Below are 144,179 nucleotides of genomic sequence, written 5' to 3'. Positions count from 1 at the left end.
ATAATACAATAATACAGTAACTTAACAAATTTAACATTGTGTGTGTGTGTGTATTGCAGATGATAACAACTAAGTTTTTACTTTATATTGTCATCTCATAACATGTTAAATGTACAAAAAGGAGATTAAAAAATAGATCAGCTATTACCATTTAAACGTGATAAACACAGAATCCAAATGATTAAACAAAATAATCCATAAGATTGGTCATTTTATTTTTGAATGGCGCTAACACAACCTTATAAATTACTCTACTATTATCATGCTGAGCACACTGATGCAGTTTTGTACTTAAAAACAAGGAGGGACAATTTCACAATTTTACTGTTTCTGATGGGACCAAAAATTAAAGCTGTTTATTCCCTATTTGCTTTCAAACTACGTGTAAAATGTCTTATAATAGTACTAATATAGTAACTTTTTGAGAAAAATTTAGATTTTTGCGTTTTGATTTGAGAGAAACTACAGATATATTTGCCTTAACATCAGAAATTTGGAACGACTTCATTGAAATCAGCATAGCCTGCTTCAAGCTCAACATAAAACATTACATAGACAAGCAGCTGTTTCTGACAAGAATACACAATACATGTCAAACAAATCTGTTAAATTTGGGATCAAGTTGTGGCTGGCAGTGGAACCTACCTCTACCTGTGCAAAGATGAAACTCGCCCAGCTGGTGAGAGACTGGGTGACAATGTGATACTTAGACTGATGTAAACATACTTAGGAATATGGATGAACGTTACCAATGACATTTGTTTTATTTTACTGTAATTAGGAAAACATATGAAGAAAAAAAAAACAACCTGGTTGAAAAAGTCAACAAAGTGACAAAGAGAGTTTCCACCATCTGTGTAAAACTTATTACTCAATGAAAGCAATTACTGGTGTCCAGTTGCTGTATTTTACAATGTAGTGGACATGGCAGCCATCAGTTCCTTCGTTTTGTACAAGGAATGCACCAGGGAAAATATCAGTAGGAGAGATTTCATCCTGATGCTAGCCACGGAGCTTTGGTAGAAACATTTCCATCAGAAAACTGCAAAGCGGCAGGGAAATGCAGCTCAACCTGGATATAGTGCGCACCAAGCGACACATTCAAGAGAAAACAATGCCAGGTAACTAAATGCAATAAAAATAAAACTTCTGATATCTGGGCCACTTCCACTAAATACCCTCAGTCACGCACTCTTTTGGTGGTGCGGCGAATCACGTATCCTCCAATCAGGAGTTGAAATGGGAGAATAGTGCTTGTAACTTAAAAAAGCAGACATGGGAGTTCCTTTGCTTGTGGAAAGCCACCTTCGTAGAGGCAAGGCCAATCCAACCTGACTCCCTCAAGGGGAAACAAAAAAGGATAGCGGGAGATTCAAAATGATAAAAAGAAGTCCAGAGGTCTACTTGGCTTGCAAGGGTCGCCTTTGCTGAGGGAGCTTCACTTCCCTCCACAGGGGAGATTGGAAGGCAGGTTTTTTTTTTTTTTTATTATTAAATAAGCATGCAAGGGGACTAGGGGCTCTGAGGCTGGGAAGATGTTTTGCTGTCCAGAAGGAGACTGGCACAGGTAAAAAAAAAAAAAAAGAAAAAAAAAAGAAAGAGTGAGCATGGGAAAAAGAAAACTAAAGAGAGTTAAGATAGTTTTGGCAGGAGGTCCCTTCTGGCTTGCAAAGAACCTTCCAAAAGAGGACACTGGCTCCCCGCAACTGTGCCACCAATGCAAAAGAAAATAAATAGATAAAAAAAAAACAATTGTTTCTCTGATGTTTATCTCCTCAGTGGAGAGGAAAAACCCCTTGTGAAAGGATACCTCTGGTGGTGTAGGCAGAGAGATGCCCCCCCACTGAGGGGACAGTAAGAACATAAGAAAGTTTACAAATAAGAGGAGGCCATTTGTTCCATCTTGCTCCTTTGGTTGTTAGTAGCGTACTGAACCCATAATCTCATCAAGCAGGTTCTTGAAGGATCCCAGGGTGTCAGCTTCAACAACATTACTGAGGAGTTGGTTCCAGATCCACAATTCTCTGAGTAAAAAAGTGAATGCCCCTTTAACTAATCTCCATTTTTGACCCCTGGTCCTTGTTTCTTTATTCAGGCCAAAAAAGTCCTTGGGTTGACATTGTCAATACCTTTTAGAATTTGAATGTTTGAAGCAGATCGCTGCGTAATCTTCTTTGTTCAAGACTGAATAGATTCAATTCTTTTAGCCTGTCTGCATATGACATGCCTTTTAAACCTGGAATAATTCTGGTCTGCTCTTCTTTGCACTCTTTCTAGAGCAGCAATATCCTTTTTGTAGAGAGGTGACCAGAACTGATCACAATATTTTAGATCATGTCTTACTAATGTATTATAAAGTTTTAACATTACTTCTCTTAATGTTAGCAATAGTCTTTTGGGCAAAATAAATATCATGGAGAGAGGAACGACTATAAGACTCCACTACAGTGGCTAGCAAGCCACAACAAGCCATACAATACAAAATGTACAGATTGTTATTAAGTTAAACTGTAATTTTTTTCTGTGACTAATAATTAGCTTTTTATATTAATCCTAAGACAAGTTACACAACATCCTACACTTGACTTTAGTTTCTTTAAACACTTTCAGGACCAAGCATTTTTCATTGAGATGCTCCCCTAGGACAATGCGTTTTTTTTTTTTTTTTGGCTGTAGTTGACTCTCTTTCTATAAAGAGTCACAAAAAATCTATTTTTTTACAGTAGCACTCCAGAAACCATTTGTAACAGGGAGAGATCTGTGCTGACTCTGCTGGCGTGTTCACGGGCTGCAGGAAGAGGGCGGCAGTCGCCCAACAGCCGCCTGTGAGTCATGGCAATGACACGGGGAGGTGGGAAAGGGTGTGTGTGGACTTTCCCCCTCTCTGAATGGCTGGGAGGCGGGTCTTGGGTGATTGTTGGTCCTATAAAATAACGCTCTGTTGTTTCCTCAGGTCTGCCCACTTAGACGCACCAAGAGTGCGGAAGCTTTGATTCAGGACCGGGAATCAGCCGGGAGAAAAATAAAGATTCACAGCGAGAAAGAGAGAGAGCGGAGAACCCTTGGGCAGACCCCGGCGTATTGTAAAAGAGCAGGCTAGATAGCCGACAGAGTAGGACGGTGATCCGGGTCGTGCGGGTAGCGGCGACCGGGATAACGCTGCCGAGTGCAGCACCTTTTATTTGTAGTTTTATTACTGTTTTATTTTCCCTTGTTCTTTTCGCCTTCTGTTTTCATTATTATTTCTTTGAGCACCTGCGAGTGCATTTGCTGTTCGTGTACCAGCTGTGGTATTTCCGTGGTGCTGTCTATCATCGTTGATAGGCAGCCCACGGTCAACAGTGCCCTCTGCCGGAGAAAAATAAGAACCGGTCCAAAATAAAACTGGGCACCTGTGTGGTGTTTCCAAATACACCTGTCTGTCTCCTGGTCAGTGAATTACCCACACCACTTCCACACCAATATATAAGTTTAAATATTTATAAATAGATTTTAAGTATTTTGCTTAGAGATTCATGTAGAAAAACATGTTATTCTATGACCCAAAGGATCTCCTGAAAGTTTTATTGAAAAATATTGATGTTTGGGCAGATTACAAGACATTGTTTCACTTGAGTGATTGCAATGACATAATACACATTCGTTTATTCTCAGGGTGTTTATAAGCAATCTTATAAAGGACAATCTTGATTTATTTTCTTAAAATATTTATAAATAAAATAAGCTATTTATCCCATTACTATCAGTAACAAGAAAAAACATTTATCAGATACATTTAGTTTATGAAATAGTGTATGCTTATATCCACTTGTTTCTTGACACTTATAAATGTTGAGACAGAACATGAGTCAGAATAACTGTACTAATATAATCAGATTAATGGTGTTTCCCCTTTTTTATTAGCTCTGAACAAGTTCCTGTGATGTTTTGTTTCTGCTTTTGTCTCTGCCCCTTAGACACTCAATGCACTGCTCAGTGATGTCACACGAAGAAAAAAAATATCAGGAAATGAACGTCAGTCCCTCTTCACTGATATGTGTTTCAAATCTGTACTGCAAAGTACTGTGACATAGATTACATGCCAGTGAGGTTATGTCCGCTATAGGAACTAGACACAACCATTACTGATATTATATATATATATATATATATATATATATATATATATATATATAATATATATATATATATATATATATTTTTTTTTTTTTTTTTTTTTTAATTACAAACATGTCATGTGCAAGAGAACATTCAGATATTGCAAAAATGTGTGGATGCATATGGCTTTCGTGAGACTAGAGTAATAAAAAAAAGAAAGAATATTACAACAGTGACTTGTGTTGCTTCTTTCTTTTTTGATTGCTGTTGTGGTTTTGTTACAAAATGTTTTTTTTAACCCTTTTTCGGTCCTATGTCGGACCAGGTCCGAAATTCGAATTTTCTCGTTCCGGCCTGATGTCGGACCCTGTCTATTATTAAAAGAAATGTATTCGAGAACATGAATATTATTAGAAAATAAAAATAAAAATATTTCTTGATGTTGTGTGTATACAACTTTCTTGCATCTGGTATTCATTTCCGAAATTATAAATACCTATATGTGAATTAGTACATTTATAAATTCACATTTCCACACATCAGCAATGCATTACAGCTGAATTATATAGCTTCACCAAGTGGAGAAACATTTGAAAACTCCAATCCAATGTATTGGGTAATCAATCACTGAAGCAAGAACCATCCATGCTCTTTACCTACTAGTCTACAAATAACTTAATACATAACTTGAAATATGTATCTTATTGGTTCCTGATGGGATGGTTTTAGACCATGTTTTCCAGTCAAGATGTCAAAACACATTAAAATGAATTATTGCTTATTTAGGCTTATGAAACCTTTTTTTAAATTAATAAAGGTCAATTCTTAAAGAGGTATATCAATTTCATATACTTTACAATGTTGTAAGTGTCTTCTGCTTCCTTTTTATCTCTTTGCTGTTTCACTGTACCCCCATATTCTGATACTCTCATAAATGTATGCTGAAGAATGAAGAATGCCCTCAGCAAATTGAGCCACAAGTGGAAAAGCAGTTTCTTATATGTAACTAAAATACAAAAATATAAAGTGTAATACATGTACGAAATGCATCCCTTGGTCAATTTTAAAACCTTTTTTTAGTGTACTTTATTCTTTAGGTTTTTTTCAATCATAATGTTAAATTAGGAGTTGTGGTGGGCCAATCACAATGTTAAATGCTCCACTTGCTAGACAGGTGAACATAAAAGGCAGCAATTAGCTCAGAGACAAGGGAAGGTAGGAGATCAGTAAGAGAAGACTCGGGGCTTTACCAGGAGCTATAACAACTACGACAAATCCATGCTAATGTACTCTCAGACCCTCATCAACTCTGCATCGCATGATATTACCTATTACCAAAGCAGTTTACCAAGGTGATTATACAATCTGAAAAACAAAATTCATTATTTTAGAAAAGTACTCAAAAGTAGAGGAGGTGGCCACATCAAGGGTCAATAAAGCACGTCCAGATGGTGTCTGGCTGGTGAGATATCCACCCAGCTGGATTAGCTCATTTTAAACTCTCCTAAGGCTGTGGGATTGAACAGATCCAAACAGATGGAGCGCAGAATTCAATGTTACTTGTAGGCTGGCAATAGTCTTCATTACAATTACAAAATAATACAAAAATCACAGCACAAACACTCACCCCCAAACTCCTCCAACAAACAAAGGATTTCTGGCTCCTTTTATACATGTGGCCACTCCCTAACTAGCATCAATTACCACATCTCTGCCAGCCTTACATTCCCACACACACACTTTACAATTGTAATCAGAAAACAATGTAGATTACTAGATTACTTGCTTTTAGGAAATGCTCTGCTTCTGTAAAAACAAAAGTGGGTGATGCAGAAATTCACAAAAAATAAACATGTGTAATTTATTTTTAAAAAGCAAACAATAAATTAAACTAAATTAAATTTGGGACTACACTGCAAATTTAATTTAAAATGTGTGTTAATTATTTCAATTACTTTTCATTCCCCAAATTACAGGTAGCCATGTTATAAGCAGTATAACCCACTTCAGGCTGTGTGGTTCAGATGATATATACCACTTCTGGGGTGGTTAAAGGCTCTAGCACCACTCCCACCATGGTGTTACAATCACGGGGCCCATCGTGGGTATATATATATATATATATATATCTAATATATATATATATATATATATATATATATATATATATATAATTATAATGGGTATGCAGTGGATGAACATTCTGGCGTGTGATTGGTTAAAACCAAACCTCATCATATTAAGAAAAATAGATTGAACAATTGCTCTAACTTCCTTACGCCACTGGGCAATGGTTTCCATCTGTCATGTGATTGGTTCACATCGCTGTTAGTCCCGCCCCTTGTCAAAGGAACCCACTCCAACTACTGGTGGACAGTTTGATTCTTTTTACTGATTCGATTACACTGAGTTCAGTTTGGTGAGTCGATTCAAAAGATTTGTTCATTTGATTCACTGATTCAATGAAACGAAATCAATCAATGTAAACCGAATCACTTGGTTACAAAGGATTATTTAACAAACTGCACAACACTAACGGGAAATAGCTAGCTCAAATCTATAGTTGGTTGTCTGGGTTCTTAAACATGAAATAAAATATAGTTTGACAAACAATATTACATTTTAATAAAAATCCTGGAGAACACAGTATAACTGCAGTCAATTTAATAGCCTGCAACCTTACAAAAACTGATTTTCTTTTTACTCAGTTTGTGTTTTGAAATGATCACACTATTTTGTTTTTGTTATGGGCTTTACAGTAAGGTGTCTAATATACTTAGATTTACTGCAGTATATGAACTATCTGGTAAACATACAAATGATCTGAAGCAAAACCATTAACCCTCTGCAAACGACATCATATACAGTTCAGTTTCATAACGCTCAACAAGTTGATAGACAATCTGTTTCCTTGTTACAAAGAATTTCTGTGTGACTCCTGTGTGTCACGCAGTTCATTCATTGGGTGAATCAAAGGAACTGATTTAATGGGACTCTGATCCAATTTCCATGATAGGAATCGTTCAAGATTCTGCGACTCAACAGAAAATGAATTACAAAACATACTACAAAAGAAAGAAAAAAACTTGCGGTATGAACTTCAGAAACCTTTTCTGTTATTTATTTCTGTTGTTTAATTATTTACTTATGCTGCATCAGCTACATTTAAACAAAATACTGTAAAGCCATAAATATTTGCAACCCAAATATTTGGCGAATCACACCCATAAAACCCATTTTGCTCCAGAAATGTTGGCGACCTGTTACACTGGTAATAGTATATTACTTTATTATATGTACAGCACTAAGATATTTGTGCCAAAAATGTTTAAATTTTTTCATACGTGAAAAAAAGCGCATAATAAAAGGCTTGTAAGTATTCATGGCTTTACAGTATATAAAGTCCTATTTACTGTCCAACCTTGCCTCTCATTATTTTGACTGACTCATATATTAAATATGTACTGCAGACTCTCGATAAATCTATTATTACCTCCTGAGGCTTCGGGGATTATAGCTCCCTGTCGGTAACTATAGCCTTCTCTCGGGCCAATCATTTTCCACTATAGCCCTCCTCTCCAGTCCATATATATCAACTGATGCCAACTTTACTTAAATTTAATCATTTGCGCTCCATTTTCAAACCAAACTAGTAACTGTCACCATATATATTTATAATAGCAAAAGCTTACCTACACCTTTACCCGCTAATTTCCAAGTAGTCGCTTTGAATGACAGGCGCTGTAGCTAGCAGTCCCATCTGGGCTATTGTGTCACAAGCAGGTACATTTCTTCATGATCTTTCCTGAACTAATTTACACAAAGTATTTAGAAGTCAGTCACAGCTGCTACAACTGTTCATTGAACAGGTGTATGGCATAATATTGCAAACCTACAACTTTAGATGTAAAAATAAAATATGTAGGTGTTTTTTTTTTTACATTGTACACTGTGACATGGTAACTGTGCGGTGATGTCAGGCCAGAAGCAGGAAGAAACACAGACAGGCAGTACTGCAGGGCAAAAACCGTTTGTTAACAAAAAAATCAAACAAACAGTTTTAAAAAACACTGGCTCACCGAGCAAAATAAAAGGTTCAAACAAAACAAAAAACACGAACGCTAAAAACACCAAACACAGTTCAAGCAGATCGCTTTCACTGTTCCTATGTTTGTTTCCTTTGTCCTCTCGTTTTCCTGTGCTCCTCCTCTGTACCCCCACCCAGAGTGTAGAGAGCTGCAGGCTTATATGCAGGTGACAACCTCCCGATTAGCAACAGTTAATTAACTCGGGAGATGGTCACCTTGTTTACGCACGATGTTTACTTAATTAGTAACTGGCAGAGGACGAGCTGTCAACCTCCCATCTGCCAGAACACATTCAAACAAAACAAAAACGCACAGCTTTCACTGTCATATATAAATACAATAAATAAATCATAAAACACAAACACAAAATAGCCCAAATGAGACACAGGAGGGGAGGGGGAGACCCCAGTCTAAAAATAAATAAACAAATACATGTACAGGGCTACTCACCCTGTTACATACACACATATTGAACATTATATCATCTAATATTATTTGGCCAAATCAGCACGATGGAAAAAGTAATGTATGCTGAAATCTTGGAAGAGAAGAATTTGATATACACTGTACAGTTATGGCCAAAAGAGTTGCATAAAGTAAAATAAAACCTGCTGAATAATGTTATGTTAACATGTTGAATTGCATACCACTTTGTAACTTTCCATATACTTAATGAAAAACAGACAAATAAAATACTGTACTACTATTATGGCTTCCAGTAGACTTTTGCAATATCCTTTTGTAGTTTCTTTGATTACATGATGTTAAATACAAGATCTACATTATGTCTACATAGTTGCTTTTTTAAATTATGTTTCAATCCTACAATTCTAGGTGGTGCAAAACTTTTGGACATAGCTATACATTACAACTATTATATTGGATTTATCAACAAGACCCCAAATAAAACAATATGACAGCTGTAAATGATATGAAACACAGTTGGATTATATCTATTTTAAACCAAAGATTTTATTAAATCCACATACCCTAGACTTCTGGTATATTACTGTAAATGAATAACTTTGAATTTCTCAGACTATTGAAAAGCCTATGCAATCGCTTTGTATTTAGTGTTGTATGAAGTAGAAAGTTACATATTTATAGCAAGTCAACTGCTCTCTCTCTAACAATGATCTCCTTTCTTTCATTGTGCTACAGAAAGCAGGGTCAGGCTTACATCGTTGGAGCAAAGAGTTGCAACATTTAACAAGATCCATGTATCCTTGGCGCATGGCCATAGAAGATGTACACCGCTAACTTTGTGACATGACCATTGACAATCTGAATGAGAAATTTGTCTTGGATATAACGCAGCGTGGGTGTTCAATAATGTCTAAAAACGGGTTTAATGTGAATCATGCTTTCCTTTGCATACAGTAAATGATAGCCACTTTTTATGGAATAATTTAAACACCACTGATCTTACCATCTGAGACCTTTCAAACATTCTGGCAATTGTTTAGCAATTTAAGAGCACAAACAAACTATTATGTTAACACAAGCAGTATGCAACATTTAAAAAAAAAAATTTAATGTAAACTGAAATGAGACATGTCCGTTCCTAATTAGTGTGGTGGTGTGGCTGTGTACAGTGTAGTTTCAGACATTGTTTATGATTCAGCAGTGTTATTCTCCACACAAAACACTTCAAAACACAAAACAACTCTAGTTGGAGACCTCAACACACTTTGGTTTGTTAACCTTGACTGTTGTAAGAGTTATTCTTCTTAAAGGTTTTTACAATGTTCAGCTGGACATTCTGTTTTAGTGGAGCCACCATAGAGAGAGGAAGTAGGAGCAAGCAAATGAGAAAAGGGAAGAAAGAGGGGGATTATTGTAAAATGTATCTAGTGTGATCACTGCTATTTAAATTCATGCAAGTTGTTTGTATAAATAAGACACTGTATTTGAACCCAACCGAGTCTCCTGAGTTGTCTACAGGACCTCTATACAAGAGAGAGTCTTAAGAAAACTAGGACATCACCTTACCATGCTTTGACTGATGGGATGATGGAATGTGCAAAGTCTATCAAGGATCAATTGGCTAAAATTCTGTATGATGAAGGTTGAGAATGGGGTCAATACATCTGCCAAGTGGAAATTGCTTACATCACCTGGTTCACGGATGACAAGCAAGACTGCCAGCAAATGCGTTTCTAGATGGTACGAATCGATGCCAACAGCAGAGAAACAGGAGTGAATTTTGAACTTCAGAACTTAAGGGATTTGGAGGCTGCTTCAAAATTCCTGCATTACAATCTCATGAAGCCGTACATTTCTCCCTGATCTGAGTGCTCTTCACCAGGCACTCCAGGTCCTGCCCCCTCAGTACCTAGCACCAGCATTGCTGTTCCAACAGCTCTGTCAGGATCTTACCAACAACATCCTCAAGCACTGGCACCAGAACCAGCTTGGGTACTACTTCCCATGGGGCACGCCATTAATCAACCTCAGGGTGCTCCTGCTAGTGTTTCTACAGACTGTTCTACAGCCACACAGAGGACAACACAGGTGGGGTGTACTGTTCAATAGCCTCACTATCTTTAAACTTTATTTATTTATTTCTTAGCAGATGCCCTTACCCAGGGCAACTTACAGTTGTATACAAAAAATAGATATCAAGAATTACAGCACAATTAACAGCAGTAAGTCACTTATTTGCATAATAATTGTAGATCAAGTTCATTTAATGGATGTTTTGTTGTTCCCTTTAGAAATGAATTTTTCTAGAATTTTCTTCAACAAAGGAGGAAGTATATATAAGAGTTATTCCTGATTAAGGGTTTTATGATGTTTAGCTGGACATTCTGTCCCAGTGGAGCCACCATAGAGAGAGTGGGGAGGAGTGAGCAAAAGGGAAGAGAGAGGAGAGGGGAAGTATTGTGAATGTATTTAGAGTGACCACTGCTATTTACAGCAAGTTGTTTGTATTAATAAAACACTGTATTTAGTCACTGAGTCTACTACAGGGCCTCTATACAAGAGAGAGCTTTACGCTGTCAACAGAACGGCTAAACCATCTACCTGTTACATTCCCCTCCCTTCTTCAACTATGTAATTATATTTCCACTTGGCGAAAGTGCTTTCTCCAGTACCTCACTCCTCTGTTAGCTCTCTTTGAGTGGCCAGCTATATTTGTTTATTTTTCATGACCAACCGTTATTTAGTCAATTTTCTATTAATTGTAAACTTTAAGTGTGGTTAGGGCTCCTAACCCCTTTCCCGCCAAAATGTCTGTCAATCTCCCTATTTAAACCCCAAGACACAACCTTATTCTCTCACTTTTTCCTTTCCTCCATCCTCCCTTCATCCTCCACTATACTGTTCCACCTTTGCAACCGGCTCCCTCTGGGGGCAAGTGAAGCTCACTTCCCAACCTAAAGAGGCCTGGTCGCACCAGCCTCATCCTCTGTGATAAAGGTTCTTTGCAAGCCAGAAGAGTTCCCCAGCCAAAACTATCATCTTTGATTTTCTTTTTCCCCTGCTCATTATATCCTTTTTCAACCATCTCCCTTTGGACAGAAAAGTAGATTTCAAAACTCGAGACCCAGCCACGCGGCTTCGACCCTTCTCTTAGAGGGGGGAATTTTTGTTTATTTCCTGCATTCCAGTCTCCCTCACAAGGGAAATGAAGCTCACTACTCAGTTTGGAAGTCCAGCTATGCAGACCTCCCTCAGCAAAGGAGACCCTTGCAAGCCGGGGGGACCTCAGGACAGCTTCACGAGAGCGGCTCTCCATGATTCAAGGGGAGACCCAGACACAAAACTGCAGTTTATACGCTTAATAAATAAATCACAAATAACAAAGCAAACAAAACACATGAACAAAATATAGGTTTGAGCAAAACTACAATGAGTCTCTTTAAAATTAACACAATACCACACCCAAGATATGGGTTTGCGGTGTGCTCTTTCTTGCTTCACTTTTTCTCACTTTTTATCTTGTTTTTCTCTTTTTCTCTCCACTTTGTACTCACTTCTCATCTCTCTCCTGCACACAACTAAAGACATTGTATTCTGTGAGATATAGCTGTTAGTGGAAGTTTTAGGGGAGGCTAGAGGGGAGGCAGACAAGCTGTGCAGCAAAATTACTATGCTTATTTTTACACATTCAATTAAAATTTTGTGCCATTTCAGATTTTCTAGATTTTTGTTATTCGTTAAACAAACGACACAGAATCAATATGGGTTAGAATAATGGACAAAAATTCAAAGGGCATAATAATAGGGGCATGCTTTAGACAGCCAAATTCAGACATCAAGTAAAATAATATGTCATACAATGACATTAGAAATGCATGTAGCAAAGGAGAAGCCATACTAATGGGGGATTTGAACTTCCCCCATATAAAATGGGAAAACCCGGTGGACTGCTTCCTAACGCAATTTGTCAATTCACTGACTAAAGGGGAGGCATGCCTTGATTTAGTCTTTTCAAATAACGAAGACAGAATAACTAAAACAGAGGTCAAAGAACCACTGGCAAACTCAGATCACAACATGGTCTCATTTGAAGTGTTTTTTAAAATCCAAAAAGTATGACTAAAGCTAAGGTTTACAATTTAAAAAAGGCAAATTATGAATCAATGAAACACAGAAGTAGTTTGGAGTAAAATAGAGAAAACACTCACAGAAAAAGAGGCGCAAAAACAACTAGATCTCAAAAGTAGACAAATCAAAATCAAAACAAAATGGCCAAAATGGTTTAATAGATCAATAAAACAAATATTCAGAGAAAAAAGGCACTTTACAGAATGTTTAAAATGGACCAAGAACAAAGTACACAGAAAGAGTACTTGGAACTGCAAACACAAGTCAACAAGAAAATTAGAACGGCCAAAAAAGATATAGAAATGAGCATTGCCAAGGGGGCTAAAACCAATTCCAAAAAGTTTTTCCAATAAAACAGTAAAAGAACATTCAAGGAGGTAATAAAATGTCTAAGAGATACAAATGTCAAACTCATAGATGATGAGATAAGGTAGCAAATATATTAAATGATTACTTTTCACAAGTTTTTATAAAGGAGGATACGGACACCATGCCCCACATGTCGACCTGTTACTATCCAGTTTTAAACAACTTTAGCATAACCGAGGAAGAAGTGTTAAAGGGACTAGGAGCTCTTAAAATAAACAAATCCTCTGGGCTGGATGAGATCCCCCAAATAGTACTCAAAGAAATGAAAGAAGCTATTTACAAACCACTAACCAAGATCATGCAACAGTCTCTTGAGACAGGGGTTGTACCGACAGACTGAAGAATTGAAAACGTAAAACCGATCCACAAAAAAGGGAGACAAAACTGAATCAGGTAACTACAGACTGATAAGCCTGACTTCTATTATAGTTTCCACAAGTTTACATATAATAGATCCAAAATTGAACATTACCTATACAATAACAGCATACTAGGAGACAGTCGTCATGTTTTTTTTGAGGATGCAACATCCACAATTGATAAATCCTAGGAAATGCATGCACATGGATTAGGGAGTGGTTAACATGTAGAAAACAGAAAGTACAGAAGAAACCGGAAAATGGAACGAGGTAACCAGTGTAGTACCACAGGGACTTAGGTCCTCTGCTCTTCCTAATCTATATTAATGACTTAGAGTCTGGTATGGTAAGCAAACTTGTTAAATTTGCAGACGACACAAAAATAGGAGCAGTGGCAGACAACATTGCAGCAGCAAAGATTATTCAAAATGATCTAGACAGCATTCAGAAGTGGGCAGACAGATGGCAAATTACATTTAATATAGAAAAGTTTAAGGTAAACATCTGAACGCTCATTAATATGTTAACCTTGAACTGTTGTGGAAATGATAGTGTGTTCCGGCACTATTTCGATCAGTGGATTAACCATTACCTTCAGCAATACCCCTGGAATAAAAATACTGGTATTCCGGAAGAGTCTGAATTCCGTCAGGCAAACAAACACCTAAATCTACAAGCTAAACATGCAGCTTGTTGTGGCTTAAATTTTGTAAATCATAAAAAGCTGATTTCAAGAACAGATCTGAAGAAACTGTATGTCTAGAACTGAGTGAAAAAACAACTACTAACTTGCTCTTAAAGTATGGTTTGAGTGCAGTTTTTCTTTCGTAGACGAGGAAACGAAAACACCGCTAATTTCTGTAAAAATAACTTTGTTGTATTTATCGATGGCGCTGGCCAGGAATGTGTCACTCAAACATCAGCATTACAAACCAAAATCACCAAGGTGGTCTTAGGACAGTCCCAATACCTGACATAGGAATGGGCTCGAAAATTGTCCTGTAAAAAGCTTTAAGCTGTACATTTCCAAACCACCCAGAACAGCCAAGGCTTTTTCAAATTCCATGTAAAGTGATGCTGGAGTTGAAGAAAGGAACATTATTTCAGTTTCTGGACACAAGAGTGGACTCAGCCTCATGCATTACGCGACAAACACGGAAAAAGGGAAATAAATACATTTCTTCACGCAAGTCTTCAGGAACAAGTGGTCGCCCCCTGCTTTGGCAGCGATGCTAGTAATACATTTCCTACACCAAACCAGAGCAATGTTTCAAATCTTCAGTTACTAATGATGCTCCAGGACACTTAAATGCTGGTGGTGCAAGCTTTACAGGATGTGCATTTGTTTTGTCACATTGTGGTCAGTTATAGTATGTACAGTGAATTAATTCGAATCTCTGGGGACCATACAAATAGTTTGAGATGTGCAAAATTCGAATTAAACAAATTATGGTGTGGACATTTAAAGCTATTTCCATAGTTTAAATGTGCAGAAATAAAACACAGACGTTACTGTATTTTACCTTGATGTTTTTATGTATTCTTTTCTTTCTGAAATCAACAAAATAATCACACATTTCTATTTAAAGTATAGCATTAATTATTCATAAATGTTCTGCCATTACACTGGTTCTTTTTATGCAATTACATACGATGGCTACGGAACATCTTACCAGCTCCTGTACTGTAGCCTAACTGTAGTCTTATTCAGAAACACTGTACAAAAAAAGAAATGTAACAGTAACAGTTTTAAACTGTAGACGTGTACTACAGTAGTACTTTCCATAACAAAAGATCCAAGTTGAACACCAAAACTAAAATACTGTAAAAAGACAATTTTCCCGATGTAGTAGAAGCTGAATACAGTTTTGATCTTAAAATAATAAAATAAAATCTACAACAGAAAAAGTGCCTGTATCCTGAACCGCAACGTTTCTTGCAGTCACTCAGTTAACATTACAGAAGCTAGCTAACTACTTCAACTGCATAAAGTAATCTAACGTTATTTGAATGGTACCTTCAAGTTTTGATATCACAGTCTTTGAGCATCTTCCCCTGTGGAAAGCGATAGGCGACTACAAAATAATAATTTTAAAAAAGAAGAAGCGCCTTTTCATTTCTTAAGAGGTTCAATGTTATTTTCCTTCAGCACGACAAACCTACTGTGCACTATAAGCCATTTTTTTTTTTTAAAAGGGACAGTGCACATATAATGACTGTGACAACTTAATTACTAAAATTGGCTTGAGAGGGTCCAGATTTGATCCAAAACATGTAAAAATGTATGTTAAGGAATTTTTTATGAACTTTGATTGTTGTATATTATTACTATCCTCCGAATTACATGCACAAGTTTGTCCACGTGCCAAGCCAAAGTGAAAGCCAAGTGCTGATATATTTAACTGGTTTCCATATTTTCTAACAGTCTCTAAGTTTATATGACAGTGATGTTGAACATAACTATAATAATAGTATGTTGAATAATGAATTATTTAATTTTACTCTCTCATTGTTGTCTCTTCATCATTATTTACCTTGCTTGCTTGTGTAGCTACACGTGTAACCAACTCTAACAGATACATTGCTGACTGTAGTTTCTGCACACTCCAGTTGATCATTTTTCAAAACACCTGACATTCATAGATTACATAAAAGGCATGTGACTCCTTAGTTACTGTGACTTTTGCAGCCTCTATGTTCCTCAAGCTACCAGCAATTGCTACTTACAACCAAACTGAAAAACAACCAAAATAATCCTGCAATCCTCTATTCAACCTTTCCTCTAGTATAATCAATTGATATCAGGCCTGATGTTATTAACATGACCTGTCCTCTGGGTCTCTGACCCTTTGTAATCTAGGATACAGTTCCAAGCCTTCTCTGATAACCTCTGCAGATTTAACGGAGCAAAGTATAATTTCTCAACAAAAAAAAAAAGCCCCAAAAAACTGCTGTAGTTGAAATCAGCTCTCCCTTCTATTCACTCTTACTGCCCTTTTTCTCAATGGCTCTCTGTGTCTGTTCTGCTCACACAAGTATGTTTGGGAATTCCAGTTGTTAAGTGTGCTTTCACATAGTACACATAGTAGGACCTGGTCTTGCTCTCTGCTGTCTTCCCATCCTCCTGAACTGCTTTCCCAGAGAAGTCTGCATTTAAATCTGAGCATGTTTCCACCACAGTCAATAATAAGCACCAATAACTGTCTGTCTGCCAAAATATTCTCTTAAGACTAACAATTTTACAAAAGAACAGATCTAAAATTGTCAACTCTGCTTTTTTACTGCTATAGCACATTCAGAAATAGCATTCATGCTAACCTTCCTGGTTTATCTTGCAGTTTTGGTGCTGTTGTAATGATGTTGTTGGTCATTGTGAGAGGGTGCTCATGTTTAAGCAATACAGAGAGACAATGGAAGTGCAATTGAAAATGCCACTACAGGCACACTGGTTTTATTAATACAAAAGTAAAGAAAGAGGTCATGTGATGTTACCAGCGATGGTAATCCACAGAAGACACATACAGCAAGCTGTACAAAAGGCAAAATAAAACACAGTACAAAAACTACAAATAAAAGGTGCCACACAGGACGAGCGTTAACCTTACAAACAAGGTGTCCTGCTCCAGGAACCAGCTACACTATGTAACCCTCGCTATACGTTACATGGGTTCTCTATCCCCTAAACAAACCTACTTATGAGCCAGTATTCATACGACAACTCCTGCTGCTTCACATGGCCTTGGCTGGGCATTGTCTTCATAAGTACCGGTTGCAGTTTCAGGCGTGCTTAACTGTCGTTCCTGCAGAGCGGACGCTCTCCTCCTGAGTATACACAGCTCCTCTCTGTAGCATGGCATTGCAGTGGCCCAGAGCCAGCTCCACCGGATGTTTTTTAACTGACGGACACTCGAAGACCCGCCCACCTGCTGATTGAGGACCGGCACAGCCAATCACTTGCTGCCCTTCCCCTCAACCAAGCCTAGCAGGCAGCAAGTCTCCATTGAGTGCCCGTCTGTAAACAAAAATTTAATTAGAACATAAGAACATAAGAAAGTTTACAAAGGAGAGGAGGCCATTGGCCCATCTTGCTCGTTTGGTTGTTAGTAGCTTATTGATCCCAGAGTCTGATCAAGCAGCTTCTTGAAGGATCCCAGGATGTCAGCTTCAACAACATTACTGGGGAGTTGATTCCAGACCCTCACAATTCTCTATGTAAAAAAGTGTCTCCTATTTTCTGTTTGGAATGCCCCTTTGTCTAATCTCCATTTGTGACCCCTGGTCCTTGTTTCTTTTGTCAGGCTGAAAAAATCCCTTGGGTCGACACCGTCAATACCTTTTAGAATTTTAAATGCTTGAATTAGGTCGCCACGTAGTCTTCTTTGTTCAAGACTGAACAGATTCAATTCTTTTAGCCTGTCTGCATATGACATGCCTTTTAAGCCCGGAATAATTCTGGTCGCTCTTCTTTGCACTCTTTCTAGAGCAGCAATATCTTTTTTATAGCGAGGTGACCAGAACTGCACACAATATTCAAGATCAGGTCTTACTAGTGCATTGTACAGTTTTAACATTACTTCCCTTGATTTAAATTCAACACTTTTCACAATGTATCCGAGCATCTTGTTAGCCTTTTTTATAGCTTCCCCACATTGTCTAGATGAAGACATTTCTGAGTCAACAAAAACTCCTAGGTCTTTTTCATAGATTCCTTCTCCAATTTCAGTATCTCCCATATGATATTTATAATGTACATTTTTATTTCCTGCGTGCAGTACCTTACACTTTTCTCTATTAAATGTAATTTGCCATGTGTCTGCCCAGTTCTGAATCTTGTCTAGATCATTTTGAATGACCTTTGCTGCTACAACAGTGTTTGCCACTCCTCCTACTTTTGTGTCGTCTGCAAATTTAACAAGTTTGCTTACTATACCAGAATCTAAATCATTAATGTAGATTAGGAATAGCAGAGGACCTAATAGTGATCCCTGTGGTACACCACTGGTTACCACATTCCATTCTGAGGTTTTTCCTCTAATCAGTACTTTCTGTTTTCTACATGTTAACCACTCCCTAATCCATGTACATGTGTTTCCTTGTATACCACCTGCGTTCAGTTTGAGAATTAATCTTTTGTGCGGGACTTTGTCAAAAGCTTTCTGGAAATCTAAATAAACCATGTCATATGCTTTGTAATTATCCATTATCGATGTTGCATCCTCAAAAAAAATCAAGCAAGTTAGTTAGACATGATCTCCCTTTCCTAAAACCATGTTGACTGTCTCCCAGGACCCTGTTACCATATAGGTAATTTTCCATTTTGGATCTTATTATAGTTTCCATAAGTTTGCATATAATAGAAGTCAGGCTTACTGGTCTGTAGTTACCTGGTTCAGTTTTGTTTCCCTTTTTGTGGATCGGTATTACGTTTGCAATTTTCCAGTCTGTCGGTACCACCCCTGTGTCAAGAGACTGCTGCATGATCTTGGTTAGCGGTTTGTAAATAACTTCTTTCATTTCTTTGAGTACTATTGGGAGGATCTCATCCGGCCCAGGGGATTTGTTTATTTTAAGAGCTCCTAGTCCCTTTAACACCTCTTATAGTGCTTGTTGTTTGCAGAATCATACATCAATGTTAATGTGTTATTTAAAATCAGTCTTGATTTGACTTCCATTAAACATTTACCAGCCCCTTGCGTGATAAACATTCCAAACCATGTAACCTGCAGCTGCTTAGCCACTGTCCACCAGCAGTATTAATCACTGTCTGTCAAATAAGGGCCAGGCCTGCAGGCAAACAGTAGTAACTACATTTAAAATAACATGTTCATCTGAATGTTGGTTCCCTTTCAATTTGAAGACGACCACCAACCAATACTTTTGGAATATGCCTGCCTTAGGAAGGTATTCACTGAGCATTTTATGTCAGAGCTGCCAATCCCTTTGTGGATTGACGTCTTTGGTCCCACCTGCTGTGGGAATAATTCGTCGCTCCACAGAGCTCACTTCCTCTTTTGCCTCTCACCTACGGTAAGGTACACTTCTATGTTACTAACAAGGGTGTGATTTTCGAAAGGAGGTCTTCTTAGTCGACTGCAATTTCCTTGCATTCATGCCAGTCTTGTTTAATCAGCAGCTGCATCTTGAGTGTCTTTTTCCTTCTTCTTACAGTCCGCTTCACTTGTGTCGCAGACCGTCTTTTCTTGGGTGTTTGTCGTACGAGTGTGACTGTCTGTGCAGTATTGGTATGTGCGTGTGTTGTCTTTCAGCCTACACCTTCAAGGAGAACACCGTTCCTCCGCCCAGTCGGTGAGTGACTCTGCCGGCAGTCATTCGCACAGCTTGGGCAAAAAAAAAAATAATAAAACATTTTAAAAGGTTGTGTGTTCCTCCATCAGGGCTGTGCTTTAGCCTGCCCTGCTGTCGAGTAGACCTTGACAGCTGCCTCGGCTTAGCTGACAAGAATTAGCTGCCCCCTGGTGCTTTAGTACCTCGGTGCACGCTCAGCCCTTGGTGGTTCGGTGCCCCTGTGTGCACGGTGCTTAATACACTCGAAGTGCATGGTGCTTTAGTATCTCATGGCACTCAGTGTAGGCGATACGCGATGCTCTCTGCCTGTAGATGGTGTTCCACTCCACTGTAGGCTACGTGCTGCCCCTGTTGTGTCACTGCACACAGTTCAGGCTAGTCACCCTTGTCTAGTTTCTGTGATCGAGCCTGTGTGAAACAGCTCCCGCTCGAGTTTTCCGGAGTTCCTCTGCATTATAAATGCTACACAACTGCCCTACGTTTAATCTTTTTCTTTTCAACAGCCTGCGATTGTAGTCTGCTTTTCTAAACCATACAGAGCTGGCTGTTTTGTTTCATTTTTTTTCCTCTGCTATTGCAGCTAAAAAAAAATAATTAAAAAAAAAAAGAACAAAGAAAAAGAGACGTGTGATCCTTCACGGGGCCTTGGCTCTGCTGCGCCCTGCTGTTGAGTTGACTCCGCTCGATTATCTCTACCTGCCCTCTTGGTGCGCTTAGTTCACCTGCGTGTATGTGTGCTGCACTCTACCAGAGGTGTGGCTACGTCATGGACCATCTTTCGAGGAGCCTCATTGACTGACATCTGTACTGCATCTAGCTGGGCTGCTCTACATGCATTCACCAGGTTCTACCGACTTAATGTGGTAGATCTCTGTAAGCCTTCATTAGGCACAAGGGTCCTTGAGGTTGTACGCGCACACCACCAACACTAGTTATTATTTGTGATGCGTCCCTTGTTTGCTGTCCACTCACGTTCCCTCACGACAGCATGGTATACATTCCCAAAGTATTCTTTTTCAGGGAACCAGGGTTACAATAAGTAACCTAACATTCCCTTTCAATTTGAAGACGACCACCAAACTTTGCGAGGTCACATTCGCGGGTTCTACGCAAAAGAGGAAGCGAGCTCTGTGGAGCGACTACTTATTCCCTCAGCAGGCAGGACCGAGGATGTTACTACACGGAGGGGCCTATCGGCAGCTCTGACATAAAATGCTCAGAGAATATTTACCTAAGGCAGGCATATCCCAAAAGTATTGGTTGGTGTTCATCTTCTTTCAGGGAACCATGGTTATGGTAAGTAACCTAACATTCTTAAAGGGTAGCCTACCCCTGGGGGTAATTCTGGGGGTCTTAGGGGACATGCAGAATGTTATAAAAATAAAATAACAATCTTGAATTGATTTTGTTTTAACAGTTTTGTATATTATCTCTAAACCAATGTGCATAAATTTTCATTTTTGTTTAGCAGGTCAAAGGTTTGTATAGTATGGTTTAAAAATGATCATTCACCTGTACGCATGCGTGCTATTGAATGAGTGGATTTCCACTCTGATAGGGTGGGTGAAGCAGGCATCTGCCAATACTAATCAATGAAGCTCAATCTTTCTGGATTTTTTTAGAAGTATAAATACTCCGGTAAACATTAATAATAATCATGCATTTTTAGTAAAACTATATCAATAGTGGCTGGTTGAATTTGTTTTGATTGAGTACATCCAGATTATCCTGTGTATTGTTTCTCAAGTAAAAAAATTATATATTTTGTATTTAAAAAAAAAAAAGAAAAGAAAAGAAAAAAACAAGGAAGAAAGCACAAAAGAGTGTAGAGAAAGTGCAAAGCGACAAAGTTATAATGAGTCCATTTGGATTTTATGTTGGCTTTAATTACAAGTTTATCATTGTGGTTAATGTTTCTGATATTATAAACATTTTAAATGACACACATACTTATGAGATGGAAAGGAAATGGGAAATAACATTTACAGTGCAGACTGTTTGGATTATCTATAATAACTTTGCCAAATAGAAAGCTAATTTGTGTGTTTCCAAAGAGATTCCCAAATATTGTGCATCCAAAGACTTGTAATTACAAGATAGGCCTATTGTTTGGTATTCTGTCCTAAACAAGCTGTTGTGACGGAAATTATATATTAAATAAACGGGGGGAAAAAATAATTGTTTATCAGATTATTCTGCCTTTTATTGCAACTGTGTCATGCGAAAATTGTAAAGGGGTATGTAACATATGAGGTCATCACTGAATAATAATGAGGCAGTGTGACAGAGAGTACTTCACTCTGGTAGAGCGGATGATCACAATGACGCGGACCGGCGCTGGGAGGAACCTACATTCCTACATTTTAGTGGTGATCTCCAAGGCCAAACCCACTAAAATGACGCTGGAGGGTGAACCCGAGGTGTATTTGGTTGCGTCTGAGTGTCAGGCAACAACAGCCAAATGGCCTAGAGAATGGTGGGCCACTCAACTGGGCCCCTGATTGATTGGGGAAACCCAGGTGGCCTATCAGGCAATGACACTCAAGACCGCCTTGGATTACAACCTTGTCAAGCAGGCCATCCTCCAGAGGTTGGATATCACCGAGGAGACCTACTGTCGCCAGTTCCGGAAGTATCAACGGCCAGCTCCTTCCTTACCCGATGTTCGCTGTGACAGAGGTGCCTCAGAGTTTGACCAGGTTTTCTCCCTTCGAGCTGCTGTATGGGAAGTAACCCTGAGGTGTCCTGGATCTAGTAAAAGAAGGGTGGGAGGAGCAAAACAAAAGTTCCAAAAACATAGTAAAGTATGTAATAATGTTAATAGACTGGTTGGTCTTTTGGCCCATGAAAACTTAAAACTGGTTCAGCATCGACATGAGCAACAGTACAACAAACAAGCACGGATTCTCACTTTTTGGCCAGGAGATAAGGTACTGTTGTTTCTTTCCACTTCAAAATGTAAACTGTATGCTATTTGGCAAGGACCATATGAGGTGATATGGGAAATTGGCAATGTAAATTATGAGGCTAGACAACCCCGTCACCGAAAGGAAACTCAAATTTATCACATTAATTTGCTAAAACCCTGGAAAGAAAGCAAGGCCCTACTTATAGCGAATGACAGTGCAGAAGAGGACTTTGGTCCCACTGTCAAGCCACCAGCTACAATTAACATTCCGATGGGGGAACAGTTACATCCTGATCAGAAGTGTGAGCTACATGATTTAGTGAAAAAGTTTGGTGATGTGTTTTCTACCTTGCCCGGTAGAACTCATCTGATTAAACATGTTATTATTACTGCAGCAGATGTCACTGTCAGAGAGCGACTGTACCACATCTAGAAGAGTGGCAGAGGTACTGTTGGCCAGGAGGTGAGGGATATGCTCGAACTTGGAGTCATTGAGCTTTCCCAGAGTGAGTGTTGCAGTCCTATCATGATGCTGCCAAAGAAGGACGGCTCCACTTGGTTCTGCGCGGACTTTAGAAGGGTCAATGCCATCTCCAAGTTTGATGCATATCTCTTGCCCAAGGTCGACAAGCTCCTTGACCAACTGGGACGGGCGTGATTGATCTCAACTATGACAAAGGGATATTGGCAAATTCCACTCACTCTGAGCTCACAAGAGAAAACTGCTTTCTCTACTCCAGATGGCCTGTTCCATTTTCTGACCATGCATGGAGCTCCAGCCACCTTTCAGAGTCTGATGGGCCAGGTCCTGCTACCCCATCAAAAGTATGCAGCTGCGTACATTGATGACGTGGTGATTTTCAGCTCTACCTGGAGATGGCATATTATTAGACTTTCAGCTACCCAAATGTCTCAGAGGGAGGTGGGGCTGACGGCTAATCCAGGGAAGTGTACATTTGGTAAACAGACCCAATATCTTGGCTACATTATAGGTAATGGGCGGATAAAGCTGATCCTCCTCTAAAGTTCAGGCTTTGGTGGAGACGGCGATCCTGAGAATCAAGTCTCAGATGAGATCGCTATTGGGGTTAGCTGCCTATTACTGCCGATTTATCCCGCTTTATAATTTTTGACCAATTAGGGAACTTACAGTTGGCAGAGTGTTCCTTCGGCATCACTCTGAGAGGTGAGATATGTAACAGAGAGACAAGGTATTCGAACTGCAAATCTCCCTCCCAACCAGAAAAGGCGTTGTGTAAGGTGGGTAGTATGCTTCCTCCTAGACTGGCGGACTTAACGGCAGGTGGAAACTGGAAGTCGGTCGTCTTGGAGGGGACATGCATCTGTCCATACATGGAATGACCTCATTGAGATCAGCTGAAGTCCAGGCTGCAATTGGATAAGCTCTGGCGCCAGGCTGATCGAGCGGAGAAGTTCTGGTAGTACTAGATGGGAGAACACTGGCCATGCACTATGGAGAGCACTGGATTACTATTATTGTTATTATTTGAGGATTGCAACTCCTGCCGTACACCCTGATGCTGCTGGTAGAGGGGAATTATTATTATGTCCATTGTTTAAAATAAAAACATCAGTTTTCTTGGAAATCAGAACATTGTTTGGACTTTGTTTGATTACACACACCACTCACATCCTGATAGGCAGACACAGAGAATTGGGTGTACAGGCATGCAGATTTAATCAACACACAGGTACTGCCTCTAGGGTACCAGAAATGGCAGCCCTAGTGTCAGAGTTAATAAAGAAAACAAAGCTAAAAATAAAAGTTTGCAACTCATGGAACATATCTTTGCCATAAAATAAACACTACATAGGATGATATAATATTGCTTTCCCTTTCAACAGAATGTACAATAAAATAGTAGGTTCTTTTTTAACAAAAAGCAGGCTAAAATGTTTAAAATCGTTGTTTTCTGCCCATCTACTGCAAACAGTTAAACACAATCCAAGCAGGTCGGTTGCTAGAGACAACTGATTAACAAAACAAAACAACGTTAGCTTTAACCTCACAGCCAGCCACTTATATGCGCAGCCGGGTGTAAACATTTTTAAAAATCGAGACAATTTGAGTGCCAATAAATAAATACTTTTAAAATGTATACATATCAGTACATGATACATTTATGAATATAAAATAAGCCTTAAAAATAAATAAAATATAACCAATTCACCATAAACAAAGAAGCTGAAAATACTGAAAGCCTTCTACCCAGAGCTTCCATAACTCAGTCATGTATTGTAATATAACACTTAAGTTAAACCTTAAATGACAAGCATTAAGAAATATTACACTATTCAGTAACTGTAAAAAAAGGATGATATTATAAAAAAAAAATGGTATAAAAAAACAGCAACTGTGGTATGACAAAAATGACACACAAAGGTCTAAGTCAAACAATCCACAATAGGGGTTAAAATATCCCTCTATCTTTTATGTAACAGGAACTACTCTTTAAAAAAAATGTACTTGGCTTGGCCATTTTAATCTCCACGGCATTCTCTGAAATCATTTCCATACTTTCCAGACCATGGGTACTCATCTACAACAGGACCTGGCCATGATACAACGATAGCCTTGGATTAGAACATATTACCCCTTTTCTTTTTTTTACATTTTAATTATACTACAATACTTATTCTATGAGCTTCTTTGTTACATTTCTGTGTAGATTAATTGTTCATGATGTATTCCAGATTTTTTTTTTTCAGACAGAAACAATGTAACATTAGACATCTTGTTGTTTTTGTTTTGTTTAAATCCCTGGCATTGTGTTTTTTGCACAATAAACAAAGTGGCAAAAGATACATTTTCATAAAGTAATATCATTACTGTAATTTAATTGCACCATTTTTTTCAGATTTACATGCAAGAGAAAAATCAAATTTAACTTAAAAATATAGAAAAGTAGGCATTGTACAAAGAAAACACTCCTCACCGTTTTGGCGTATTACAGTCCTCATAACAAAAGATACTAGGATCACAACAAAACAAAACGTTGATCACTATACTTAACATGTACCTTGCAAGTTTTGCCAGTGTTTAGAAAGCTTGAAGCACACCTATGTCTGTATCCCAATTCTGACTTGCTGACCAAATCTGAAGCAGTTGTGATAATTATTTCAAATATTTATCAACTATGTAATTTATGGTGGACGCTGACGTGGATTTTTGCCTTCGAATTAATGTGCATCAATTATCGTTCGAATATTGAGGTAGCTTCTGTGCCGCACCAAAGAAAATAATCATTTCTCCATACCGCTGTTTTCACGTCACTAAAGTCTTCTCTCATTGATCAACCAATGGGTGGAGATTTATGATGCATGCCAAAATTAAATCTGATCAGAATGAAAGCTCAGCTAATCAGCAGTGATTATACTGACGTGAATGCTGGCCAATAGCAGCTAACAGAAATAGAAGCAGCTTGGACTGCTGTGGTGGGGTAAACCCTGCCCCTGTGTTTATTTTGTTTATTTTGTGTAGTATTATGATTTAAATGTACTGTTTTATGTGTGCTTTATTGTTATAATTGAATGTAGTTTGATACCAGCATGATAATTGATAACATGATAACTATTAATATTTGTTTTGGTCATTGTGCCTTTTTGTTTTCGTAAAGTGTTTTTGTTTCTGTTTTGTACAAAGCTTTTATTTACAATAAATACGTGCAGCAGCGCTTCATACCTTGTAGAACTGTGTCTCTCTTCCTCCTAATCTGACGTCACCACAAGTTATCCTGTTCACACGTGGTGTCAAGAAGTGGGAAACAGCGCCTCTGTGGATGCAGATCAAGAAAAGTACTGCGGGTGAATTCTTTTTTTGTGAAGAACATTTATTTTCTAATTTATTGTGTGATTTAAAAAAAAAAGAAAAAGAAAATGAAGAGGGAAGAGTGGCTGATCGTGGAGGCAAGTGAAGGAGGTGCTGCTTGCTTGAGTGGAGGAAATGGACCAAGTGCTTCCTGAAAGAGGAAGAGCGGTGCTTCGCCTGTGCCGAGCCCAGGCACTCCACTGTGTGCGGCCTCGTTCACGACCCCCCTTCAGCCATATGTGCTGGAGAGAATGGAAGGAGGTGTGTGGCGCTAGCTCTGTGGAGTGATGGAAAACTACACCAGAGAATGCCCCTTTTGGGCAAAAGGGGAAAGCAACCTGGTGAGATGATGGCAGTTAAAGAGAGAGGGGGCTCTGTGATACAAGGTGTGCAGAGTGGATGGGCAAGTCAGGAATGGGTTCCCACGGTTGGGGTGAGGTGAAGACAGTGGAGAACTGGTTCCTCCGGGAAAAAACTCAACCCCAGCCACCTGCCCAAAAGAGGAAGAAGGGGAGGATCGGCCGTCCTCGGAGCAAGGTGAAGGAGCTTGAGCGTCCAGCACCCATGAGGGGGGAGCTGAGCGTCCAGCACCCATGAGGGGGGAGCTGAGCGTCCAGCACCCATGAGGGGGGAGCTGAGCGTCCAGCACCCACGAGAGAGGAGCCCTGCTGGACCCTGAACAAAACAACATATGTTTTCGGGCTAAAATTGCCAAATAAAATCTTTTGCAATAATGTGGCCTTCCCCCAAGATTGGTTCTCTAGCTCTAGAACTGAGATTGCCATTCGTTATTGCCCTTCTGGAGTCAGGTGATCAATGCAGTAATAGCAAAATGACTAGTGTATGACTTGGTCTCGGAAAAATGGTCATACTCGTTACAAATATATAATTATACTCATTGAGTGGAATGGGCCTAGTTTGGAAACATGAGGACTGTAGTTTGTGGGGAGTATAATTGTAAGAAAAGAAAGTTGGATTTGTAAGAATTTCTTGCCTTTTGGAAATGTAGAGAAATGCTATCACGTTGTGCTTTTACGTACAGGTTATAAAGTGAAGCCCCAAACAAAACAAACAGAAACTTCCACCATGTGCTGCAGCTGATCCCTGGAAATGCTTTATCTGTCAGCAGCAGATGCCACTTGTGTGACTTTATGATGTACTTTAATTATGCTAGATATATCAAAATATTAAGGTATACAAATAAATAATAATAAAAAACTACATATATTTAACCTATTTCCTGTGGTTTTATTTGTAACATTGATAGAGATGCATTCACTCACCAATAACTTTTCCTGAGGAGCACAAGGTCAAAACAAAAAGAGCAAGTGCCGGTAGTAAATCAATACTCTACTGTTTTTCAAGTGCCCATGTGGAAAGCTAATACTTCACAAGCCATGCTTAAAGAAAATCTAACAAATGAACATTCATCTGATGAATAATAACACCAGTCTTGGCTAGAAAGAGCTCTTTGTTGCAAGCTGTCAGGAAGGTAAACCAGAATATGCTATAAAGTGCTTAAGACAGGCATCCATTCACGTTGCGCTGAATGCGCTGTAACATAAAACCTGTTTTTCTTGTATGCTTTTGTTAATCAATAAAATTACCTAATAATGGAGGAATTTTTCTTTGTTGGTTAGAAGGACTCAATATCAGGTTTATTAAACTGGCAACCTCGAGTGTTAGCATATCCAGTTATGAGAATGAAAGGGAGTCTGGGACAGTAAGTTAAACTAGCACTGCTTTGTATAATATCTCTAATGAGTGTGATAACATAGCTTTATGTCATGGGTTGTTTCATGTTGATCTCATCCTTTGTAACAGTTTAGAATACAGGACATCCAGTAGGACTTCAAAAAAAGCATTGTTAACTGTCAGTGACAAGGGGTGCAACTGCACCCCATACATGTCATAACTTTGACGATCACGTAATAACTTTGCATATGATTAAACATTTTCACATACATAAAAATATGGTATCTTCGTAGGACGATGAACTCCACACAAAGTGAACTCCTGGTCTGTATGTTTCCTGAGCCAGGAGAAATAAACCAATCTCTTCTCCAGAGATCATTGTAATTTATTCCTTTTTGGCACCAAAGTCAGTGCCCCTCCTCCATAAAACCCACTGTAATTTCTGTATCATTGTCCAAATTTCAAAAATAAGACAGTAAAGGAAAAAAAGGGGGAAGGTGGGGTATAGGTGTGTAGAGTCCATCATCCTATGAAAAAACCACATTACAGGTAATTTTTTACCTTGTTTCTTGAACTCCACAGTTAGATGGTTCGATTTTGGTAGAGGAAGCCACAGATAACACAGCGTAAGCAAAAGTAGGCTGAGAGCAAGATGAGTGGGCTTTGCTAGATTCTGGAGCTGGCTTCTTTTCGAGACAAACAGAACTCGATACAGGATGTAAGCCAATTAGAAATTGTCTGTTTGAAGCCAGGTTTCACCCGGGTTTGTGAGCAAAACAAGATAAACAGTTGTCCCAAAGGTCTGCTATCGAGAGACCTATGAATGTAGAAATGAATTGCTCTCTGGACATCAGTTAGGTGGTGTCTGGCCTCCTCCGATTTATGAGGTTTTGGATGGAAATCTGGAAATATCATGACCTGATCCAGATAGAACTCTGTTAAACCGCTTTGTTAAGAACTGGGTGTTAGGCATGAAGACAATCCTGTCCCTGAAAGACTGGAAGTAAGGTGCAGCGATTACCAGGGCTTGGAGCTCTACCCTTCTTGTTGATGTCACTGCCACTAGAAATGCTGTTTTCCAAGTGAGGGATTTCTCTTCACACGTAGCCATGGGTTTTGAACAGTGGTCCCATAAGTTTGCTGAGTACCAGACTGGCTCCATTGAGGGATGATATGTTTCCTTGGGGGGCCTTAGGTAGTTAATCCCCCAAATAAATCTGGACACCATAGGGTTGGGAACCTACCAGGGACCTTCCCAGCCAGGTAATATTTTGGAGATTGAAGGTATGTGCACCTTGATGGAGGATAGAGAAAGGTCCTTGTGAAACAGGTGGCTGAGGTAAGATAATAAATTTGATAGATATCTGTGTGGTATCAAGATTTTGAATCGCACCAGAGGACAAATTCTCTCCATTTGCTTGTATAAGCCTAGAAAGTAAAAGGTTTCTTTGAAGCAAGTAGAATGTGCTTTTGCAACAGGCAGAGTTTGCTTCTAGCAATTTAGTATTATGAAACATAACCCTCAATTTGTCAGAACCAGGTCAAAATTGTGGTTCGCATCAGCACTAATATTAAACTGCAGGAACACGTATAGCTGTTAGCTACACATGGGATGATGCAGCATACTGAAAATCAAGTTAATTTATAAACAAAACAGAAGTGTTTTTTTATACAAAATGAATAATGAGAACAACAAATATATGATACATTCAGTGACAATTAATTATAATATATATATTATATTTTACTACTTTCACTGAAGGTCAGTAAAGGTACTACACACCATAACCCAAAATAAATAGGCATAGTATGTGCAAGCATAGCAAATTTATGAGGAGAAATACATTGAAAAGAAGAAAAAAAAAGATTTTACAAAAACATAATATGTACAATAATACTGTTAACACTAAGTAATACTTTACAACAAGAAACAATAAAGAAAAAAAAAACTGCAAAATCAAAACTTTTGTATGTTTGATTCTAGTCTGATGTAGGCATTAAACATAACCCTGTAAATGTGCTCCACTGAGGCTCAGCTACTACTGCAATAAGAAGAATACACTGTCTGTATGCATATAGTTCAATACAAATGTAATTCTCCCAATAAAACAGTACTTTAGTAGTACTGCAAGTTTGGCACTTAGTGATGCAGGCAATATGTATTTGGCTTAATAAATGTGACTACCCATAGCACAATGTTTTTTATTTATTTTTTACAGTGATTATATGAAATCAACTACTATCATATTCTTTTAAAACAACACTATTGTATTTAAAACTGATGTGCAATCTGTTTCCAACTCTATGTGTTTACTAACACTGTATTATTTTCATATTATATTCACACATGACAGGGAAGCATTACTTTAGTGAAAACACACAAACTGAATAAATATGCATGTGGGGGTTTCTTATGACATTGTCTGGCTATAGCAGTTAAGGGCAAGCTGTTCTTTGCTTACCCTCAGGGAAAGTTATCATCTGACAAACAAAACATAACAGAGTTTCATGCCTTCAATCTGAGATTATAGCAGCCTTCCAATAGTTTTGCAACTTCGTCTCTTCCCTCGTGTTTTCTACTAGAAATGCTGTTAGAACCTTATTAATTGTTTGGCAAATTTAAATACAATAATAATAATAATAATAATAATAATAATAATAATAATAATAATAATAATAATAATAATAATAATAATAATAAATTCCTAAGCAAGATGATATAAAATCATTCATTTAGCACACTGCTAAAACCCATGGTAAGTTATATGCGCCGCATATTATGTGATTATAAATAAATAAAATAATATTTGTAAATGTACTTATTTTGGAAAGTAATGAGCCTATCTACCAAGGAGTCAGTTGAATTTGGTTTTGTGACCGACTTAAAGAAAATTACTGGCTAATCTGACTTTTCCAAAACAAAAACAAAAAAATACAACTTCAAAGTAGCTGAATATTTTCAATTTCAGTATGACAATAATAAACAAAACAATATTAAGTATTTTAATAGTGTGTTCAGAGCCAGTGCAATGTAGTGCACAACTACTGTAGAAAATAAGGAAACCTGATTCACAAGTTAATATTATATATTTTATTATAGGAGAAAGTGTTTGTATTTTCTTACAAGTTGCCTGAATATATACTACATTTTCATTATTAATTCAATTACCTGATGCTGTATCCAAGGCGACTTACAGCTCTCACCATAGAAAACAAACCAGTAGCTTTTTCTTTGCATCATCCAAATTCAATATGAAAATAAAAAAAAACCAAAACAAAACAAAACAAAAAAAAAAGTGACTAATTTTTGCAGTCACTGTACAACTGAAGTACACACCCTGAACTCTGCTCAAAACACACTAACAGACTACATCAAAACATGAATAAAGCTCAATAACTGAGGAACATTTACCGGTATTAATTACAGGGCATACAGTTTCTCCGTCACAATGCTAATCATCAGTCTATGGAGATTGCTTCTACATTGCTTCAGGTGACTGTCTTTAGGGAAACACTAATGCGTTGTGAAATCACCATGGCACAACACTTCGATATGTTGTAAAGATCTTTCTCAAGGGAGCACACCGTATGATTTGGTGTTAAGGGATCTTGCCTTATGAATGCAATGGCTACATTATCAACAGAAATAGAGGTTCGCTTTTAGCGCTACTATTCCTGAAAAAAAATCTACCTGACCCTGTCCTTTTTATTATGACACGGGTTTACGAAAAACGCGCCAGTGGGTGTGATTTTATGGTAAGAGAGGCTATGCTAATACTTTCTGTGTCAATCATAACAATAACCATGCTTGAAATGTGCATTCTATTACAGAGGGTGTTACAACAACTTTGTAAGATGTTAGAATGATATTACAGAAGTGTTCTAATTTTACTTACCTAGGAATCATGGCCATCCTGGTAAACAACAGGTGCAACTGGATCATTCTGCTTGTCCCTGAAAACGGTTTAATGTAATTATTTGTTCAACGTTTCCATTACTAATAATTGCTTGAAGTTTATTTTTTGAACAAATATGCTGTTAATAAGTGTCTCACACGGTTATCACTCGACAGCAATGTGATCCTCAGTATCAGTAGCTTCACTAGAAAAGGAATAAAACCTACGTCACGGGTTTACAATCGGTCAAGGATATATGATTCTTAACTCCAAATTAATTCACTTTTTAAGAACTGTAAGCTAAGGTTATAGCAAATAAGCTACTGCAAAGCTATAAATATTTGCAAGCCTTTTATTATGCATTTCTCGCATATGGAGAAAAAAAAACAAAACATTTTTGGCACATTCCACCCATACTTTGTATATATTTTGGTCGCAAATATTTACGGCTTTACAATACAGAGTTCTGCTTGGTGCTGGCATGTGTACAGCTCGACTTTATACTGTATTTGCAACTCACAGTTAAAGAATGTACAATACAAAAAGATTAACCTGTTTTGATATTTCAGTAGAACCAGTCATATCCATAGGGCCAAATGTTTTGCATCACCTAGAATCACAGGACATTTAGGCAGAGAAAAAAAAAGTAACAACCTAAATGAACATAGAGCTTTTATTTAACATCATGTAATCAATGAAACTCCAATTATATTTCAAAAGTCTACCGAAAGCCATAATAATAGGACAGTAGATTTCAAAATGTTGTGGTTTTAAATTGTCAGTTTTTTTTTTTTGTTAAGTATATGGAAAACTACAAAGCGGTATGTAATTCAATATGTTAACGTAACATTATTCAGCACATTTCATTTGACTTTATGAAGCAAAATTAGTTAATTCTATAGAGATGCAAAACTTGTCAAAGTACATCAGTGTGACAAAAACACCAAAGTACCGCACTGCACGTCTACTATGCAAAGAAAATCAGTGAAAAACAAAGCACTGTAATGCAGTAGTTGCTCATTTAGAAAACATTAGTCCAAAAACAGTTCTTACCGTGCTTTTCTAGTTCATGCCAACGTAGGGTTGCCTACTGGCCCCATAATTCCGGGACACTAGACAGATGGCTGTTTCTATCAGGAGAGGATCATATTAAAATCACACTGCTTGAAATTGTATATGGTAAACATTCTATCAAAATAGAGCAATTCAGTCGCTATAGAGAATTCTGCCGTCGGCCACACTCTTTCTCATTTAACCTTATAGTTACATTTCTATTTATTTAATATTTCTTCCTGCTTTACAAAAGTCCCACCCCAATCAGATAAGCACAGCAAATCAGCAGGCTGTATAGGTCCGAGTGATGGAAACGATCCTCACAGGAAGTAATTTTTTTTGCACTGTGTTAACCCGAAACAGAAATGGTGTTTAAAAAAACAACAAAACAGAGCACACGCAAACACAAACTGGCTTGGATGTTGGCGAAAAAATTTAGTTTGACCTTTTTATGGAACATTAATGATATTAATCACTTGCTTTCTTTTATTGAACATCATTAAACTGGGCAGTTTGTTTTATACAAAATGATAGTATCCAAAAAGTAAAACCGAATTCCCAAATGCGGTCTTTCCTTTGTTTATCTGCAACTTAATCCATTCTGCCCTGCTAAAAGCTGAATTTACTGTTTTAGACCCATTATAAAATGTTAATTGATCAGTTTCCATCTGTCCCGATCAGCTGTTAATAGAGGGTACCATGTCTTACAGGATCGGACATGATAGGTTCAACTGTATTCAGAGAAGTATGTGGAGGAATTCCTAATACTGTACGATTCACAATTGGGGGGAAGCTCTTCAATTTGACCCCTGAATCTGATATATTTTGATCATACCAAAATGGCACTGACCCTTCCATCTGTTCCACACTTGGAATACACATTTCTAAAATATAGAAAAGGTATAGTAAGATGGTAGGCAAAGAACATTCTATTCTGGAGGCTAAAAGTTTACAGAATGTAGTTTTCTTAATAAAGGGCATCATCTCCCTTTACAATGCATTAAATCAGATGAAACTATACCAAGGGACCGCTAATAGTTATCATTTTTGGTCAGCTGGCTCTCCAGTGTTCTGCCTACATATCAATGAACAGGACTACCATATATAAACGGTTTCATACCATGTCCACACATCCCTTTGTCATCCAGTACTGTACTACTGTCCTAAATGATTTTCAACACATTATTTAAAACTAGATTGCTGTTGCCATTTTAAATTAACAAGCAAAACTTAATGTGTGATTATTCAAAACACTTTTTTATGTTACACTGGCAGTTACAAATCTATTAATTAAATGTATTTATGAAGTAATAATTATATTACAAAAACACAGAAATAACTGTTAATTACATTTGCATAATATGGTACAAACACAAAAATATGCATTACAACAAAATAGAAAATACTTGATGTTCACTTAACATACATTCTGTGGCAGACAACACAGGTGTATCTTATATATATATATATATATATATATATATATATATATATATATATATATATATATATATATATATATATAAATTATATCTAATTAAAATTGTATGTCTTTAATAGAACTGAGGCTTTTGTCTGAGCAAGTGCAATACAGCAAAGTCATTGACATTGGCATCATGTACCATAACCATTTGCTCTTTTAAACACGGTACAATCCACAAAGCTCATAGATACTGGACTTGTATGGCTCAGAGGATGTCCGCCAGCAAATATATTATTTTCTACAAAGCTGAAGTCAACAGCTGTCTTAAAGTAGGAAAAGTATACAGGTTTGGAAGGACAGAATGGAATCTAACGGGATCTAAAATAAAATCTCACCATTTTAAAAATTCTGATTTCTTTCTCTTAAGAGTGCAATACAAAAGTAATGGTCAATTTTGTTATTTCTAAAATAACAATAATAATTAATTAAAACAAGTGCTAAACACAATTTTCTTTTTTGATGGAAAAAAAAAAAACCCTCACTAATGCAGACATGTAAACATGAATCATTACCTGTAACTGTGTTTGTTTTTTTGAAAGCGCTGAAAAATAGTTGCATAGAATTTTAGGCAAACCCTATTAACCTATATACCCGATCTGTAATAAGACAAGGCACGTGATTTAAACATTTGAAAAAAAATAAGCTACTAATTCTGACAAAAACGTCTATTCAAATTACCATTTACATTACACTATACAATGCAAATTAGACAATAATCTCTAAATATTGTAGCTGTCTATGTACATAAAAAAAATCATTCAAAGGTTAGTATTATAAGGTGCAATTAAATAGTGTGGATTCATAATTACCTAACTTCAGGAAAAATACAGTTTTATTTTGTAGTTTGTTAAGGATATTTTATTAAAATAATTGTCACATTATATAAAACCTCCATTCATAGCTCCCATACGATTAACAGAACACTCCTTCAGTCCACATCTTCTATTTGTAACTACTGGACATACAATACTTCAAATAAAGACATACATCTTGATACAACGCCAGCTATTTCCATGGTTGCAGTGACCTTAAAAACAGGGAAAACCTTAGTGCAGTAAAATCATTTGGGGTCAGAAATTTAATCAAGTGTACTGTATTTCTATTCCAACTACTAACATGTGCCTTATCTTATATTTCAAAAATTACTTTGAAAGCAAAGGTAAACAAAGAACATAGTTTATAAATCAAAATAGATTTCTTAGATGTCTTTGTTTAGATTATGCACTTTCAGTGCAAGAAAGCAAAAGCAAACCTACTCAAAAAAAGGTTTGGGTTAAAATCATGCACAGTATAACCAGCCTTTTATTCTCCTTATCTTTTTTGGCTTATCAAGCCAGTTTGTTGGTTCACATTTGTCACATAATAAGCTAACCTTTAGAAGGCAGCACTAATGCAAGCAAAAACAACCCATCAGGCATGGTACGAGAGTTTTTAGCTATGGAAAGCAACTGGATGTTGGGTCCGAGTTAGGTCTTGTTTCCGACTGTTCATGGTGAAGAGGTTGTTTAAGCTGAGGGCAATCCATCAAGCTGTAGGGTTCTGGGTAGGCTTCCTTTATGGTTCCATTGTTTCCATTTTGGAACTGAAAAGGAAAAGAAAAAAGGTGTAAAAAGAACACTGTTTAGAGATTATGAAAATGGTATGTGTTTAAACCATCAACAGATGGGCTGGAGATGCAGAACTGAGTGTCCTGTTGATATGCAATGCCTTTTAAACCTGTTTTACTTTGAATAAAATTACTTTTAAACAGCACATGTAAAATAAACAGCGCGTGTGAAAATAAATTGGACCGGATGAGTCTGGCAGGCGCTGAATAAATGGACAGCTAAGGGTTAAACACGTACCCTTAAAACCAATGTATTGGTAAGACGCTATTTGCTCACCTTGGGTAAAAATGTCTGCTGCTGTGAGGTCCCAGGGTTAAACAACATCCGATTCATCTGATTTACTTGACTCATACAAGTAGATTGAGTTTCCTGCAGACACTGGTACATAGACACAGCACCCGTGTAATAGGTCTGTGAAGTAACCATACCATCCTGAGGGCTTATTGCACATTTCATTGTCTCTGGACATGGCTGTAAACTCTCCAGGAAATCCTCCAATTCCCATGCGTTAAAGTCATTGACTGGATAGTTCGTGTGTGTAAGGTTAGGTGGCTGTTGATATTGAGATACTTCAGAAGGCATGAAGTCCTGTGTGCAGGCTGGCTGGACTATGTTTAGCTCAGTTTTGTACAGAAAATCTTGGGCAGTGCCTTCCAGACCAAAGTACCTGTACTGCTGTGGTGCTTGCTGCTGTAGCAGCTGGGGTTGTTGTTGACAGTTTGCAGGCAGTACACTGACTGGGGCCCATGGTGTGTGCATGCCATTGACCTGCAGGTGTTTCATTTTTTGGCAGAGCTGCTGCTGTGGGTTCTGCTGCTGAGGCTGCTGTGAATGTATCTGCTGCTGCTGATGTTCTGGGTGCAGCTGTGGATGTAGCTGCTGTTGCTGAAGCATGCCGCATGGGCTCTGTACCAATGGCTTTTGAAGAGTGCAACTTGAGAACATACAGTCCGATCTCTTCTTCAGCGAGTCCTGGACATAGTTTAAGATGTCATCTGCTACATCGGTGATGTCTCCAGGGTCATCCCACTCCACTTTCAGAAACTCTTCATCTTGCTGAATAAGTTCCAGGTCGTCCATACTGATACCAAGGTTTTTCATTAAGTTAAACAAGTCGTTGTTTCTGCCATCCAAAGTACACTCACTTTCCTCTTCTCTCAAAGCATTGTTTTGAGCCACTGGCAAAATGTTATCTTGCCAGTCGCTTGACAGAATATCATTCAAGTCATCTTTGGTGTCAACAAATGGGCCAGTCTCAAAAGATATTGTGTTTTGTGCTGGAGGACAGACATAGACCGATTCATCTTGTTTCAATATGGCACCCAGGAGTGAGTTCGGATCCAAGGACTCGTGATCCCTTTCTTTGCAGGAAGCCATTGTGGCTGATGTGCCTTTGGCCTTGGCATGCATCGGATCAGTCATAGCCAGTGGGAAAGTTGTCTCATACAGTACAGCCTCCCCAGTAGCAAAACTAAAAGGCAACTTTACATTCCGTTTACGTAAGTTTTCTAACCCCTCGTTATCCCTGAGGAAGAAAAAAAAAAAAGTATATATATTGAATTACTTACTTTTCTTTTTTTACACAAGCTGGAGAAAGAATAGGTTGAAATCAAGGGGTTCACTTTATACACTCTTACCATTCCAAAAAATTGCAATAGGCTGAATTATTATTGAGCTATTTAGAAGTTCTCAGACATTTTTATGCTGGGAACTTGCAATTCAAGAGAGAATATAAATGATCTCTCTCAGGTCACTGCATGAAGCATTTCATAATCTATCTCAAAATGTCTCAGGCTAATCAAATACCTCAGCTGGATAACATCTGGGTGGTACACATAATAAATAAAAAAAACACAAACCAGACACATTCTTAAGATTTGCCTACCTGTGATTTCCAAAACATTTTGTCTTTAAACAGCTTTCATATTGTGCGCAGAACATTTCTATTACTACTTCATAGCATGTACAAACTCTGTATGTACTTACGAAAGAGCTCTTTGGGTGGCAATGATATAGTCTGGCCTTCCATTTTTGTACACCAGGCGTGCGTTTGCCTGAACCCAGGTCCATCGGTTCTGTTTGGTAAGGAGTCTGAACACTGTCATGCCACTCTCTCCGGTCTTAATCACTGAAAGATGAAAAGTTACACACTGTAGTACTGCATCTATTCAATTAGTGCAAGGCTGTGTATAGAGAGAAAAACCTAAATCAAACCAATGACCACTGCTCTATTCAACTTAGAATTAGCTAAATTTATTATCGTTTTAATTGCATCACCATTGAGAATAAATGATGTATACAATAATGAACAGCATTCCTTGCAGAACACCTCATGACCCATATTTAGATTCTGAAAAAGAACTAAAACAAATCACATTATGGCAACACTGGATTCTGTTGTAGACATGCCCCTTAATAACTGAGTGATTGCCCCACCTCAACTTCAAGCTGAAAGGTTAAAAATCTACTCTCGAAGTTCCTATTTAACCTTATGTTTGTTTTTTTGTATTTTTTTTCCCCCCCAAAAGAAAATCTACAGGAAGGTAATTTCTCAGTTTTTTTTCTGCACCAGTTTCTTGACATGTTGGCACAATAAAAGTGTCGGAATTATTAATGCATGAATAATAAACCAAAGGAAAACCAATGCAAGGCAAGATAACATGGATGTTTAAGGTTATAGACAAGATGGCTATACTCACTTCGTATGTGGTTCTCAGCACAATACAGCATATCAGCTGCATGAATAAACTGGTATCCTGTTCCACGATCGCACAGCTCGGCCTCCGTGTAACCCAGCACAATTTTTCCTCTGTAGAACAATACAAGACGACATTTTACAACATAAACAAGTGCAACATGATGATCCTTTTCAACACTTTATCTGAACAACACAAAAAACCTGTATAGATGTACTGTTTATACCCCTACCCCTCAACTATTGAACCTCAATAAACTGCAATTCTGTCACATTGTGCTGCTGGATTGGGCTGCTCTTTTAAACATCAACAGAGATGTCAAAAGAAAATAGACACCTACTAGGTTCTGTGTGGTCTACGTCCAAAGCTCATATGCAATCTGTTATGTTAAAACTTACAAACACATTTGCCAGTGGCTAATTCCCCTTGGCTATAGTTTTCAGGTTCTCAAGTTCATTTTGTATATATTAAACAAAAAATATAAAGGTTTATGTTCACGCTGTGAGCAAGAAACCATATAGCTCAGAATACTGACTTTGAAAAACATTGCATTTTAATGGCGAGTGTAAAATTATACAACAAATTCTGTGCACCACATTTGATTGTATGAAAACTTGTAATCTCATAACACAAAAACAAGTAAACCTTTACAAGCCTGACATTCTGTCATCTTTAGAATTTGAATTTGTGATAACAATACAGGTTTTGTGAAATATATTTTCACATTTAAAAGTACAGATGAAGAAAACCCTATACAGAAGTTCAGGCCCAGTAATTGGTTTGGCTCGGTTAAGTCTTGGAATCACCCAAAGGGGTAGTCTGACACTCACTTGGCATCGCAACCTGTAGGTGTAAAGTCCAGCTTGTGCTTTGTTCTGAAGATAAAGTTTCTGGTACGGATCTCGAGGATGGATGGGGGTTGCAGGGGAGTAGCCACCACAAACAGGGCCAGCTGAGGAGGGATTGTGGAACCATCTTTGGACTTCTTGTTCTGTCCGTGCAAAAACTTCAAACGACCTTGGAAGTTCAGAGCCTGAAGATTTAACAAACAAGCAAACAACATAAAATCAATTAACAACAGGGACAAAAGAGACAGCTGGAGATGAGGCTTGTTTTCAGAGTATAATGCCATTATCTTTTCTTTTTTGCGAGGAGAACATAGTGAATCTGTATCATATTTTGAAGCTTTGTGTTAATAAAAGACAAAGAACCGGGAAGTCATTTCAGCCCTTAAAACCTTAATCTTCACTTAAGACTCCCCTATTCAGAAATCTATCTGATAAAGCTGACTGTAAAACTGAAAAGAGCTGCTGCAGGCTATTTTGAGGAATACCGTTAAGCAGTCATACAGACACTCCAGTTATTACAGTGAAACTCATTAAGAAGTAGGGAATCAGTACATTGTGGTGTTTTTAGATTTAGACTTAGCACACAAAGCTATCAGTAAAATCACTTTCTGCTCCAGATTAGCTGCAGAGGACCCAGTGAAATGCTATAAGATGAGAAACTTCTTATGTAACTAAACAGATTGCAGGGTTCAAACAGAATGTGTTGCACTTTTAACCCTATGCCCTACTAAACAAACAAGGTCACATTTATAACAATAAAGCACAACAGAGTTATCTTTAGACTTAATTGAATGTTGAATAATTCAAAGTGTATAATACCCAGTAAGAACAAATGTAAGAGAAATATTTTCTTTTTCATAAATCAAGATAACAGAAGACTTTACTCACAAGAAATCCAGAAGAGTTGTCTAGAAGACATCTCAACCTGCAGACAAAGTTTCTTTCTAAAAATGTAGAATTCTCTGGAGGAAGCTTCTCTGGATTGTAGTAGGTGACTGATAAAGGAAGGTCACTGCCTGCAGCTAAAACAAATAGATTACAAATATGAAGAGCTGATACAATAAAGTGAGTGAGGTTTTTGTATTTTTTTTTTAGCCTTTTAGATCGGAGAAGGAAACTATCCAGTAAAACAACAATAAAAACATGGAAGCAAATGTTTCAACATATTGTGTTCAGTTTACTGTTTTAGTTCACTTAATTTGTTTTCTCTTTTTATTCAGGCAGTACTATGAGACAAAATGAAACGTACATATACAGCACACATGCAGTTCTTATTGCAAAACATTTTGTACCAAAACAAACCACTTTAATTAACATAACATTCAAACAGTTTGGAAGTTCATGAACAGGGAAAGAGGGCCCAGGAACACTAACAATGAGTGTTTAGCTTCAGATATGCTGCAAATACTGGCTATTACAGGAAAACTCTACATTGCAGCTGCTGAGGTCCCACTGGTATGTCATTAACATTGAAAGCCCCATTTAATCTTCTAGAGACAATTTAATGTGTTCAGGTGTAACCTATAAAAAGGCCCCCAAATCACCAGCATCGTCACCACTCCTACCACACAGACAGGCATACAAACCACCAAACTTTACCATTTTGTTTTGCAAGAAGTTGAAAATAAAAGCACTGATTATGCACTTATTTCAGAGCAACGTCAGAGCAAAAGGTTATATTTTTCTAGTACTTTTTTGCTTACTGTATTAAAAAACAAGCAAAATCTAAACATTACCAGCCTTCTATAAAAAATAATTCAGTATATCATATACAGGCTAGTAAATTACAGGTCTAGCACCTCGCCTTGTAAAAAAAAAAAAAAAAAAAAAAAAAAAAAAAAAAAACACATAAATAAATTACTTTTCTCCCTTTTAAGCATTTATTTATACAACATACACCTAATGCTTCTAAAATCAAGAAGGCGATGTTCAACAAAATTTCTTAGAAACATTAACTACACTCCTATTACCAGGACTGATTTTATAATGATGCAACTCTGTTACTCTGCAACACACCTGGCACAACATTTGGTGTATCATACGCTAGCATTGTATCCCTATGAAGGACAGGGTGAACTCAAGAGATAATCTAAAACTCTTGTCAGACATGTTGATTAGCCATCTAGTTCACCCAGCACTGTGATCAGGAATCAAACGGAAAACCACTGGCATTCTATTTTAAACTGCTAATCAAGATGAACAGGCTAAAATCAGGATGGACGTTTACCGGCAGTATATACAATAAGCAGTTCAGAATTAGGATGGTTCCGACTGCTCATGTTGACCACATGAAGTATGAAGGGGGATCTCTTTTTTTATGGTAGGCCAGAGTACTTTGAGAAATTTTAAAATCTAAAAATGTACATTTTGTATAATGAAAGGATATAACAAAACTGCGTTTGTATCCTTAAAAATACTGGTATGACAAATGCTCTTTTTTAAAAGTGCAAGACCCACGGAATACCACCTTACTCCAGAGTAAACTGGCCACTACATCTATGCTGTCTGTTAACAGTTGTTACTATATAAGTTCAGACAGCAAGCTGTGCCATGTAGCATGTCTTCAGATGGACAGTGTAAGACAATCTTGGGCTAGTGTGAAAACTGAGCCGTCTCAGTAACAGAATCAGTCCACTTTATGACAACCACACCAGCTGTGAGTCACAGAGAGATGTGAGTTTTTAGTTTTACATGATCTAGTATCACTTGGCCCGTCATATAAAAACATGGCTTCCTTTGAGATCTGACTGTTATTTTCTTTATCTTCTACCTCAGCAAAATCGACTGACAGATTGGTGCAGATGACAACGGTGCTGTCTACATTTCTGCAGCAACTTACCAAGACTGCTGCAGACAGACTTTTTTTGTCCACATTTTTGTGGTAGTTTCTCAAGCAATGCTTTGACCTATTAGGGCTTTCTGTATGAAACCATTGGCTGATTCTCCATTTGTGTGTCTGTGTAAATTGGACATTTATCCTTGCAAAAAGGTACATTTACAGTGGATGATTTTCAGAATCAAACTTGACTGAGTGTAGATGCAACCTTGTTTCTATGATACAAGCATTGCTCAACACTTTCTTGAAACCCTACTACGATGACCAGTGTAATGTAACCCAACCCTGAAACTCACCTGGTACAATCTGCCCTGAGTCATGTGGAGGGCCTGGGTTCAGGGCCCAGTGAAGCTGCCGTTGGAATTCTGCTCTGTCTTCTGTATGGATGAGTTCGTAAACACTCTGGTGGATGACATCTGACTGCAAAAGAAAAAAACAAAAACAAAATACAAACACACACAAAAAAGGAACAATTCCTTTAGTGAAGAGGATTTACAAAATGTAGCCTTGAAATCGGCGATGACCAAAATGCTACAGAATTTGAATCAGGCAGAAACTATTCTGGAGTTCATACCTTTTATTGAACCAACACAGCAATTGAAAATTAAATAGGTAGACAAACATTGCCATTTTTTTTAACTCTCCTATTATATTGAGAATTCAACTACATCTGCCATTATTGACTTGAAACATAATGCTTGTGTACATAATCAAAGGAAAGTAAGCACTAAAACATGGCAAAACAATTTAGAATTTTCTGTGCATTTCTGTTCATCACACAAAGTTAAAAGAAATCATATCATAATTGTAAAGTGGGCACCTTTGTTGGGTCAAATGAATATGAACCACAATAGCAGGGTTGAATAAAACTACTGTACAGGACAGTATAACTATATATGCAACATCCATTATATGCACCACATAATCCATGAACAAAACAACTGTAAAGTATACTGTACTGTCAACACCATGTGCTTATGTGGAAACAGAAAAGGGTTCACTATGCTATATGTATATATAAACTAAATAATTAAAGACAATCTTTGCAAAACTACTTCAGTATTTATTCATTTTTTTGTTTGTTTTTTAAACATTTAAACTGCGATCTCTACCACACTAATGTATCCTATTTGTAAAATCTGAAATATCCGACTGCTACAATGGTGGTTTTTATTCATACATAAAGCAGCTGTATATTAAACTTACATATTGTATGTATTGAGACTATATACACGTTTTCTTTAAAATTAAGAAGCAGTTTGTGTTTCATGCCAAAGCCTCACTACTGTGTAAGGTTAGGTGGTTTTGCAAAGCCTATACCACTGTATCCTCTTTTGACTGAATTAACCTCTGTGGTAGAAAAATGCCTGTCACATTTTTGTGTTATCTGATAATCTGAGGGCTCTACAGTACACAGTGTTAGACAATGCCCCAGACAAAACACAATTTTAGGTTGCAATGCATTAATGTATAATAACATTGTTGTGGATTTGGAGATTTTACTGTAGTGTACATACTGTACTATTTAATACATTTCCAAATTGTTCTATGGAAAAACAAATTAGTATTCTTAGATGAAAGCTGACAGACTAAATTCTAAATTGTTTACTGAATTGTTTTCTAATAAGAAATACTCTCACTCAAATCTTATAATGCTACCTTCACCTACTGATACAAGGACAAAAATATGACTTGTCCACGTTGCACCATAAACTCTAAGAATGCAGTGGGTTGCCCAGTCCTGATTCAAACTGCATAGTGCTCACAGACTCTGAATCAGCCAGAAAGCTGCTGTACTAGTCTGGGACAGCTGCAAAATGTTTAAGAGGGGAAGGGGCAAAAGCATACAAAGGCTTTGTGAATCTTTCCCATAACAAAACATGGAATCTAAGCAACAGTGAACACAACCACCGCAAATTATATAAATACATACTAGAAAACGAGTGATCAAGAATGCATTTATCTTTTAGTGTGACATACACAGACAGCAATGCAGCAAACTCTGCAACAGTTCTAAACATACATGCAATCACAAGCTAGGACTCAAACAGTCAGTCACGATGACCAAGATCTTGGTTTTGTGACAAGCTTCTTGCATCTCTAGGGATAAGAAGTGCCAGCGTGTGTTAAAAAGAAAAAGTAATCCATAATGCAGCAGCGATGATTACTAAGGACTGCTGAGGACCTTTCAGGCAACCAGTTTAGAGGGCTGTGAGTCTCTCTGCGTGGGCTATTTTGGCGCTTGCAGTGTGTGGATCTGGGCTTTCAGCCAATACTCCTCTTAGATACAAATGTACACCATCCTAGCCCTATATTCTGACACTTGCTTTTCTCCAAATTGGGGTGATCAAGAAAGAGCTATGTTAAAGCAATCCAGTCCTCGTAACTAACAACTTTTTTAAAGCAGCTTAATACAGTGCACCTGATAAGTGATGCATTTGTTATTATGCTGACCTTTATAATGGTTAACTAAACATTGTGAGAGAAGGCGGATCAAAACAATTACTATGCTCATATTAGATTAGTATTGGTTTTTGTGTGGTGTATTGTGTACAAAACACAGCACACACTAAGGATGCATACTCAATCTCATTCAGTGTGTTCAACAACATGCTTATTGAGCGAGACATTTTCTTTTACACTAATCTTATTATGGTGCCTAATAGTACAGCTACCGTAAAAAATAAAAACAAATTCAAAATTGTAATTTACATAAATGTATGAACCAAAGTTTCATAAAACAAACAATATCAATGCATTACACATTATCTGTAATGTGATATTGTATAATGTCATACTTTGTACTGTGATATTTTGAAACAATTGTAAGGTGCCCTAGATAAGGGAGTCTGCTAAGGAATAAATAAATAAAATAATACATATTCTGTTGAGAAGTGACAATGCTAATCATGTGTGAAAAACTTATTTTGGATCCTTACTTTTACTGTTCCTAAATTAATCTTAAAAAGTGTGCCTGTTTAATCTAAGTTAGTAAAGCTATTCCAGCAACAAATGTTTCTGTGCTTTATTATAAAGTTGGCCATATAACCTTTCAGCAAGTTGTAGCTTTTAAAAAAAAAAAAAAAAAAATCTGCTATGAAAACATGTAGAAACAATTAGCTGGATTCAAGTTATCAAATCTGCCGCACTTAAGAAAAAGAAGCACAACTGGCAACTAGACTCTGTGTACAGTATGTTTTTATATCTGACGATCGTCATAAATATGATCATTGTTCAAACAAGCAAATGCATGGCAGATTTTCAGTCAAACTAATTCCAGTATATCTAGTACTGGTATTTCAAAGCTGTGTTTTATTCTTGTTTCTTTTATACACAGAACACACTGTACTACACATAATGGTTTTATCAAATGGCTGTACCTACACCATCAAAATGGAACTGCATTTTTAGGTTATCAAGCAATTAGAAATATGGAGATAATCACTCAAATACCTATTTCAGCACTCGGTACAATACTTAAAAGTCTCTGCTTGAGTGTGTATGTGAAGTTTCAGATTTTTGGCAGTATGCACTTTTTTTTTAGCTGGACCAGTGTGGACTGAGCCTCGAACTTTTCAGAACACAGCGATTGGATCATGCTAAATATCTATTTACTCCCTGGGTAACAAGCTTGGAAAAACAGGAGTATAAAACCACCAAAAAAAAAAAAAAAACACATTTAAAAAGTACAATGGAAAGTTTTATTTTCTTAGTACCCTTTTTTGTGAAAAATTTAATCAGCCTTACAAAGAAAATCTTAAAATGTATTAAAATCCAAAAACTAAATTTTGCTAATGGCCTTCAAGGTCCATTGTTGCTGCAATAAATGTTTGCGCTTCTTTTTCTTTTAATGTACTGCACATGTATGAATAATATATTTCACGGCACATTAATTCTGCAGATTTTTAATAAACATTAAATTAGCACAAATTCTTATTTTACAGTATGTATGGCTGTATGTAAAAAGTACCCATTGCCTTGTAATATAGGGTTCCCAGTCAAAATTCCCATTTCTGATAGAATAGTGTAATTATACATATTTTTATCACTTCAAAATAAATACAGCAGACATTTGCACTACCTGTTATACTGCATTTATGAAGTTTGTTTACAGTAAATTATATACTGCATACGGCGGCACGATTTCTTTAAAATGTCTTCAATGAAAAAAACACCAGCTGTATCAAAGACGATGTTCAATTCAAGCAGAGAACATTTCACGTATCTGTTTTTATTTTTACATGTACTTTTTGATAATTCACTGGTGGTGAAAATAGGTGGTCTTTAAATGGTATCCATACAAAATTAAATATTCTACAATTTAGCGTTTACTGTTTAACAGGTAAGCATTTAAATATATAGGAACATTTGCTGTATAATAACTCTAGAGAAAATTATACATTTTGAAACTGACAATGCTATTTTTTCTGCTTTAAAATATCATGTTTATTGAGATGCCTATTTTTAGACTACAAAATGCTGCGAAAAAAGGTAGGTTTTTTTTACCACGAAGAAATGTCAGCCATAATATGTAATGATTATATATATACACACACACACACATACACACACTTTGGGTTTTACTTCTCCTTCCAAATCAACTGTGTACAAACTGTTGCAAGAATTCAAAGATGGGACAACAAACTAAATTATGACCATGAGGCAGCATGGCAGGCTGAAAGCCCTGCCAGTGAACAGGTGTGTACATGTGGGGAGTTAAAATCTTCCCTGTAAGTACACGTGGGAATGTGGCTGGCGCTGTCAACTGAATACATGTTTAAATGATTCATTAAGGCTGCAGCCACAGGTGTAAAATAGGGTGAAGATGGGTGTTGGTGACGTAATGGTGCGGTGGACAGTGTGCTCGGTTTGTTGTTTTGTATGTGTACACTACTGGTCAAAAGTTTTAGAACACCCCCATTTTTCCAGTTTTTATTGAAATTTAAGCAGTTCAAGTCCAGTGAATAACCTGAAATGGTACAAAGGTAAGCGGTAAACTGCCAGAGGTTAAAAAAAAAAAAGTTTAGGTTACCAAAAACTGAAAAATAATGTACATTTCAGAGTTATACAAAAAGGCCTTTTTCAGGGAACAAGTAATGGGTTAACAACTTACAGCTGTTCTGCAGCAAATGGAAGTAAATTAAGCCTTGAAAGTTGTTGCTAACAATTCCTACAGGTGTCCCAACTTTTGTTGATTACTTACAAACCCTCTGTCTGTATAAAAACAGTGTTGGAACAGACTGTGTTGCTACATTCTCTTAAGCATTATTTGGACAGTATTGAACTGCAGGAAGTAGTATATTGCTATCATAATGGCAAGAAAAAGGCAATTAACAAAGGAAGAAAGACAGACCATTATAGCCCTTAAAAGTGTAGGTCTTTCCTTTAGAGAAATTGCAAAGAAAGCCAAGGTGTCAGTGAGTACAGTTTCCTACACCATCAAAAGGCACTTAGAAACTGGAGGAAACTCTGACAGGAAGAGGTCTGGCAGACCCAAAGCCACAACAGAACGAGAAGTTTCTGAGAGCCAACAGCTTGCATGATAGGCGGCTCACAGGACAACAGCTTCAAGCACAGCTTAACACTGGTCGAAGTAAGCAAGTCTCAGTTTCAACTGTGAAGAGAAGACTTCGAGCTGCAGGTTTGACAGGTCGAGTGGAAGTAAGAATGTCATTGCTAAGATGGCAAAATAAGAAAAAGAGGCTTGCCTGGGCCATGAAGCTCCGCCAGTGGACTACTGACGACTGGAAGGTCTTATGGACCGATGAATCAAAATTTGAAACGCAGGGTTTTTGTATGATGTCGAGTAGGCGAAAGGATGGTTCCTCGGTGTGTGACACCAACCGTCAAACATGGAGGAGGAATCGTGATGGTCTGGGATCCAGAGTCGGTGACTTGCACAGAGTGAGTGGCACCCTGAACCAAAATGGCTACCACAGCATATTGCAGCGCCATGCAATACCCTCTGGTATACGTCTAGGTGGTCAGGGGTTCATCCTACAGCAAGATAGTGACCCAAAACATACCTCAAGGCTATGTAAGAACTACCTTAGAAGAAGAGAACAAGACATAGGCTTCAAATCGTGGAATGGCCAGCACAGTCTCCAGACTTAAACCCCATCAAGCTGGTTTGGGATGAACTGGACAGAAGGGTGAAAGCAAAGCAACCTACAAGTGCAACACATTTGTGAGAACTTCTGCAACAGTGTTGGGAAGAACTTTCCAAACAATACTTGACTTCCATTGTTGAAAGAATGCCACGAGTGTGTTTGGCTGTTATATCTGCAAAAGGTGGCTACTTTGATGAGTAAAAAATTTTGATTAAATTTTGTTAAACAAAACGACTCCATGATTTCTTTTTTATCTCCAATTGTTTGTTTGTTCTATGCTTTAATTTCAGAGTAAATTGAGACATTAAACTGCGTAAATTTCAATAAAAAATTGAAAAATTGAGGTGTTCTGAAACTTTTGACCAGTAGTGTATGTGAATAAATATGCGTGACTGACAGCTTAACTACAGCTTCCTGGTCTCAGAGTCTCCTCGGCAACACACACCCTGTCACAGACCCGTACAGATTTTAACTAACTATCTAAAGCAAGTTTTGCAATAATGCAGTAAATCTATATACTTCTTTTAGAATGAATGAACTCACTTTAATTGTGCTTTGAAATTTAAATACAAACACCTTTAAGTAATGAAAGAGTTCCCTACCCCCTCCCCGTCCACTAGTTGATTCTTAATCAGTGCACACTGATATACACTTTTAAGACAGCAATAGAATAGCTAGCACTATGAGAAAACACTTCCCAGTACTGTCTTGGTGTGGTCTTGAAAATCCACATTCTTGCCTTGTGTTCCTGATTTAGGATTCCTGCCAGGGAAGCTGTGCATGTTCCCAGTGCATATCTTTACATGTACTCTGCTTTAGCAAAGTCACTTGATAAGATATGATAATTTGTAACTAACACGCCACTATCAAAGTTCATAAAAAGCCTGCTTGCTGACTTTTTTTTTCATGCTTTATATGTAAACAGCTGCTGATCAGGTGCCAGTTTAAGTTGTGTACTACAGCAGTCTTCCTGAAACAACTCTTGTCCAAAAACGATTTTAGTAAAACAACTGATTTCGCAAAAACAAATAAAGTGAGTAGTATTTCATAGCCCTGCCGAAATTAGCAGTGTTTCTAAAGCAAAATATTGTGTCACATGGCTGTTCACTCATGCTTATCAATAGATCAATCAAATATTTATTTCATATACCGCCTTTCATAGTGGACCACCATCACAAAGTGCTTTAGAAGACAGTGAGGAACAATGCATAATACATTAAATACAGTGAAACACAGGGCAAATACATTAAATACAGGCATAATACATTAAATACAAGGCTAGGATGTGAATTCTAAACATTGTGGATGCGTGTGTCATACAGAATCATATGAATAAGATGGAGTGAAAAACCTGAAATAGCAATTTTGACAACCGCTAATAACAGGTATCAGACCTAAAGAGCATTAAAAGCAAGAGAAAACAAGTGGATAGTACTCTGAAGTGTATTAATGTAAATACAGATGACAACTGATTCTCAGCTGAATATTGCATTCCATATCAAGTCATAAGGTCTAAAAATGTTAACATCTATAGTGGGGATTTACATTAGTATTAAGAGGACTGCAGTAGTCATTAGCATTATTTATGTTTCTCATCTTGATTAAGTAGAGAAACATATAATGTAATAACACTATTAACCATTAAAAAATGTTTGTTTCTGTATTAACTTATTTTCATTTTAAACATGAGGCAGCTCCATAACTTTCAATTCATATTGTCAATTACAGAAACTAAACATTACAGCATGGAACACAGCTGTGGCTCTAATCAAAAGAACACTGTACTTATCATTCACTGCATAAAATGCAATAACTGCCTGCTTTTAAAACATAACAGTATTGTCTTAAACGTGAAGTCTCATTGGGGCTTTGCCAGATTAAATATAAATGTACAGCATATGCATGCTTGCCTTCACTTGTTCTCGTTATCCATGTGTTGTGACTGCTGTGCTGCTGGTCCTCAGCATGTGCAGCTGGGCTCTCAAATTGTATGCAAAATGACGTTCCAGTGCGACAGAAGCTCTGAAGGCGCTATTCAAAAGTAAGAACCAAGTTTTTCCTTGTGCCCATAAAACCTGTGTAGACACCTGAACTGTGATCAAAACGTCTTGTTTCATCTAACCGAGGTCCCTTCTCATGAAATATACCAGTTAGATTTTAAGGAAGTTTTCGGAGCTACTACGTGGAGATTCAGTGCTTGCCAATGCAACATTTTAGTCTATGGAGGGCGCTGCTGTTTTCAGATCTGCAGGGGCTCGAAATTGGATGTCCAACCAACTTGTTTAATACAACCCTTTCAAATTTACCATTATGCATGCATTTAGAGGTGAACTCTCCACTACGCTGCAACGTCATTCTCCAATAGGACTCTGGGAAGGAGAAGTGCAGCCAGTGAGCAGGTACTACTTAGCAGCAGTCGCTAAATACAATTATTACATTTTTTCAGGAGATGCTACAAAAGTATATGCAGCAGTTGACAAATACAATAACATGGTTGGCATATTACAAAGGAAGAGAACTTTATTTTTAAAGGACACAATTATGTCTATCTTATAGTTTGGTGTCCATAAAAGACTGGTTCTCTGTTAAATGCCTGTAATATTGGAAAAGGTTGTTTTGCTAATCAGATGTATTACAGTAACAGTATACAGTGCTACTGCAGCTGCAAAGAGCAACATGATCACAGTAAGGGGAAGAAGAAAGAACAAAGAGAAAATCTTGCTTGCTGACATCCACAGCTGCACAGTTTCCAGGAAGAGTTTTTACTAATCAAGTGACATTTTTGAAGATATTGACAATTTAGAACAGAGAACCCACAAAAAGAAGAAGCAGTAGTTGTGATTCCTGATGAGATCAAATATTTGGGTATCGGGTACAGAACATTGGTAAAGGCAGGCTTACTTGCTTTGTTTACTTTAATTGAAGATATGTACATACTGTATTTAAGACAACACTGTAGAACAAAACATGGTTGTTGCAATCAGGCCAGGGAATGAAATGATTTATATTTATCTGTAGCGTTATACATATGCATATATAAAACTTTATGCAATAAAATGGCACATGTAAAATACATTTATCAATCACTATCCCCTTTAAGGCTTACAAAAACAAAATAAGGAGGCACAGGATATTTTCCTTTTTTTTCTGTATAAAACATTACTTTGATCTTTGAACCCATACAACCCCGTCTGTGCCATTTTACCAAGTTGGACTAACAACTGACTGGCAGATGCATTCTGGACTATAGGTTCTCCAGCTACACACACACACACACACACACACACACAGGAAAAAATTAAGAGACCACTGCAAAATTATCAGTTTCTCTGGTTTTACTATTTATAGGTATGTGTTTGGGTAAAATGAACATGTTTTCTTCCAGGATAACCTTGTACTTGGCTTGATTCATGCGTCCTTCACAAAGACAAATCTGCCCGATTCCAGCCTTGATGAAGCACCCCCAGATGAGTCCAATTTTCAGCTTTGCCCAACATCTGGTCGTCTAATGGTTAGACATAGACCTGGAGAGACCTACAAGCCACAGTGTCTCGCACCCACTGTGAAATGTGGTGGAGGATCGGTGATGATCTGGGGGTGCTTCAGCAAGGCTGGAATTGGGCAGCTTTGGTATGAATCAAGCCAAGTACAAGGTTGTCCTGGAAGAAAACTTGCTTCCTTCTGCTTTGACAATGTTCCCCAACTCTGAGGATTGGTTTTTCCAGCAGGACAATGCTCCATGCCACACAGCCAGGTCAATAAAGGTGTGGATGGAGGACCAGATCAAGACCCTGTCATGGCCAGCCCAATCTCCAGACCTGAACCCCACTGAAAACCTCTGGAATGTGGTCAAGATGAAGATGGATGGTCACAAGCCATCAAACAAAGCCGAGCTGCTTGAATTTGTGCGCCAGGAGTAGCCTAAAGTCACCCAACATCAATGTGAAAGACTGGTGGACAGCATGCCAAGACGCATGAAAGCTGTGATTGAAAATCAAGGTTATTCCACCAAATACTGATTTCTGAACTCTTCCTAAGTTAAAACATTAGTATTGTGTTGTTTAAAAATGAATCTGAACTTATTTTCTTTGCATTATTCGATGTCTGACAACACTGCATCTTTTTTGTTATTTTGACCAGTTCTCATTTTCTGCAAATAAATGCTCTAAACGACAATATTTTTATTTGGAATTTGGGAGGAATGTTGTCAGTAGTTTATAGAATAAAACAAAAATGTTCATTTTACCCAAACACATACCTATAAATAGTAAAACCAGAGAAACTGATAATTTTGCAGTGGTCTCTTAATTTTTTCCAGAGCTGTGTATATATACACATGCTCCATACAGTACCAGTCAAAAGTTAGAGTATAACTGCTTGAAACCTAGTTTTTCATGGTTATCTATGCTTTTAACTGTATAGACTTGTCTATAAACGCTTAATCATTATATGATACGTGTACTTATATAAGCTGATAATCATAAGTGAATTGCATTCAAAACTTTTACTTTTAAATGAAAAAGGTCAATCTTGTCAATTTCAATGAAATGGTCACCCAAAGCAAGGGGATTTCAGTCTGAAGCCCAAGTCAGTTAAAAGTCTGAAATGTGTATAACACAGTGTTAGAACACTGGCCTAAGTATAAAAGTGTCTTTGTTAGATGTTCTCCGAGTTCAATAGCATGTTACCTAATTAACCTTTTGTCACCAATTGTTAACAGGTGAGGGACCATGATTCCATAAATATAGGTAGCATAGGCACAAGTTTGTCATTCCTGAAATGAAGGGAGCAGAAAATGGTAAAATATGCTCAGTTAAGCAAAGAAAAAAAGACAGTCTGTAATTACTTTAAGAAATGAAGGTCAATCTTTAAGACAAATCGTAAGACCTTTGCAAGTGTCTGTAACTGCTGTGGCTAAGACCATCAAACGATTTGAAGAAACTGGCACTCATGAGGACCAAACAAGGTCAGGCAGCCCAAGGGTGACCTCAGAATCAGAGAACAAGTTCATTCGAGTCACAAGTCTATGAAACCGGCGATTAACTGCCCCTGAAATACAAGCTCAGCTAAATGCTACTAGAAGTACAGATGTTTCAACATCAACTGTTCAGAGGAGATTGCATGAAGCTGGCCTAACTGGAAGAATTGCTGCAAAGAAACCATTGTTAAGAGTGCAGAATAAGAGGAAGAGACTTGCCTGGGCCAAAAAACATAGAAACTGGATGTTCGAATAGTGGAAGTCGGTCTTATGGACCGATGAGTCAAAATTTGAAATATTTGGGTCCAACCGCCGAGTGTTTGTAAGATGCCAAGAGGGTGAGCGCATGAGTCCTGCATGTGTGGTTCCCACTGTCAAGCATGGAGGAGGCAGAGTCATGGCCTCGGGTTTTTTGACTGATTTTATATATATATATATATATATATATATATATATATATATATATATATATATATATATACACCTCAGGAGGTGACCTGGTATTTCAAGAACTTTCACTTTAAAACTGTCTAAAACTTAAGACATATTGTGTCCAGTAATGTTTGAATTGCCTATTTTCTGCTATGGATAATCTCTCTTTGTTTCTTGTAACTGTAAAAGTTCAACCTTTGCTTAGTTATACGGCAGAAACAAAAACTGTTCTTATTTTCCTTGGCATAAGATTGCATCTCTGTGTCCGCTAATGTTAAGGAAATACCAAAGTAATTAAGTTCATAGGACTTAACTGGAATTTCACACGCAAATTGTCGCCTGTGTGCACGAAACCTTAGGAAATAATAAATAAAACAACCTCCTGAAGTCAAGGCCAATAACCAATAGCCTGAAAAAGAAGAAAAAAAACCTTACTTGATTAAATCCAAGGTAGTCCTGAAGAGTAGGTGAAACATAAAAGATTGAACCATCAGCAGTAACCACAAGCACAAATCCATTCAAGACCTGGGAATGCAATACAAAAAAGAATACAGATTATGTATAACCCATACAGTTCCTATAGAAAGTCTTGTCAGTAGCTAAAAATAACACTATAGTACTGACAGTTTATTACAGGTATATATTATTTCACAAAGTCTCTATACTGGCCCATATACACAAAGCATCTTAAAACCACTTGATAAGACTACACTTAAAATACAGTGTCTATAGAAAGTTTACACCCCCTTGAACTTTTTTCACATTTTGTTGTGTCAGTGCCTCAGGGTTTCATGCATTTAAACTAAGATTTTTTTTCCACTTATCTACATACCATACTGCACACTGTTAAGGGGAAAAAAGTTTTTATTGAGAAAAAAATTACATGTTAAAAATACAAAACTGAAAGATCATAAATTGGATAAGTCTCCACCCCCCTGAGTTAATACTTGGTGGAAGCACCTTTGCCAGCAATTACAGCTGTGAGTCTGTTGGGATAGGTCTCTACCTATTTTGCACACCTAGATTTGGCAATATTTGACCATTCTTCTTTACAAAACTGTTCAAGCTCTGTCAAGTTCCGTGGGGAACGCTGATGGACAGCAATCTTCAAGTCATGCCACAAAATTTCGATTGGATTTAGGTTGGGGCTCTGACTGGACCGCTCAAGCACATTTACCTTTTTGTTCCTTAGCCACTCCAGTGTAGTTTTGGCTGTGTGCTTTGGGTCGTTGTCATGCTGAATGGTGAACTTCCATCCCAGTTTCAGCTTTCTTGCAGAGGGCAGCAGGTTTTCCTCAAGGACTTCTCTGTACTTTGCTCCATTCATTTTCCCTTCTATCCTGACAAGTGCCCCAGTCCTCGTCGATGAGAAACATCCCCATAACATGATGCTGCCAGCACCATGCTTCACAGTAGGGATGGTTTTCTTTGGGCGATGCGCTGTGTTGGGTTTGAGCCAAACATAACTCTTTGTATTTAGGCCAAAAAGTTCTATTTTAGTTTCGTCAGAGCACAAAACTTTTTGCCACATGGCTACAACAGTGTTTTTTTTGCATACTTCAAAACAAGAATCAAGGTTGGCTTTCTTGAGTAATGGCTTCCTTCTTGCCACTATACCATACAGGCCAGATTTGTGTAGTGCTTGGGATATTTTTGTCACAAACACACTTTGACCAGTCTTGGCCATAAAATTCTGTAGCTCTTGCAAAGTTTGCCATTGGTTTCTTGGTAGCCTCTTTGATCAGTCTCCTTTTTGCTTGGTCATCCAGTTTGGAGGGACTGTCTGATCTAGGCAGGGTCTTGGTGGTGCCATACACCTTCCACTTCTTAATAATCATCTTGACCTTGCTCCAAGGGATATTCAATATCAGCCTTTGATATTTTTTTATACTCATACCCTGTTGTGCGCCCTTCAACAACTTTGTCCCGAAGTTCTTTTGAAAGCGCATTGGTGCTCATGGTTGAGTCTTTGCTTTGAAATGCACTACCCAGCAGAGGGAACCTACAGGAACTGCTGAATTTATCCTGAAATGATGTGAATCACTATAATTTAACACAGGTGGAGGCCACTTAACTGGGTGTGTGATTTTGAAGGCGACTGGTTAGACCTGAGCTAATTTAGGATTGCTAATACAAGGGGGCTGAACAATTATCCAACCAAGCTATTTCAGTTTTTATTTTTAATCAATTTTCTACAAATTTCTAGAATATTTTTTTCACTTGGAAGTTGTGGGGTAGGATGTGTCGATAAAAGAAAAAAACTATTTTAATTCCAGGCTATAAAGTGGTGTAGACTTTCTATATGCACTGTAAATCAAGAGACAAAAAATGTTGGTAATAAATAAATAAATAAACATACAACATGTCCAGTGGTGTCTGACTACTTCTAACTTGTTAACTTCAATTTATATTTGCTTGGCTATGTGCAACATAACAGAGACAAGCAATGTACACTTGGTCATACATGATGTGCGAGAGAGAGAGAGAGAGAGAGATGTTATAACTAGCAATGTGCAGAAGGCAAATGCAAATATTTTTCAAAAGGTTTGCAAACAGCAGAAGTGTCAGCTGCTTTATTATAATAAATAAAATATGGGGATATTAGTGAACAAAAGCATCCTTGTGGGCATTATATAAATGGGATGGCAAACCTATGCAATGGTTAGTTAAATAAGTAAAATAAATGTGAAAATTGGTGTAATCGAGCTCAAGGAGACAGTTAAGAGTGAAACCATTTATTTTTACTTAAGGAATGTAATGGTGTACACAGCCGTAGTCATCATTTTATCTTGCTCAGAAATTGAATTGAAAGTAAAATGTCTAATACAGTTAAACAAATTACAGGACATGTGGTAGGATAGCCGGGAGGACAGAGACTCAGAGACAATAAAACTGCAGTGAAAGCGCTGCTGCGCTGTTTTAATCAACAAAAAGTAAATCAAAAAGTCAAACAAACACTGTTAAATAAATATACATACATATATATATATATATATATATATATATATATATATATATATATATATATATATATATATATATATATATATATATATATATATATATATATATATATGTAAAACGATCCTCGCACTCACGGAGTTCGTTGCCCCTTTAAAATAGACCCAGGACACAAAAATTGATTTTTTACGGCGCTGACGCGCACTTTTTAATAAACACAGAAATGAAAACAAAACAAACACCTAGCTCCCTCTTGGAGCTCTGACTAAACATAGACTGGTTCCTCACTAAACCACAGGACGGCTAAGCCGTTTACCTGACAAACACCAAAACGGGCTTCTCTCAGCACTCTCTTCAATACGACTGGACACACACGCAGTCGGGCTCTTCACTCAGCCCTTCACCTTCAATACGACTGGACACACACGCAGTCGGGCTCTTCACTCAGCAGCCCCGATCAGTCTGGCTGCCTCTCAAATACCCTGCACCTGTCTCTAATTTATAATTACGACCAGGTGCCGAGGATTAACTAAATCATTAAAACAATTACACAATTAAACCCCATAACACCCAAATGTGCATTCTCACAAGGTTTTTAGCAGGGAAGGATTTTAACCCCCTCCCTGGTACCTTACAATATATATATATATATATATATATATATATATATATATATATATATATATATATATATATATATATATAAAATAAAAAATAAAAGGTCAAACAAAAAAAAACTGTTCAGGCTGGGCAGAGCCTTCACTGAACTTTGTAACACACAACACAGGAACAGTCACCCCAAAACACCTCCACCAAACAAAGTAATTTCCCCCTTTTTTATAGCATATGGCTGGAGCCTAATTATCAATTATTCAATTAGCTCCAGCCACATTCTCACATGTATTTTGGCAGGGATAGGAAATTAACCCCATCCCTACCAACCACCACCAAATCACCACAGCACAATATTTACAGACAGGGCCCTGCCCTGCCACAGGACATTAAACAGATAAAATAATAAGTATTGTTATTACATTTAAATGAAATATATATATATATATATATATATCTATATATTATATCATATGCAACAATGTGGTATACACATACATACAGTATATTATGCAGAGTATTCCTTTAACTGAGAAAAATAATAGAAAACACACACCAAATGTGAACAATACATAAAGACAAAGTTGACGACAGCCTTTGACATTTACATAACTTGATGTAGGGACCTCAAATTGTTTCTGGGATATTATCTATCGAAACAGTGGCAACAGCTGATTTACAGCACAAGAACAAAATTACTGAAGCCAATCGATGATGATTCTGAGATCGAAGGCAAATACTCTATGTAGGAAAGCAAACATTTGCCATGAAGGAGAAAAAAAAAAAGTATTCGCTGGGCATATGTGTGTGTATGTGTGGAGTCTTTGCTTTAAAACAATGGTGTAAAAAATTTCTCAGTTCTCACGCATGTAAACACCCTGCATCCGGCAACTTATAAAATCAGAGTATCAGTATGCCTTGAAACAAATAGTAGTAATTTAACTTAAACCCTGCACTTGCAGTCTGGGCACAAACAAACAATCTTTTGGAAGAGATTTCCCCTTAACAAGCTACTAGACAAAGTGTCTCCGTTTTAATAAGTCACGCAAGGGGCATTTATCTGCTCTTTCATCAATACAGTTCATAGAGATTGTTGCAACAGCAAACACAACATTTAGGACTTGGCATATCGTCTAATAAGTTTTGATAATGTTCCGCTGCTTCGAGGTGGAGATTTTCTATAAAGGTTGGTGTGTAAGAGAGCACTCTCACTGTAGGAGTCTGAATTCATGTAAATAGCTGTGATGTCTGTTAAGAAATATTGGTTTCCCTTGAATTACGGAACTGCTGGGAAGTTCAGTGTCTGCTCTTTTAGTATGCAACCACAGACATTTAATCAGAACCAGAAAATATTACTACAGTTTATACCAACACTACTGTAATTCTGTATGCTGTACTAATATCTAGACATAGAAAAGAAAATATTACTGAACTGAAGAGGACTTGAAAGGGAAACTTTTGGAGGCGTGTTAGACTTTTTTTGGGGGGGGTATTTCATCTGCCAGTACTTCTAAATAAGACAAGAGCTAACTTGCTACATTTGTCAATTAATTTTCTTTGCTGTCATGATGCTAGTCTTAACAAAAACTTAATTTAAAAAGTACAAATTACTGTACGTTGAGGGGGGTTATTTTGGCAAGTTACATTGAGGAAATCTCTGCTTGTAAAACATGTTTACTTAAATAACACAACTGAGCATAACAGAACATGTTGAAAAACATGAGTAAAGAATTGATTAAGGTTAGGCCAATAGCTTTTTTTTATTTTATTTTTTTTTAAATAAATTTAGTCGTCTCCAATTTTTTACCCCGGTTTTCTCCCCAATTTAGAGTGCCCAATTACTATCTGTATCCTCAGCTCACCGCTCGCAACCGCCCCGCCAACTCGGGGAATGGAGGCTGGAGCACATGCACTCCAAAACTATAGGGCACATCCTGTACTCCACATGGAGCTTCTATTAGCTTTTTTAAATGGGGTCTGGTTTCATTAGATATGTTTGATCATTTTCACTTGCTGCAATCGAGTAATGACAAACAAAAACTGTTTCCTTAAAAAATATAAAGCCCACACTTAAATGTGCCCATACATACGGAATTTCTGATCATGTATTTAAAGAACATATTTTATACTTGTGTATTGTTTGAAACATATGCAAATTCCAAAAGACGCTACAAAGCTGATGATTACATACATATTCAAATGTAAAATGTTTTGGAATAAATTACTTCCAGTCATTATGAACTATGACTTATTTGTATTCATTTACAGTATATTTGTCCCCCATATGAATCTATATTTTTCAGGAGCAGCCTTAACGAAGACATATTACACTTCACAGATCGCACCACTATATTATTTACTGCATATTTTAATTTATATATATATATATATATATTGATTCTATTGAACCTGTGTTTCGATCTGGCTCTAATCACCGAATTCAGCTTGTTCATTTCCACTGTGTAAGTTCTTGAGGTGCGTCGCTAATTTAAACAATCTGGCATTCAGTTAAGGCTTAACAACTAATAAATAAGGTTCAAAAGAAGGGAAACAGATGGAAAATAAAAACCGAAAACTAGAAGCCCTATATATAAAATAGAAAACTGTTTGGAAAAAGTGTATTTTCCCTCTCCCTCGCTCCTTCACCACTTGCTGTTCCCTTTTAGTAATGTGATCGACAACGCAGGCGTTTCAAATAAACCTCCACTTACCTGGTTAGTTTAACTCTCAGGTCACCCCCATCTACCCCATCATCAAAATCACTCAAAGCTAACATGCAAATGAAGCCACACCCCGAATGTTAGGTCAACCACTGGCACAAATGCAGAGGGAAAAAGACTGGGCACTACTCTTGGTCAGTGCTAATAAAATTGTGCCAGTGGGCAAATCACAACATGAAGGGGGCAGCGTGATCCAGGGCGTTACACTGCGTTTCAAACCCACAGTGTGTGTTTTCCCACTTCTCACCTGTAATAGGAGTTCTCCCTCTAGCAGTTCATCACCAGGAAGTTTATTAATGTCATGGAGGCCATTTCCAGCAGGTCTTTTGCAGCTGTTAGAGTTTAGATTTGCTACAATAGAAGAAAGAAAATAGCTTTTAGCAGAACACACTTAAATAAATGCATAATTACCAACAAATTAAGTAATTATATGGACTTTACTGTGTTACAACATGGAATCAAAATGGATTTAATTAGCAGCTTTTGCCACTGATCAACACAAAAAAGTCCATAATGACAAAGTGAAAAATAAAATCTACAAATTGTTCTAAATTAATTACAACTATAAAACAGAAAATAATTGATTGCATAAGAATTCACCTCTTTGCTATGACACACCTAAATAAGCTCTGGTGTAACAAATTGTCTTTAGAGGTCACATAATTAGTTGAATGGCGTCCACCTGTGTGCAATGAAGGTGTTTCACATGATTTCAGGTTAAGTACACCTATCGCTGAGAGGTCCCACAGTTGGTTAGTACATTTCCTAACAAAAACTACATCATGAAGATGAAGGAACATTCAAATCAAATCTGGAATAATGTTCTTCAAAAGCACCAATCATGGGTAGGATATAGGAACATTTCCAAGGCACTTAATATCCCCCAGAGCACAGTAAAGTCCTATATTAAGAAATGGAGAGAATATGGCACAACTGTGAATCTGTCTAGAACAGGCCGTCCTCAAAAACTGAGTATCCGGCTTGAAGGGCACTAGTCAGGGAGGCCACCAAGAGGCCTTTGGCAACTCTAAAGGAGTTACAGTCTTCCATGGCTGAGCTGGGAGACACTGTGCATACGGCAACAACAGCCTGGGTGCTTCACAAAACTGGCCTTTATGGGATAGAGGCAAAAAGAAAGCCCTTGTTGAAAAAACACTCAAATCAAATCTCGGCCAGAGTTTGCCAGAAGGCATGTCAGAGACTCTGAGACCAAGTGGAAGAAGATTCTATGGTCTGTTGAGACCAAAATAGTGCTTTTTGGCCTCAATGCTAAGCGCTATGTTTGGCGCAAACCTAACACCGCACATCATCCTAAGAACACCATACCTACAGCCAAGCATGGCGATGGCAGCATCATGCTATGGGGATGCTTCTCTGCGTCACGGCCTGGAAAGCTCTTGAAGATAGAGGGCAAAATGGATGCAGCAAAGTACATAGAAATCCTGGAGGAAAACCTGCTGAAGTCTGCAAGAGATTGGGACTTGGGAGAAGATTAATCTTCTAGCAGGACAATGACCCCAAACATACAGCCAAAGCCACACTGGAGTGGCTTAAAAACGAAAAGGTCAATGTCCTGGAGTGGCCCAGTCAAAGCCCGGACCTCAATCCAATTGAGAATATGTGGAAAGAGTTGAAAATTGCTGTTCACCAAAGGTCCCCATCCAACTTGACGGAGCTTCAGCAATTTTGCAAACAAGAATGGGCAAAAATTGCAGTGTTCAGATGTGCAAAGCTGGTAGAGACTTACCCAAATAGACTCATGGCTATAATTGCTGCCAAAGGTGCCTCTACCAAATATTGACTCAAGGGGGTGAATACTTATGCAATCAATTATTTTCTGTTTTGTATTTGTAATTAATTTAGAACAATTTGCAGATTTTATTTTTCACTTTGACATGATGGACTTTTTTTGTGTTGATCAGTGACAAAAACACAATAATAGTTGTAACACAATAAAATGTGGAGAAGTCCAAAGGGGGTGAATACTTTTGAAAGCCACTGTAGACGATTTCACTTAGAATTAATGTTCGTTCTAGTTCGTACTGCACATCACAAACTAAAATATACAAAACAATTAAAAATAAAGCATTAATATCGTACTGTTATCATATACACACGCATTGCACAATAACACAAAGCAATAAATATCTACTTGCTGAAGCGAGTTTTTAAGAAATGCACTACCAAAAGTCACAATGCAGTGGCGTCAGCTCCCTAGCAACAAGCCTGTTGGGAATGGATTCTTTCAATGCAGCTGTTTGTGCATTTGAGAAAGGAGGGAAAGATTCATGAAATTAGTGGGATACTTAAGTTGATGAGAAGCAAATAACCTCCACAGTATAAATTGAAACAGTGTTGCTGCTTTTTATATAAAAATTGAGAAAACGTGTTGCGTAGAGGATTTATATTGGACCCCGACACCTACGATATATCGAATGCGTGGTGTACTTCCTACAGAAATTCCTTCAGGCATAGCCGGAGATGCTGTCCCTATGGCACTCTTGGCAGAGTTTGACGGACCCTGAATTGCTGTTTCTTCGGAACCAGCTGCAGCAGCCTGTGCTGTGGGTTCACTGGTCTCTTCACTGATTTGCGAGGTCTCTCCAGACCTCTCACTGATTTTCAAAAGCATTTGATCGGTCCGATCTGCCACCAGACTTGGCCATAATTGTGTGTGTGCTGACAAAAGTCAGCTTTACACAAATTAAACCTTTAATTCACTGGTATACTAAAATAAAGGGGGGAAAAAACAAAAAAGAGGCGGGGGGGGGGGTAGTTATTCAGACTCAGATTTGACCAGTCTGAACTCATTTGCATTTATGGTTGCATATATAAACATTTTATGTTTTAAAATGGAGCTAAAAAAAAGGTGCATTACAGTATTTGTACAGCCAACTAAAAAGAGTCCAAGCAATATTGGCAGAGTGACAGGATAAATCTTCTTTACAAAAATCCACCTGCTCTACACAAAAATAGATGGTTTCCTAAATTGTGTATTTGAGCTCATGTTTTTAGAAACTACTAGAAAACAACTACATTATTGGATCTGAGGGAAAAAAATACTGTGCTAGAGATTAAAGCCATTGGTGATTCTGAAGAGGGTAATCACAGGCCTCAACACCGCCCCCAACACCGCCCCCCACCCCCTTCCCAGATTCAAAAGTAAAACTTTCTCAAACTTTTCATCAAGAATACACTGTAGTTCATTGGTGTCACTCTGTGCCAACTCACACAAAACAAGGAAGTTGGTTCAGTTGTTGACCCATGATAAATGGTGCTCATGAGAGTATTTCAAATTCACAATTTCAAGTCAATTCATGTACCGTGGAAATAGAGGGTCAGTGGCAAGGGGAGCTATTAACTACTATTAGTATTACAGTTGGGACAGTGTCCAATCCAAAGCAATCTTCTTAAACCATGCTGCCTTAATATATCACACGTTTGTCTCTCTATGCAAGTTCTGAGCTAACTGGTAACATCCTACTTAAACAGTATTCTAGAAAGTACTTTTACAGATTGTGATCTTCAGTTCATTGAGTGTTTACTGTAGTCACCATCAAGAGAAATTGCCATACAGTTCTGACAAGACCATCTCAGGATATCCCATAACGTTGGCCCATTACTTTACAGTCCTATATTTTCAATTTAACAATACAAACAAGGTAGCAGTGGGAGGAGAAATAAAATAATTAAAACAGCAGCAATACCATTGCCAAACTATAGAATTACAGTATTTTAGCCTAACTACAGGGATTCAGTGCATTTTATGATACTAGCTACACAAGACAAAATTCTAATAAATATATTAAATACTATAGAATGAGAGGTTAAGGAGGCTGCTCACATTCAATTGTAGCTGCAGGAATTTGTACTGGGATCTGAAGTAGGCTTCCAGGCCACTTTCTTTCTTTCTATGAAATGTTTTAAACACACAATACAATTCAGCCTTGGGTTTTAAACTACATTATGCAGAAGCAAGGTTTTGTGATTCCACAGTACTGTACAGCACAGTACATTACTAAAATACAATTTTTGACTAGATAAATACAAATGCTTCCTGGAGCATTTATTTAAAATGTTAGGCTGTGCCTAACACAGACTGATTGATTTCCATATTTGATATGTTTTTGCAGATGCATTTAGGCAAGAATTTAAATTTTAAAAACAGCTGTTAAACACAGATGCTGAAGCATGCGTTCTCCAGTATCCAGATTTAAAAAAAAAAAAAAAAAAGTTAATTACTGAGTTTGCAGTAAACACTGTGTAGCTGTCTTCAATGCATTCACTATACTCAAAGCAATTCAAATTTAAACTGACAGCGTTTGCCAAAGCAAAACTATTCAGTCAGCTAGATTTAATAAGGCAAACAGACTGTGTGAGACCTTCAAAAAGGATTATTATTTCCAATGTTCAACAGGGTCAGTGGTAAGAATCTATCCAAGAACAGTGAGTTCAGACATACATTCTGCTTACAAAAAGACCAATAAGCTAGATGTTAGGATACAGATGAAAACAAATGAGTAACATGTAAAACAGTGAGGCAGCAAACAGAAACACAACACAGGTACAACATACATTAAGATATCGCACAACAAATCACAATTATTTAAAAAGATGGATTTGGTAAAAAAAAAAAAATAGAAAATAAAACACACTAGCCTTTTGCAAGATTGGAATTAAATAGAAAAAGGCATTTGCTAAATTAGCTTCACACATTTTATTAAATTTTTAGTAAAAGGACAAAAAAAAAGGTTATCCTCTGTCACTATTAGATGTGTAATGTTTAAGTTTAAGACAAGTATTTGAAAATTCATTAATTTGCAAAACATAGAAAAAAATAAATTACAAAAGTAAGATTAGGTTGTGAAGGCCTTACTTGTTTTAATTCAGTGGGGGTAAAGGCCTTACTTTACCCCAACAGAATTAACTACAAAAAGGATGTCATACACAGTCGTAGTTATGGTTAAAAAAAGATATCTTTTTGCAGGGCATCCTAATCTGGACTCTGTTTAAAAAGCTCATGCTGGGGACAGAGCAACTGTGTCAATCTGTTTTTCTTATACCGCAATCCCACAAGACAGAGCTATCGCTTGATAAATTTAGAAACCACAGCGCAAATTCTGGCAAGGTGGTAAATCAGTGCTTGACAAAACACGATGAAATACGTATTTCTTATTTCTATCAATTATGTAATTTCACCAGGAAACAAATTGTTTTTTGCCTCTGAATACATGTTAAAAAAACCAGATTGTTTGGATAGTCAGATATTTATTCCAGCAATAACTGCAACACTTCCAGGAAGAGCTAGATTTAATCTGGGTATTGTCTGTACTTTTTCTGAGAAAAGACAAGACTTCACAGTGCAGTTGCTATTAACATCTTTATGCTTGTACTCACTTTCAGTGAATATAATACTTTTGAACATATTGTATGAATAAACTGAATTGTTTTATCTGGAACATCATGCAACAAGGCACCAAAATATCTAACTTGCCATCTTTGGAACAGGACATTTTAGCACAATAGTTTTGAAGCGAGACAATCTGGCGCCCACAAACTAATTAATGAATGGTTTTATTGTGTTTGAAACAACATTTATAGCTATGTGGTGCCATTGTGTGGGCACCTCTGCCACGGTCATAAAAGCCCTTTTACAAGTACATTATATGTACCAGTACAGCTACTTGTCAGTAGATAAAAATAACACTATAGTACTGACAGTTTATTACAGGTATATATTATTTCACAAAGTCTCAGTACTGGCCCATATACATAAAGCATCTTAAAACCACTTGATAAACTACACATTAATATACAGTGCCTATAAAAAGTCTACACCCCCTTGAACTTTTTTCACATTTTGTTGTGTCAGTGCCTCAGAATTTCATGCATTTAAATGAAGAGTTTTTCCCACTTATCTACACACCATACTCCACACTGTTAAGAGGAAAAAAAGGTTTTATTGAGAAAAAAATATATAGTAAAAATACAAAAAAAACTGAAAGATCATAATTGGATAAATCTCCACCCCCCTGAGTTAATACTTGGTGGAAGCACCTTTGGCATCAATTACAGCTGTGAGTCTGTTGGGATAGGTCTCTACTAACTTTGCACACCTAGATTTGGCAATATCTGACCATTCTTCTTTACAAATCCGTTCAAGATCTGCCAAGTTCCTTAGGGAGTGTTGATGGACAGCAATCTTCAAGTCATGGCACACATTTTCGATTGGGTTTAGGTCGGGGTTCTGACTGGGCCACTTAAGGACATTTACCTTTTTGTTTCTTAGCCACTCCAGTGTAGCTTTGGCTGTGTGCTTTGAGTCGTTGTCATGTTGAAAGGTGAACCTCCGTCCCAGTTTCAGCTTTCTTGCAGAGGGCAGCAGGTTTTCCTCAAGGACTTCTCTGTACTTTGCTCCATTCATTTTCCCTTCTATCCTGACAAGTGCCCCAGACTGTGCTGATGAGAAACATTCCCATAACATGATGCTGCCACCACCATGCTTCACAGTAGGGATGGTGTTCTTTGGGTGATGCGCTGTGTTGGGTTTGCGCCAAACATAACACTTTGCATTTAGGCCAAAAAAGTAAAATTTTAGTTTCGTCAGAGCACAAAACTTTTTGCCACAAAACGGGATTCAAGGTGGGCTTTCTTGAATAATGGTTTCCTTCTTGCCATCCTACCATACAGACCAAATTTGTGAAGTGCTTGGGATATTGTTGTCACGTGTACACTTTGACCAGTCTTGCCCATAAAAGCTTGCAGCTCTTGCAAAGTTGCCATTAGACTCTTGGTAGCCTCTCTGATCAGTTTCCTTCTTGCTCAGTCATCCAGTTTGGAGGGACGGCCTGATCTAGGCAGGGTCTTGGTGGTGCCATACACCTTCCATTTGTTAATAATCGTCTTGATCGTGCTCCAAGGGATATTCAAGGCCTCTGATATTTGTTTATACCCATCCCCTGATCTGTGCCTTTCAACAACTTTGTCCCGGAGTTCTTTTGAAAGCGCTTGGTGCTCATGGTTGAGTCTTTGCTTTGAAATGCACTATCCAGCAGAGGGAACCTACAGGAACTGGTGAATGTATCCTGAAATCATGTAAATCACTACAATTTAATACAGGTGGAGGCCACTTAACTTGGTGTGTGATTTTGAAGGTGATTGGTTACACCTGAGCTAATTTAGGATTGCTATTACAAGGGGGTGGACACTTATCCAACCAATATATTTCAGTTTTTATTTTTACTTAATTTTCTACAAATTTCTAGAATATTTTTTTCACTTGGAAGTTGTGGGGTAGGATGTGTAGATAAATTAAAAAAACAAAACAAAACAAAAAAAAAAAACAACTTATAATGCATTTTAATTCCAGGCAATAAGGCAAAAAAGGTGACAATTCTGAAAGCGGGTGTAGACTTTCTATAGGCACTGTATATATTGCTCTAATATTCATAGAATCTTTTGGAATCAGCAGTAGCATGAAGGACCAAAGTTCTTTGCTCCATGACTGTAACAATACAAAACCACATAATGAGTAGACAGTTTGTAATGTGTACTTACAGCATATTGTTGCAGATCCTTTTTAATTAACTAGTTATTCATGTCTCATATACCAGTCACAAACCAACCGTTATATATTGTATATATATAACAAACTAAAAGTGCCCAAATATTTTGTTTGTTGTTGACTTTAACCCTGTGTGGAGTTTTCACATAGATATAATTTATTTTTGCAAAATGTTCATTAAAATACTGAATTAAACTCAACACAAGGAATACCTGATACAACATGCCTATATAAACCCCCAAAACAACTAAATGTACCCTAAATGTGTCATAAACCAGCAAGAATACGTTTTTTTTTTTTTACTGAGGATGGTAGTCATCTTCAGTACCGTATGTGTATGTTATACAAGTTCAGTGGTATTACAGTATAGTGTGATGTGTGAGAAATCAATCCGAGGCCACATGCAGGGAACGGAATTTCAAGTATATAATTACTGTATCTTCATGATGTGTCCTTTTACTGTGACGCATACATCTATTCCTGTCTTTGAGCACTGTTTATAACAAAATAAATACAAAAATTAAATTAAATTAAATACAAACAATTACTTCAAACATTTACAGTGTATAATTACTATTTTAGGTCTGTTTCCCCATCAACATATCAACAGTCTTCACTATTTTATACTCTTTCCTAGTCTACACTCCAGATGCACCAACACCCTACAACACTGAAAAGATCTACACCTGCAGAAGCTGAAATATTAATTGATTAATTAATAAAGTGGGCCTGAAAAGCCCTCCCCCACTGTAAGATATTCCAACAAGTCATTACCGTTTATGTATTTGTTTATTTTCAACTAAAGCCAAGCTCCCATATGCCTTTATTACCCCATGGATTCACTGTGTTCAGCACTGTGAGCACTCTGAGTATACATTCTGTTCATAGATCAACAACCAAGACCATTCCCTCAGCTCCAGTCCAGTGTAAATAGAGGCGGACAATATCAGCCTGCTCCAAGTACAATTCAATTTCCCTGTATAAACACGGCTCAAGACAGGTCTGATAAGCTTACGTACAAGGGCATTATGCACACCTCCAAAGCACAGAATTTATAAGCAAGTTATTTATAGGTTAATATTCTTAGGTCACGGATATTAAATCACAAAGGAATACCATAAATGTACATCTTTCCCCACACCACACAAGGGCAATATATATATATATATATATATATATATATATATATATATATATATATATATATATATATATATATATATATATATAAATTAAGTTTACACTTTCCAAAGATAAAACCTTTATAAAAATACACCTTCCCTAACACCCCCGACCCATCTCTTTTTAGTAACTTAGTAAATTAAGCAGTCAAGCTTGTGCTCTTGCACTTAAAGGGTACATAAGGACCTATTTATTTTATTGTTACTTTTTATGTTCTCATGTATTGCTACAACTGTTTACCTTAAGGTGTATGTATTGTTTAATTATTTTCTTTTTGTATTACATTTTTACCACTTTTTAAACTTTTAAAATTGCATTCCCTGCCGCAAGATGGCTTCCCCTGTACACGCATGGACCTCTCAGAACTACATTTCCCATCATCCATCCATGAGAAATGTAGTTCTGAGAGGGTCCATGCAGGTACACGTGAAGCCATATTGAGGTGGGGAACGCAATTTAAAAGTTTAAAATAGAGGTCAAAATGTAAAAAAAAAAAAAAAAAAAAAAAAAAAAGTATATAGAAACTGTATGCTGCTATAAAGTAGATGTGTCACTAACCAGCTTCCTTCCCCCCATCGAACAGAAACATACATGTATGTGTCTCTTTCTAGGACTGTACCCTACATATCACACTTTCTCTTCAGGATATCCTGGCATGGATTAATCAAAGCATACAGAATCACATGTTTGCGTGTGAAAGAAATATCTTCCTGATCATACTGGCAATTACTTTCCACAAATGTGAAAACACAAACTGCAGAACTTTTGTAATTCAACAGTTTAGGAGAAGCAAACATACTTGAATCCAGACATTTCATAATTGAGTCAGTGCGCTGCACAGCGACATTTTTACTACAGCATTTACACAACTCTCACTGTCAAGGGACCATTTTTTGCATCCCTTGTTATGACAGGATATTTCTTAGATCAGATTTACAGAATTATATATTTTCATATACCATATACTTTTATTTACACTTGAACAACTTATACAAGAACATTTTAAAAATCTAATACTGATTCACACATGAAATACAACATAATGTGTAAATGATAAACTGGACAAGGTTGTGTTGTTAATTTACAGTAGTTATCAATTCCATACGCAACACTAGCTGCTATTCATTCACTTGCTTTGAACTGTATTTAAATCTACATCAACAGAACCAAATGAGTTATGTTTAGTATTATGAATGGCTGGATCCACATCAAAGCAGCTTCGATTTACAGTATGCTTTAAGATACTGTAAAGTGATTGTCCAAAGTTCACTCTTTAGTTTCACACAGCAATGTAATACTTTTCTTAGTGCTAACCCCAACCTCAAAATATTGGTTAAGTTATAATAAGGGCAATGATACCCATTAAACCAAATCATTCATAATTTACACATTAACCACCGCTCCCATTTAACTTCATGACCCAGCCCAGACTTTTTTCTTGGGACAGTTATTTAAAAAAAAAAAAAAAAAAACGGTTGCCAAACCTTAAAAGTGCTTTCAATTTTATCAACTCATTTCAGGAGCTAGTGCATGCCAAGTATTAAATGAAATGAAATGAAAAACAAACCTCTCGAAGTGGTACCATGGACATAATTTCATTTTACTTACAATTTGGACATATCTAACTAAAGACACTTTTATACATTTTATAGAATGCTGTAAGAGACAGGCGTTAGCACACAGTGCATTATGGGCAATCTCAAGAAAAGTGGAGAAAGCAGAGCCGAGTAGTAAAGATCTGTTTCTGCAAATGTATTTATTTTTTTTGCATTGTGAAATTTCTCAATCGCGATACCATTTCTGATGTCTATGGTCTCAATACTATAACAATATTTTCTATTTGAAAATAGGGATCTTATTGTCATAGAGTGGCTGTGAAAAAAAAAAAAAAAACTGTTCTCCTCCGAACAGGGAGTTTATAAACACAAAGATGCCAATCTGAGGAACTTTAGAAAACAGGCTGTAAATGCAGTCATAAAATATGCCACCAGTTTGAAAAATAATAGGACAATATTTTACTGTAGACTCAGACCTGGAAGTGGAATATGGCACTTTAAGCTTGCTGCCTTTCATGACTTTCTGCCAATTTCCAGTTAGACAGATGTAAATCTACAGTACTGCCCCATCTAGTGATTCCTCAGCCTTACCCAAATGTTTCTTTTATCTTTTGCCACTTCTGCAAACAAAACATTGAGCCAGGTACCTTCTTTAACAGAGTCTTAGCACCATTCACATGCAACCCCACAACACGGCCCTGAAGAATTTCCCGAGCGCTGGTTTATATCAACTTTTGGCAAGGCCCCCTCTATTCAGCCAAACGGGTCAAAGTTTGTATTTTGAGCCAACAACTATCAAACTGTTTCATAACCCCCCTAGTAGAGTCAAGAGTTCAACGAGTCTGTTCTAGATTACGCACGCAACCAAGTCCCTTCTCCTCCTGGGAGTCAAATCACCCAGCCTCAAAGCACACAAAGCATAATAACAAAAGTGGTACAAGAAAGAAACTGAGAAACTGTTTTGTAGATTTAAAAAAATTATAATAGCATCGTGGGATTAAATAATAATAACATACGCTTGTAGAGACATACTTTTTATTGTTAATACTGCTAAAAATAAAAAAACGCAGTGTAATCAAGTTCATTTTATATTAAGATACAACAAACCCTATACATTTCAATCATTGTCAGTCTTGTAGGCAAACACCACAGTAAGATTTATTTAACCATTTTATTCCACTGATTGGCATTTAGGTACCAAACGCTAGTTACTTGAATGCTGCATGAAGTTTGGCACTATGGTCACCCTTTTTGCATTATTTTCATTGCACTGCATTTTGCCGTGTCACTATACGCTATTATTAATGTATTTTTAAAATGTGAACTTTTGGTATTACAAACGAGATGTTCTTTTAAAACATCAAAACACCTCAAAACAACGTTAAATTCGGCATGCCACATGCTTAACACTTAGAGGTGTCGTGAGTCAGCATTCATATGCAGCAGCTGAAGATTTAACTACTTCCAGACTGGCTAGAAAATAAACTACCAAGAAGTCTGTGCGCAGTGAAGTATAGAAATATTTTGGTTGTGGATATTGTGAAGCAAAGCACCACTAAGTTAAAGTAAGTCATTGCTTTTCATATGTAAATATCTGTTAACGTCTATAATGTATATGTTTGATATTGCAATTGTGTTATTATATTTTTCTGTGTTTTAGAAGGCTTCGATGTTATTAATATCGATATACAATTTCCGTATCGTTGCCCACACCTATTTTTAGTGTTTCACATTGTAAAAAATAAAACCCCCTAAATCTTTTTTTTTTTTTTTTTCTTTATTGGAAGAAAAGCTTGAAACGTACTAGTAACAAATGTGTGGATTGCTTTAGAAAACACCCTAAGCTCTCTGTTTACTTTGTGTTCTGGAATGTTGTTCAGAAATGGCCCAGGAACACCACAGATTCCCATGATCAGGCAAACCAGCTGGGAATGTGTACTGTAAACTGTAGAGCCTTAGTGCCCTCATCCAGCCTTGCGTAAAGGGATTGTGTGTGTGTGTGTGTGTGTGTGTGTGTATGGGGGGGTGGGGGTTACTGCTTGGAATACCTTTACACTGTTAAGGTAAAACAACGCAATGCTTCCTTGCAAATACCATTTAAAAGAATAGCAGAAGCATGCATATTTGGTTTGCAGTGTGAATTATAAAACTACTGGAAGTTGAGGTTGGCTTTCTTTCCTTATTATACAGTTGAGGGCATAAAAGGCTAAACTATGGACTAGAACACTTTAAACAACCTCAAACCATCTGCACAGTAAAACGTACAGTACTCGTGGCTTTTTCTATACATTACAGTTAAGGACAGTGTTGTTAACTAACTAAGTATTGTTTATAGAAGCTTTTAATAATGCCTTGTGGTGCAGCAAAGTAATGGAAAAACTGTCCTTCTGACAGTATAATACTTTCCACAAAACTTTGACAGAGGGCTTTTATAAAAATCAGTATGATTTAGAAATAAAGAGAAGAGCGAGAATTTTGTGTTACATACTGTCACTGCATTAGACTTAAATGATGTAGAAAATAGGAGAATCAAGGAACACATGCATACTGTAGCAGATGCATTAAATACTGGAAAAAAAAGGTCAACAGCAGAATAACCTGCACTTGATCTAAATGTGTGTGTATGTATATATATATATATATCCATCCTTTGGATAGTCGCATGACACTAATTCACGATGGAAAAATAGTCATACATATATCTATTAGGGCTGTGATGATACACTAAGTTCACAATACGATATGTATCATGATACACAAGCCGCGATACGTATCGCGATACATGTTTTTTTTACTAAGAAATTTATGACATTTTTGATATACACTAATGTGCAAAAGTCTTAGACATAGTGCATTTTTCTACTCTTATGCATTATAAGCATCAGCAATTTAGTCAAAGCCTCTGCTAGTGTTTTCTAATATTATAACAATCTTGACTTCCATAAAGAAGTGAAACAGCTCGCGTCACTCGATTTTCAAGGTATGGCATCCGAAGCATAATCAACAAGTACAGAGAAACATCATCTGTAATTGACAAACCCAGGACTGGAAGACCCAAAAAGCTGTCTAACAAGGTTGAGCAATTCTTGAAGATAATATCCTTAAGGAATAGAAAGACAACAGGTGTAGAATTGACAACAGAACTGGGAGAAGGCAGAGGTGTTGTCCACCCATCAACGGTAATAAAGGCACTCTTGAAATTAGGACTTAAAGCATGTGTTACAGTAAGAATATCTAAGAAAGGGGAACACAACTAAAAGGCTAAAATATGCACAACAGAAGACAAACTGGACGATGGAACAATGGTCAAAGGTGGACAACGACACCTGTGCCTTCTGCCAGTTCTGCTGTCAGTCACAGATGATGTTTCTCTGTACTTGTTGATTATGCTTGGAATACCACACCTTGAAAAACAAGTGATGCAAGCTATTTCACTCAATGTTTTTCCTTCTTTAAGACAATGTTTTTTTTGTAAGTACTTTGTAACAAACTCAACTCTAGAGATCAATCAAAACAATTTTAATTACTTGCTCATAATCACAATTATATTGTCACCCGCAATAAGCCATATGTTAAGCCAAATGGGCAGAGTCCCAAAAAATACAAAGAATATAAACCAACAGACTGGGGCTTATGTCCAGAAGTGCTAGTTGAACCCCGATGAAACAACAAAAAAAAAGCTTTTTTGATCAGAACAAAGGTATATAACCAATCCAGGAGATTCAGGGAAAAAAAAAACACAAAAAGAAAATATATAAAGTTGGACAGTAAGAAAAAAAATGAAAATGCTACTCGACAGGTTTGAAATTGCGCGTTGTTCAATTTGCCGAAATACATGTTAATCGCAATGCTGAAGAAACAGTACATGACTGGAGATGAAACAAAGACAAACTCAAATTGGCCAAACAAAAACAAGCCGATGGGAGGAAAGTGCTTATGGCCCAATGTAGAAACATTGTGTTTGAATGGAGTACTTTGAAAGCTTTTAATACATACTGTTAGTTGTTCTACATGTCAGTGAAACACAGTGGTACACTTGTAAAGTATGTGTATGGTTATGGTTCTGATTAACAAAACAAAATTAATATATTTGTCAATGCAATTGTACTACACTGTATGCAACATTTTGTTCACTGGTTATTAGATGGTGCACTGTTTAGTTTACTGTTTTTTTTTTCTTTCTTTGTTTCTTTTTTAATTGATGAAGCAGTACTGTTTAATACTTTTATTTTGATGAGGAGTGTGAGGTATGATGATTTTACACTCTGTTAATTATTACTTTTTAAATTTTGAAAAATTAATAGGTTCTAGCAGTTTAACTAAAAATGAAAAACACTGTAAAATGATTAATGTTGCAAACAAGGGTTATTTCAAAACTAAACCTTTCTTTATCAGTGTTGAGCATGTAGGAAAAAATAAAACTGTAAAAAAAAAAAGATTGAAGTCTCAAAAAAAGGGGGGAGCGACTGTTACGACGATTTACTGCGCGCACATATATATATATATATATACATACACACACACACACACACACACACACACACACACACAGTTTCAGTACACTTGCTGGAAACTAGGTTTTTTTCAAAATTGACAATGTTTTACGTGGTATACGTTTCTGTAGACACATGAAAATGAAAACACATGTTACAATATACAAAACAAAACATAAGGAGTATCAATGTTCACGAAAATTGAAAATAGTCTCTAAATCTTGGATCCTCAAAATAGCCAGCCTTTGCCTTAATAACAACCTCACAAACACGAGGCATTCGGTTAACAAGTTTCAGCAGGAAATCACCCGACAAGTCTTCCCAGTTCTTCTGCAGCAATACCCAGAGACGTAGGGCAGTTGTGGGTAGCTTTGTTACTCTTCTGTCCAGTTCATCGTATACAAGTTCAGTGGGATTGAGATCTGGAGACTTGGCAGGCCAGGTCATTAGATTGAGTTATCCTTCACTTTCCTTCTTCGCCAGATAGTTCTTGCACAACTTTGAGGTGTGTTTCGGGTCATTATCTTGGTGAAGAACGAAGGACTGCCCACCTAGCCGTAATACTGAGGGAAAGGTATGCCTCTGAAGTATGCTATCATAGCCATGCTGGTTGAGTTTGCCATGGACTTGGTAAAGATCACCAACTTTGTCACCAGAAAAGCAACCCCAGACCATGACACTGCCTCCTCTATGCTTGACAGTGGGAACCATAAATGCAGAACTCACGCGCTTATCCTCTCCGAGTCTTACAAATACTCTGCGGTTGGACACAAATATTTCTAATTTTAACTCATTGGTCAATAAGACCGACCTCCACTCCTCAAACGTCCAGTTTCTGTGTTTTTTGGCCCAGGCGAGTCTCTTCCTCTTATTCTGCACTCTTTACAATGGTTTCTTTGCAGCAATTCTTCCAGTTAGACCAGCTTCACGCAATTAACAGCTGATGTTGAAACACCTGTACTTTTAGTAGCGTTTAGCTGAGCTTGTATTTCAGGGGCAGTTAATCACTGGTTTTGCAGACTTGTGACTCGAATTAACTTGTTCTCTGATTCTGAGTTCACCCTGGGCCTGCCTGACCTTGTTCAGTCCTCATGAGTGCCAGTTTCTTCAAATTGTTTGATGGTCTTCGCCACAGCAGTTACAGACACTTGCAAAGTTCTTGCGATTTGTCTTAAAGATTGACCTTCATTTCTTAAAGTAATTACAAACTGTCTTTTTTCTTTGCTTAACTGAGCGTATTTTGCCATTTTATTCTGCTCCCTTACATTCAGGAATGACAAACTTGTGCCTATGCTACCTATATTTATAGTAATCATGGACCCTCATCTGTTAACAACAATTGGTGACAAAAGGTTAATTAGGTAACATGCTAGTGAAATCAAAGAACATCTAACAAAGACACTTTTATACTTAGGCCAGTGTTCTAACACCGTGTTACACACATTTCAGACTTTTAACTGACTTGGGCTACAGACTGAAATCCCCTTGCTTTGGGTGACCATTTCATTGAAATTGACAAGCTTTACACTTTCATTAAAAAATTTAATTTTTGCATGCAATTCACTTACGATTATCAGCTTATATAAGTACACGTATCATATAATGAAATATTAAGTGTTTATAGACAAGTTTATACAGTTAAAAGCATAGATAATCATGAAAAACCTGGTTTCAAGCAGTGTGTACTCAAACTTTTGACTGGTACTAATATATATATATATATATATATATATATATATATATATATATATATATATATATATATATATATATATATATATATATACGTGTGCTCATGATTAATAACGCTCTTACAGCATGGCCCTCAATACAGTAAATACAGTACCATTCAAACTATAAACAACCTCTCAGTCTAACTTCTGTGTCTGACGGCAGCGTTATAAACCCACAAGCCAATAGTAGGGTATCATTGCAGCCTGTTAAGTGGTTATCTTTCCTAATCTGTCTACTTTTTTGTTGTTAGAGGAGCTGCGGCTTTCTCCGGGAGATGAGATCTTCTGCTTTGTTTCAGCCCTGCTCCAGCAGCCAAACCTGGGGCGAGCTCATTCCCTCTTATCCCTCTCTCGATCAGCTCTCCTTCTTGCGCTTGGTTTGCTTGCCTGTCGCTTAGAACTGAACTCCCGACAGCCGTTCAGCCAGGCTATTTATAGTTTAAAAACTTTATTACCAGTGGGAATGTTACCTTTTTTTTTTTTCTAAAAAATATAGCGTTGATTATGTAATACTTTATGCATGGTTAATTCATTAAAAGTTACATTTTTGCATCAATCTATGTGCATTATAGAGAGGGAGTTATTTTATTTTGTATTTTAGTCAGATGTGTGTTGTTATGTGTCCCGCGGAACCCCCCACTCCTTCCCCTTTTATTATGCTCTTCAGTTATAAGGCTTATATTGTGTATGTCGCCCGAGACCCGCATTATAGCGAGGGAGCACCGTACACACACACACATATACATACATATTATATATATATATATATATATATATATATATATATATATATATATATATAATTGGTATATACTTAATTACGGTTGTGAATTAGTGCCACGTGAGTATCCAAAGGAATGACACTGCTGTACTGTAATGCAAGCAAATTTCATTCTCAAAAAAAGAACAGTGAAAAAACATCCAACAGCTATATCCCATCCAACCCTAACAACTTATCTTCCTAGATACTAAACCCATATCTCAGTGTCTGGCATTTAGAAAGCATTCTTTCTTTATATTGTATGCTGGGACCTTCTCTGTTACTTCTTTATCGTCGTCATTTTTAATGAAGTGTTGGCTTTCAGTGTGCACTGCAGCTTGGTGCAGGATGATGGGACACAGAGCACAGATAACAAGACTACACTACTTAAATATTTCACCAACCTACCATGCACTTATGCCAAGCCAACACTCGTATACGGTCTGGAAGAGTGAGTGCTTAATGCAATTTATTTAATTTTTTTTTGCAGCAAATTATGTTTAAAGCTTAGGAATTCTGTTTCAGAATGTAAAGCCTTGCCTTGAATTGAGTCTACTTTGTCTGTACAAAACATTTTAGTTTGTAGTACAACGTATCTCATCATGTTTCAGTTTGTGAGCCTTTTATATAGAAAAAGCAAACAGCAACATTAAAACCACACAGAACTATGAAGGCACATTCTAAATCCATTACACTTTGAGTCTGTTTACTAGAAGTCCCAGGTGCTTGAGAACTATTATTTATTTTTGTGTGTCTGTGTGTGTGTGTATAATATATATATATATATATATATATACATATATATATATATATATATATATATATATATATATATATATATATATATATATATATATATATACACACACACACACACACATATATATATATATATATATATATATATATATATATATATATATATATATATATATATATATATATATATATATATAAAAAATCACATTAGAAATTCTTAGCTCAATACAGAAAAAAAAACTCAAATCCAGCAAGTGTACAGTGTGATTTCTGGTAAATCTAGGGCAAGTCTTTGAGGCCTACAATGTAACTTAACCGGAGCCAGAAAACAAGTCTCTTCTGCCAAGTTCTTGTCTTTGCCTTGTGATTGATACCACTGGCCTTTCAGAGCAGATCCCTCATACTCACAGGCCAACTCACAGTGGTTTCATGTCACAGACTGAGAGATTTTAAAAGGGCTTATGACAGACTTCCTTTATCCAATTTCGATTATAGTAATTTATGATTTTACTACATTTTATGATGCATACACCTTGAGCAACAAACAATAGGTAAACGAGTCTATATAAAACACACACATTGAAAAAAATGTAATAAAAAGTACAGTGTTTCATTTTCAATGAGTGGCTTTGAATGGAAACCTTTGTTGCTTGGGCAAATCCTATTCAAGGCAGTCAAATACAGGCAATAAAATATCGTCTCAGGGCTCTCATTAAGCAGCAGCTGCAGGGTTGTTTTTCCTGACTAAAATCAACTGTCTCCTTTGCTTAGGAAAAAAAAAAAACATCCCATTGTGCATTCAAGAGCATTAAAAAATACTCCTGAGCCTGAAGGTTTCTTCAGTAAAATATCCTGCAATATTTTTCAACAATGAGCCCACTAATTAGAACAACTCAATGCACAGTCTGGCCTGATTTTCTATGGACTGTGCTTGCTTGCATTTCTTGCAAGAAAACATCAACTGGCACTTTAATATAGACTGCCGTTTAATATTATTTCATTAAACACCAGCGTGCCAAGAAAAGAAAGGCTAAATACTGCTACATCACATTTTCATTCAAATTGTCAACTTTGCAACACCCCTAAAAACACAATCTACAGGAGCAGCCAGATACTGTATCAGCTAAGTGCATGAGAAGTTACAATATTTTCAGTCAACTAAAAAAAAAAAAAAAAAGGCAGTGTCACAGCGAAAGTATCATTTTATCGCAGGATACATCGAATCGTGTCCGGTGTGAGGAGACCTTAAGGCTTTTGACTAAGTGTATCATTTCATTAATTTAGACAAACTCTTGATGCAAAGAATTTAGGGAAGGTGCCCTACAATAGCAGGAAAAGAAAAAAACATTTCAAATCAGATTCAATTTACTGACTTTTTGTTAAATTAAGCAAATCTTGCGTCCCACATAATTTCATGGAGTGTCCCCAAAAAACGGTTTGGTTTTGTATAAATATAATATTTTCACAATCATTTGGAAAATGTATTTTAAATTATACAGACCTCAAAGGGGTTTTTTTGCCAAATTAACCAAACATATTTCTATTAAAAAGTATTAGTATAATATATTATATTGTATATATATATATCTATTATTAAATATATATATATATTAGTATATATATATATATATATATATATATATATATATATATATATATATTATATATATATATATATATAAACAAAATTAAAATTGTGACTTCAGAATTGTGTTCCTCTGCAGATGGAAAATTTACAGGAACTTGCTTATTCATCTATGTAATCTATAAACAAAGTCTCTATGGTGCTACACAGGAGCATTTAGCGCGCACACACACACACACACACATATATATATATATGCACCTTTTTTGCTATTAATTGTATGGAACTTGCATCCTATAGAATACAACTGTCATACACACTTTGTGAACAAGTCTGAAGTGATAATCCCCAATACTGTATCCTAGCCAGTTTTAATTTGTAACAATGGAGTTTCTGTTATACAGATGAGTCTAGTTAGTGTTGCCTTTTCTCACTCAAGATGCTTAAACTACTTTGCTGAAAACATGTTTCTAATTTTTTTAGTGGATGCAAACAGAAACCAGTTCATAGCACAATTTACAGCTTAAAGTCGATTCTATTAGTTTACGTATTTCAACAACTCCTCCCCATCCTGAAAAAAATACTAATCTCAAAATCAAATTTACCAGACTGCCAGAAAATAAGAGAAATCTGCTAACTAATCAAAGAATCGCTTATCCTTACAGTATTTTCTTTTAGACACTGCTTATAAGACTCTGAATGGAAATCATCTGTGCAAAAGTAAACGTCCCTGCATCGCTTTTTAAGTGTGCCCTAAATATTGCCAGCTGTACTGTCTAATGAAAACATAATGAAATGCATAACCAGATACAGCAGTCAGTGAGTAAACTAACAGGATTAGCACCAATGTTTACAACTATTCAATTACACATACATGTGAATCAATTCAACAACAATACAAAGGTTTTTTTTTTTTTTTGTGTGTGTACTATACAAACTTCTTATTTGCGCAGTACTGTATTTTGCTCCATTCATAGATCTACACAGTACTACACTTACCAAGATTTAGCAGTACAGAAACGCCTTTAAAATCATCATGTTTATATATACACACACACAGGGAGAAAAATGACAAACAAACAACAGTACAGCAATACAGGAATGCTTCACACATTTTAAATGATATTCCAAATGCTGAATGAATCAATTTCAGATCCTGGCACCAGTAATAAAAAAAACTGTGTGAGGACAAGTAATTAACTACAGCACATCTAGGTGCAGTTGTATTAGATTTGGGAGCTAGGTAAACCCATTCCATGATTTTCCTCTTGTGTGAAGGTGAACAGTGACAGAGTCTATATTGAAGCCTAAAACAGTTTCTGGTTAATGTAATGCACCAGATATTTATATAGATTAGCACAACAAAAAAATAAATCAAACCAGCAAAAAAAAAACAAAAAAAAAAAAACACACACACCTTTCAATGAAACTCTGATTTCAGTAATTTACCTTTCATTCTTTGAGAATGTATATGTACTGTGTACCCTCCAACATGACAGATGAAAATAGGTACACTGTATTATTATTATTATTATTATTATTATTATTATTATTATTGCAAATCTAAAGTAGTTTTGTCTTTTAAAAAATACAGCTACAGGCTCAAATTCAGTATTATATTTTTCAAAAATGATAAGTGTTTATTTTATGGAGGGAGTTCAGTTTATCGAGATAATCGCTGTATTCACCTTTACTGTGATTTAGTACGTTTTTGTTTTCTTTGGACGCAGTATATGTTTGAAATCATAATGAAATCCCATAGAAAAACATGAAGTTTGTTTTAAAAAAAACATAGGTTTTTGATGTGTTACTTATATCACAACAAAGCAGTGTCATTGTCAGCCTACTTGGGACAGAGCGGACTTTCTGTCCACACTATCAAGCTGTGAGGATCCGGTACCAAAGCAAGAAATCCAGTATTGTACCAGCCAAATCAGTCCAACTGGGGGGTATGGTACTGGTAGTGTACCGTAGAGTGCAATATATTACCACTTTAATAAGACACCCTTGGCTGTCGGCTACACTAGAAGAGTTGAAACTTGAGTAGTTTAACAGAGTTTCTCTTCCCTGTCTCTGTGTTTGTCAAGCAATAACAAAAGGGTACACGATTACACACTCAGGATAACAGGATGAGGAAGTGGTAATGTGAGAGCTGATCCACACTGGGACACCCTGTTCTAATCAACAGGCCAGTGAAAAGGGAACTTGCTCACAGCAATTTTGAACAAAGAGGAAGGAAGGAGGCTGGATCTAAAAGAAGTGCAATCTAATGAAAACAACGATAAAATAAATTAGGGATGGAAATGTGTAATTGAAATAATCGATTAGAAAAGTGCTCACGCAATTTGTTTTGCAGCAAATATAAATGGGTCTGAAGAAGCCCAATGTGGTGTTATAAACACATCCTTCTTTCTTTCCATGGATCTAAATTACTCAAGCCCCCGAAGGACAAAAAAACACGTGTTTTTAAAACTGCAGGGTAAGACGTATACTGTAGCTATGGGCAGCAGAGGAGGCTAGTTTGCACCACTGTACATATTAAAATTATATTTTATTAAATCAATTTAATACAAGAGACTACAAGACTATTGAGATATTTTGCACAACAAAAAAGAGATATCATCATACAATGCAGTATTATCAGCATGGTATAATTATTTATACTTAAACCACACTGGTTATTACTGATACACAATCCAATATCAAATAGAGTTTTGTTTGAGGGGATTTTTACCAAAGCAGACATTACAATTCACACTTTGCAATAAAAGACTGTTACATGAACAGCACAGGGACAAACAGAACATACAATCAGAGGCATCACTTGCCCTGGGCCGGGGGGGCGCTTGACTCGTCATAGGCCTACATGCTCCATTACGTCTTCCCCAGACACTACAAAATATAACATAACTACTAAATAATATGATCAAAGTTTTCTACGCAAAACTAATAAAATACATTTTTGGAACACAATTGTTTGTTAATCTAATTCAGAACCTGGAAGTCGGCGACAGTTGGTATGTGATTTCATTGCTCACGCTTAGTCTCAAAGCATCGTCAGACATTCATTCATTTTTGATTGATAGATTATTATTTCTATAACAGAATATTATTGATCAAAGGAAAATTTTTTACATGTTTGCCATAGCAGGACATTGCTGCTCTAGAAAGCGACCAGAATTATTTGTGGTTTAAAAGGCATGTCATATGCAGACAGGCTAAAATAATTTAATCTATTCAGACTTGAACAAAGAAGACTAAGCAACGATCTGATTAAAGCATTCAAAATTCTAAAAGGTAATGACAATGTCAACCTAGGGGACTAACAGGGACTGACTTGAAAACAGAAACAAGGACCAGGGGTCACAAATGGAGTTAGATAAAGAAGCATTCAAAACAGAAAACAGGAGATACTTTTTTACACAGAGAGTAATGTGTGGAATCAACTCCCCAGTAATGTTGTTGAAGCCGACACCCTGGGATCATTCAATAAGCTGCTTGACGAGATTCTGGGATCAATAAGCTACTAACAACCAAACGAGAAAGATGGGCCAAATGGCTGCCTCTCGTTTGTAAACTTTCTTATGACAGACAGACAGCAAGGAGCAATTCACTTGCAGAAAAAAAATATTACTATTACTTATGGTAATTTGTTTTAAGAATGAGAAAGACACTGACAAAGCACAGCATGCTATCTCACTGGAAACAGGCCCAGTTACTGCCAAATCATTCATGGTGCTATTTGGTTCAGAGAATGTTCAATCCTGAGAACTTTTCCTTCAAAAGCTTTAATTTTTTTTTTTTTTAAAAAGTCAAAATTGACCTTACTATTTAAATTGTAACTGAATCATAAACAAAGATTGAAATGTCCAGGACAAGATGGGTTCATGTAGTGCTTGTTTTTACATTAAACAAAATTCATTTGTGCAGGTTGCCCAATTGTGCATTACTGGAAGCTCATTCATGATTGTTTTCTTAATGGAAAATGTGTATGCAGAAATTAATATATTGTTCGACATTAATGATTACTCTGTTAATTGACAATGTATATGCAGGAATAAATCCATTCATTAATGATATACCTGGATTTATCAATAAGCCTTGGTAAAATGTAAGCTTAACCGGGCACTGTCAGAAAAGCAATCTATTGCTTCATTATTTCAGACGTTTAGCTCCTTATTTGGTAAATGTTGACATTTACCGGTGTAGTGTTATTTTCAGGTACGTTGTAAAAAGTGGTACTTTTGGCCTTTTACATCTTTAATTGAATTTATCATATTTTTCCACCATTTAGAAAATAGTATGCAAATATTTATCATATGCAATACACTGGGTCTTGTACATTTTTTTTTTATTTACTTAAGACAGGGGAACATAATTTGTAAGCGATGTTCATTGTATGGAATTAAATTATCATGTTTTAGCTATGCTATCCTAAATATTGGTAAAAAGCAGTTTATTTAAGGAAAAATATACAATATATTATATAATATATATATATATATATATATATATATATATATATATATATATATATATATATATATATATATATATATTCAGTTCATTAAATGAGCTGGTGGGGAGAGACTGTGTTTCAGATTTTCACACTATTTTATACATTTTCAAAACCAATAAATTTTTAGCCAAACTTTATATTGTGGAATTTTCTTGCCTGACAAGCTCAGCCAAAAAAAAAAAAAACTGGAACCAGTACAAGAGCTGGTCCATTCCAGCATCTTTCACCAGACTCGAGGATACATACTCAAGAATGTGTAAACACCAAGTGTGCTGTCAAGAAGCATTACATCGAGTTTTTCCATTTCCAAAAGTGTGTAACAAAGCTGACTTGATCACTGATTATGTGTAAAATTGAAACAAAGCATTTCAATTCCAAAAACAAAACAAAAGAAAAGTTTCCAGTCAAGCAAATCGTTCCAGCGCTGTGTCGCACAGGATTACTTGTAGCATTTTTAGCAATCCATTCACATACTTCCAGGACTTGCAATTTTCTGAACGGAGCTTTGTGGTATATAGAAAGTAATGTGACGTGTGTATTCTGTAAACTACATTACCTTACACAGGCAACAACATTGCAGCGCCTGCATGATACACTGTAAAAGAAGACAGAAATGACCTACTTCTGTTTTAATGGAACAAAAATAACAGCAGCATTGCAGAATGGAGCATCAACCAATCAATCAAGTAATGCATTCATATATAGCACCTTCCAAAGCACTTTACAAAACAAGCAAGAATTAAAATATAATAACAAACTTTAATTACAACAATTCAAATACAACATGTCTATTTTCCATAAGCTTGGAAAAAACAGCAGCATGTTCTATATGCACTACCGGTATGTATTTTACTAGCTACACGTTAGCAAAGGAATCTGGGACAGTACTAGTGTGTGTGTGTATGTATGTATGTATGTATGTATGTATGTATGTATGTATGTATGTATGTATGTATGTATGTATGTATATATATATATATATATATATATATATATATATATATATATATATATATATATATATATATATATATATATATATATATACACACACACACACACACACACAAACCCATTTATAACATACCTTGGATATAACGTACACACTGATATAAAGAACCAGTATCATGGAACCGAATAAAATCATATAAAATCCTGTTTAAATTCTCCTTTTAGTACGTACTGGTATTACGCACGCACCGCAATGGCACGCAGCAGTCTGTGCTGCACATATTGTGTACTCATAGGCCTACTTCTTGCTGTTTGAACTTGACCTTGCTCTCTATTACTGTAATTTATGCAGTATTATTATGGTCAGTGCTGAATAATCGTCAATTTCATTTAAGGACAAAATGTACATTATTGGAGAAATCTTAAAGGGACGAAAGCAGTCAGAATTATATTGTCAAAGAGCTCAAGTTTAAAAAGCAGCAGTTGCTGAGGCAGTCGTCTAAGGCCTTGCTCACGTCATTAGAGCAAAAAAACCGACAACAGAGTTCAAAACCGATTTACCTGAACCCTAGCCCAACAGTGTTAGAGCGTCGAGATTGTCGTAATGAAACCGGGTTAGTTTAACCCAGCTGTTGTTCAAAAAAACACTTTGCTGGATGACTGTATCCCAGAAATTACTGTAATGTATACACATTCTTCTTTCTTTTTCTCCCCCTAGTAAATTATGTTATTTATTTTTATTGAACACGGGAGCAGAGCGGTGGAGCTACGAGAAAGTGCCTAAGTAATCAAAGGGGGAATACTTTTTTATGGGGGGAAAAATGCCCACGCCATAGTAAATAAATGAGATGGGCATTTGCAAAAAGGGAAAATCTGGGGCGGATAAGACGTTCTTTAATTTAATTAAAAGTCGAAATAAAGACCTTTAACTAGCTAATAACTCTGTTCTAAAATGCTAATGTGGCCATGGCCTAAAAGACTTCTTAAAATAGAGTACAGGCAATGATCACTGTACCTGAACTGACGGTTTGTATGATAATGCTTATTGACTTGTATATTATTTTTATTATTATCAGTTTTATTATTTCTATAATATATTATTACTGTACTGTATTTTTTTTTTATTAATTTGTTTATTTTACTAATCACAGTACAGTATTATTCAGTGCATTAGTTACATGTTTTTTGTTATAATTCATTTAGCTGACCATCTTTATCCAAGGCAATATAGAATTACTGTATTAAATAATTAAAATACAGAATGTTACATACTGTATATTAATGTACAGTACTAGTTACATGTTATATGTATAATCAAATCAACCAGTAGAAGATCTTCTCTGCGGCAGTCCAATCATAAGTGAGTGGAGGCGGGACATAAACAGTTGAAGGTCTTGAGTAGGTTTAACCCATGGGAGAGTCAAAAATCTGTCCTGGTTTTTCAGCTGTCCAATCATTAGTGAGCAGAGGAGGGACATAAATATGCTAGGGTGTGCGGTGTAAGAATAGCTTAATTTCGCCCGATATTGCTAATATTAAAGAGACTGTTATTGAGAATTTTATTTGGTTACAAATCCATTTTCAAGAACTTTCTCAGAAGAATTGGAGATTGTTAAAAAAGGGAGATATACACCACAAATACCTGAAATGACACAGGAAAGAAAGGGACATACTCGCCACTTCCAAAATTCAAATTATGAAACGTATCCATGGCTTACCGGTTGCTGTCAATTAAAAAAATAAATAAATACTGCTGGAACTGTCTTTTATTCAGTACAGAAAAGGCGATATGGAACAGCACTGGGTACAGCAGTCTAGGATCGAAGTCAGCACAAAAACATAAGTATTCTCAAAGTCACTTGCTAGCCACCTTAACACTCAAGACTTTTAGACAAACCCAGATTGATGTTCAACTAGAAGAGCAGAAGCCTAGGGATACAACACATCACAGCGAGCAAGTAAGAAAATCGTGAGGTTCCTAAAACGATTGACTGGTTCTGTTGTTTACCTTGGCAAGAAAGAACTGGCACGATGAAGACACCAATTCCTCAAACAGAGGTAATTATGTGGATTTACTTTTTCTGATTTCTAACTACAACAGTATGTTAAGCAATCACTTGTCAATAGCCACAATATTCTCTGGTACCTCTAACAAGATTCAGAATGAATAAAAGCAAAAGTACAGGAAGCCAAGTGTGAAGCTGTAATAAGAGATTAAACAGCCGAAGATGGAAACGCAGCTCACCTGTCTTGCGTTTTCAGGTATGTGACTGACAGTGGACTGAAAGAACGGTTGTTCTGTGAAAATTATGTTTTCTGTATCTTGTACTTGAATTTACCCATAAAGTTAACTGCATTAACTTTTTTTTGTAATTGCTCTTATTATAACTGGTCTTAATCGTAATCGCTCTCAAAAACATATACAGTAGTTTTTATGTTCTCTCGTTTGAATTTGCTCTTACTACTAATTTTATAATTGATCTGATCTGTAATGTAATATTTTGTATTGTGATATTTTAAAATGTGATACTTTGTAACTAAGTTGCCCTGGATAAGGGTACACATTATATATATATATATATATATATATATATATATATATATATATATATATATATATATATATATATATATATATATATATATATATATATATAATAATGTTGGTGCAAGCAGACAATTAAGAAAAAGACCAAAGCTAAAGTCTAATCAATCAGTAAAGGTTCTCTAGTGGGTAGTTTGTGTTACTATCGGATGGGTACGATGCAGTTGTAATTAAATCACTAATATTTTCCTGTTCGGTGTGCAATAGAGAGTAGTGATGTGCTTTGATAGTGAAGATCGATTATTTTTACTGACTTGAATCATTTGATTCAGTTTAGTTTAGTGAATCATTTGATTCATCGATTTAATGGCACAAAACTAATACACCTTGGCTGAATTACCTGGTTATGAAAATGTATTTGAACAGAAAATGTCCACAAATAATAACTGATTGTCTGGGTAGTTGTGCTTACACATTAAATGGTATATAGTTAAAAAAAAAATAAAATCAGTAAAAATCTTAAGTATTAGGTATTTTATTCTGAACTATGTCATTTAGCTACTAATACAGCCTCAGTAGTGGAGATTATGAAACTGACACCATTGTGACTCCAACATAATGTAATAAACTATAGAGCATTTAAAGCCAACATGGCAGACATGGGATTCAGTTTCATAACTTTCTCAACTATAACAGTTGCCTGGTTATGAGGAATCAGAGACAAGAGCAAGGCAAGGCAATCCTGACTAGGAAATCAGCTGTGCTCAGCACACACCATGTGCACTTAAAAATAACACATAAACATCTTAAATAGCAGACATGTATGATTTAACACACTGCATGTCACGAGCTGCTATTAAGAAGTACAATATTACACATTTGCGTTAAATCTGGGAAAACCAAAATAACAAAGTGTTACGTAAAAAATAAATATTTAATTACTAATTTATGTGGGCTCTTGAATTCGAAATTTCAGAATGAGTACGGTACAGAGTAATTTCTGAATCATTTTATGAGTTGTTGTTGGGCTGCTAACTCGACTCATGTCATGGAGTTTGTTTGATACACCACAGTGTTTCAAATAAATAAATTCAAACGGGATTCTGATTCCTATGATTCACCGGAATGAGGCATTCAAAAAGAAATACAAACTGCACATCACAAGAGGAAGTAAATGGGGTCATTATTGTGAATATATATTTACTAGAAACCAGACTGTTTGCTTTGTTGTATTATTTTAACGTCCTTGAAGTATTATTTACAGACACTGATACTGTACCCAACACAACACAAAATAATAAACTTATGGAGCTATGTGGAACAATATAAACAAAGAGGTTTTCATGTTACCTGTAGCTTTCATTTGCAGTTTGCGCCAAGGAGACTGGAGGAGTAGTATATTTTATTAACAGAATTATTACTCATTTTACAGAATAAACCTCAACTGCTGCCTAGGGCGCTAGTTCACCTAGCTCCAGCATGAAGGACCATCCTGTCTTGTTCAATAATTTTTTTTGTCTGACTCACAGATGAATAATGAAATTCTTGTTTCTCGTTCGGCGTACTAATGGCCATTTCATATAGCGTATACTCACTTAATGGAAGTCTCTTCATGGAAGTCACCTACTTCTGAAATTCTAACCAGAGTTTTGCCAAGTTGGTGTACCATTGAGCATTAATAAACTTTCATATTTGCACATTAGTACAGCAGCAAAGTCAAAGTCTGGAGAGACCATACAAAGTTCTTTAGGTTACTGAACAGTGCAAGTTTCAGTTTGGATTCCAGCTGTGCCATAGTTTCTAGCGGTGGAAGAGCACTGAATCAGACACTTAAATAAGAGAACAGAGGAAGACACTCAAAAGTTATCCTAAGAATATACCACAAAAATCTGATACTTTGTAGTATGTGACAACAACATTGTGTCTTTATAATTTACATACAGCATGTACTTCTGACTCACATTTATTAATTATTTTTAGGTAAGAAAGAAATGCTCCCAAAGACACTCTAAGATTTATTTTGCACATATTCATAAGAGGAGCAATGGATTGTGACAGCCGCTTTGTGCAAAATATAAAAATAATGGCATACCTTTGCTTCTAAAGCAATATGTTTTCCATTAAATTAAAATGTTCAGAAAATCATGACTGCCAGAGCATAACAATGATGAATGAAAATGTGTATTTATATCTCGCTTTGAATAACCTCAAAAAAGCTAAAAAGATACTAACCACAGATGTGTGTCTGGCAAGTGAAGGAATAATTTATTGACATATTTCATTATGCTGACTGCCATTTTTTTTTTTCTCTGATGTTGATGCCAACATGTCAGTGATGGTCTACCTAAGCACTACAGTGGACTTGAAAAAATGTCAGATTGTATCAAATTAGTTAACACAGTGAGTACAGAATATTCAAATGGAGAATATGGTGCAGTAAACTTTGACAAAATATACTGTATGAATTTAAAACACTTACAATAACACACCGGTATGTTATTTATTTCACCAATGGTTTGTATTAGGCATTATATTCTTCTATCAGCAATACACAAAGTATATAGAAACATTAGACATAACTGCGGTTTAAGTGTATTTAAAACATTTTGACATGGTTTTATTTTACTTTAAATCATAAAAATACATTTAAACTGAAAAAAAATGGCAAACTGCCACAAAAACAAACAAAAAAAAGATATTCATCTGTGGCTTCATATTGTTTTACAGAATCAACACATAGAATACTATGACAGATATTATTTATTGTATGTTACAAGGTGCAATATCCTGTACACTCAAACATCTCCACTATGTGTATATATATTTTTTTTAAATTGCAACCCACAACACATCAACGGAAACTAGAAGTTTAGTAATACGTAATTTCATTTCACAGTGAAAAAGGGAAAAGCCTGTATGTAATTGCAACTGCTTCTGCACCCCTGCCCAAATATAACCCTTAATGTCACCAACAGGAAGCTGGGTGTCTGAGAAGGAAAACCACCTTGTCTGGTGCAAAGCATACAATTCCAGACAGCTGCTCACAAGATAACAACTATTATCACTGCGTTCATACAGATTTAAAAAAAAAAAAAAAAAAAAAAAAAAAAACTGGAATACAACTGTCTCACTGATATTAAAAAAAAAAAAAAAAAAAAAGATTTATGCAGGATGCCTAACCCCTTCTTTCTGAATACTTACTGATTTTCTATTCTCCATATAAGCATGTTTTTATGTATGTATGTGTACATAACTAAAGAGTTACACTGTGTAGTATTCTTACAGTATTATTATGTCTTTCATAAAAAAGAAATCCACTACACAGGACTGAACAATGTCAAATGCAAAGTGTAAAGAAAATGAATGTTCTATGTTCTAGTTCCAAGGCCTATTGTCTATAGTCTGATGTTACCACTACTTTCCAAATGTCATTGTTATCCTTCCACCCATTAAACCATCAAAGGGTAGCCACAAATCCAACCTCTTCTGTGACATGACGTTAAAAACCATCACTGTGACACATACACAGAAGTTGTGGGATCCAATTTGTTAAGAAATGTAACTGTCAAGGAACTGTAGTACAGTTTTTCAAAATGTGTTTTACTATTATGATGATTTTTATCAAATCCAATCTAGTGAACCACCACTAGGGCAAAAATTCATTAGATTCAGTACCACCAGCCAAAGAGCTTCCAGTTCTAGCAGGCTTCTGTCAGATAGTAGATGCCCTCTGCTACGTCAAAGCATAAACTGTGAATCAAATTTCAAATCAAGTACCGGCTTTATCATTTTGACCTGCCATAATGAAAGCTCACTTCACATCTATTGGACAGCAAATAATAAACAAAGACACAATTATATTATCCACAAAAACACAACATTTATTATTATTATTATTATTATTATTATTATTATTATTATTATTTATTTTATAATTATGCAGTGCATGTGCTTGGTGTCTTATGCAAAGGTTATTGAAATCTTGATTGTGGTTGGGCTTATTCATGAATGGTTTTGCCTCTGATTTCACCTTAATCAGAGTTGATTTATGTTCAACAGAGTTTAGGCCGACCTAGTTTTGGAATGAGTTGACTGTGAACCCACAGAGTTTCGATAACATTACAACATAAATTGTAATGTTATCAAAAAATAAAAGTTTCAATAAATTATATATTATTTTTTATTATATTTTTTTTAGACAGGTGGGGGACAGGGACATCAGATAAAAACCACTACAGTTTAAAAATACAGGATTAGCCATTGTTCAAATGAACAGGCACTGTAAAAAGGAGGCTGTGTGGTCCAGTGGTTAAAGAAAGGGGCTTGTTCAAATCCCAGCTCAGTCACGGACTCACTTTGTGACCTAGACCTTCGCTGTCTTTCGGGTGAGATGTTGTTTTAAGAGACACTGCAGCTGATGCATAGTTCACGCACCCTAGTCTAAGTATCTCGACGGAAACTATTTCCGGAGAGGCCTCTGCTAATTTATTACTAAATATATAATATATATATATATAAATATATATAAATATATAACTTTTATAGAAAGGGACAGACAGAAACACAATAAAATGCCTGCTTCTTAATTTGAATATCAAAAGATAATTCAAGCCAGACAATGTGATTTAATATAAAAATCCCAAACTGGGTGATGGTTAGACAATGACAAGGAGGAATCAGGTCTCATAGTAGCAACAACAGTCAGGGTAAAAAAGGGGTAAACCATGGGTATTGCCAGTGTTAAAAAGGCCACAAAATATATTTTGATATATCCCGCCATACACTATATTCCCCCACTCAGGGACAATAGTTGTATAACACTACAAATTGTAAAAAAAGAAAAAAAAAAAAGTAAGTTTCAGTCATAGCTATATCTGGGATATGGCTGCGAGTGTGTTTCTTCAATAGAAAGGGATGTGCTGCTGACATAGGCAGGCACAACACCCCTGTCCATTCCTTCCAAAACACAGAAAGTCTTCTCTTTTATTAATGTACAAACAAAACATCTCCCTGTTAATAACGTACACATCCCTATATTCCCTACAGGAACTACATTACCCCACTGTAAATTGATATCATTTTTTTTTTTTCTTATTGTGGTATACTACGTTTCTCTACATCTACTTGTTATTAATTAATTCAATTTCAATGAATGGCTGTCAATACAAAATATAAACTGATTAATTAACATATTATGAATATCCAGGCATCCCAGCAACTGCAATCCATCGTGGAGAATCTTATTTTATCAACACCACTAGTGCACCATTAACTGAAGTTCCTTGTGTAGTATATTCAGCTAAAGTCATGAGGATATGACTTCATTCTTTCGGTTAATTCAAACATGAATCAAGTGCATTTATTTTCTTTGAAACATATCTATTGTTGCAGCACAACTTGGGCTTCCTTTTCAGACAAGATCATGTGATTAAACATTTATATTTTACTTTCCGCAGGAATTAACACACCCCGTTTGCATCCTGTTATTCACACAGTATTTCCCCTTATATAGCTTACTGCATTCATAATAAAAAGGGGCCTCCAGCACACATTACAAATATATGAACAGACCATTTCTAAATCATCTCAAGTTTAAATAGTTATTATTATTTATTTTTTTTTTAAATCTGCCTATCAAAAAGTGTGGTTTTCTAAATTATTTGATCTGTTGGTGTCCAAGGAAATTTTACTTGATAGATTCAACCATTAAACTACACTCACACAAAATAATATTCATTGAGAGTTTTTGTTAATAAAACCAAAGCTAAGGGGTATGTCATATCTGAGTGAATGGTTTGTCAACATGAAAAAAAAAGGAAATGTGAAAAATACCTGTATCATTATTATGTCCAGAATTTACGCAATGTGGCAGTGAAAAGGTTTTTTTTCAACCTGTACTGGATCTTGGAGAATTGTAGAATACAGTTTGTAAAGAGATTGTCTGAAAGTGACTGTATCACGGGCACTTGGTGTTCAGGGTGAGTCATGCAGTCAGAGGAGGTCAAGCAAAACAATTGAGCACTAAAATAGATAATGGTCCCTGGACACCACCTGTAATGGAACTTTACTGAGAGAACTGCAGGGTGTAACTGTATATTCACTGCAAAAAACTCTGTAAAGATAAAGTTAAATGTGCAACACAAACCCACAAAACTAGGGAAATTGGGATTATGTTTTTTTTCAAAAAGCAATCTTAACTGACGCATGTTTTGCGTAAACACTGAAGTATAAACAAGGAAAGTGCCGAGTCTCCCCTGATACCCACATGTTGCAATAGTTGGCTACCGAAGGCCTGGAACAAAATACAGGTAAATTTGTTAGGCACCTACCTACCGGGGTATATGTAACTGTTTATAAATTCTGCCTCTGTTTAAAATACCCTCTCTGGCAAAACCTAAATGTACTGTTAGATGGTAACTGTCCTTATCACTGTACATAGAGCTCTAGTTTAAGATTATCTCTCTCACATTTTCCAACATGCACAAATCTTACTGTTGTGTTTTTTTATTTTTAAGATTATTAAACTGCCGCTGTCACTGGACCTATTACTGCGTATATCTCATAACTAGGGCTTGTGATTTTTTGTTTTAAACGAGAAAACACCCCTGATGTCAAGAAAAATTAAACCTGAGTATAGCCAATAAACACCGGAAAAACACTGGGAATGATTACTCAATTCACGGTGACTTCATCCCTTTTCCATTCAAAAAAATACTGTACAAAAAATAAATAAAAATTATACCTTTCTACATATCTGTTGGAGACTCCGCTTGCAAGATTTTAAACAAGATTACAATTAGGAATGAAGACATGTTTGCGGGATTTAAAGCTACAGTTAAATATGGAGAATTTAAAACAAAACTGCAAATTGTGGCAAAATATAAAAATATGCCTAGGAACACAAAAATCACAGAAGAATGTGCCCATAAACATAAGGATTTCATTGAAGAAGACAGCAAAGAAAACAGGTACAACTTAAGTGTCCTAGTACTGTCGAGTTACTATACATATTGTGACAAAAAAAAACTGCCAAGCATTTTGGAAAGTAAACAAAAAACAATAATTTCATACATTACATAAAAAGCAAAATGGTGTCTTTGTTTACCATTTACTGTCCAATAGATGTGAAGCTTTCATTACGACGAGTCAAAATGATAAAGCCGGGATAAAATAAAATGTATTTACCCTAACAAAGACGATAAATTACATTTTTTATTTATCTAACATCAAAATGAAACCACTGTATTTATGCATTTTAAATTACTGTAAACAGTTTACTTTTCACAAAATGCAAAATGTACACACGCACAAAGAACAAAAGAAAGGCTCCCATTCCTCAACAATGACTGTTGCTATGATGGTCCAGGAGGTCTCGTAAGTGATCCTGGTGACTGTCTCAAGGTTTGAAAAGCAATTCCCACACATATATGAAGAAACGGCAAGGCTTGTCATGACTTACCACTGAAGAAGCTTTTAGCTCTCAGGTAACTGACACTCAGCCGCAGTACTGAGAGTTTGTCCAGTTTGGAGATAACATCCGGGGGGAAAGGCAGAAGGCTGGCCAGCCGCTCAAGCTCTGTATTCAACCGGTCTCGATGCCTCTTGGAGGGGTTGGACTTGGCTTCAGGAAGCGATGGCTTTGCACTGTGGGGCACAATACACAAATTAAGACTTTTAACCAACTTTTTATATTGTATGGGTTTGTGACAGAAAGACAATGACTCTTGGTGGTAAATCTCCCACCCGACCTGTGAGGGCACTAAGTAACAGGAACAGAGTACTCTGGACTACATGGCCTGACTCTTCGTTCAGAGGGTTAAAAGGAAAAGAGACGGCGCTTCGGTACACTAACTCATTGACTCGGAATGGGGGCAGTCGCGGATTGTAGTAGCGAAGCAATGTATCTTTTCCTTCGTTTTGGTTTATGGAAAGTGACCTGGAAGGACCTGTGTTTTGTGTAACCATATCGTGAGTGTTTGTTTGTTTGTTTGTTCTGTCTATTTATTGTTTACCATCACTAGACTGCTAACACGTTCCGGAGCTGTCGCCAGAGAACAATACAAACCCGGAACTATTATTTGCAGGGTACACCCGGGGATTATAATTTAAGTAATACACGCTGCTGTATTACTTAAATTCATTATTATTTACTGTTTGTTTTGCCGTCAGGCACTGGACACACAAAAAAAAGATTATTAAACAAACTTTGCACCTGGATTATAATTGTCTGTCTGTTCACTGATCAACTGCACAAGCACACTATCACCCACTTTGCCACAGGACTGCAGTCAACTTGTACTTCGTAACTGTAAACTGTAATGATTACTAAATAAAGACATACAGCGTAGGCTACTATTAAATGTACGACTACACCTCATCTGTTGTAGAGCAACTTAAAACATTTTTTAAATGACATGTATGACACCCCAAATTTGCCTTAGTTAACTTAAAAGATCCACAGTATATTAGTAACACACATCCCCAGCCGACTGGATTAACTATATGTTTGCCTATAAACATTTAATATGACATGCTTTACAAAGTTTACTTGCATGCACCACACGTTTAATTTTTAACTAATTAACCAACACATTCCAAAGATTTCAGAAGATATCTGTAAACAAATTTATCAATTTGCAAAATAAATGAGTACAACATGTCATCAGCTTTACTGTAGGTTTTGATATGAGGTACACTACTAGGGTAGAGTTCCTATGTTTATAAATCCATAGCTGTGGAGCATTAAACTACATGTGCAGGCATATACAGTTATCAAGACCCAATAGAGATTTTAACGGGTTCTAATTCCACATGCCAGGAAGCAGTAGAAATGGCACTAATCAAGCAAAGTTGTCTTTAAAATGTTAGCAGGAAACAAAAGAAGGCATGTTTCTCAAACAAAGTGGCTCAGTTAAAGTGTTTGAGTTGCTAAAAACAGATCTTTGATCGCTGCAGTGAGAGGACATAATTTCTGCCCAAATAGAAGGCTGTATTCCCATTGATGTTTATTTTGTTAAATAAGACCCATTTACATTTAAATGTTAACATTTCCAGTTACTCCACAATATATAATGTATGTGACTATCCTTGTGAAAACCAAGATTAAATCAATACAATCATAACTACACAAAACACGAAAAGCCAACCCAAAGTTGTGCCTGACCATAATTTAAAATTCCCATACCATGAAAATTTCATTGCTCCAGTATTCATTGTGTTTTGTTTGTTTCCCCCCTATTAGTACATTTGTTTTTTCTTAGCTCTGTGTACAATCTGATCACACATACAGTAAACTGTATGAGCCAACATGTAGACACAGGAACACACCTTGCTTGTTATTGTTTATCAGGGGCCTCTTCTGACATGTTACCTGTTCTACCCTGCAGTACAGCCACTACAGACTGCAATTATCTGGCAAAAGTCTAATGATCTGTCCTTTTATATTTATTTTCATCTTAAAAATGTAGCCATCTTATTCTCATCCTATAATCCACCCCATCAAAAATTCAGTAGTAACCATGCTTTTAAAAAAAAAAAAAATAGAAATAAACTGCCTCCTTCTAGGTGTTGCTAGCTCTGAAGAAAATTTAACACAGCTAAATAAATCAGTTTGTTTCACATACTCTGATTTGTTAGGTAATCCAAGATTAGTGCTATTATCAGGACCTGTGAAACCCACCAGATATGTCCCTTAAACTGTATTTAGAAAATTATATGTAATTATATGTAAGGTATAAACCACGATGGGCCTTGCGGGTCTCATGATATATACCACGCCTGGGGTGGTGATAAGCCTTTAACCACCCCAGAAGTGGTATATATCATCGGAACCTCACAGCCCGAAGTGATTTATACCACTTATAACACAGCTACCTGTCATTTGTGGGAAGAGAAATAATTAAAACAAATTTAAATGAAGACAAAACCAGAACATTTTATTGTGTATACATTTGCAGTATAATATAGTCCCAAATTTAATTTAACTCATTGTTCGCTTATTAAAAATAAATTGCACATGTTCGTTTATTGTGAATTTCTGCATCGAAAGTGCCATCTCACTAGAAACTGGTTGCACTGGCATAAAATTAAATTAATGGTGTTGAGATTTTTTTGGACATATTTCCATAAAATGAATGCCAATATTTTTTTCTTTAAGTACATTAACCAGCCCATGCTGTAGTTTTTTTTTTTTATGTGTGTGTTTTTTTTCAGTCTTTGTTTCCTTCTATTTCACGTAGCTGTTCCTCATCTACTATTGTGTGTCTACTCTTGCTGGTGCACTTATTTTATTTATTTATTTTTTTCAGATGAACTGCTGTCTTCACTCAGAAAGTTGGTGTTGTACCAGTTATGTGGATTTTCATCACCACATACATTAAAAGAAATATGTCACATGTCACTCATTTTTGGCTGTGGTAACCAATAACAAATAAAACAGCAATTTGCCATGGAATTTAGAAAGTAGTGGTGCGTAGTGACTTATGCAGTGTGAAGCGGCTCATTAGTATGCAAGCCGTGCTATACACTATACATACGCACGGTCATGTGATGCTGTTTAACCAATCAGAGGTTGTTAACAGTTTCTCAGTCCTAGGGGAATTCCATAATCTCTCTCAATCCTTACTTATACTGCTGCACTGATTTTCAGTCTTGGGTGTTGATAATCTCATGGTAAATGTCTTGGTACGCATGAGAACACATCTTAAAATTGGACAAACAGAATAGCATGAGGCTTAAAGTTACTCTGTTGTCAGAGTCATTTATTTTTTATTCTTCTGTCAGTAAATCCTTTGGTTTCCTGGAATTTCTTGTGATTTGACTACAGTATGTTGCACAACTATATATTATCAGTCTTGATTTATGATATACACTTTTATGTCACTCTGTTAAGTATAACTTAGTACTGTACATGTCCAAGTCTAAATCATAAGAACATCTTACCCAATCAGTTTGTCTCTGGTCACATGTCAGAATAGTTTAGTGGAGTCCTGGAGTTAATATTCCACAAAGGAAAATTTTGAGACTCAAAAAAACCCAGTGAAAAGCATGCATGGAGATGTTTGGCATTTTACCAGAGAGTAGGATTCAGGTCAGGAAAGAGGTCAGGTTTTACTATACTGATGTGATCTCACTGACGAAGTTCTTTGTATTAACAACTTTTGGACAATTATAAAAAATAAAAAAGCAATGTGTATGTGAGTGGACTGCTTATTATAAAGAGAGGGCTTGAAATGAACAGTGGTCATGTGGCAATTGCTGCAACAGCCATCCAAATGTATGTCTATTCACTGCCATAACGGGCGCAGTGATCTTACAGACGCATACAAACCACATTAGAAGCGTTTGGATCCAAACAACGTCATGATTTGCGTGGTTTAACCACTTCAGCTCCAGGACATATGCATGTACGTCAAATGAAAGAGCACTTGCAGTATACCTGCATAAGGTTTGCCGTCTATGCTATGGGTTTTTACTATCTAAAGTATACAGATAGTATTTCATTTTATTTTACAAAAAAAACAAAATGTATTCCTTTTACATTGTGTGCGTAATATGCTTCACATAAAGTGAATATTTCTGTTGTTTATAAAACATTTATTTTAATGTGTACACATTTTTTCTGATATATATATATATATATATATATATATATATATATATATATATATATATATATATATATATATATATATATATACACACACACACACACACACACACACACACACACACCTTCCATTAATTTGTAGAAAATTCATTAAAAATAAATACTAAAACAGCTTGGTTGGATAAGTGTTCACCCCCCTTGTAATAGCAATCCTAAATTAGCTCAGTTGTAACCAAATCACCTTGAAAATCACACACCAATTTAAGTGGCCTCCACGTGTGTTAAATTGTAGTAATTGACATGATTTCAGGATATATTCAGCAGTTTCTGTAGGTTCCCTCTGCTGGGCAGTGAATTTCAAAGCAAAGACTCAACCATGAGCACCAAGGCGCTCTCAAAAGAACTCCGGGACAAAGTTGTTGAAAGGCACAGATCAGGGGATGGGTATAAACAAATATTAAAGGCCTTGAATATCCCTTAGAGCATGGTCAAGATGATTATTAAGAAGTGGAAGGTCTATGGCACCATCAAAACCCTGCCTAGATCAGGGCGTCCCTCCAAACAAAGAGGAGACTGATCAGAGGCTACGAAGAGGGCCAATGGCAACTTTGCAAGAGCTACAATCTTTTATGGCCAAGACTGGTCAAAGTGTGCATGTGACAACAATATCCCAAGCACTCAACAAACCTGGCCTGTATGGCAGGGTAGTAAGAAGGAAGCCATTACTCAAGAAAGGCAACTTGAATCCTGTTTGAAGTATGCAAAAAAAATAAAATAAAAAAATAAAAGCCCTCAGGAGATTATGTAGCTATGTGGCAAAAAATTTTGTGGTCTGACGAAACTAAAATAGAACTTTTTGGCCTAAATGCAAAGCGTTATGTTTGGTGCAAACCCAACACAGCGCATCACCCAAAGAACACCATGCCTACTGTGAAGCATGATGGTAGCAGCATCATGTTATGGGGATGTTTCTCATTGCCAGGGACTGGGGCACTTGTCAGAATAGAAGGGAAAATGAAAGGAGCAAAGTACAGAGAAGTCATTGAGGAAAATCTGCTGCCCTCTGCAAGAAAGCTGAAACTGGGATGAAAGTTCACCTTTCAGCATGACAGCGACCCAAAGCACACAGCCAAAGCTACACTGGAGTGGCTAAGGAACAAAAAGGTAAATGTCCCTGAGTGGCCCAGTCAGAACCTCGACCTAAATCCAATCGAAAATTTGTGGCATGACTTGAAGATTGCTGTCCATTAAAGTTCCCCACAGAACTTGACAGAGCTTGAACAGTTTTGTAAAGAAGAATGGTAAAATATTGCCAAATCTAGGTGTGCAAAGTTGGCAAGAGACCTATCCCAACAGACTCACACCTGTAATTGCTGCCCAAGGTGCTTTCACCAAGTATTAACTCAGGGGGGTGGAGACTTATCCAATTATGTTCTTTCAGTTTTGTATTTAAAATATAATTATTTTTTTTCTCAATAAAAACTTTTTTTTCTTAACAGTGTAGAGTATGGTGTGTAGATAAGTGGACAAAATCCCCATTTAAATGCATGAAACTGTTGCATTTACACAACAAAAGTTCAAAGGGGTGTAGACTTTCTATAGGCACTGTGTGTGTGTGTGTGTGTGTGTGGTGTGTGTGTATATATATATATATATATATATATATATATTATATATATATATATATATACACACACACACACACTCACATGCACCTTCAGCTTCCATGGATCTAGGCTGCTGGATGCTAGTCGACAGCCAGTCCATTTCCCAGTCAGGGATCTCACCAACTCTCTGTACACCCCCTGTCTGCCAAGCCCCGAATTGCTCTACCTGCAGTCTCGTGATGACAGCTGTGTTCTTCTGAACAGTGAAATTGTCATCCGTAGAGATCATGCATAAGAGGCGATCTGTGTAAACAGTGTAGCTGTTATGGAGGAATTAGTCATTATAGACAGCCCATAGAACTAAAACTGTACAGATGCAGCTGTTTGCCACAATAACGTCTCTTCTGACACTGTGGGCACAAAAGTCATGCCAACAAGCCTGATAAAATTGCATTTTCTGAACAAATAAACATTACTAAGTTAAGCAATACTGACTAATGACATCCCAGGTCAGTTATTCTTCAGTACAGTTATATAGCAGCAGGTTTCAGGGAACACCCCACAATGCTGGTCAGTATTATCATGGAATAAGAACATGATATTTATTCCAGTGAAATTAAACAAGGAATATACAGTCAATCACAGCAAATGTTCCCACCACTGTAAAAATAAATAACTAATTAAAATAAATACAGCACAGCCATATTACAGCACAATAACATACCACAATTTCTTTGCCAGTTTAGTTACAGTTTCTATAAAGATCTCGTTTTTCCTGTATCAGAACAAGTAAGTGTTTTTACAGCTATTCTTTTTAATCATAGCTCTTATTGAATGATATTTCCAATAAATCTGCTACTTTACAGTAGGCACAGCTACTAACAAGAGATAAACTCTAAAACTACTTGGAGTTCTGTTGTAATTAGCCTTCATACAGTGGCTTGCGAAAGTATTGACCCCCCTTGGCATTTTTCCTATTTTATTGCCTTACAACCTGGAATTAAAATTGATTTTTATTTGGATTTCATGTAATGGACATACACAAAATAGTCCAAATTGGTGAAGTGAAATGAAAAAAATAACTTGTTTAAAAATGTCTAAAAAATAAATAACGGAAAAGTGGTGCGTGCATATGTATTCACCCCCTTTGCTATTAAGCCTCTAAATAAGATCTGGTGCAACCAATTACCTTCAGAAGTCACATAATTAGTTAAATAAAGTCCACCTGTGTGCAATCTAAGTGTCACATGATCTGTCACATGATCTCAGTATATATACACCTGTCATGAATGGACCCAGAGTCTGCAACACCACTAAGCAAGCGGCACCATGAAGACCAAGGAGCGCTCCAAACAGGTCAGGGACAAAGTTGTGGAGAAGTACAGATCAGGGTTGGGTTATAAAAAAATATCCGAAACTTTGAACATCCCACGGAGCACCATTAAAGCCAATAATAAAAAATGGAAAGAATATGGCACCACAACAAACCTGGCAAGAGAGGGCCGCCCACCAAAACTCACAGACCAGGCAAGGAGGGCATTAATCAGAGAGGCAACAAAGAGACCAAAGATAACCCTGAAGGAGCTGCAAAGCTCCACAGCGGAGATTGGAGTATCTGTCCATAGGACCACTTTAAGCCGTACACTCCACAGAGCTGGGCTTTACGGAAGAGTGGCCAGAAAAAAGCCATTGCTTAAAGAAAAAAATAAGCAAACACGTTTGGTGTTCGCCAAAAGGCATGTGGGAGACTCCCCAAACATATGGAAGAAGGTACTCTGGTCAGATGAGACTAAAATTGAGCTTTTTGGCCATCAAGGAAAACGCTATGTCTGGCGCAAACCCAACACCGCTCAGGTGTAAAGAACACCATCCCTACAGTGAAGCATGGTGGTGGCAGCATCATGCTGTGGGGATGTTTTTCAGCGGCAGGGACTGGGAAACTGGTCAGAATTGAAGGAATGATGGATGGCGCTAAATACAGGGAAATTCTTGAGGGAAACCTGTTTCAGTCTTCCAGAGATTTGAGACTGAGACGGAGGTTCACCTTCCAGCAGGACAATGACCCTAAGCATTGCTAAAGCAACACTCGAGTGGTTTAAGGGGAAACATTTAAATGTCTTGGAATGGCCTAGTCAAAGCCCAGACCTCAATCCAATTGAGAATCTGTGGTATGACTTAAAGATTGCTGTACACCAGCGGAACCCATCCAACTTGAAGGAGCTGGAGCAGTTTTTCCTTGAAGAATGGGCAAAAATCCAGATGTGGCCAGATGTGCCAAGCTTATAGATACATACCCCAAGAGACTTGCAGCTGTAATTCCTGCAAAAGGTGGCTCTACAAAGTACTGACTTTGGGGGGGGGGGGGGGGAATACTTATGCACACTCAAGTTTTCTGGTTTTTTGTCTTATTTCTTGTTTGTTTCACAATAAAAAAATATTTTGCATCTTCAAAGTGGTAGGCATGTTGTGTAAATCAAAAGATACAAACCCCCAAAAAATCAATTTTAACTCCAGGTTGTAAGACAACAAAATAGGAAAAATGCCAGCCAAGCCACTGTAAACTAACAACTTTTTTTTTTTTTTTTTTTTTTAGATAAATCATGTGCAACTATTATAATATGTTACGTGCTTTGTTATTAAAGGTTCTTCCATACAAGGAAGTCAGTAACCTCTACAAACATATCCAAACCCAGCTCTAGCAATAAGAGAACTGTAAACACTGTAATTACTATTTGTTCTCCATTCATTGCTATGGTTTTCCAAAACAAAAATAACCTCTAGCAACTGCAGCTTTGTATGTTATTGAAAAGACTATTTACAGTATCCCTTGCAATAAAACTATAATGAAGTTTATATATTACATGTTTGCAGCACTCAATTGTTACCTGTGGCTGTATATACTGTACTCATACAGTACTTTCATAATTCCATATATATGCACACCACGCTCCAGATAAGCTTTTGGGTCACTGAGTAATTTTTTACTCTCCAATTTAGACACGATGTGAGTAAAATGTAACATTACCTTTAAGTCATGAGTACTTTCAGTAAATACTGTAAAATACTTTAATGCTAATTTATGAGGTATGCATTAACTACAGCCTCACATTTTAACTTGAACAACAACTTAATTTACAGTGAGCTTTCATTATTTTCCTGCAAAAAATAGCTCAATGTTTTGGGTTTCACTTTTAGTCCTGCCTCAATAATATTACACCGGGAAGTTGCTACTCTCGATGTAGTTAGCTACTGCGTTCGCCGAGTCGACACATACAATTTTTTTTAAAACTGATACGGCACTAATGCAGATAAATAATTCGACAATACTGTATTCCTTACGGATCGCCTTGCTATAGTAATATAAAGCACCCCAGGCAATTCTCTGGCAGTCTACAACTGTCCCAGAATTTCTATGATCCATTCTCCAGGGAAACAACAAAGTACAAGAAGCTTGATAACATGCAAACTCCAGCTGTGCTGCAAAACTGCTATACGTGTTCTTTACACCTTACGTTTAAATATCCTACGGAATTCATAGTTTTATACGGGTCATTCTACAACTTGTACAAGATCCCCACCCTTGTTCTTAGGGCGAATGTTTTCATAATTTCAGGTGTTTACTTTTGTGTTTATTTACTGATATTTCATTGAGCAGTACTTACAATAACTAGGCTAGTTAGCACTCACAGCTACTTCAAACAATATATTTTACATATTTAAAACCCGATACGATTGTCAAAAACGGCATACGACTGTTCTGTAATTCAGTGCCTTTGGTTAAATACTGAAAGAATCATAGAGGTTTTCAGTTGAGGTGGTGGTTTAATCTTGGGTTAGGCTTAAGGCTGAGGTATCTAGGGTAGTGATTTTGCACAGAGATCCGACCTGCAGTAAACATTACGATACACTAATTATTATAACTCTTTAGACCTGCCAAATATTAGCTGTACGTTTCCATAACATACTACTGCTGTCTAGCCTACCGTATGAACACAAAATGTTCGGTTTACTGAGACTCGATTGTGCACAAAAACGTTCGAGATTTTTATATAAAATATTTAACCACTTTTTGAGTTTTGAAAGTCATTACACTATATATGAAACTGAGCAAATATTTATTTACTTAATTTTCCTAAATGCAATTCGTTTTTCTTTCGGTGGTCTTTAAAAACTAAACAACTGTTAAAAAACAAACAATCGATAAGTCCCTGCTATAATAAAGAAAAGCAATATATCAAAAAAACAAACACATCCTATACCGCAAGTTACCATGCGTCAGTACAACTCCAACAATAGCTAACAGAACTTATTACACCTTAATAAGGTTACCTCGAGGCTACAAAGAAAGAAAAAAAAAAAAAAAAACTGAACTTTCTTGGATACAGCAACCTTTGAATATTTTTATTTTTTTATTTTACAATAATCCACCAAATGCTTTTAGAATTGTCCTGTAGTATCACATGTACAAGAAACAATAATAATAATAATAATAATAATAATAATAATAATAATAATAATAATAATAATAAAACTAAATAAAATAAACAAAGTTCTGCATTAGGTGCAAGACACCGTTTTAAAACTAAAATGGCTTTTTTTTTTCCCTTTACAAAGTTCGGTGCATTCGTATACATTGCCACTAATTAACCAAAACACTCTATTTGGTGATAGCATACAACTCACTCTTAGGTCTTCTTGCCAAACTTTCAGTTGACTAGACATGGTTCAGCAATACTAAGGGCAGAGGACATTGGTCTGAGAGTGTGCTCTCATTAGAACAATAAAAATTCAGTGTAAATAGGCCTGTGAGTGTGGTGGATGAATCCAGGTCTTCGGCTTAGTAGAGATCACCAAACTAGAAGTCTAAACATGTCCAAATCTAATTTTGTTTTTAAAGGGAGTACAGCAGAATGGTCTGTGCACAGTAGACTGCAGTCTACACAATGAAAACATCACATACTGTATAACACAGACCTAAAAAGACAAGGGAACCTGAACTTCGGAACATACTGATAACAAACTGCTTCCAAAATCCCAAATAACAAACTTTAAAAAACAAAGCATAATCTTATAAATGCATTCAAATCAACACAGATATTTCACCAGAAAGGTGTTAACAAAATGAAATGCGCATTCATGTGCATTCTCGGGTAACATAAGTGTCCTCAATTCCGTAATGTTTCCTTTCGGTTACTTGACCAAGAGACCCCGTTCCAGCGACAGTACCTTTGTTGCTGTAATCAGATTGTGCCTTTTTTGTCATCACATTCACAAACGACCTTGAACTTCATCGTTTTAAAGCGTGTTCCCATTTTCTCCCCATGCAATTGTTGAAAGTTGCAACAATATTAAAAGGAAGGATTCGCCCGCATGAAAGTATTGCACAAAATGACAGAGAAAACAGAAAAGCAATAGACATATTTGCACAAAAGTATTAAACTAAAAAAAAAAAAAAAAGTGCTTACCTTTTCTGAACTGGCTTTCGCCTCTTACGGCTTGCATAAATGCAGTTGGTACTATTACTAGCATTACTACGGCTAGCATTCATCATCCTGCCTCGATAAGCGACACAATTCGCTTCTTAAAAAAATAAATACGCTTTTTATATTTAAAAAGCCAGGATCCCTCGTCTCACACAAAATGTCCTTGAAGCAGACTTTAAAAAAAGCAGGCTTACACAGCGGTCACAATAGGGGGGAAGTTATTTCAGACCAAAACATTTAACTCCACCGATTTAATTAAAACTGTCAGTCAAAGGACGCACTGTGAACTTGACAGATGTCAAATTGTATTACGCGACTGTAGACGTATAATAACCAAAAAAAGCAAATAATGTGTCTGCAGAATGTTACAGTATTCCAGCGTAATCTTCTACAGATTGTGCAATCCTCTTCTTGTAGGTCAGTACAGCCAGTAAGAAGTCTGCAGTGTCGATGTATGTATGTGGGGGTGTTCTGGTTCGTGTGTTTATTGTGGAAGGCTGCTCTCATGACACCCTATCAGTCCTGCTTCCTCCTCAAACCTGCTGTTTCACCACTTAATTCACTCGCTGTTGCTTACTCGCCTTGCATTTGGGCCAGTCCCAGGTACGTAAACCCGGACAGACACGTCACATATTTTCTGACGTTTCCCGTAACCTTAACGTGGGAAGTTCAGGCTTAAAAATGTTTCTAAAGGATGCCATTTTGTTAAGGTCAGACAATGGAAAATCTTATGAAGAAGGTCGAGGGATTTCAGACATAAATGACAAAATGTTTGAACTTTATAGGTAATAAAAGAGTGGGATGTACCAGATTCCAAGTGTTTACATCAAATATGTGTGTGTGTGTGTGTGTGTGTGTGTGTGTGTGTGTGTGTGTTTATTGTTAATTTAAAGAGAAACCTACTTATTTCAAACATTTGATAGACTTTAAAGGCCAAATTACTAAATGTAAATCCCTATGGCTAATTTAAGTTACAAAGAATCCTGCAGCATGATGTGCATGTAACATGAATAACTATTTAAACAGAGATGTATTATTATTATTATTATTATTATTATTATTATTATTATTATTATTATTATTATTATGGGGCCAAGCAATGAAGTTGCTGGAACCCTATTGTTATTGTTAGGATTATACTTTTTATTATTCTGCCAAATTTTAAAATGTCTGTAAAATCAACACCATTGCACGAAAAAGCAGGGTGGTAGAGGCCTATGGGAAGTTGTGAGAGTGAAAACGAAGGTCAAAGGTCGCACGGTTTGGCAGTCATTGGATTTTTTGCAAATCTGGGCCAATTAAAAAAAAAAAAATTCTCTGAAAACACTTATGGTAGAAATGTGAAACATAGGGCACAGACTAGCCCTATGCCCTATATTTAGATTTGTTCAACACAAGTTGATTGGTCACGTGGTTTGGCAGCCATATTGGATTTGTCAAAAATATTAAAACGTCTTCTTCTCTGAAACCCTTATGCCGATTGAAGCGAAACTTTGCATACATAGCCTTGGCAAGGTTGTCTGTCAGATTCAAAGCAAGTCGCTACATAAAAAAAAAAAAAAAAAAAATGGCTGCCATGAGCCAATCAAATTTCAGCTGTGGTCAATTTGCACATATTTGCACATATTACAGTATTTATCTAAGGTAGAATGTTGTAGACTCATGAAACTTCACAACGTGGTGGTAGCGGCCTATAGGAAGTTGTGTCAGAGCAAAAACAAAGGTCATAGGTCACATGGATTGGCAGCCATATTGGAATTTTCAAGAATTTTGGACAATTTAAAAAAATATTCTCCAAAACTGCTTATGGTAGAGATGTGGAACTTGGGGCACAGACTAGCCTTTGCCCTATATTTAGATTTGTTCAACATAAATTGATTGGTCAAATGGATTGGCGGCTATATTTGATTTGTCAAACATATTCAAACAACTTCTTCTCTGAAACTGTTATGCCGATTGAAGCGAAAATTTGCATACATAGCCTTGGCAAGGTTGTCTATCAAGTTTGTTCATGGCTGCCGCGAGCCAATCAAATTTCAGCTTTGGTAAATTTGCACATATTTGCATGTATAACCTTGCTAAAGGTCAAATGCAAAACTTGCTTATAACTCCTTTGAGAGTGCAGACAGTGTCATGGATACTGCAGAACACACATATGAACCCATATATGTGCTTGTCACAAAGACAGCCGGAGTGGGGGACGTCCGACCAGAAACAGGAAATAAACAAAGAGAGAGGTGGAGTTTGGTGGAGCTGAGCGAATGATCTTGCTCAGCATTTAATGAATGAACAGACAGACAGAAAATAAACGGTTGTAACAAACAAAAACAGGACACGGCACATTTGCCAAAATAAACAGACAAACAAAACGGACTAAAGAAAACACGGTGAGCAGATATTTAACTACGACTACTAATATTATTATTATTATTATTATTATTATTATTATTATTATTATTATTATTATTACCTCCGTCTCCAATCCTGTTCTCCACTCACCGAACACACAACCGTGAGTTAGTGAAAACATGCTGCTTTTATGCAGCTATACTGAGACTAGACTGCTAATCAATCATTCAGTTGGAGTCGTAGTACAACTGCATGTGAATTAATAAAGTGCAATTCCCTGTGCTCACATATTATTACTTTTTACTTGCACGTGAAGTGCTGTGCAATCCTCGTGCCTAAATACAAATACACATTTTAAACACTCGTGTTACACAGACCCATTTATATCCCGTGTACCAATGACTATACACCAACATTAAAACACAACACATAACACAAAATACACACAGGGGCAGGCACTTTGCCACAGTGCTATTTAAAAAAAAGGCCTTGCCCATAACCTCTGACCTCTCCTAAAGGTCAAATGAAAAACTAGCTCATAATGCTTTAGAGAGTTCAGATTTGGTCATGGTTACCATGGAACACATATAGGAAACCATACTAATTCAAAAGTATTCATACCCTGACAAGGACAATTAAATTAATAGCTAGTTGAGGCACCTTTAGCAATAATAACCTCTTTTAAACTATTAAGATATTTGCCAATGAGCTTTTGACATGATTCTTTATAGATTTTCTTCAACACAAAATTGTTCCAGTTCATTCAAATTCAGAGGACTTCTCTTGTGCACAGCCTTCTTCAACTCATACCAAAGATTCTCAACCGGATTTAGATCGGGACTTTCACTAGGCCATTCCAGAACCTTGATTTATTCTTCTTTAACCGTTCTGAAGAAGATTTTGATGTGTGCTTTGGATTGTTGTCCTGTTGCAACATTCAGTTGTGCTTTAATCCAAGTTTGTAGCAGTTGTTTTCAGATAATTGGCCATTATCCTTTCGTTTGCTATGGAATCCATTTTAAAATGGATTAGAACTAAATCTCCTGTGCTATTAGAGGAAAAACAGCCCCATTGAAGGATATTACCCCCTCTATACTTCACAGTAGATACATTTTCTTTGTACGCCTCACCAGACTTTCTCCAAAACATAACGACTATCAGTCTGACCAAATACTTCGATTTTTGTTTCATCACTCCACAAAAACTTTCTCCAGAACTCATATCCATCATTCAAATGCTGTTTTGCAAATTTTAAGTGATTGTCCTAAGAGTGACTTTCTCTTGGCCTGCGACCATTGAGACCTTCACTATGCAATGCTCAAACTACGGCTGAAATGGAAACCCCAGTCCCACCTGCAGCCAATTCACTTTGAATATCTTTGGCAGTCAATCTCAGATTGTTATTAACCTTCCTCACAATTCTTCTACTTGTTCTTGACCTAACCTTCTTTCTTCCAGACCGAGTGAGCATTGTGACAGTACCATGAGTCTTGTACTTCTTCATAATAGAAACAATAGTTGAAATTGGGATACTCAAATGCTTGGAAATCTTCTTGTATTCTTCTCCAGCTTTGACAATAAATAATTTTATGCCTTCAGATAGCTCTTTACATTTTCCCATATTGACTTACTGGTAATGACATCAATCATCATATGCCTAACCCTTTTATACTCTCTAAGAATGTTCACCTACAATCCAGCATTTTCTAGACTTTTCTAGAATTAGGTTCTAGAAAAAGAATATTGGCATTTCTAGCACATTGTAGACAATACTATCATAGCATCAAAGGGTATGAATAATTTTGAATTAGCATTTTTGGAGTTTTGCAAAAAAAGATGCTGAAATAAATAATTGTAGACATCTGTTTTTTGTAACTTTCTTTTCCTCATCCACAAAAGCAAAACTTTTGCTGCAAAACAGTTTTCCTAAAATTCTTTGTTTTTTGAGAAATATAAATATCTAGAAATTATAAATTTCCATTAGGGCATGTAAACTTTTGACTACAAATGTTCTGTATATGAGTCAAGCTTGGAAATTCTAGCCTGTGATTGGATAAAACCTCATCATAGGAGCAAAAACAGATTTAACTATTTCCCTCACATTCTTACACCGCTGTCAGTCCTGCCCCTTTTCAAAGGAACGCCCTCCACCTCCTCTCCTAAACAACAAGATAAAATGGCTGAATGAGAAAACTGCTGAACGGCAATTCTGTGACTTAACAGAAAATGAATTACAAACATACTACAAAAGAAAGAAAAAAACTTGCGGAATGAACTTCAAAAATATTTTCTGTTATTTATTTATGTTATTTCGTTATTTACTTATACTGTATCAACTATATTTAAACAACATACTGTAAAGTCATAAATATTTGCCACCAAAATATTTGGCGAATTGAAGTGTTGGTGACCTGTTACACTGGTAGTAGTATATTACTTCATTATATGTACAGCACTAAGATATTTGTGCCAAAAATGTTTATTTTTTTTTCATCAACGAAAAACACATAATAAAAGGCTTGCAAATATTTACAGTGTATAAAGTAGCTTTACAGTATATAAAGTCATATTTACTATCTAACCTTGCCTCTCTTGTTATTTTGACTGACTCATATATTAAATATGTACTGCAGACTCAGCTAATAGTGAAAAATTAAATGCCCATCAGAAAGATTATTCGGCTTCAGGCATTATAGCCCTCTGTCGGTAACAATAGTCTTTCCTCGGGTCGATAATTTGTTTCTTAACACTGGCCCAGTAGTTCTCCACGTTGTCCAGCTGTAAATTACAAAGTCAGTTTGATAAGTAATCAGGTATTCCCCCATAATGCAAACAACATCTTTCTCACCACTGTAAAGTGATAGCAAAAATCTGGCATGGATACCTCCTTACCCCTCATAATAAAGGATGATTTAAAAAACAACAACACTATCCCCTGATACTGTTACAGGTCTTGTGAGGAAGGTTCAGCGTGATTTAAAGGCAGAGTCATTTGTGCTGTATACTGCACTTTCAATTGCAATGTTCAATTCAAAATCTCTAAATCTTTTTTTTTTTTTTTTTTTATGCATTTTTGGTTTTATTAAAAAAAAGTTATATGGAACTTTTTTCTCTTAGCTGAGTTTTAGGCGGAAGGATATTTAATAAAAAAAATATTTTTTGTCAATTAAAAAACGTTTTTACGTTTTTTTTTTCAATTTAGTAAGTTGAACCATTTTATAAGCACAATAAGACACTTCAGGGTGTGTGATTGTGGCAAAGTGGTTAGCAGTGTGCAGGTGTGCAGTGTGCAGTGGTTAGCAGGCAAGAGTAATCCAGGTGTAAGGATATTTTAGTCTGATGACAAACGGTAAAGAATATTGAATGGTAGTTCATAAGGCTGTCTACTACACAGTTTAACCCAAGGGTTCAGTCCCAAAACAATAAACACAGTTTCAATACACCTACAATATACAAACACGGTCACCAGTCCAAAATGAGGGCTGTAGTGCTTGTGGTGCAAATACAATTTATCATGAAACAAAGTGCATTGTTGTTCAGGTTTTGTGCTGGCCTGTAGTGACAGCTCCGGATCGTGTTAGCCATCTAAATAACAAACAAGTACAATTAGACACGACAAAAGCAAACAAAACACTCACGATTCACAATACTGTACGCATTCCGGTTAGCGTTAACCATAACAAAGGAACAGATCACTTTGATATGTCCCCTTTTATACGATCAGGCATGACCCCTTGGTTAACGATTGGAACCGATTAGCCTCGTGACTTGCAATGCACCAGGGGCATGGTGATATTAGAGTGTATCACACACCCTGTTGTACCTTATTGCTTACTTATGAGCACAGGGGCCTACTGTAATATGAGGCTATATATGAAGCCTGATTTTTCCTTTTAAGCTACACTTAACAGGTTTTGTTTCTTTTTCCTACATATCATTTAACAGTAGGGTTAAGCCACTAAGTACTTAAACCTCTATTTAATAATTACATACAGAAGAAGTAATCCACTCTTTGTTGAACCAAACACTTTTATTATAAACGTCTTAATTGAGTTGTAGTAGTTATACTAATGTTGTGGGAATTCCAGACCTTTGTAAGTGCACAGAACAGCCAGTCATTAGTTTGTATAGCGTTGCAGGAAACGTTTTATCTGGAATAATTGCAAGAAATCGACTCACTTAAAGCAAATAGTGAGCAATTTTCCCAAGACTCATGCATCACTGTACCTAAAACTCATAAAGATAAATGCAGAATTGGAACCATAAATATCTATAAAGAATTTCCTTTGTGTGAGTGATATTGAGTCACATTGATTCTTAAGACCAAGTCATTGGACAGGCTAATAATATATTTTAAAAACAAATCTAAAACTTTGAACATGAAAAAGATTTATAACACACAAAATGTCATTGCATTGTATCATATCTACCAAGGAAGACTGTCAGATATTTTATTAACTGCAACTGAGTCTACCTGCCAGAGCTCTAGGAGGGACACGACATCCTGGAGGGGTCCACGTAACAGCTGGATCAGATCTTGCTTAGACATCAAAGCCTTGAGTGCCTGGTGATCCGTTCTGAGGGTGAACGTCCGGCCATACAGGTACATGTGCCAGTATTCACACACCCAGAAGTATGCTGACGCCTCTCTCTCTCCCACAGAGTATTTCTGCTCTGTGGGGCTCAAAGCATGGGAAGCAAAAGCTGTTGCCTTCTCCACACAATCCTGCATCTAAGACAAAACAGTCCTCAATGCCATGGCTAATGCATCACAGGGGACCAACGTGGTGCTGTTAGGTCAATATGAGCCAGAAGAGGTGCTGTGGTGAGTTGCATTTTAAGTGTGTGTACAGCCGCTTGGCAATTCGGTGTCCCAAGAGCCCTCCTTCTTAAGAAGCTGACATAATGGTGAAGTGGTGGGTGAGTACTGTGGTAAGAACGGAGATAGGAAACTTTCATACCCAAGAAGCTGGCAAGCTGAGAAGCAGATCTTGACTCAGAAATGCAGTGAATTGCTTCCACATTGCACTGGAGAGGGGAAATCCCTTGGTCCGAGAATCTAAAGCCCACAAACTCCATTTCTGGCAAAAGACATTTGTCACCACTCAGTGTTAAGTTGTGATGGGTGAGTGTTTGGAACACTTGGAGCAGACGTTTGTCGTGGACAGGTGTTGGGACCATGCACCACAATGTCATTCAAGTACAAGGATACTCCCGGGATGCCGGCGAAGATAGATGACTTTATTTTTTTAAAACAGCTGGGTGTGGAGCTCAATCTGAATGGCACATGGGTGTAGCAAAAAACTCCAGCATAAGTAACAAATGCTGTGAGATCCCTGCTGGCTGGATCAAGGGCAACTTCGAGGTACCTTGGCATAAGTCCAGCTTACTGAAAACAGCAGAACTAAAGAAGTGGGAAGTGGGCTCTTCAACTGTCTGGAGCACATGTTTTGCAGTAATGATGGCCTTGTTCACAGCATGCACGTCCATGTAAACTTTTTCTTTGCTATAACCAGGTTGGAGATCCAGGGGGTTGCATTGATGGGCTCTATAATGTCAGCTTCCAGCATGAGTTTCAGCTCCATTGACACCTGGTCCCGGTGAGGGAAATGCGGCGCAATGGCTGAATGATCAGAGTAACAGTGTTGTAAACTGGATTGGTGGATGAATGAGGATAGAATGCCCAAATCATCAAAGAGCACAGGCCATCGTTGCTGCCAAGGAAGGAGACATGAAATATTTCTGTGCCACTGTAGTCCATCAAGGAAAAGCCAAGGCCAGTAAATAAGTCAAGGCCCATTAAGTTGCCCCCAGTGTTTGTAATGTAGAATGTGAATGTAGGAATATACCATAATGTACCAGCAGCTGCAATGTACCCAGTACACCAATTTTGGCATGTCCATAGTCGCTGAGGGCAGTGGAGGAGCGTTGCAGGGGCAGGTTGAAAAAAAAACGTGTGTACGTTTCAAAAGTTCAAGAGAGACACCTTGACACCAATGTCCAGGAGCAGAAGAATGCACATGTCACTGAGATGTAGAACAAAAGTTTTAAATTTTCATGGGGTCAAGAACACAGTATGGATTGTGACTGATGTGACTGGTGAGTGCGGGGTCTAGGGCTAAACAGGGGCTTGTGCTGAGGTGGAGCAACACCACCTGGCAAAGTAGTTTAATTTGCTGCAATTCCCACCACGTGTCCTGTAATGCGTAGGGCACTGCTGCGCTTGTTGTACTGCTGCGCTTGTTGTACAGCGATGTCAGACCCTGTGGCTAATGAGGTGAAAGGTTGCTGCATGTTCTGAACTGCAGAGTCTTTGGCTGTAGCAGGTGAGGGCACCGTAGTAAGCTTTTTAGCACTGTGAAAAGCTACTTTCATTTGGTTGTCTGTCTTTATGGTTGGAGTCAGTGTTAAATCTGATTCCAGTAATAATTTCTCCCTCACTTGTGTACTAGACGTCTTCTCAACAAGCTGGTCTCGAATTATCTCATTGTGCAGTGCACCAAATTTACAAGGCAACGCCAACTGTCTCAATGCAGACATGTATTGGAGTATTGACTCAACAGGTCGTTGACCCCATTGATGGAATTTGAACCGTCAGATGAAGATGCTCTGAGTAGCTCCAAAATGTGCCGCGAGTACAGCGATGACCTCATCAGAAGTAGGAGCAGGACCCACTGTTAAAAAAATGCATTGTCCCTCTGTGCCCAGAGACAGTAAATCAACAGAGCGCATTTACGTGGATCAGCCACAGTTTCCCAGCCCATAGCAAGCAGGTATGCTGAAACAAGTCCAACCAGCAATCCACAGGATGGGCTGTTCGCCGGGCAGAGCCACAAACGGAGGCGGCGGAGCAAACTAAAATTCTGCCATGCTTGTCGCCAGTGTTGTACGGTACAAACTGACACTAAACAGTGTTGTTGGAAATTAACCACGGAGCTCATTTATTATTTGCTGTGTACTAGAATACCTAAGATGGCGTCTCTCACACACACACATTCGCTCACTTACGGCATCATGCATCCCAGCAACAGCAAGCACGACACAACATTCCACAGCATCCGATAACATGCAACCCAGCAACAATGACAGCACTGATTTTATTGCAAACGCAACAGTGAGAACAGTATGTACAATGTCAACTAACAGAACATAACACATACTATGTGTATAGGCTATACTGTAGCCCACAAAACGTAGCTTTATAGACTACACTGAATCCTACGTGTTAAAGCACAAGATTTAAAAAGTCCCTTGGCCTTTGGTATTTTCATAAGTTTTACATTTTAAATAATTCAAGGAGCAAGACCTAAGCAAAAATAAATAAATAAATAAAACATTATTTAATCTTTTTTTTTAATTAAATATCCTGTAAGTGTAGTTTAAGAGCACACCCCAGTTGTTTGAATCCCGGCTCAGCCACTTACTCACTGTGAGACCCTGAGCAAGTCACTTAACCTCCTTGTGCTCCATCCTTTGGGTGAGAGATTGTTGTAAGTGACTCTGCAGCTGATGTATAGTTCACACACCCTAGTCACTGTAAGTCATGTGCATAAAGGCATCTGCTAAATAAGCAAATAATAATAAACACAGGATTAAAATGGTTGATATTTAATTTAATTTAATCAGAGACTTTTCTTGCCCTGCTTTTTAAACTGTTTGAAGTGCTTGAAGGGTTATATAAGCCAGTAAACATTTTAGATGTAACAAAAACTGACTTCAAGTCTTGTGCATTTATTCTTAATGTCTACCATAGCTTTGAACAACCAATCATCAAAACATCCACATACAACTAAAGAAATTTTTTGGCCTAATAACAGACAGATGTTTTTCCTAGTCATCTTGTGTAGTTTATTCCACATTTCAAAAGCGTTTAATCAGGCTAAAGTAGACATTGCAGCAGAACCAGACTCAATTAAACACAATATCAGAGTATCTAATCACATTTACAGCATATGCTGCAACCTAGAGCTGAACAACAGGCTTAGAGAGCTGGCGGAAAGTACAGGAAACCTGATCAGGTCTTCTTGTTGAGGCCCATACACACTGTTCAAATATTTCTGGTGAATGTTAATATGTGAAAAAAAAAAGTCTGTGTGCCTTTTTATCTCAAATGTCTAATTTATAAATTTGGAAATTTCCAATGGCTACGTCTACAACAAACACAGTGGTGGCATGGTATGATAGTAACAGTATTATTTCTGAAAGTAACCCTTCTAATTGCTGCTGCAGTGGGTGTTGTTGTATGGTAATTAAGGAGGGATTTTGCTAATATTTCGGATGTCACACATCATAAGAACCATACTGTTAATTTAAACAACTATGTAAGATTTTAGAATGTTGTTACAAAAACGTATGCCACAACTAAGAATTATATTGTATATTTGATGAACTATGTGCTATGTCTGCTGTGCGATTACCCCTCTTCACTTAGCAATGAGACCATCAAAGTATCATTGGCTTCACTGTAATATTTGAAACAAAATATCTTTGGTAAAAGATATACAAACCCATTAAATTTTCAAAAAAGGCTATAACTATAATTATTGTAAGTGACCTTTGTGTTAAATACTTTCCAATAGTAGCATTCGATACTATGATGATGAGAACTGCAGGCTAAAGCTATATTGATTGAGCTGCATGGAGTGTTGGTTTGCTAGTGAGATTTGTATGATTTGTAGTTTCCTATGCACAAACAGGTGCCTGACAAGCTGCAGTAATCACCAGCTCCCTTCATTTTCTATCAAGGTGTTTTCAGCTGACAGTGCCAATTATATTTTCATCACGTAGCCACACACATGAACCTATTGAAGTAAATATTTTTGGGAGGGAAGCATATTCACGTCAGGGATGGAAAGCTCTTAAACTTTAAATCAGTGTGAAGTAAATCTCTGAAGACTGCTGTGGTGTTTTGTGAAAACAACACAGTAAAAACGTAGATAGATAATAATAATAATAATAATAATAATAATAATAATAATAATAATAATAATAATAATAATAATAATAATAATAATAATTCACAGCAACACAATCAAGATGTTATGAGCACGAGTGTTATAAAGTGCAAGTCCCCATGCTCACATAATATTACATTTTACCTGCATGTGAAGTGCTGTGCAATCCTTGTGCCTACATACAAATTACACTTTACAACACTCGTGCTCATAACCCATATTTATATCCCATGTATTTTATACATAAACACCAACATTAGCACACTACATACGACATAAAACACTAATAAACATAAAGGGGCGAGCCACTCGGGTGGGTGGTAGACTTCTTGGCTATATTCAGAGAACTTGCTCTAATGTCACTGTTTCCTATTTTAGCACCCTTCTCTAATTCACTAGTAGTGGTATAATACTGTGGTATTGTTTTAGTTTTTGTTGCTTTAGAGGTGACCTCTGAACCTGTTTTTCTGGTACTGCTTGTTGACATGCTCACTGCCTTGATTTTTTTTACTGTCTTTTGTTCTTTCAATGTTCTCATTTCATTGCTTCTTCAAGTTTCCTCTCTTTTATTCCATGACCCATTGTTTCTTGTTTAACCAGCATAGGCTGTTTGACATTTTCTCCTCATCTTTGGAGGTGCATCCAAAGCAGTACTCCTCACATTTTTTGCTCTCAAATCAAAGCTAGTGCCTCATAGTTCTCAGCAGTTGGAGAGGTTCTGTCTTGTTCAATAATATCGCTTGGCTTCACTGACTGGTTGCTTCACATCAAAGATAAATGCCCACCAATCACGATCTACCCTTAAATCATCACTGACTTGATGCTGTATGCATTGAAGATGGCATCCAAGTCATCATTGCAGCAGTAATCCTGCACTTCCATTTGCAGCTGGCCAAGCTTGTCCACACTCATCACATTTGGCAGCTTTTCCCCCAGTCTGTTCAAAGCAATGACTCACGCTGTACTTTTACGCATAGCTGGGTCTAATATTGATAGCTGGGTCAAAGTAGAGTTGTCATATGGCAACTTGGTGATCAAAGCAGAGGCTGCTCTCTCATAGCCGGGGTTCTCAGATGTGAGTAGAAACGCCCCAGCCATGGGTTTTTATGTCTGTCATCTCTCATTTTCTTCAAGTTTTTGTGACAGTCTTGCCCTATGGAGAGGTATATGTCAGTAAACTGAGCTGATCTGGCAGTGTATTTGAACTTCAGGTTGTCCTGTACAGTGAGATTCTCTGTTGATTCTGGCTCAAAAACATTTTTCAACTGGAACATTTGTACATGAACACAATGCATCACTGGTTTGTAAGACTGGAAGATCTTTACGAAGCCTTTAAACTTTGAAGTATTCCTCTGTACAGATTAATGTGGAGTTCAGTCTTTTGTAATTGTTGAATAGTTCAACCAAGATTCTGTCCTTCCTGCCACTATTTGCTTTTGACTTGGCCTACCTCATAAGGTGGTGTTGGATTTCGGCAATCCTCACACTGGGCTTTTCATCAACATTGTGCCTTTCCAGAATCGTCTCAATTTTTCCAACATCTTGTTTTTGTTCGTGCTCTGTCAAGAAGCTAAAATAAAAGACAAAGGACATTTTTTAGTTCTTGGATCTTTTCTGTGACTTAAATTATTTGAAGAAATCTGGATCCTGTCGGCCTAATTAGGGTTTTTGCTCCTTCCATATTTAACTGTATGTCATAGAAAATTTCGCTGCCAAAATTGTCAACCAAACATTCAAATGGTTTGCAGAACTGTTTGGCAGCATTGTTGACTGTATGCACTGTGTCACTGTAGATGCCCAAGAGATATCTATTAGCTTGTCTCATCAGTGTTTCTATGCCACCTCTGCATCTTCACATACCTGCGCAATTGTCCATTATGCAAGAAATCACCTTGTCCCAGGGCAATCCACAGTCAGTGAAGATATTGTCAATATCTAAAAATAGATTTGCTGCAGTAGCAATGTTCTCTTTCCACGTCCCCTTTCCTGTGTCACAACGCTCTGTTTATCCGTTAGTTGTAAAAGCGAACCATCACATTCAGGATCTTATCCATTCCATTATTTATTGCCTGTGACAGAAATACAGTGATTCTTGGTGGCAAATCTCCCTCCCAGCCTGTGAGGGCACTAAGTAGCTAGAACAGAGGACATTGGACGGGTTGGCCCGACAGTTCTTTCCCAGGGTGCAAGGGAAGTTGGCCAGCTAGAAAGGGGGCGGAATTCCGGTGAATTAATTCATCGATCCGGAAGGGAAACAATGTGGCTGTCATGGATTGGAGGGGCAGCTGCACTCGTTTACCAAGGGGTCATCTGTGACGGCACAAAAGGGGACGGAGAGACGCAATCTGTTCATTCGTTTTGGTTATGAGAAAATAACCTAGAAGGACCTGTGAAGTATTGTGATAATGTATCGTGAGTGTTTGTTTTGCTTTATCTATAATTGTTGTTTGTTGAATTAGTAGACGGCTAACAGAGCTGTCACCAAGGGCCATCACAAAACCCAGAATAGCACTGCACTATTGTCATGCAATAAACTGCATCACCCACCATGAGCACTACAGCACGCACCCAGGACTGGTGACCGTGTTTGTGCATTGTGGGAAGGATACTTGTGTGTATTATTTGGGACTGAAAACCCGTTATTATTTACCCCGTGCACTACACATTGCTGTGTATTGCCGGGGATCATTACTTGGTCACCAGACCTGGATTGTTAAAATAAAAATACTTTTCCCACTGGATTACAAATTTCTGCCTGCTAATTACACACTGCATCACTCCTACACTTGTACACTACATACCACTTTGTCACACCTGGTGTCAGAAACAGGACTATGGACCGCAACACATTGGCAGAACTGCTGGAGCTGCTGGATAGCAGATGGGAGGCAGAGGAGAGAAGGAGAGAGAAGAGATACACCACGCTGATTGAGTAGGTCTGGCAATAACAACGCCAAACCCTACAGGACCACTAGCAACGTCGCACCGATGGCTCGGGCTATGAAAATGATGGCAGAGAATGACCCAGAGGCCTACCTGGTCACGTTTGAGCAGCTAGCCACCACCGCGTCATGGCCGTGGGAGATCTGGGCGAGCAAGTAGGGACACTGCCTGATCTGGGAGGCTCAGGCAGCATACCAGGCAATGAGTGATGCAAACGCTGCTAACTACGACCTGGTGAAGCTGGCCGTCCTCCGTCACCTCAAGATTACTGCAGAGACTCACCGGGTATGGTTCAGGGAGTACCGAAGGTCCCTGGAGACATGCCCCAGGGTGGTTGTGGAACATTTATGTGACCACATGGTACACTGGCTGACCCCCAAGAAGAAAACCAATTTACAAATGGGGGAGGTGGTGGTAGTGGAGCAGTTCTGCCACGTGGTGCACGAAAATAGAGGAAGGTTAGTAGTAACACTAAAAAATACATTCTGTTACATAAGATCACCTTAAAAGATGCCTCCAAAATAAACAATGATAAACATTTTCTGTCAAGAATAAAGTGAAAATATTACTAAGAAAACAAAAATAGTATCCTGGGGAATATTAACTTCTTAAGAGATATAGCAGTGAAGTCAGTGAAACCATATATTGGAATTCTGACAGGTCCACTAAAACATCTATTAACAAATGTAATTCTCTCAGCAAAGCACAAACTTGTTCAGCATATTTGGTTATAAATTACATATACACTAAATCTGAACATAAGTCTGGAGTTAATTCTTTTTTCATAAATTGTTTGTTTTTGGTTTATCTCTGTAGAACCGTCACCTTTTCTGTTTATCCTGTTCAGAAGTCAACTTAACAGCAGGTTATGCTGAAGATTACACTCAGGCTGATGTCTGTCACATGTGTTTCTTTCTCAGAGATTGCTTTTTTACACTCATACATACTTGATAAAGTTAAAACAGCCAACAAGTCCTCTTTTGGGTGTTGCACCATTAAGAAACTTGCAATGCTGTGTTCAAAAACTGGCAAAGACATGTGTTCCTTATGTGTGCAGTACTATAGTGTGGGAGCAGGTTAATGTGAGGTAATGGCAGTTTGTGTACACAGGCTGTGCTGAAAAGCACATGTTTCTGAATCATTTTTAAAAGGCTAACATTGGGCACAAGTCCAGCTTTTTTTTCTTCAATAGCAATGAAAAGATTTCAAAAATTAAAGTCATGTGTATGCCTGGTGTTGCATCTGGAGCTGTATGAAATGGAGAACAGACCTCCTTGCCATAATTAATACAGATCTATTACAATGAATTAGAGGAAAACAGTTATCCTCTCTAAAATTCAGACAGATTGAGTATATAAACTGCACATCACCCTACTGAGTCTTGGCTTGAGAGGTTTTACTTTGTTTGGATTTTTTAATTTTTTTTTTCAGTTTGAGTCAAACCCTTAGAAATGCTAACTAAACAATTAATTCAACTTCTGGTTCAAATCTTCCAGACATCATAATACAAATGACTGTATACCATTGTATTGTTTTGGCCTGAAAGTGAGTGACAACAGGATAGAAAAAAAAATCTTACTATAACAATATTACTCTACTGACAATTGGTTTGTTACTTGTTCAAATTTATGGATGGAGGTGTGGATGGAGGACCACCAGATCAAGACCCTGTCATGGCCAGCCCAATCTCCAAACCTGATGTCACGTCTGCTGCGTTTCGCAGATTTTCACGTACTCTTTTTATTCAGTCTTATTAATTTGCTCTGCACACTGTTAACTCAGGGAAGACGTTAGGAGCACAGAGATATTATAAACTCCTAGTGGTTTATGTTCGAGCACTGGACGAGCTGTAAGTAAGTCCATATAACCTTTATTTAATCGAAAAGAAAGACACTCAAGACTCAGTTATTTTAAGTTTTACGAATCAGAGCAATGCTCCTTCGGTTTATTAAAATGCTGTTAATATTTGGAAAAAGGTAGGTTGATCAGACCTCCAAATTCCAACACATGCAGTCTACAAGCACCCACTCCTATATTTCAGTTTCATTCAATATAACACTCTCTTAAAACCAAAACATAGTTTCAAAACCTTATAGCAATGCAACCAATACATGTCAGATATAATAATGTTAGTAATATGCTTACCTCCTATTATAAGGAAAAGTAGCGTGAACAAAGGGATCAGTCTGGTGGAGATCTACAAGTGATGGACCACTTCACCCTGTCAAGCAAAGGTCTTGAATGTGGAACCCCTTTGCGAAAAGTGTGAGTTTTTATAGGATTCGTCTCCATAGAAATACATGGAGAATCTTTATCAAGTGTAACTCTTATCTCTTTGGCACACAAAAGCCTAAAAATTTAGAGCCTTGTGCCAACAATTAATATAAATATAACACCTGGTCTACACATCCAATCATGATCTCACCAGCTCATTTTTCGACCCCTCCTCTATCTAAAAAGCTAGGTGAAACAAAGAAAATAATATTATTTTGAATATATGAATGTTGTCTGAAATATATACAACAATATTAGTTATGATTATATTGATTATATGTATTAATGTCTAATAATATATTCCCTCATGCCATTCTATTCTTCAAATTAGTTTTCCTTCTCTCTTTACAGGCGTGTGCTTAACAGATATTATAGGGAGCTTCCATCTTATGTTTTTCCCAATATAGAGTTTCTCTTCATGGATAATCTATTTGTTTTTTATTTAAGTGTAAGATTGTAATGTCTCTGTCCTATGAGTTTCCTAACAGCACGAATTCAGCTGAACTGCGGACGACCTCCTATTTTTTTCAGCTGCACAAAAACCAGCTAAAACCAGTTTTCTAGTTGTGCGCTTAGCTTTCCAATTTCCAGCGATAATCAAGGTTTTTTCCAATTTTTCTATGGCGAGAAGACACTCTAACCTTGACGGTGTTAGATAAGAGAAGTTCACTCTTCATGCCAACTATGCCTCCATTTTCTGGCACGACTTCAAGACAGGCTCACAGCAAGTTATAAAGTTTTTACTTTCTTAAAACCCATCTTCTATTCTTTTTCTTAAAATTACTTTTTAAGCTTCTTATTTTATATTTCAAACAACATCTCTTTATGTTGCATCATCATTTTAACTCAGAGTCAAACTAGACAGTTTACTCCCTATAGAACACGATTACTAACTATTTTAAATGCGAACCTATCTTGATGAGAAACAATTTCATGTATATTATTATGACAGGCAGTGTTAAGCATATGGTCTTACACGCACAAATAGTTTATAGTAAAAAGCAAGCATATTAAACCTTATTTCAACATTTAGCAACATTTTCTTAGGCTAAAAAGGGTGCTGCAGAAACTTGCATTCAATTCTGGGAATCAAGCCCATCTTGATAAGAAACTGCCTAAAAACTGGCCACTTGTATCAAACTATACCAGCTTCTACTGCATGATTTTATATAAAGAAAATACATAAGTTTCACAATTAAGAATTAAAACAGCATTAAGCTTTACTTTTGATGACACACTTACACAATTTTCAAAACTAAAGATTATACAAACAATCCAAAGGATTATAACACATATTACTGCATTAATACATTTCATTTTAAATTCTCCAATCCATGTCCGGGGTTTCAGCTCACTCCCAGCAAGACTCCACTTCGGTCTCAGGTTCCACTCGGGTAGGCTCACTGAACACGATAATAGGCTCTCGAATCCATCGTCTCGCATCACAGGTGTGAATTGCCATGGCCTTGACTTCGTACCTACAAGACACTTGTACACGCTTAGTAGGGACACCTTCCTCACATTCTAATTTTCCCAGATGCACCCATTTTTCTAAGTGACCCTTTCACAACTCATGCATTCAATCCTCTTAATATCTTTTTGGGTACACATTTAAATGAGAGAAAGAAACACCTACAGAATCATAGCATTCAAACAAGATTCTACAGTGTTTAGCCAAATAACTGCATGCCGGACAAAGTCTGAGCCCAGTCATTGATGACTTGCTTTGGCACATATTACATGCACAATTAACAAGAGGATTATGTTTTAATTTATGTGTCAGGGTTACTTCTGCACCATGTACAATAGTTCTGGATCTGTGCACATTGTTAATATACACTTCTTTCTGCTCACATGGAGACACTTTAGAAGGGATGCCATTCATCCAGAATACAGTAGGGGGCCAAAACTTACTGTTTTTCATATCAGCAGGCACCTAACTTGCAGTTTGTTTATCATCATTAGTGGGCAAACTCAATACAACTGAATCTGAATCAGTTGATGAACCATGAGTCTTAGCTACTTGAGATTCTCCATACAAAAGGATTCAATGTTTTACTGACCGGCTTAGCGGATTCAACATTATTTGTGACACTGAACCCCAGTGAAAACCTCTGGAATGTGATCAAGAGGAAGATGGATGGTCACAAGCCATCAAACAAAGCCGAACTGCTTGAATTTTTGCGCCAGGAGTGGCATAAAGTCACCCAACATCAATGTGAAAGACTGGTGGAGAACATGCCAAGACGCATGAAAGCTGTGATTGAAAATCAAGGTTATTCCACCAAATATTGATTTCTGAACTCTTCCTAAGTTAAAACATTAGTATTGTGTTGTTTAAAAATGAATATGAACTTATTTTCTTTGCATTATTCGAGGTCTGACAACACTGCATCTTTTTTGTTATTTTGACCAGTTCTCATTTCCTGCAAATAAATGCTCTAAATGACAATATTTTTATTTGGAATTTGGGAGGAATGTTGTCAGTAGTTTATAGAATAAAACAAAAATGTTCATTTTACCCAAACACATACCTATAAATAGTAAAACCAGAGAAACTGATAATTTTGCAGTGGTCTCTTAATTTTTTCCAGAGCTGTATATATATATATATATAATACTATAGATGAGACGTTGCTGTTGCTTCCTGTCAGATTTACTCCAATGTTGTAAATCACAACCACATGCCCTATGGCAGAGGGAGTGATTAGGCACTGGGAACCTATTGAAGGAAAATATCCTGAAGTAAGCATGTTTTTTGTTCAAATATTTTTCTGTTGGAACTAATAACTTTAACTCAATTATCATAAATTTGTATGACCTACATTTGAAAATAAGTGAGTAAAAAAAAATACACTACACCATGGTGATCATTCTAGCCCAGGTATTTGTCCTAACCAGTTATTTATTTATTTATTTATTAATAATTATTTTAATTTATTTTTTCAATTTTCTCCTAATTTTTGGAATGTCAAATTAGTTATTCAACCTGGCTCTCCGCTGCAACCCCCAAACTAACTTGGTCGCTCCCAACCAATTATTTCTTAATTGGACAAATTAAATGTAATCAGTTCATTATTTAACAGATAAACTATTCCGGTGTTTGTCACCTATGATTTACATGATCATGTAACTTAACAACACTTATGTAACACACCTTATTAACTTTTGATAATACAGCCTTTCTTGGTAGCATGACATTTTAATATGTCAAACTGTCAATGTGACCTGTCTTTCTGCCTTTCCTTTGTTTTGCTTTAAAAGGAAATAATTGAACGTCAGACAAATATTGTGAGAAGATCAAGATTTCTTTTCAGCTGTCCAAACAGCGCACTCTTACTGTTCTCAAAAACAATGTGCCACTTGCCTCAGGCATACATCTTGAAAATGGAAGTCATAAATATAAATGGGTGTGCAGTACATGTTTGGTAATTTGCCAGCTTGAGCCTCTGATTAAAGAGGATTGTTCTATCCTTTTGTAGCTGTTTGGTACAGTGCTATTCACATATGACTGTCATCACCCTTTACGATATAAAAGATGAATGACTGTTAATACTTTGCCATGCATGCAGTATAATAAAACTGCAGTGTCATTCAGGATTTTGTTACATTAGGCAATGCTGCATAATGATGTACAGTTGCAGTGGCCTCTTATGTTTTTTTTTTTTCTCTACATTTCTGTTTTTATTCTTTTGCTTTGATACTTTAATCCTAGTTATTTTGTGGATGTTAACTTTTGTCTTTGTCACTTTGCTCCCTTGTCTTTCTGTGAGTGTCAACCCTTCTGGGTTTTATTTTTATTCTTTTGAAAACATTTTTTAAATTTTTATATATTATGGACATTTCAGGACTTTTATAATGAAATATATTTAAACCCATCCTGCCTATGTTGAGTGTCCCATGAGTAGGTCTGGGTCCTAACTGGTCATATACTTGCGGACCTGATAGCTATAGCGAGTAGGGAAATCTGGGGTCCTGGAGCCCTAAGTCCACCAGATGGCATAGCGGCCACAACTACTAGTGTGACATATGTAATCAGTCATATGAGTCCATTTACACAAATGTGTGTGATACGAAACATGGCAGGTGTTTCTAATTAAGTATTTTCTTGTTTAAAACTGAAGAAAAAAAGAAACAGGAGAAAATTGTGGCTTATACGATAAGTTATAATACAAGTTATTTCTATATGGGAAAGACCGACTTACATTAGGTTAAAAAACATGTTTAATTCCTGCCACCATTAAAATCTGAGTTCTTGTTTATGATAGATTTACTTTGTAGAACTACCACCAACTGCTGTTCCACCATAACATGGTACAGTTAATTAACTTAGCTGTCTTTGTAATGATTTCACCCAGGGCATACTTAAAATTAATCTATAACTACTGATGATGGCATTTGGAAGGTGTAACGTGAACAAATGTAGGGGCTATTGTACTCTGTCCTAACAAAGGGTGTTGCCTAACCTAATGGGTGATTCTTACTGCTAAAGAAATCCGTGCCAGCTGAACCTGGGACTTTGTACAATGTTGAAGAGTAAACTGTGCTTGCCAAAAAATAACCAGCCGTGCCCCAGCAGCCTTCATGCACAGACAATCAAACATTCTTCCAAAACTACTGGGATATATTTACAGGCAGCAGCAGGGTGAGGTTTCCCTGTCATCTTATTTGTTTATATTTTGTTGTAATTTAGTAGAAATAGGGTCGAAATGCATTATCCCTGCATGAACATTGGTCCCTGGCTCACTGTATCACACATGACTGGAATGGAGGAAACCGGGGTCTCGACTGACATTTTAAAACATTTGCATTTGCCATCTGTGTAAACAAAAAGCACTAAACTATGTGTTTTTCTGTGTCACTTTGGCGCGAGTGACAGTTACTATAAAATCACCTCGCCAAGACTTTTAAGAAAATTAAGAAAGAATGTGTATCTACTGTACTGTATGTGTATATAATCATGTAAGGCAGAGATATCACTATGAATGTAAATTGCAGGGCAGGACATAGAGATACAAACCTCAAAACCACAGGTGTAACTAAAAAAGAAATGTACAATGTATCCAGCAGTAGTAGGTGATGATATATGTTATGAGTCATGGAGTGTTTGATAACACGTTTAGTCCACCGTTTTTTCTTTGAAATACTATCCTCCATGAGTGTGTTTTTTTTCTAAACTTAGTCGTTTGAAAAATATTTTCCTTCAGCGTTAACAAAAAGGTAAAAGTGCACTACTTTAAATAAAATAAACATGTTAATCTTAATACATCTAAGTTCCTCTCATCAAGAAATCTTTTTTGTTTTGTTTTGTTTTGTTTATACAATGCTTGATAAGAATCTTAGTGGAATGCAAAGCCTGTGTTGCCAGATATTTGTATGGTGGTTGAGAAGGTTAACACTTCTTCTATTCAGTATCGGAAGCCCACAGTTTACTTAGAACTGAGTGATAAAAGCTTCAGAATGAAGAGCATGTCTCGTCTATGTAAGCCTTTACCATACTTGAATATACAACGCCTTGAAACACACCACATCTCTATGTTTTAAAGGAGTCTATTTAAATGTTCTTAACACTGGCAGATCCTAATACAGCCATTCGAAATATTAGGGGTAATCGAGTATTATAGATAAAATAAGTACTTTCATCGAGTTTCAAATACTCGTTCATTTCTACAACAAATGCTCTAACTCTACCCCCCAAAAATTAGCATGGTATTTTTAAGAAAGGAGGAAGTTAAAGTGATCAGCCAATACAATTCTCACCTCATTGATAATTGACAGGAAGACAGGCGATCTTCATTACCTAGCTCTGCTATTGGCTAAGGGAGTACATGAGCAGTGAAAATGACATCTTAAAAAGAAATTGAATGCATGGAAGTATTTTGAAAAGTTAAACAAGACCACCCTGCAATGTAATCTCTGCAGCACAAGTATTTAGCATCGTAAATCAACTAGCTAAATGCTCAATCATCTAAAATGCAAGCACCCATCTGCTACTTTGGAAGAAAACACAGATGTGGCAATAAACAAACAAGCATTGCATCTTTTATTGTGTGTCGTGGTCGGCGATATGATTCGTCTTGGGCAAAAAAAAAAAAAAAAGCTTTTTTTTTAGATTTTGACTGTGGGTGATGTTAGTTTAGATTTTAACTACCTGGGTGATGTTAAGCCTTTGTTGTTTGAGTTCTGCTGTTATTAGCTGTCTCCGCTTGTTAGCTGTATTGGCTTGATTCCAGAAACTTTTTTAAAAAAATTATTATTATACTATGGAATCAGCAAGTACAGGTAAAGATTAATACATCTTGCTTTGTTATATTTTATAGATGTTATTGAGCAAACTAAATACAGTTAGTACACAGTGTTTAATACCGTACTCTGGAACAGGGCTCAAGACCATCTCAGGGGGTAGACTCGAGTCCAGTTCTAAATTATATCATACCAGATACTGCTGTGTGTCAGAAGTTTGAATGCTGCAATACAGAACTACATTTTTTGTGTATCTCCAAATATCATATGTTTTCATGCGTGGACATTACAAATACAGTGCTCAGAACAAGCGCCTGAAGGAGTTGAGAACGACTATCAATATTGGTCTACTGTATACAATTTATGAGACTTGTTGTAAAATGATGGATCATGGTGCAGCGTGATCAGATGCCAAAATCAAGGCACATTGATATCTGGAGCAATGAATCAGTCAAGAAGAACTTCCAAGTTAAAACGAAACACACACACAATATGATAAAATGGACCTTGAAACAAATCCATAACGTTCGTGCTAAGAAGCGCTATGTCTTCTGTGGGCATGGGCTCCATATTTGCAAGGCTGTAAAACCGACAGTACATCTTGGGATACTATCGTATTAAGTCCCTGTGACAGAAAGCGAATGAATCCGAACCAACAATCTCCCTCTCGACCTGTGAGAGCACAGGAACTGCATGCCTTGTACTGAATGGTTGGGCAGTTCATTCCAGGGGCACTCGGAAACCGGCCATTCAGGAAGGGGGCGGTGTCACAGTACCAGAAGTCATCGCCCTAGTACGGTGAGCGAAGTTTCATTCATGAATTGGAGGAGACGTGATTGAACTAGCTATGAGAGGGGGCGGGGCTGAAGGTACTTTGGGGGGACATGACATCATAATCGGTTCCTTTGTTGTGGCTGATGGGAGGTCAGGAAACAAGGACTGTTTGGAACATGAATGAAGCGTTGGTTTGTCTTAAGGTGTGTGTTTGTCTTCGCCAGACTGTTAAACATAGATCTGGGTGCACCAGTGATACAACCAGACTGCACTGCACCTGAACACACACCAGCACCACTGTTTCCAGCACTGCACCTGCACTAAGAGCACGCACTGTCAGGAGACGTGTCTGTGTTTGTGTTGTGGCTGTATTTTGTTATTATTTTGGGACTGCAACCCCTTGTTTTGATGCTGAAAATACTCATTGTTGGATAGAGATCCTATCAAAGAGAATTAAAGAACTTGAACCGTGAACTCTGTGCCTGTCCTTGTCTGGAGCACCTGCATCACCCTTTCACTACGCACTGCAACCCATACGTTCACAGTCCTACAGACCAATGTGCTGCTAGGAACTGTAACCAAACTATTTTAATAGCATTTGTACGCATTAAGCCCGACTAAACATGTAACGGTACTTTGGTGTGGATACTTTGAACTGGAATAATTAAAAAGTTTTTGAGTACGGTTCTCAAGATCGGTTAAGTGGTGTGGACAGGGCCTTTGTTGTGCTTTTTTAGTAAGCAGTAGTGTTGTGTGTTTTACACAAATTGTCAAAGGGTGTTAAAAATACAGCTGGAAATTTTGAAGGTCTTTTTTATAGTTAAAACCCCTCTGCTATGTATTCTTATTTCTTACTTATAGTGTAAATCATTGTTTTACTTCAAAAACATTAAAGCCTTAGATGTTTCTTCGCTGTTACTGGTGATGTATTTATCTATGCGTCCCTATGCGTGGCTGCTGCTAATACATTCTAAGGACCTGTTACTGTTATGAGTAGGGTGCTACCCGTTTCACTGCTGTGAAGAATGTGACACAGACCGTGAAATTCATTCGGCACCATGAAATCTGGTCTGTTTTGTGTACTTTTACCCTGCACTAAAATCCAGTTAAGTTATAAGTACAATTACAGCTTCCTGATGTGATTATTAGTTTGTTTCAATTTAAAAAAGAAATCATGAACTTGACAGGATTTATTGATTGACATTTGACAGCAGCCAATAACTGGCCTGTACTCAATGGTTGGTAGACACAGGCATCCGAGGCAGGTTTAGTATGACTTACAGATCTCACTGGTAGTACAGTTAGGAAGTAAATTAGACCTAGATTTTAAAATGAGTTTCCAAAATAAATTTAAAAAGTGCTACAATCATTATTGCAGCAGAGCATGTAAAATCATCTGTAAGCAAAATATATACAAAGTTGTAGTATAAGCAGAAAAATACACTCAGAGCAACCACAGGATTAAAAAAAAAATGCCAGTAATTTCAATTTCATGTTTATATTTTTTAGCCTCTGGATATATTGTCCAACTACAGACCCATCCTTCTTTGCCTGGGCTTGCTTGCAAACTCAGTGGATACAGAGAGCTGTGTCTAAATACAGACAGGTATTTACACCAGACAGGGAATGAAGAATAATACAGTTGCAGGATGGTCAATGTACACATTCAACCCCTGGCTTAAGTAAAGAGTGTGTCCTGATGTTTTGAGTTAATGTTGCATATAATGACGTTTAAAACCAGAGCAGTTTTTTTTTTTTTTAATTATAACTAACAGAAATGCAGCAATCATAGTTAAATAATTGAGAGCTCAGTTGGAATGAAAACCAGCAGACACAGTGGATCCCCAGGACCAGGATTGGGAAACTCTGTTGAAGTGCACAGCTAAATAGTGGTCATGACAACCATTTACTTCAACAGGAAGTCAGGAATAAATAAAGTTAATTATAATCATTACTTAATTCAGCCCATATATTAATGACTATTTGATCTTAATTCCAATTAGCTAAATTTCCCCTTCTAAACAAGAAGACTGCCAAGAGGGTCCACGTTAGTTAAAAGCTGAAATTTATATTAGTTTATAAGGGGTAAACCCTCACTTGGCCAGCTAGATCATTAAACAGCCACTCACACACAATGCATTTTCTAGCAGTTTATTTGCAGAATGCATGTTTAGGGTAAGGTAAACTCCAGGGGTGTCCCTCCTGGTTTTTGTTCCAAATAAGTTGGTCCAATTAATTAATTTACGGTAAAGTTGGAACAAAAACCAGAGGGGACACCGGCCCTCCGGGACAAGGATTGGACACCCCTGGTATAGTCTCTTGGTGCATGTCCATTATCTGCCAACAGTAGAGAGCGATTTTAAAGGTGCAACAGTAATGTGCATGGAGTTAAGTCATTCTTGCTCTGATAATTGACCTTGTGCCTCTGTTTAACACTAGAACCGCAACGGCTATAGTCATACCTAAAACCTCTTCTGGCAGCCATTGTGATGGTTACATTTAAAGCAACTTCAACATTAAAATGAAAGACAAACTACTGGATACAGTTTTATTCAAGCACGTCATATCAAACATCTGTACAGCTGAAACACCATATTAAAATGAACAATTAAACATAAAAGGGGTTATTTTCTAACTTACCATATATAAAGCACTATTATTATTTTTTAATTTAAAACAAAAGCAACATGTTTTCTCTCTTGCATGTGTCAATCGGTGCAGCACTGAATCTAGGTTGAGCTGCTGTCGCCTGCTGCTTTGCAGTTTTCTGATCAAAATGTTTCTGCCGAAGCGTTGCGGCTAGCTTCAAGATGAAATCTTTCCTACTGATATTTTCCCTGGTGCATTCCTTGTACGAAACGAAGGAATTGATGGCTGCCAGGTCCAGTAGTGATAACAACAGGCTTGTATATAAACAATAGAATATTGTAGGTTATATTCAAAATAAAAACATGTATTGTAAAAGGCAGTCAAAATGACTGCTTTGGCAGTTCTAATTGAGCGGGTTTGTAATTTCCTTATTTTTTGCGATCCTGCCTTTGAAACGCCGTCAGGTTATTTAATGTATGTATTTAGGAAACGAACAACTGCATAACTTTTAGACACGTGGAGTCCAGTAAATCTGAAAACCTCAAACTGTCAGAATGACTGCCGTGGCGATTCGTGGATTAAACCATGGGTGGGAAATTCCAGTCCTGGAGGGCCAGTGTCCCTGCTGGTTTTTGTTCCAACTTTGCCCTAAATTACTTAATTGGACCAATTATTACCAATCATAGGTCTAATTAAGTAATTTAGAAGACAGTTGGAACAAAAACCAGGAGAGACACCGGCCCTCCAGAACTGGAGTTGCCCACCCCTGGGTTAAACATTGTGCCTATTGCTAAATAGGGACCATTTGGTTACATTACGATTGTTTTTCAGGCATTCATACAAGACACCTTTTACTCTTGCAAATACTCTTACTAGAATCACATGAAGATAAAGTAAAATAAATAAATAAATAAATAAATAAATAAATAAATCATTTGTGATATCAAGTTTGGAGGGAGGTGTCTCTCCCTCATGGATCCCAAGAGGGTTTCTTGCTTAGTTTTTTCCTCTTTATTGTCTGTTTTTCAAACCCAGAGGCCTTTGTTTCTGCAAAGTGGTAAAGTCCAGCTTGTGTTTTGTTGGTGGAAATCAATACCATGTTTACTACAGAACAAACATAATTTTGAAGACTTCCCAAAATTAAATACTTTATACAGTATAAATGGATGAGAGAGAGAGAGAGAGAGAGAGAGAGAGAGAGAGAGAGAGAGAGAGAGAGAGAGAGAGAGAGATAACTAGATATACATTGACAGACAGATCAATTTCAAATAATTATTTAATTAACAGCTGCTGGCCTCAGATTTTACTGCCAAGAAGCTCTTAATATGGTAGCTGTTTTCTTGAAAGTCTTCTCGAGAAAAAACAAGAATGTTCTTATGAAAATATTTTTCTAAGATCCATCTTAAGTGCAATTCTCCACATTTTCTAACAATTTTCTTAAATTTCTTCTTAAGAACTTAAATGTCATATTAAGAAGAAAAATAATTTTATAAAAAAAAACAACAAAACTATATTGATTTCTTGAGATTTTCAAACAATTAATTATTATTATTATTATTATTATTATTATTATTATTATTATTATTTATTATTATTATTATTATTATTATTATTGTTATTTTTATTATATGCATGAATCAGTCCCGTCTAACGTTAATTAGGTTAAAACAGGAAATAAAATAATACCATACAACATGAACAGTGTTTAAGTTTAAACCAGATAAGAAGATCTTGTGCAATGTTTGGCAGCATTGGATAAACTCAGAGATTAAGGTGTTAAGAAGAATCCCAAGCTTAAAGGTTTACTTTATATTGCATTGTACTGATAAGGCAATAGCTAGATGAGGTCAATATAACTGAAATAAATGATAATTATACAACATACAAGACTTTAGCTGCAACCCTACTTAACTCACCAAACACATGGATAGAAAAGTTTTCCAAACATACTTGGCAGCCACTGTATCTAAAAATATGTTTTTAGTTTGTTGTTTCCAATCACTAGGATGTAAAGCTTAAAGCTGACAGACCCAGTAAATTGCAGAGAAAGTCTTAGTTTATATAGTGAATTTACTGGCTTTGCCCACTAGCAGGTCTTCTGAGAAAACAAATTAAATTTCCTGACCTCGAATGGCAGTCCCCCACCATTTCATACTGTATGTTCAAAAAGCACATCTGTCGTCATAACAGGAGGAAAATACGTTCCTTAAAACATCTGGTTGTTTTAAGAAATAGCCACAGGGAGTTTTACTGAAAATAAATAAAACTGTGTGTAGTGGTGGACAGTGTTTCTACACAACCAACTCTCGAAAAATATATATTTATTTACAAACAAAAAAATGACCCCTTGTATATGTTATGGATATTTTTAATGCATCTATTTTCCATCTTACTCCTGAGGAATGAACATATGGTATGTCTGATTAATAATTTGTAGCAATGAATGTAAGGTAACTTTAATCAGAAAAGGACCCAACATCATTTACTTTATACTTGATTTCTTAATGCTTATTTTCTAATCATCATGAGTGTGTTTTAAAATAAAGAAACCATGGTAAATAATTTAAGTTAGTTACATTTTACCAAGGCCAGTATTCTTGAATTCATCCATGTTTGACAGATCCTCCTTCTTTTTCCATAGCACAGGACTTCCTAATTGCTTCTAATTATTATTATTTTTTTTTAATAATACAGCAAAAACCCCACAATTAAGTAATTGCATTGTGAATAGGTATTGTAAGGACCCACTAGTAAATTACATCATTTCCTTCATATTGTAGCATGCACAGGGGAAGGCAGCAGCAGGGCTGATAAGTGATGTAATCACACATAGAGACATAAGCCCGATATAGGCTCCTTTTGCACAGCGGTATCGGCGCTATGCTTTAGTGCGAGAGGTCACGCCCGCCCTCTCCCTTGTGTGTGGATGGATTGCTTTGCCCTATATTTTTTACTCAAGAGCAAATATATTTTTATTTTTAACTCAAGAGCAAATTTTATCTTTTAAGGTTAGTATCCTGGATTTAGCAGGGTATCTAAATTCTATGGCTTTGTAGAACTCCAATTTCAAAAGAAACTTAAGTTGTTTTTTTTTTTTGTTTTTTTTGTATGACATCATAATGCAATCAAGCCCCACACAAATTAAACATACATATAACAAAATATATGTTTGGGAAATGTAACTTAATATCTGTGTAAAAATAAATAAATAAATAAATAAAATGGCTTAATATTGTGTATGAACGTAACAGCTGGATTGTATGACTACTGTACTGCCAGATGGACTATTTTGCTCATGGGGCCATTCAATAAATCAGCCATTCCCTCATTACCAATCCAGATGTGGTGCAGTATTTACTTCTGATGCTCTGATTAAAATGCAGTTGAGTGGAAGGATCTGGAATAGGTTTGTCTCTATTTTCCAATATTATTGTAGCAGAGACCGCCCAGTTTGTAATAAAATTGTATAATGGGATATCACCAATACTAATAGTAATAACAGAACAATTCCTATTTTAAAATTGTAGACCATAGATCTTAAAATAAAATGCAAAGATAGCTATTGCCGCATTTTGCCACACATTTCTCTTAGTGTCCCGCACACCTTTTTTTAAAAAGATTTTCACAAACTGGTTTCATAGAACTTGACACTCCTTTATCTCACCCAAGATAATCTGTGATAGCACAGGATTCCATTTCAATGATGGCGAAGGTTCTTAGGCATGTAAAGAGAATATATCTAAGGGGAAGATAGATGTAATTCCTGTTTGACATTAACTGCTTATAGCCAATGGGCACAGAGGTTACCTGGAGTGCAGCGGAGGCTTCTGCAGCTTATACATTTATTTTAATCACCAGGAGATACTGCATGAACTGAGTTGCATCTATTTATTTGTTTGCTTTACAGTGGTGGCCACATTTATTGCAGTAGTCCAATGTAGTTAGGGTTAGCTATTTGTCGCCATTTATAGTATAATTCGTTTTTTCTATATACTTTTTGTTGTTGGTTTTGTGCACATGCCTAACTAGCAAATAATTTTGGGAATATTATGTTTAAAATATGTCCATATTTGTTTTAATAGACAGTGTGACAGGATAGGCGAGTGTCTAAGGTGGTTCACAGGTAGAAGGAGACTCACACCTGAGGAGTTGTAAAAGTTTTATTCTTCTAATAAAAACGGAAAATACATCTCAAAGAAGGAAAATGAAAGGATTAAAACAAACCAGTCATGGAACACAAAACCAAATCCTCACACAAGTAAAAACTATCACGCTGAGCTTGAAATAAAAAGGAGTGTGTGTGTGTGTGTCTGTCTATCTGTCTGTCTCTCTCTCTCTCCCCCCCACCCCCAACTGCTGACCTTAATGGGATTTTTAAGCTCGCTTTTACAGCGTGCGACTGTTCCCAATTAGCACCAATTATCTAATTTGGGAACAGCCACAGTCCTTTGGCAGAGATAAGATTAACCCTGTCACTGCCAACCAACACCACAAACACTTTATAGGCAGGGTTCTGCCCTGCTACAGATGGTTATTATTTGTTCTTTCGGGAAACTAATGCAATGCAAGATGTTAGTGTGCCTCGCTCATGGAGGAATAATCCATCTGGATGAATTCAGAATTAGTGTCAGTACTTTCTACATTAAAATACATTTCAATGAAAGAAATTGAGCATGCTAAAGAGCAATGTTTTTGTATTGACGGTGTGCTAGAGGCTCAAGTAAATATACAGAATGTATTAAAAAGTCAATCCCTCAGCAGGTATCTGCTGTTAAGCTTATATATTTATTATATTGTGGCCAAGGGCCACAGATACCTGGTGAATGCTTGACTTCTTACAACACTCTGTTCATTAAAATACATCCCTGATCTCTTAAAGAAATGGTGATGTGGTGGATATTTTAGAAATGTATTCTCATATTCAAAAGCAATAGAATAGAAGTCATGAACATGTGTATTTCTGTTAATTTATACTCCAGAGAAAGTCCTCACATTCTAGCACTTTGCTATATATAAACACCATTGGCAATGTCATAGGGTATGCTTGACTTAACACAGGTATACATTGTATTACACACTTCAATGTTCCTTCTATCACCCCATAGGTTGTTTGAATCTCATACTGACCAACAGCTTGAGTGCACAGGAATCACACACAGACCAGCAAATATAACGTAATTCTCTTTATTACAATGATAAATGGAAACAACTATGCAGAATAAAAATGATCAGATATATTACCACTATATAGCATTTATCATAAATTCCTAAAAAAAAACAAGTGCACAACTAAATTGAAGTGCACATATTTTCAGCATCAAGGTAAGTATTACAGTTCCCGCTAAACTAAGCTATTAAGTCCTCCAATGTCCCGAACCAATTCCTTGAAAAGCAAAAGTATGTATTCACTTAGAAATCACTTGGTCTTCCAAGGCTTCCAAGTGTCCCGATTCCTGTGGTCAAAGTTAACTCTCCTTCACAGGATACCAAAAACCCCTCAATCCTGGCATTTAAAATCGCAATTAAGTCCCAGCTGCCAGCTCGATCCCTTTGGTTCCACACTCCCCCTCCAAGGGGCTCCCGCTCTCCCTCCACTCCAACAATGTCGACCCCTGGAAAAGACAAGCAAGGAGATCCACTTAATATTCTGCTCTCTTCCACAGATCACTGAGTGGGGTTCCCTCACACACCCTGATCTCAGCCCTCCATGCAAAACAGGTCTTGGTCTTCCAACCTGGCTAACTCCTACAAAGTAAGACCTCATTTATTGGGGTGTCTCAGATGATGCAACAGTCTTCCCTTCCTCCTGGCACTCCTATGACCCAGGCTAATGTTCAAACAGGAGGGAGAGAGCAGGATAAACTGGAAACAGACAAACAAAACCCCATTCAGCGTTCAAGTATTACTTTGACTCTTGAATCTTTAATATTTTAATCAATAAACTACACATTCTGTACTGTACTTTCATATCATACCTGAATTATAAGCCACAACTACTGTACCAATAACATTGGTCAATGAAGGATCATATGTAAATAACAGGCGAGCTCAAAATGAATCTTCTGTTGTATCATTCTTTTTTTTTTTTATTAACTTTCCTTGTTGTAGTGAATACTTAGCATTGGTTAGTACTGCGTAGCAGTCTTTTCTTCTTCTCAGCCATATATCCAGTTGTCTTTCTTGAACAAGTGTTCCCATCTGTTTCCTTGGTCCAGGATCCTGTACTTGCTTCTCCACAGCAAAATGGCCACCCTGGTCCCTTCAGGTGCTTCCCCCTACTGCTCTCTCTTCCTGCACTTTCAGTACCTCTTTTATGGTGGGAATAATTAATGGTGCCTGATGACCAGCACCTGCCCATCGCTTCAGGCTGAAAGCCTTGCAACTGTGCCTGTGATAAAACAATTAACATACACATTCAACCCAGCTATTTGGGTCTCCCTTTAGGTAATTAATATAAAAGTTAAAAACCACATGTATAAAAATATAAACAACAATAAATAGTGTCATAAAATACAATAAAACAGTGAACAACTATTTAAAAAAGTGTGCTTATTATAATAAAAAAAAACACAGTGAAAATAAAACTATATCATTTTTGGTCACTTGTGACAGCAATTTAAGGAAATTAATGAATTTCTTTTAACAGTTTCCAGAAAGCTGACATGATGTAACATTGGTTGATGCATTTTAAAGGTAAATGTTTTTCTCTAAAAATAAATAAAGAAATAAAGAAATAAAGACATGCAGTTGAGGGTCAATTTAATCCAAGCTTTTCTGTCACCCCATGCAAAAGACTTCTATGATTTCTCATTCAGAGTTAACATCCACTTCCTACAAACAGATAGGTACAGATTGCCACTGTCAGGGCAATATTACAATATGGAACATTAATGTTCTTCATTGTGCATTTTATGGGTTTTCCAGGAATTCTCTCAAGTCAGGAACGCTAAGAAAGTTGTCTGTCTTCACAGACTGATGAGAGTATGTGAGGCTCCTTTTATAGAATAAAGCGTGAAAAGGGTAGTAAAAACAATACAGAAAAGCATACTCTTATCAGTTATCCTATTTATAAAGTCATACATCTTTACACACTCCTTTTGAATTCACCAAGGAATAATGAATCGAGGTATTGTAATGTTGGTTTACTTATTATTATGCTTCATTCTTTTATATTTACTTTTAATCAAATCAAAGCATAGCACAGATTGCTGTTACAGACAGGCCTCTACTGGTACTCCAGATAACGATCACTACGACAACACAGGCCTATTCTTATAAGGAGCTGGATCATGGAGCCAATAGCTGGCACTTATATGTTAGCACTAAGAGTTGCCAAACAACTTGAGTTCATTTTTGAAGATCTTCCACTAAAATAAAAAGCAGGTTCACACACTCAGGCAACGAAAGACAAACCAAGGAGCCTGCAGGCAAAATGCAAACAACCTTGGTCTTGGCTCAAACTGTGACAGCGCTAGAAAGAACACAGCATACCTAGTAATTGGTTTGTTTGTCTTTTGCAATAGGGTTTTCTTTTCTTTTTTTTTTTCCTGGAGTAGGGCTGTAATGGTTTATTCAAGGTACATAAACTAAAATGGCAAAGCTGCCAGGTTGTTTAATTGTCCAACAAGCTCTCTTGCCTACTTTCAGATCTGATTCAACAGCAATTTTGAAGAGATTTATTAAGGGAATAGAATGAGAAAGGATAACAGCTAGCAAAGGCAGGTGTGAAAACACTTGTCAAATATAAACTATTGAGGTCAGGCCTGGAGATGCTCTGTGTGATGTTACCACTTATGACTAGTCTCAAGATATATTATAGGGTCATAGAGTAGATCAAAAGCTGCAGGCTACTGTATATGTAGGCGAGGATTACAGACAACTAAAGCAAATACAATATAAAAACAAACATATGTTGAAATTATATGCTAAAGTCAAAATCTAGGGTTCAATGACCAACACACTGTGGATAAATCCTGAACTGCTAAGCCAAAGGATTCGATTACTGAGAGGACAGATGAGTCTTTATTTTATATTTTTCAATTCAGTTAACCAGAAGACATCCCATTAACCTTTATGAAAAGATTCTGATGGTACATAATACACATATGGTAGAGCAAAGGCTTTCTTTTTTTCTTAGGAATGATGTGACTTTGTATCTGACACAACTAGATTTATTTTCCTATTTTCAGAAGTTACTATAATAATTATTTAATGTAAAGGGCCTAAGGGCCTTTAGTTTGTTCTGTCAAGGCAGAGCTATCTGTATGACAAAAATATTACATTCACTCCTACAGAATAATATTGAATAATCAAATAAGGTGTTAGCATCACGCTCAAGTATATAAAAATGAATGATTTATAGGTTGAGAAATACAATCTTATAATACGTGTTAAAAAGTATTTGAGAGAAAGCTCTGAATATCCTCAAATTCTGATACTCCCAATAAGTTAATCAAAATATTGTAAATATCAAGTTTCATCATAAATTAATAAGACTTTTTACAGATACATGCAAAAAATGTGTGACTTTCATAGGTACAGGTAGACAGTTGGGAAAATGTGGTATTAAAAAATAAACTATGATACCCAATCTAATTATTGTTAAGATCTGATTCGAATGTTTTAAAAAAGCTATTATTTTTTTAATTAATTTTAGATACTGGCATATTCTTGTACAATAAAATTGCACTGTTCATCTGCGGGATTGTGATGAACTCCTGGGGAAAAACTTGAAGTGGACAAACCCAAGATTAAAACCGCATTTATAAAATTCATCCTGATAGTATTTGTCACCAGCATATACCAGATATATAAATTGAAGATCCTAAATAAATATTCCATTCCTGCTACAAACTTCTCTTTCATTGTGAATGTAATAAAAGCTAGTCCTGAAAGCAACTGCAGTGGCTCTGGTGGATAATCCAAATATCTCTCGCTAGACAAATCAAAGTGAATGCCTGCCAAGATAAGTGGAATGCATTAAAGAGATCTAAAAATATAACAGAAATGCAGAGTGCTGTAACAAAATCAAATTCCCTGCACTCAGAGGGAGCCTAAAATGTCAAGCTAAGAACGTGTAGAGAAGAACCCCTGAATTTAATGACTTGAAGCAGATTGTTTTTAAAGTGCCACCAAAGCAAAAGGAATTCAGACTGGACTGACTTCAACCTTGGGCTAAGAATGCAGTCTATCTTTCTGCAGCTTTATGTTCTTTTGTTGGCTTTTCAGTTTTCCCTTTCACTCCTCACAGACCAGCTTTCAAAATTCATTATTGGGTCATGTATCCTAGGGGCTTAGTAGTTCAACCATCTCCTCTTTGCAATATCAAGCAACCATAGTTCACTGTCTTCAGGTGAAGTGAAAATAAGGAAAAAACAAGCCACTCATTAATAAGGAAGTATGTAGAATAATCTACAAGGATACCAATTTCCAGTGGCTGGCAGTGATCAGGTATATGTGTGACGGAAAGATGAGTTCTGGTGATGAATCTTCCTCCCAACCTGTGAGGGCGCTAAAGAACGAGAGGAGAAGTATCTGGAAGGGCTGGCCTGACAGTTCGTTTCCGGGTCAGGGAAGTGGGTCAGCCTGGAGGGAAGCGCGACTCTGTTGTAAGACCGTATTGATTTGAGAGGTAAACGAGAGGCAGCTGCAAGTAATAAGGCAGCTGCAACCGTTTATCTCGATATCATGCGGGATTACATATAGGGGCCAGGGTAACGCTGGTCTTCTCCTTCGTTTGGGTTAACGCTTGGAGAGAGAAGGATCGAGAGAGGAGCTCTCGTTGTAAAGAGGAATTACGTGTTGTGTGTGTTTGTTTGTAATTGTCTGCGTTTTGCACCACCAGACAGTTAACTCACCTATCCGGAGCTGTCGACCAGGGTCAGCACAATCCGGATCACCACTGCACGGAACCGTCACAAAATACAGTGTCTTCACCCACCACAAGCACGTCTGCACTCACCCAGGACTGGTGACCGTGTGTTGGTTTTGTTCGGGACTGTGCCCTATTATTGCTATCCCCGTGCTTTACACATTGTTGTGTATAGCCGGGGATTTATTATTTAACGGTCACCAGACCTGGATTATAAATAAAAGCACCTTTTCACTGGAAACTGTTGTCTGCCTGTCACTCCTGCATCGCATCACCGCTATACCTGTTCCCCTCCACTAGCAACTTTGCCACACGTGGTGTCAGAACAGGGATTATGGACCGCAACGCGCTGGCGGAGCTGCTGCAGGCACTGGAGACCAGACGGGATGCAGAGGAGAGACGGAGGGAGGAGCGCTATACGGCGCTCATTGAACGGGTAGGGCTGATCGTTGCTGCAGGAGCGACCCCTACCGGAACATCATTGATGTCGGCCCCGAAGGCACGGGCCATGAAAATGACGGCGGAGGATGATCCGGAGGCATTTTTGGTGGCGTTCGAGAGGCTGGCAACCGCGGCGGGATGGCCTCGGGAGTTCTGGGCAAGCCAGCTAGGACCTTGCCTGGTCGGGGAAGCGCAGGCAGCTTACCAAGCCCTGAGCGACCAGTACGCCACTGACTATGACCTAGTCAAGCAGGCTATCCTCCGTCGTCTCAACATCACCGCGGAGACCCACCGGACGCGGTTCCGCGAGTACCGGAGAGCCCCGGAGACACGCCCCAGGGTGGTGGCACAGCGGTTGTGCGACCACATGGTCCATTGGCTGACCCCAGAGAAGAAGACCGCTCAACAAATGGGGGAAGCCATTGTGGTGGAACAATTCTGCCATGTGGTCGGCGCCGAAACTCAGGCGTGGGTACGGCACCACAACCCTGACACCCTGGAGGAGGCGGTCAAATTGGCCGAAGATTTTGAAGACTCTTTGACGTCAGCCCGGGTCAGGATCCTGTCAGCCCTGCCCTGCTCAGGAACCAACCTCTCCCTCCCTCTCCTCCAACACCACCACCATCACCCTCGGTCCCGGCACCCAGACCTCCCAGACCGCCGACCCCGTTGGGCCCCCTTGCCTCCCCCCCATGGAGACCGAGGATGGCCCCCAGCTGGGGTAGAGGTGTTGCCCCTGCCCCGTTGCCCTACCAGCAGCGGGACAGATATTTAACCTATGCCCCCTCTGTCCCTCCACTCTGTTTTAGGTGTAACCAGCCAGGACATAGGGCCAGGTCATGCCCCGCTGCTATGGAGTGTGACGTGGCTGCATGCAACTGGACACCTGGAACGGGTAAGCAGGGGGAAAACGGTTGGGAGGGGCCCTGTCTGATTGACGTGGTTTTAGGGAATGTGA

The 144,179-nt window shown here is 37.0% G+C and overlaps 1 protein-coding gene across 1 annotated transcript; it reads right to left on the bottom strand.

Moving 5' to 3' along the window:
- Positions 1–35,473: 35,473 nt before the first annotated feature.
- Positions 35,474–107,372, bottom strand: LOC121315069 (aryl hydrocarbon receptor-like). Its single transcript, XM_041248965.1, has 11 exons — positions 106,766–107,372; positions 95,545–95,729; positions 60,686–60,789; positions 54,581–54,670; positions 42,922–43,045; positions 40,678–40,811; positions 39,772–39,974; positions 38,945–39,054; positions 38,232–38,373; positions 36,522–37,770; positions 35,474–36,220 (listed from the first exon to the last, which is right to left on the bottom strand). The coding sequence occupies exons 1-11, from the start codon at positions 106,849–106,851 to the stop codon at positions 36,074–36,076; spliced, it is 2,574 nt and encodes an 857-aa protein (XP_041104899.1). The 5' UTR covers positions 106,852–107,372; the 3' UTR covers positions 35,474–36,073.
- Between the last annotated feature and the right edge of the window lie 36,807 nt (positions 107,373–144,179).

This window comes from Polyodon spathula, chromosome 4, assembly GCF_017654505.1.
Source record: "Polyodon spathula isolate WHYD16114869_AA chromosome 4, ASM1765450v1, whole genome shotgun sequence".
Classification (NCBI taxonomy): Eukaryota; Metazoa; Chordata; class Actinopteri; order Acipenseriformes; family Polyodontidae; genus Polyodon; species Polyodon spathula.
Note: the sequence above shows the minus strand (reverse complement) of the source record. Positions and strands in the feature narration are given on the sequence as shown.

Bases quoted from the DNA above. Each gene is read 5' to 3' on its own strand.
- LOC121315069 (XM_041248965.1), bottom strand. From the start codon at position 106,851: ATGATGAATGCTAGCCGTAGTAATGCTAGTAATAGTACCAACTGCATT. The intron at 39,975-40,677 runs GTGAGTAAAGTC...TTAAATCTTCAG, and splicing joins ACAACTCTTCTGGATTTCTT to GCTCTGAACTTCCAAGGTCG. The intron at 36,221-36,521 runs GTGAGCAAATAG...TTTCCTTTTCAG, and splicing joins AGCAGACATTTTTACCCAAG to TTCCAAAATGGAAACAATGG.